Genomic DNA, 104,233 nt, shown 5'->3' with positions numbered 1-104,233 from the left:
TCCATCACAATTTCTAAAAGTGATGCCATAGTTTCCTAGCAAATATTATCATATAAGCTTGAGAAGAAGGTAGAGACTGCGCCAATAGTGAATAAAAAAAAACGAGAATGTTAGGTGTACCATTAAGAGATAGGAGGAGAGCGGGGTTCAGAGAGAAAACCGTGATCGCCGATATTGTAGTTGACGTCAGTAAAAGAAGAACAATGAAGCATATCCATCGAGTTGGAATCTACATATAGCTAGCTTTCTCTTAGTGCATAGAGAGTCGAAACACGAGTGTAAGAAAACACGCATATATATACACACGCACAAGTGCGGGTCCACACAAATTATACCAAGTCTTTCGTTAAGCTGAGTTGCTGACTACTAGCGAGTACGACGGTTGGCTTCAACACATCGTCACGTCAGAGGCAGCGCGAGCATACGTTAATGGCTGTTACGTTTCGCCTACGATGCGCGGTATAGCCGGCGCGGATGCAACGGACGCCGGGGCTTCGTTCAAAGCGGCGGACATTTTGGCCCGTTCAGCGCCGCCGATACGCCTCCACGCCAAGCGCGTCCAGGCATGTTTCAATGCCACGTGTCTTCAAGTGTGCGTGTGTGTGTGTGTGCGCATGTTGGTGCCCACGCTTGTCAAAGCGCGGCAGCCGGGGAGAGGAGCTCCCCAAGTGGGAAGCGAGGATGTCTGACCGGCGCCCCACTGGCGGATGCGTCACTACACTCGTCTCAACGTGTCTCTCAGCCTGTCCGTGCCCCGCCGTCACGTGGTGTCGTAACGAGGCCTTCCTCTTGCCCTCAACTCCGAGAGTATAAGAGCAGCTGCCCCCGGACGCCAAGAGAGAGGCTCCGATTTCTTCTGTTGAGTAACGTGCTCTCCCGTCTCTCCACTTCGGTCGACCTGACCGCCCGCTCTTTTGCGATGCTAGAATAAACAAGTTGTTCTGTTACCAGTCGACTCATGCATTGCCGGGACCTTCGGATGCTTCCAGTTGTGCCCCAGGCCGCCAGGCCAACGCTACCCTTGGGGCTTGCGACCCATTTGCAACAACGGGCGTCAGCGCTGAGATTCCAACAACTCGTGCCAGCGGTGCGATTGCGACATGGCGCATTCCTGATCGATTTTCTCTTTAACAGGCATTTACTCCCTCTTTCTCATGCAGCTGTGGATGCGCTCAGGAGAGATTTCTGGTTCTTTCTTTTTCTTTCCCGAAGACGACCGGCCCCACCACTACCACGGATACGCGGAAGCGAGTGCCATCTTGTTGTGGTGAAAGGAACCCAGCGCCGTGTGCAGCGCGCGTACTCCACTGTGGTTGGTTGGCTTATTCGGCAAGAGAACAGCCAGGCTGCAGCGCCCAGTCACAAAACCCGCCGTTGCTCGCAAAGATGTATTTCTTTAAAGAATTTAGCTGTGCAGGCCATGTCATGCGTAGGGCAGATAACCGGTGGGCCATGAGAGTTACAGGGCGAGTACCTACAGAATGGTTACAACGTCGAGGACGGCAAAAAGTTCGGTAGGGCGAAGAAACTAGGTAATTTGCAGGCGGAAATTCGGATCAGCTTGCGCAAAACAAGAGTAATTGTATATCGCTGGGAGTGGTCTTCGGCCATGAAGTGGAGGTAAAGATAGGCTAATGATGACAGCGAAACGCTTGCTGTTTCAAGTGTACGAGTGTGCGGAAAATATTATGACATCATTAAGGGTACAAACATCAGTTGACTGCGCTCAACACTAGCCGTCAAACAAACTATGTGAAGAAAGCTATCCGCTTCAGAAAGACAGCAGTGCAAGAAACTTCGAAATTATCTGCAGGATCCGAAATTCAGTCATACCTATTCGTTTCTCATTGTCAAGATGTAAGCGCGACTCGGCGTAGATTGTTGTGAAACATATATGTGTACCGCATTGAAAATTTGTGGACTTTGTGATTTCTTCACTCATGCAGATAAACACTTGTACGAAATTCCAAAGTTTTTTTCTGAAAAAACGTTATCTTGAAGTATCTTTCGAACTTTTGGAACGTAATGTTTATGAGGCTTACGAGATGTCGCCTGTTTTAAATGTCATATATTTGCTAGAAAGCAAGTCAAGTGGTTTGCGACATTTTCATCTTGTCTAGCACGACATGCTAGCCAATCTGTTGGCTTGTATGCCTTCCACTAGCAATTTCTTTTTCTGTTGCAGGCTTAATGTCGAACAGTACGTAGATGCGTGTTCACATCGTTCTTCAATGTCTGTGTAAAGAGAAAAAAAAGTGCATTGAGGTGTGATAATCACGGTTCAAGTTTTGAGAATGCAGGTGGGCTTTGGTGGATATGTGAGATCGATCAGTGAAAACTTGGTGAAGCGGGTTTAGGAGCCGATATGGTTAACGTAAATCTTGACAGTTAATGCTTACTATACGTGCGATTACGTTGTTGGTTCGGATATAAGTGCACAATGGCGTGATTTGGTCGTCAAAATGCAGTAATACCACGGTAATTCTGTCAAGTAATCTTCGAAAATGTTCAAGACACTTCTCACCTCATGCTAAAGGCAGCAAATGTACCTTACAAAGGAATAATTTCTTGCTGAAGCTATAAATAACTGTTTTTTTAGCAATGCCTACGGTGAACTAATGTCATATAGCTAAACGAAACAGCAGTAGAAATATGCTAAACCGTCGCACGGGGACTCAGCAATTTTAGTCTGTGAAAGAATTTTAAAAGGACACGAGTTGCTTGCGTACGACACTGCGCGGAGGTGAAAGGCATCAATAAGTAGATATATGTTGATCAAGATATTCAACGCTTATGTATTCTTATTCATGACTGCTCATAGTTCAGTGATATAATCATACCGTTTCCAGCTACTTCTATTACTATTGATAACACGCAATACGAAATAATAAAAAAGCGACGTCGAGCAATTCTAGTTAAGTGAGCCTATTAGCTGGCCGTTTCTACATATACGGGATTGACAGCAGTATTATATATTTGTGCATATGCAAGTATGCAACGACAACGATGGGACGACAAAGGCGGCGTAGCGACGATGGCGTGATGATAATATGAAAGTAAAAAGATTGTATAGCAGCGACAACACGACGACTATAGCATAGGAGCAATTGGATGATGAGGAGCGTGTTGCGATGCTGGCCTGACGCCAACTGTATTACAAAGATTCTATGACGACCATGCCACGACGACGATGAAGATAGCCGGATAAGGATGCCATAATAATGGTGATGAAAAAAACCACTACGGTACGAGGATGATGGTATGACTGCGGATGCATGACGGCGCAATGTGGAAGCATGAAAACAGCAACGGCAAGAGAACGGTGGCATAATCACGATTTAAGGAAGACAGCATAATCATGACAGAATGACAAATAAGGGACGGCATTGGTGGAATGACGAAGGTGGTAAAACGATGCCGACAATGGGATGACGTTCTGAAGTGATGAAGTTGATACGATGACAGCTTGACGGCTAGGACATGACCACCGTGGTACGACGGCGAATGTGGGCCGACGATGGTGTGGCGACGACGGCATGTGAGGGTAGGACTACAAAGTTAGATCGGCCACGATGGAACGACCATGATGGTGGCACGATAATGCCGTGTAATAAATGTTTGATGACGAGTGTACGACAACGGCAAGATAAGGGCACAAAGAAAACAGGCTATGACACGGACAAAAAGAGGATGGCGTCACTGCGGTTGCATGGCGACGACATATGTGACAACGATGCTTTTCCGACAACAGCGTGACGAGAATTGAGTGGCACAGCTGGACTGTTGACAATACAACATCCGCAAGAGCATGACGACGACTGCATGACAATCAGTGCATGATGTCTGTATGACGACGATTTCGGTATGACGACGGCACGACTAACGGTCGAACTGAGAGCTGTAATGAGGACTGTTCAATGTGAACGACGGCATCAGGTTCACGAACACATACTTAAAACGCTATTCACAGATAGACAGGCTCAAAGTGGATAAAAGGGACGAATAATGGTAGTTGCAATAAAATGACCACGCTGACTAAGAGCTTCTGTCGGTTCACATTCTCTAACTCACAGGAACATGACCGCCTCGACATAGCATGAGACCTCGCGATGGTCCAGGAACCCAGGGGGGTCCAAACTCACTGGCTTCGAATAAAGTTTTTCTGTCTGAATAAAGTTTTTCTGTCACAACGCTTACCTCGTGAACCAAAAACATGATAGTCAAAGCCACTGTAGAAAAGAAGATTTCTCGCTCAGTGTGACCGCAACGTGAAACAAAGACTAATCTCTTTTGCCCAAAGGGCAAAAAATGACACCTGAGATGAGTGATATCACGAAGTACGTTGAGGTTGACAGGCACCCAAGCAGAGAAACTGAAATTTAAAAGCAACCATTGTTCTGCCGTCTGATTTAAAAAAAAACAAACAAAAAACTTCACACTATAAATTTAATAGCTATGGCCTTTTGACCATTGGGACGCTCCTTTACTTCAAATCCCTTGTACGAGCAGGTCATGAGACCTTTCTGGTATTTAGTTTTCCTGGTTGGATTAGGTGAGTTTTGAATCTATTGTTTTTTCATCTTTTTGCAATACGCTTAATTTGGCTCTGACCATAAAGAAATGTACGTCCGGGTCGCCGGATTATTTTTCAATCTGCAAGTAGCATAAATGTTTTCTTCTTTTATGAGACAGTTATAGGTGGCCCTTGCAATTCTTTAATATTGTTGGTGCGACCGTAACAAAACCAATACAGGCAGCATTTTTAGTACTTTACAGCCTTTAGTAGGTATACGAATAGACCAGTACCAGTGAAGGAGCTCTCACGCCCACCCAGGTTCACTTACTGCTTGTATGCGGGCTTCATCTTCTGCCAGCCTTCAATTATTTCATGTTTGATTACCCTGCCCAAGAATGCCCAAAACTGGCTGGTGGCCTGTGCACAGAGTAAATATCTTTCCGTACTGTTAGCAATGGAATTTGTTTAAGCCGAAAATCAAGGCGAGGGCCTCGCGTCCCCACTGCGCATAGTTTTTTTTGTACTGGTGTCACAGTTCGCGAAACCTACTTAATCGGCCGTTCGCCTTCCGCCGTCTCATGAAAGGTAACCGCTCCGAGGCCATACGATGACGCGTCACACAACATAACGATCGGCTTCGTTACATCGTGGAAGGTTAAGACATGGGTGCTTGTGAGCAGCCTCTTCCTCACGGCGAAAGCGATGCTGTGTTTCTTGCAAAGCCTGCAAAGTGGCTCTGCGATTGTTGAGACGTTGGTCAGAAATTTTGCATAAAAATTTGACATTTACAATTATGCCTTTAGTTCCGTCCTTCTGGTAAGCTGTCGTGCTTGCAAGATTGCATCTTTCTTTGTGTCGGTCAGGTAGATTCCCTCTGCGTTTACTTCGTGACTCAAGTACGTCACGGAGTCTGAAAAAAAAAAAACGGCATTTGCCCTCTTTTAACGTGATCTTGTAGTCACGCAACCGGTGCTAAGACACGCTCGAGTGTCTTTTGGTAATAAGCTGTGTCCAAACCCGCCATGACGACGTCGACTATGTAACATCCGACGCTCGGTATGCCCCTTAATGCTGTATTCATTTGGGATTGAACAATTCCAGGTGCACTGGCTACCTCTTACGGTAGACTTTGGAACTCAAAAAGACCCAAGCTCGTGCTAATTTTCAACAGTGGTCTGGATTGCGGAGTAAGAGGCGCTTGTTGATACGTGGAGGATAAATCCAGAACACAAAACATTGTGTTGTTTGCTGTGCTCGAGCAGAAATCCTCCGCTCTCGGCGCTGAATAATAATCAGTTTTTAATACCGCGTTGATGGTTATTTTGTAGTCCCCGCTTATTCTGTAAGTACCATTTTTTTCTCAATAGTCACGATTGGAGTTGCCCAATTACTGCGAAAAACTTGTTTTAATATAGCCGTGGGTAGCATGCTGATTAGCTGTCTTTTTTACGGCTCCTCATATTGCGAATGCGACGGGTCTCGCGTGGTAAAACAATGGTGTGCTGCCTGTCTGGAGAAGAACTTTCCCTTCGAACGCTCATATCTCGCCCAGTTCCCTCGAGAAAACGGAGTGAAATTGGTTTTTGAGTGCATGTACCCTGTCGTGCCAAGTTATGTTTCACATTTCTCGCTAGCCTTGTTTGAGACATTCAAGTCAATTGCGACCCAACAGCACGGAAAATCGTCTGCCATTGTCTTTCGGCAAGGTCACTGGCTGGTTATTGTGTTTGGCCACTACACCGCACTCTCTCTTCAGGTGCAACTTCTCCCGCGTATACGTGCGTAACGGTACTTGGGACGGGGTACACCTTATGCGTGGAAAGGTCGCCTTGCACACGCTTTCTGGAACTATCATCACAGCTGGGCCTGTGTCAATCTGCATCTGCAGCGGTCTGCTTTCTACCTCCACGCTTATCTCGTAGCGGAGCTGTGCCATTTGGACGAAATGATACATTTCCTTCTCAATTTCTTCTTCCGAATATTATACCGCGTTAATTCGTCTGCTCCACCAAAGCTCACTTCGACACATTTTCTGCAAATGTCCTATCTTGTCAAATCTGCGGCACCTAGACTCTTTGTGCTAGCACTTATTTGAGGAATGGTGCTTGCCAGATCGCTCGTATTTAATATTCGGGCACGAAGGACTAGAAGCACCGTAGCCTTCTTCTATGCACATGAACTAACGTAGGCACCGCTCATCCTGACAAGGAATCAGCCTTTATTTTCCGCTGCGTGACTCATATAGGGCGTGTGTGACGTCACCGGCTGCAACAAATAATTGCTTACGCGATGACACACTGGGAGACCAACAGCAGGCGGCACTATCACCGCTCCCTCGCCGGCGTTATCACGTTACCACAGTACTGACGTTTTTTTATGATTCCGTAGGTGGGTAAGGAGGAAATGAGCAATTGAGACTAATTGCATTTTTGGGTTCACAATGTTTGCATTAGGCCGGAGTAAAACATAAAACATCATTACCTGGCCCTTCTTTCGTGCTCTCAAAATAATAGGTCCCAGCTAGGAACAAACACTTACTTTCTGCATAATGGGACGGTTCTGGATATGTCCACATTAATAAAAAAATTTATGGACAAATTATTTCGTAATAAAATATTTTCGCGATACAGTATATTAACTGAGTGTATGGATAAGACATCTCATGAAAACTATCATGGAAATACTGCCGGAGATGTGTCGCATTAGTAGTGACTGATGGTATTTCAGTGTGATTTCATTCTTGACTCACACACAATGGCCAAATTGCGTTTTGGCCCAGACGATAGGGAAAATCACTGGATCAGCTTTGCTGCTTGGTAATTTAGGTATGGTATGCGCGTGGGACCATTGTAACAGTGTAAGAGCGGTCTTGTGGCAGTTTGGAAATGAATAATGACTCGCATGCAGTCAAATTTTTGCTAAAGTTAGAGGCTAACCATTGCTGAATGCATAATGTGAATGAATACCATGGCAAACTTTTTTTTTTGGTTAGTTGCCTCGGAGGACCCAAAAAGTAATGGTAAGTGCCTTTTTTTAATTCTGCTATTAAATAGTAAAATGAAGACATAGCGAGCGACAGCCCGTTTTGCGTCAAGAGAATTAAGCCTGCACTAAAATGCAACAGTACAGCATAGAGAAAGCTTCTGCCCTATATGAAATGAACGCACTTGGGGAAGGGGGGGGGGGGGGCGTTAAAAGCCCAGCATGCGCATAATACCATGAGTCACATACGAAGACAAGGTTAAGCCTGTGTACATATGTAGGCTGAAAGTGCTACTTTTGAGGTACTGTTCTACTGCGATTGTTTGCTGAATACACGCAACTCATAATGTCCGAAAACTTCCTAAACCTATGTTGGAACTCTGGCCGGCTTTATTATTCTGGCATGTGGCTACTTGATCACTATGCTTGCATAAGTAATTAAACATTGGAACTTCTGAGAACATACTGCGTAGAACTCACGTCTGTATCCGCAGGTAATGTATACCTGTTGCACCTCGAGTCTACAATTTCTTAATAGGCGTTGTAAGCATATTTCTTTTACATAAAAATTCTAGTGATCCCTGCTACTCAGATAAGCGTGCAGTCGCACACAATCCGCCAGTTCTCTCAATAAATCAGATTTTGTCTGCAGAAGTGAGCTGCAATTTCTTAGAAATTCAGCATGACTTCGGCCATATGTCAAAGATTGTTTCCGATAGAAACAGAACATCATGACCTGGCCATGTACTTGTGCACAAGAAAACTGCTGCTCAATATTTTTCCAGTGGTATCGAAGTAGGAATTTATTCGCAGAATATAGACAATGCCCCTTAGCGTTTTTTCGACATTTCACCGATTGTACAGTACATATTAGCTTGTTAAGAATTAGAAGCAGAATTAAATATTTGAATGTTATTAGTTCGTGGAAAGTATGAAAATCGTGGATGGAGTTTAGTTTTTAATGTTACTGCCTCTTCCGACGCATGTTGCTCTTTCGGCAATATTCCAGTACAAGGTTAGTGCTGCTCTGTCCATTGACGCGCCGTTTTGCTTGTTATGAGTACTTTGGCAGTGAAATAAAAGTCTGTTTGTAGGTTACGTAAGTTCTACCAAGTTTATATAGTCTCTTATTTCGTACCCAGAAGCTCTGAATGAAGTCATTAACATGGAAACTTGGGCAGAAATGTTTTGTATGTTGATCCATATAGCTAGAACAAACAACGGCAGAAAGGCAGTGCGACGCACTAAGTCATCATCATGATTATCTTGATTGCCCGACTGAAGGATAAGTGAGTTCTCACTGGACCATTGTGCCTTGTAGCTGAACGTAGTGTGGCATTGCTACATTTGTTTTGTCATTTGTCGGTGAACTTGAAGGACTGCTGTATTATATTTGCTTTACTTATTATTCGAGTCTCCTCAATATTTTCTCTATAACAATCTTATGAGAGTAGCACCCAAAACAAAACATACTGCAGTACACTCTTACACAAAGGTACACCCTTTGGGGTGTATATCTGCCACATAATCATAATCGTCATCTGCCTTGCTTGCGTTTCCTTTCTTAAAAACGCCGCGCCCGCTACTTTCCTGTCGGGAATGCTATGTCATGGTGATAACGCGCATGCCATTTTTTACTGGGAGCGTTAAAGAAAGGAAATGCGGACAAGACAGATGACGCTTATTGTTGGGTGGCAAGATACAAGCAAAAGGTTGTAATTTTGTTTTAGAGTGTACTTATGGTACCTGCTTGTACCTACGGTAATACGTTTTTGTTTGTACCCATCGTTTTTAATAGACAATGGTCTCTATACCCATGTTGTTTAAGTCTTCATGATTGTTTCATTTCTTTCGGATTTTACTAAATATTATTGAAGCACTGTTTACTACATCAATAAGTCTCATCCGGTTTATATACAGATGCAGCCAAATAAATTGCTCGATTTTGTAAGCTGGTTAAATCAACATTCAGTGTGTAATGTTAGTGTTCCCACACATTTGAAGGCACCAGCTAATACTTCAAAAGGTGAATTTTTTTTGTATTGATGCATTGTTCATAAAAAGTATGTCAGTCCGACGTGACCAATTGTTGAAGGTTCTTGTGGTCAACCTTGTTCAGTCATGACGAGTTCTCTTGATAGAATTGTATTCAACGTTTCTTGTTTACATAATTATGGAACAACTCGCTTGCATTCTTAAATCGCACACGTTTGATAGCACAGGAACCACCCGGCAACAATAATCGGCATCTGCAGTAATATATACTGTATGCGCATTTGCATGCATCTGGATACGCAACTGCAAAGAGGCATTTCTTCAATGTCTGAATGAAGCATGTGCATTGGAGGAATGACTTACCAGACAATTTTTCTCTAACAGCAATTCTCCTCTATATACAAAAAATTTCGCCAATACATTGATGCCCTTGATTGCATTAATTTCAGTAGTTCATCATCTATGGAACACCAAGTCAAATTTTACATGCAATAAAAGGGAAGTATTTACACTATAAGGTTATAAGTTGTTTCGTTATTGTCAGAATGCAAAAAAATACATTGGGCTAGTAAATCTTCATTGAATACGCACAGTTTTTCAGATGCAGCTTACGAATCGCAGCCTTGATCAGAACATGTGAAAAAAAAAACGTTGTACGCACATATTTGTAACTGGAACACTAATAAGCGAGAAGGCGATAACATATAAAAGTGTTATTACAGCAATAGGTTGCGCCTATTAGAATATATAGGGATTGTTAGTGGGGGCAAATTCTCAATAAGCTATACCTTGCAATAAGAATAAGCTATAATTTGCAAATGTGCGGACTAATATTATTGGTAGCTATGGTGAAATAATATATAGACGAAGTGTTGGCGCCAAACATAAATATTCATAGAAAGGTATTTTTATTAGGATTTATATTTATTCTTCCAGAAATCAACTTATAATATACGTTTAGTTTGCTGACAAACTTGCAATGCATCAAGGAGGAAGGCATCAATGCAATGCAGTGATTGGGGAGTTTCATGCTATTTCTTATTTGTCTCATGAGGAATGTTCAACTGGTGAATGTATGTTTTATATGATAGTAATATAAAAACTTGACATACCCAGTGAAACATACACAGTAACCCAAGTTGGAATCAAATATGGTTATTGAAGAGTGGTTCATACCCATTGGCACTTCATGCCACGTAAGTTGGCCTCGCAGATATTCATTGAAGATTAGCACATACTCTGTCATGCAAGTGACCCAAGTGGGTCTGACTGCTGGCTTTTAAAGCTCAGCGCAGCATCCCGATACATGATCTACACATTCTTCATGGATCACTCAATGACCCACGCAAAGTTAGACGTGGACTTACATATCGCAATTTGTTTGAAGATTCAAAGAACGGAAATCTCAAAAAACGTGTTGCATTAAGAAACAGTTTTTTACTGTACTATTGTAACTACATTGTATATATTCAAGGGTACTGTGCCTAAAGTATTATCTCTTCTCTGAAAGATGTTCCTGGATGTGGTGACCTAAAATCAGGCAGTAAAGGTGAGTTCTACATGTGTTGCACCTTATATTAAGCTACCAATCTGTATGAACGTTTGAGTGATGTATCAGCTTTATCTAGAGTGAAAACCAAGACTATAATGCTATATATCACCCCAAGGTATTACTTTTATACTAACCGATTGCTTCTGGTGGAGACAGCCATTTAATGAAGTAGGACAGTGGGTAAAAATACAGCTGAGCTATGTTTAAAATATATAACAATAAATATTTTAGTACTGCTAAATGACTAGGCATCCGCTTCACGTTGGCATGAAGTTCGAGTGGATAAGTATGACAGAAAAAGTTCAAAAAAATGTAAACTGAGCTGATAAAGTACAAAACGTAGCGGGATATAGACGAATGCAGGCGAAATTCTAAATCATCAGCGCAAATTATACAGTATTATAAGTGACATATTCAAAGATGCGAAAATTCTTCTTTTATAGAAGGCAGATTTGAATACGTTTATTGATATGTAAGATGCATCAGTCTGAGGCATAGTATGGTGTATGTTGTTGCTTGTGGATGATGTGGTTGGGGAGTGAGTTTGGAATTTTTCTGTATGCAACGTGGCTTGGGGATGCCATTAGGACGCCTATCTTTCTGTGGTATGTAAGGCAGTTTAGCTAGTTTTGTGTCTGACAGTTGAAAACATACCCTGGTGCGATCGATATGTCGTGTCGTAACCACAACATTAGCATAGCCGTTGATAAAGCAGGTATTAGCAAAATAAATAAACGTCTTACATATAAAAAATATTGACAGACAAGTTCAGTTTACATCTGCAGAAAATGAAGCATTCTTGGTGTGATTGGCTTATGAACCATTTTTTTTGCCGATACGAAGTGTGGGTTTTGAGGTGTATGTATATAGTAGTATTAAAGGGTAACATATTCGCTTATTGTGCTTTGTAAAAAAAGACTTCTCTTTTCAGCCTTTCTCTTCTCTGACTTCTTGCGTGGACTCATAATTTTTTATATTTTGGTGGTGGAAACCTCCGTGCGTACTCGTTTACTTCATCGTACGTCTCCAGGGACCTTCTACTCCACAGCTTCACGCTGCGGGGGGCGGGGTCTGACTGGATCGTTCATTATCGGCGTAGTGACCAGACATCTACCTGAAGAGCCAATCGGATGGATCGCATCAAGGCAAAGTGGTTGGCTTGATGAGCACAGAATGCAAAGGTTCTGCAGGAAGAAAGGTTGCTATGGCAGATCCTACCATGCACAAGCCCAAGCTTTTAAGTATCTTTGACCGTCTATCTCTTAGCAACAACGAGCTGTCGAAGCTTAACGACGCATTCGAAGGGCACATTGCCGACGTTGAGCTCGAAGCAGAATACGTAACTTCTGCAGATTATAAAGATCAAGCCATAAGTATAATTGCCGAGAGTGGCTATAAGATCAGCGCTTTGGAACGCGCCGACAGTAGAGCGGAGTCTGCTCCTCAGAATGTAACCAAGATGGTTCCTGAAGCGATGCGCAGAATTAGACCAAGGCTACATCCTCTCATACAACTTGATGGGCTTTCGTCCCGGGCTGTCAACTCAGGATGCGATGCTGCTGATCAAACACCAACTTATACAGGCCAGCCCAGCGCATACGAAGGCTCTTTTGAGAGTGGATGTGGAAAAAGCTTTTGATCGTATAAAGCATAAGGCAATACTTCGCGTCCGCTCGGATATGGGGTTAGATAACATACATTTTAACACGATTAAGGACTTTCTTAGAAATCGAACTGCACAACTCATGTTGGGTGAGCTTAAATCAGAAGCTAAGAATTTGGGAAATGGGGGCACTCAACCAGGGGCTGTGCTCTCACCCATGCTATTCAATTTAGCAATGTCCAAGGTTGCAAGAAATCTGGAGAAAATTGAGGGTATACATTATGTGGTATATGTCGACGACATAACCATATGGAGTGCCAAGGGTAATGTAGGACAGATAGAGACCAGATTACAGGAAAGTTTATATGTTGTAGAGAACACACTGAAAGACATGGGGTTGAAATGCTCGCCAGCCAAATGAGAACTCTTGGTCATTAAACATCGCAGAAAAAGTCGTAAACCAAGAGGTTACATGCCAGAATATGAGCCAAGAGTGTGCTTATACACTCATGAAGAATCCGCAATCAGGCTAGTTAAAAAATCAAGGTTCTTGGCTATCACATAGACGGAAACAATGCTAACTATAGAACAATACAACATATCTCCAATAAAACAGTCATTAGGTTACTGAGGAGAATTACCAATAGACACAGAGGCTTAGGAGAAGACAGTGCTTTGAGGCTAATACACGCCTTTGCTCTCTGTCACTTCACTTATGTGGCTAGACTATTCAAATGGGGGCAGGAAGAACTTAACAAACTTAATGTGATGCTCAGGAAGCTCGTTAAAGTAGCCTTAGAGATACCCAGTAACGCTGCAATCGACAAACTCATGAGCCTAGGGGCGCACAACACAATGAAAGAAAGCGCGGAGGCTCAAAAGCTAGCGCAACACGAAAGATTGACAAACTCACGAGCTGGCAGGAAGATATTGCAGGTAATAGGTGCAGAACTGAATACATCAAGGCGCCCAACAGAGGCCGAAGTAGAATTAAGGGCTGACGTTAGGAACAAGGTCAGAACCAACCCTCTCCCCAGAAACATGCATCCAGTGTATAATGTCGAAAGGAGAAAGGCAAGAGCTAAAGCACTCTTGCAGGAAATAGAGCAGCAGAACCAACTCGCAGCTATAGTTGATGCTGCCTGGGTGAAATGTATGAAGCATATACGGCCATTGTCTCAAATTATCAATGAAAGGTGCAAGACGCTATCACTATTTTTACCAAGGACCCCTTGGTGGCGAAACAGGCGGCAATTGCTCTAGCCATCAGGAGTAATAAGTGGGCCTGCATTTACAGTGATTCGAAATCTGCTATAAAGTGTTTTGATAAAGGCTATGTAGCTGGAGTTGCAGCTAAGTTTTTTGAAAACCTTGGGATTATAAGAATTGAAATCCGATGATTTCCTGCGCATATGGGGAAAGTGGACGAGACTCGGGTAAACCTCAATGACGTTGCTCATGACTTGGCACGAGGACTTGCTGACCGTGACAGTCACAACCGAGCCATTCACCATCAAGCCAGGGATTCTAGAGATCATTTAAGAACATGCAATGACATTACCGAACATTACTATTAAGGACGTAGGCAATTCCCATTGCCACATTCAAAACTGAACAAGGCTCAGCCAGTCTCACTTCGGTTATTGCAAACAGGTACATATCTCACACCGTACACAATTAATCAAATAATATCCAGAGATGGCGATTAGGATGGACTGCAACAATTGTAATGGCATCATTGGAATCAGACATATGCAGGCGGGGTGTCCCGTGACTCTCCCCAACCTCATTGAAGAATGGACACTGTGGGAGAAAACGATTCAAATCCCATTGTTTCAGGACCAACTAAGGGCCGTCAAGTGGGCCCATGATGTCGCTAGAAGGCTTGGCCTGACAGTGCCAACGTATGAGCGGCTTGCCTTGGCTTAAGAAGTCGAGCCTCTGGACCTCATTACAATAAGAGTTTTCCCACACACACACACGCACACACACACACACACACACAAACACACACACACACACACACACACACACACACACACACACACACACACACACACACACACACACACACACACACACACACACACACACACACACACACACACACACACACACACACACACACACACACACACACACACACACATACACACACACACACACGCACGCACGCACGCACACACACACACGCGCACGCACGCAGGCACGCACGCACACACACACACACACACACACACACACACACACACACACACACACACACACACACACACACACCAAATCTTGTTATGCAATGTTTGGAGATGAAATTAACAACTGCGCAGCCTTCTTGGAGCAGTTCGAAGCGATTGTTCATCTCAACAAAGCTATATCGACAACGACGAAGTTTTTCTATTTACGTCATTATCCTGCGGCGCCAGCGGCGGCAGCCATTGCCGTACCGGCTTCCGAAAATTGTTACGGAGATGCCGCAGAACTTCTCAAAGAACGTTTTGGGGGTCATGAAATGATAGAGCAGCACCACCAGCCAGCGCTTGGCAATCTACCTCGTGTAAAATCGGGAAGCCACTTACGAGACTTCAGGCAACTTTATGGTGTGATGCAAACCAAATATCTGCGGTCGGATTGTGCCGAACGTACTTACTCTCAGTTTGCCTGCTATGATATTCTACAGAAAGCGCTGCCACATGACATTGTTCTAGTATATATGTACGCGTGGAAAGCGGAACCAGACATTGAAGCAACATGGGTCTGATACAAACCTCTCGAAGCCGAAAGTCTTGGAGCCAGCACTGGTGGCTGCAACATCGAAGCAGAGTCAAAAGAGCGGCTCATGTTCACAGGTATTGAGTTAGAAAGTCAAGAACAGCGCAACCCATTGTTACAACGATCTTTACATGACCATGCAGCGAGAACTATAGGTGAAAACACCGCTTTTGTACTGCACAGGGCGTCATACTGCTAGATCGTATATTTCTTTTCTTGATCAAAGAAGCACGGCACAAGCACCTGCGACGCCAACCTCACTCTTGTTTATAAAGAAAGAGAAGCTAGCTAAGGATAACCGCTGTTATAGATGTACATGACGAGGCCAGCAGGCACGGTCTTGCAACGTCAGACTCACATGCTTAGCTTCGCGTGGAAGACTCGCCTCGAGTATGCGTTACCCTAACTACAGAAAGAGAGACATTACAGTGGAAACTTCGCGACCAACCGAGGCTTCGGGTAGCACCACATGATTTTCTTGTCGCAATCAGTCATGCTGTACGACAGAGATTAAACAAACGTTGGCGCTAATACATACATAGAAGTGCAGCAGCAGACTTTTCGCGCCTTTGACATTAAAAATACCAGGTCAGGATATATGAGAGGGGTTCTGGAGGAAGGCAGATCATTATTCACAGAAGATCTCGCTGCATAACTGCAACTGCAGGTGCTGGGAGAAACCCGAATTGCATCACGACACTTGGCAAAGCATCACCAAGTACTGCTGAAGTACGAAAGGTTGTTAAAGCACCACTGTGCAGCCAGCACTGTTCCGACATCCAAATCGTTCAAGCAATTGCAGTTCCACTTATCTGTCACGACATTGCTGCGCGGACACCTGATAAGAACTTCAACCAGAAGTTGCGATATGAGGGCAAATTTCTTGCTGACGAAAACACTTTTCTGGAATCGAAGGCAGATAACGGCCTCAGCACGTGAGAAGTAAGCAGCATACAAATTCCAGAATTGGTCGCAACCAACAAGGTGCTTGGATGGGCACTGCAAGGGCCCTGTTGCCAAAAAGACTTTTTTTTGCTGCGTCGCCAACCTTATGGCCTGCGTTCTTTGAGTGGAAACGGTTAGTGACGGTGAAACAACCTTGCAGATGTTCCTGTCGTTTTGGCAACTAGAAGAAATGAGCATCGAAGATCCTGGTGAACCTCCTTCACATGAGTCCACTGCACGTTTCCAAGGAGAAAAACGCAAGAAAAAAATTGCTCGGTGTTGGACTGCTCGCATCGGCTCATAGTTTTCTTATAAGCTATATCTGACTTGATGAGCCTAAATTTAAAGCCAGCCATACTTCTCTAAATGCAAATGACAAGCAAACTCTGCCAAAACATATAATTACAGCAGTAACGCATGTCAAGTTGGCCAAATCGAAACACGCTCAGCAGCTAAGTGCGCTGGCTTGCCAGCTAGAAAAGGTGTTCTTATAGACGCATGCGTCTGTGGCAACATGGTTTCAAATCAGGCTTGTGGGTCAGAGGTCGCGTTCAAATGTTTAGGATGTAAAGCTTTATCCATACTTATTTACCATTTTATGTCGCCGTACTGATGAGTTTGCAAAGTAACATATTTTTTTAAGGCAAAAGGACAAGATTATGGCTAATCCTTGTAGTACTCATCATTAGCATGCTGGCTGAGTCACCCTTTTTGCAGCTGCCGTTGACACTGGCGCCACAGATCGCTCTAGCAATTACTGTAATAAACCCTATGCTTAAAATTGTAAACTACAACTTCGCTGTATTGTTCAAAATGGCGTCACCACCCCGGTAAACAATTTCTGCGTTAGAGGCTATATAAGTACGAAAAAGTACCTCGAGTTCAGTAAAAAGAAGTTTCCTTCTAAACAAAAGTTTTCTAGAGTGCTTGTGTGCGCTCCTCGCGCGTCTGGGGGTCCTGCTGGGTAATGTTCTTGTGATTTTGTTTGATGTCTACCGGTGCGAGATCTTTCGACGGTGGGATGATTGTCAAAAAATAAGGTAGCTGATCGGTTGCGTATTTGCGATGCTTTAGAATGAATCTCTTTTAGGGCGAAATCTGGATACGTAGTATTCTATTCTGTCGGTGAAGGCGCATTTTATAATATAGTTTATTTAAAAGGCCTACTTTCCTCAGGCTTCAGGCACCAAAGCGCAATTTTAGTATAGTTTCGAATACAACGTGGAATTTTGTTTCGTTTAATGTCGGACATTCGGCACAACATAAATGAGTATGTGAATTGAGACATTATAAAAAGCACAGTCACTGTTTTGATTTAATGTTGATTTAGACTGAGCATGCACCGAGCGCTCCTTAAGATCATTCTTCTGATATGGTGGGTCTTTCTAATTGTTTTGCGAGCTCAATCATTTCCTGCCTGCTCCCCATAATATGGCGCCGAATATAGAGCATCTATAGATGTAGGCAAAGAAAGTTACCGATAATAGGAAGCTATCCTAGGGTTCTTGCTCTCACCTTGTTTGTTATATCTCTCCTTTATCAACATACGAAGAAGTTTCTTATAGTGTATTTTGTTTTCCCCCACACACAATAGAAATGAATCCAACCACGCCTACAACAAGAACAGGTAAGAATATTCATGGCATTATTTCACATCTTTTTATTAGCTCCTGATAACTGTTCTGAGTTCAGGAAGATTAAAAATTACGGCGCATTGTAGCACTTCAGCAAAAGTATACTGCACTCAGCTCACTCTACTTATGAAATTTGGAGCTAAGTATGAAATTTTACATTTGTGCAAGAATTCAATCTATCAAATTGAAAATAGTACGCCACGGAGTATGTAAAAACAAAGAACTACACTTGACCAATCTTATACCATGTTCAATATGGAAAAAAATTATGTTTAGATGGCTGGTAAGAATAGGACCTCACGTAGCTTCACATAAAGCATCAATTCAGTAAAAAACATTCCAATATCGAGGCAGTGATATCACGCAATGTAGTGGTGTTAAAAATAAAAAAAGTGGGTAAAATAAATTTCTCCAAATAATTTACACATGGCATTACTACGAGCACAACAAGCTCAGGCCGTGATTGTTATAGAGAATTCAACAATTTGTTCAAAAAAAAAAATACTAGTGGTATTCGGATTTTGACTCCAGTTAGAGCACAGATGACTAGCGGGAGATATGGTGGGTTAAAGTATTGTTCTAAAAACACCACCATTTGTCCTTGCAGTGTAATTAGACACTATATCTCCCTTTAATTGTGTGCTATTATTAAAAAAAAAAACTACAAATGTAGATCTCATATTTGTTACGAATGCAGGCATCACACTTTAGTTCAAGTCCTTATCAATGCAGGGAGTAAAATTCAATCCTCTCATCAATATTGAGGGTTGTAGCATAAGCACGAAGACCTTCCCTGTGCTGCAGTACAAATTTAATGAATACCAAGACTTTATGTTATGTTCCGGAAATTGTAGCAGTTGAAGAGAGAAAAAGAAGGCGACGTTTCAGAGGCCAACATGCATTTCTATGTTTCGAGTTTCCCCACGCTGGTTTAAGAGCGTAATACAATCTCCGGAAGTCAAAAAGAGAGGAAAGCCGCACATTTGATATAGCTGCTAAGCAACATTTTCTTGAATGCATTTCTTCACTGTAATGGTACCTTCATTTTTTTATTCGATCAATGAGATAAATTGCAAACTGCCCTCACTCAGCGACTCTTTAGTCTCCAGCTATTAGAGTATCTTCCTATACTAGTGCAAGCATGGGGGTGACGACCCATAATGCGCGAGAAGTGAACTCATACTCTAGCCACCTAGCTATTCTTCGTTGAATTCCTAATGGTTGAATGTGCGTATCCTCCTTTCCTGCTAAAATTTAGCAGCCGTTAGCACCTGAGTAAACGTTAGAATCGATGTTTTTAGTTTGCAATGAATATAGCGATTGTGTAGATACTTTCACAGCTCCTGCAGGTCATTGATATTCTTTATTTAGAAGTTAATTTTCGCGTCGTGTTTTGCAAGCCATTATGCGGTCTGCAGTGAAAGTTAGAAGGCGTAATCGGTTATGTATACACACATTTTCAAAACATGGTTGGGTAGGATGCCTCCCTGCGTTTCTGCCCCACATAGTAGAACTTTAAGAAGGCTGTCCATCAACCAAATAGCGAACTGTTATTTTGCATCTTCAATATTTCTTCTCGCGCTTTACGTGCATTATGGTAATTTGAAGTAGTCCTTATTACTGGCGATTCCAACACAACGTCTGTTGTTTTTTGACATCATCTCACAGCTCTATGCCCAGATGATAAGTATGCTTTAGTCGACTAAATGAAGTTATTGCTCTTAAGGAGCTGATGGTCTTCTAAAGATCGCACTATAAGCTTTGGAGCTATTCCACGCAAAACACCGCCTAAACTCCGTCATCCCATTGTCATCATTTATATTGTAACTAAGGCGTTCTGCGTTGGTGATTCTCTTAGCCATTACTTCGCCTTTATATCGGGTACTGAAAGATTTACACCATGCTTACGTTCATTTTACATGTTGAACGAACCAATCCATCATTCACTACTGACCATACTCCGCATGCAAATGACGGAAACCCCGACTACAGCCCCATTATATAAAATTGTAAACGGGGTTTTTGGTCGCAAATAGGTATGACGTGATCTCTTATCAAATACGGCTGTTCGGCTCCGTGCGCTATCGCTATTTGCACTGAGAAAAGTCTCTCCAGGACTGTTATTCCGAGTGGCATAGTAACGGAGGTTTCAATCGTTCCCTGCTTCAGGACTTTGTGCCAGCTGCAAAATTTAGGTTTTGAGCACTTCGACGTGGTATCCGCCTCTTGAACAGCCTCGCAGATAGTATTGCTTCACCTATAAATCATGTCGCCTTCCATAATAACCTAGACAACCATTATCGTGCTATCAACTACCAGTAATTATCTTTTGACTTCTTTCTGTGTTTGGCAAAGCGTGCGCACATATATTGGCTTGTGATTACTATGAATCATCATTTTGATCTATAGCAGCGTTTCCAATTTTGTTGCTATTGGTTTCAATATTTTATATGAACACTGTTCGAACTGTATGCTACAGCGCCATTGCTTTTTGGGCTTGTTCGTGCATGATTTCAATAGCAAGAGATAGTTCACAGAGGACGAGACAGTAAAATTCATACACACACGAACAGTAGGAGCGCTCGTACTGTTCGTGTGTCTCAATTGTACTGTCTTGTCCTCTGCGCACTAATCATTGCTATTTAAATATATGCGTACACATGTTTCCTATGCCCCTTATGTGGCAATGCTCTCTTTTCATAGCCGGCATTGTTGTTCTTTCTATTACTTTAAGAAAGTGCCAACTGTGTGACTATATATAATTTATAGTAATACCACTGGCGGTTATCTTCTCTGTTTATTTGCTTTTTGTTTGTCCTTAGCGATTTGGCTATATGTTAATGGTTTGCCATGTCATTTTTGAAGATTGAATGATTGTTTGTTTCCTCGCCATGTTTGGTACCACAGTTGCCATGAAGTGGTGATTTTGCTGAATCCATCTCTGGAGCCCTGTGATGTGTTTGTAAACAAAATATAGAACCCTAAAAATCAGGAGGTGTATATTTAGTGTGAGAATTTTTCATACGATTCAGCTTCTCACCTGTACATACTCATCATCACGATTCTGGGCTAGTGTCAAGGGCCTTTCGCATGAGATAATATAGAGACTGACGGCCTGAACGTTCTATCACGGTGTATATATATATATATATATATATATATATATATATATATATGTGGGTTGCGTACTCACGTGCGCCAAGAACGTTCACGTGCAAAGGCTGTTTGTTTTGCATTGCATGATAATGTAAGCAGTAGCGTCGCAAGCAAATTAGTATGCTAGCATTCTGTCGCGGCCTTGCATATGCTCTATGTCTGTGGCACTTCTATGACATGAAATTATAGATATCGTACCCTTTGTTCCTACAAGAAACTACCTCTACTATGACTACTGAAGGTAAGGATATTCGATCTCATTATTTCACATCATCTGTAATTCTCGGCAGGGAACTTTTCCTGACGATACGAAAATTTGAACGTGTGATTACTATTTGTTTATTTCTGTACTTCATATAATCATTATTATTGTGGAAAGCTCAGTTTAATAAACGTCAGCTCAGTATCATTTATTAATGATGTTCCTTATATATAGATAAATATATATTTATGGTTCTCTAGCTCGAAATAAACAATCTTGTAAGTCAGTGCCTGTGTGTGCCATGTCTTTCTGTGTCGTTCTCCTTTCATGCGCTATAAGCCTGATCAAGTCATACCAACATGCCCAAAACATAATAATCGCACTTCTGGCTGACATGGACAGAAATCAAGTTTTGTGCGTGAATTCACTAAATCTAACTGATAATGCTCAAAATATGTTTCCAACCGCCAACAAAAACATAAAATGTTGAAGCTACTTGAGGCGAACTGATTTTCAAAGAAAATATCGCTGTTTGGCACAGGTAATGAAACCAATAAAATAGAAGGGAAATCGAAGGCCTTGTTATTTAAGCATATATATATATATATATATATATATATATATATATATATATATATATATATATATATATATATATATATATATATATATATACACATATATAGGGTCAGAGCATAGAGGGTGCTTGCTTTGCGTTGGATGTATAAAAGAATATGAGATATATTGTTTCCCCTTCTCCTACTAGAAACAACATCCTCTACTACGACTACTGAAGGTAAGGATATTCGACCTCATTACTTCCCGTCTTCTGTAGTTTTCTGCAGACAAATTTTCTGAACAATATTAGAATCTATTAGGATAGTCCATATTAGGACTTTCCTATGGTTCCGACTCTACTTTAATCCTACAATTCAGTCAAATAAAATGCCGTTTTTTTATTTGCGTCCACTCATCCTAGTAGCCACCTCACCTTCAACGACCACAACTTCAACGACCACACCTTCAACAACCCCTAAGAAAGGTATGCATCTCATATTTTTACTTCACATTTTTCTACTAATCTAAGCAACTTTTCATTACGTTTCTGAACAAATTTAAAAACAGGACTATTGCGTCAACAGTACAGTATTCCACATAATTACTGATGTTGAAGTTGGCTAACGGTCATCACTAACGCCCATCAGTAGTTTCGGGTCTCGCTTATACGCATTCACTTGAAACGAGCGAGGAAGATTACATTTGCTCAAAGCGCGCAAAGAATAAAGAGAATTGAAGGAAACAATGTGCGGCAGTTCACTCAATGAAAACCAAAACTGGAAGTAATTGAAAGCCTCGTCATGTAGTACTACTCTATGCTAGTAGTACCTCTTTATTAAAAGTCCCTTCAATTATTCCTTTCTAAATTATCAGACATAACAAACAAGTCCATGTACGCATTCTTTGTGAATGGTTGCCGTAAAATATTTTATACCTAATGAAATGCGATATTACAATATATAGAAATTTACATATGTGCACCTAAACAAAAAGAAGGCATCTTGATTTCTCGCTATGTAAATTGCTTTCTGTAGATGAGAACTGCCGTCGAACGCATGAAATGCTATAAACAATGCCTGCCAACTGTTAAAAACCCAGCTCAGCGAATAGTGTGAAAACATTGCTTCCTATTTACTGTGTAAGAACTGGAAATGACGAGACTGGCGCAGTGTCAAAGCGGGCAAACACTGACATGGAGATTCGCACAAAATTTACATTTTTTCCCCGGCGTGACATCAGCATCTTGCTCTAAATTCCATCAAACCATGCATGGGGCGACAATTCGATCACCCCGACCATCGAAAACAGTGCCTCCAAGGACTTGACGCTGGTTTACAATTGGGTGGCTCACCACTGCCCCAGCGAGTAACCAGGAAACGCAACTTATGTAATTGTGGTTTGGCGTGACGTAGACTTAATCATACCTCCACAAGATTAATTATGAACAGGACGGTGACTACAGCGCCTGCCGTTCCTTAGATCGCGCGTGCCCTCAATGTACGATGGCACAAAAGCGGTCTATAAAAAAGCCGTTCGTAGTCCCACCACTTTTCGAGAAAGACTTTGGGCGCATGGAAACGGAGGTTAATATTGCCAAGCGCAGCGTTAAATTGTTGCTGAACTTCATACGTGAGACAGGCTTGAACGCTCGTCTCTGAAACAAGTGTGGTCTGAAGACTATGCGAAATGTGTTCGTGCGAGAATGTGTGGCGTGAACGCCTTAGTCCGGCACGTTGCGCCCCTGTACTGCGCAAACGTGTATTGGTCAACGTATACGTAATGGCTCATTTTACAATAACTCGCTTACCTGCCACCTACTTTAGTGCTTCCGTGCCTCTACCGTTTCCCTTTACCAAGGTGACAAGTAGCATGCTGGCGACAGGCTCTCCCGGCCGTATACTTCTTTTTTTTTCTTCATTGGAATTTCCTCTTTTTTATATTCCACGCTTAGAGGCTTAATAAAACCGTTATTTTTGATATAGCAAATATACGGATACTCAAGGCGTGTTCAAGCCGTAGGCGCCGCTATCACCGCGATTTTGTTCTCCTGGTATTGAAGACGCATGCTCAGCGTGCGTGAGGCCAATTACACTCTTCAGAGGTGCACTGGCTCTGCGTTTTCCTGTAGAAACGACGAAGCCAAGGGCATGGACCACTACGCATCGCCCAACGAGCCCTGACATTGAGTGTCACGTGTATACACATTAGCGTTATTAATGAGGAGCTGTGTACAATGCGCGCCATGGCACATATCGGATTTTGCGCACGACGGATGCTGAACATTATATTAAATCGATCTAATCACTAGACTGTGCGCTGAAAATGCCAATCGTTTCCCGCTGGTCTCATTGTGTGCATTGTGGCACGCCTAGCTGCGAACCAGAAGTGGCCTTGTGTGCTGGGTTGCGCCATGTAGCCCCAACGTATTACTAGAAGATCGCCGGAGCAGTTCAAGCGCCAAGCTAAGATATGACATCGGTTTCAGTGCATCGCTCGCGGTGCAAATGGTCAGTTCATTTCCTTAGTCTCCTTTATCAAGAATTTAGGCCGCGCGTCAAGCAAACTACCAGCAGTAAACTGAACTTTGAGGAGAGCGTGTTGGGAGGCCAGTTGGAAAGTCATTTTTTCGTGAACTTAAACTGCGTTCGTCCTGTCTTCTACCTGGGTGTCTCCTCTCTAGTGCCGTTTAAGTTCATGAATTAATGAATTCGGGTGTTCGTCAAAAATTATTGACCTTCTTTAAATCCTTGCTCATTTATATGAATCTGCTTTTTCAATTTAATTACTACACAGTCTACATTAGAAGCGGTTCTTAATTGTCATTGTCCTATCTTTCAATCAAATGACACAGTTAATACCATTACTGGTGGCACCACGCAAGATAAAAATGAGTAATAATCTTCTGTTCAATTATCCAGCCATAACCCAATGGTGCTATTTTAAAGGCAGTGTAAAAAAAGCTAGTGATAGCGAATTTAGCAAAAAGAGTATTTCAGGTGATAACATACATGTTGTCCAAAGGCCCGTTGCCTGAACTTTGTAAGGCTCATTCTGAGCATTGGACTCCACGATTTCTGGTGAGTTTTACCACTTTCATGGTATGAATATCTACTTATGTAGGAACACTCCACCAAGCGAGCAGCTCTAAACACAGCACCAAAACCTTAAATACCTTTTATGTTTAAAAAATTGAAGCCATACTTCTAAGTTGCGCAATTTAGTTGCGAAAGCAACATATCACGAGACTTATGCAGCTCATATTCACCTACTGACTTTCCTAATCATGTTTCAAGGTGCTCGGGAAGCGGATAGGAGGAAATACGGTAAGAAAATTGTTTCTGCTTAACATATAGTTATAAAATAATAAAACGTGGTGTCTGACGATTAAAGGTATCTCACATTTACTACCTCGCCCAATTTAGCATTTTTATTGCACTCATATCGCGTTATTGTTATGCAATGTAATGAAAAAAAATACAGCAGATACAGCGAGTTCGATTACACTTACACACACACAGCGCGCGCGCACAGTACTTATACCGAGCCTTTAGTTAAGCGGAGCTGTTGACTACTGTCGAGCATGACGGACGACGTGAACGCATCTGGTTGCAGAGGGAGCATGCGCATTTGTGTGTAGTTGAATTCGAATTGATTCTATCCGCCAGAAGCGTTTGCTTCCTTGTAACCATGCAGCCGCGGATGCGCGAAGGCGAGCTTTCTGGTTCTTTTTTTTGCCCACACGACTGGCCCAGCCGCTGACGCGGATGTGCGGAGGCGAGCGCGCTCCACTGTGATTGGTTGGCCTGTTCGGCAGGGGAACATTCAGACCACAGCTCCCAAGATAAAAAAAAAAAATGGACGAAGTTCGCAAGGAAGAGCTTCGTTTTTAAAAATGGAGGCGGTCAAATGTGTTATAGTGCCCACGCCTACAGTGTCAATTATTAGCTAATACTTTTTAGTACTGTAAACCATAATGATAATCGTCATCAGCCTATTTTTATGTCCACTGCAGGACGAAGACCCCTCGCAGCAATCTGCTATTATCCCTGTTTTTAGCTAGATGATTCCATCTTGGGCCTTAAAATTTTCTTATTATATCATGGCACCTAATTATCTGCCGTCCTCACCTTCTCTTCTGTTGACACACATTCCAAGAAACCATAGCCAATTCTATATTAAAAAATTGCCAGGCACTCGAAGTATTTATTACGTCTCTATATTTGCCAATGCCGCATGGTCTTATAAGTAGTCAAGAGCCTAGTTTCTTTAACGTCAACTACAATAAATTTTTTCAACTTATAAATCATTTGAACTGCCTCCTTGAACTATGCTAGTGATGAAAAGACGATCACGTTCTTGTCGCATAACGTCAACGTTTATTCGCACCGAGAAGCAAGAAATAACCCGTTTTACAGGCGCTTGGTACAGCCTACACGTGTAGTTACTAAACAAATCACCGTGTCCGTGACTAAACAAATCACTTTTGCGCTACTGCGACATACCCTCTGCTATTGGCCTAAAAGGTTAGAAGAATCGCATCCAAGCTGACAATATACTTTATGATGTAATCAGAAAATGTAAAGACACGAAGAAGCAAGCATAATCACGTTCAAATAATTTATTAATGTTATGTTTTCTTTAATGTGGCTGCGCGAACCGAGAAAAAGCTAGTGTTTAAACAATGATATTGAGGAATAAACAACTCTTCAGAAAGTACAAATGTACTGCCTGCTAGGGAATATGAAAGAGCAGGCAAGAAGTCGGCCAGGGCGTTTAACCAAAAGCTGTCCAGTTTTCCCACTGCGGCGGGTTTTCAAAGAATTGCCATTAAGTGGAAAGAAAATAAATGTGTAGCATCTCGAATAGGATCTAGTCCTGAGTTAACACCTTTTGCTGACGTTGCAGGATACTACAGAGATGGCAATCAGTGCATCCACAAAGTTCTAACATCTTATCAGCAGGTGGTAAGAAATAATGGTTTAAATGACTTGGTTGTTGCTTGTCAAGCTCAATGTTTTTCGTACCAACACCACGTTTTGCACTACACGAGTCTATATTTTATATTTCAGTACCATGCCGACTGCATATACTTGTGTCGACGCTATCCGTTCCGCTTCAGTGTTCCCAATGGGATGCCCTGCTTGATGGTAAGGGTGATTGAGATTTTATTATTCAGCCCAATTTGTTTATGCTGCAGTGATTATAAAATACACGCCACCAAATGGTGTCTTGGTACACATTTAGAACGTCAGGTTGATCTTTCACATATTGACTTGGAGATTCGTCTTCAGGAAGGAGTTTCATGAGATAATAGCACAGCCGGTTTCATGCTACTACAGTTTGATGACTTTGGATGACCATTCATTGTGTCTTCGGTTTGGAGCTAACAAAGCGAAAGTCCTCCACTGACCCTTCTATCCTCTCGTCCCCAGTTCTTCATATAAGATGGTGATGATATGTCTGTTCAGAATCAAAAAAAGGGTGTGTAGCTTGTACTGGACATAGATTGCGGACAGTTAGAAAAAATAAGATGAAAAATGCATAAATATGGCAAAAAACTACCTATCTTCAAGAAGACCTGCTAGGCCGAACACTGTGTTTAACTACAAATACTTGACCATGTAGACATTATACAGTCTTCTGCTACCTCCATGCGAAAAACGTCGTAAATTTGCCCAAAAGGCGAAGCATTGATTGCGATAAAAATTATTAGACAGCTATACGAAGTTTAGCAGCATTAAGGGCTTTTTAAATTAGCAAACATTCGCTTACTAACTAAATTATAAGCATCATCTCACGCGCCCACAAGCAACCGTAAACACATCTGACTCGATGACCGCAGACACTGAATGTGAAAACGCTGGCGTTATGAAGAACAGCAGTAGCAGCAAGCGAATTGATCTGGCCGCGAACTGAGCGGCCAGAACACAACGCGCTTGAAGCTATCGCACCTCGGCGGGATTAGACTCGGTGCTCATTGCTAATCAGCCGCGCTCAACCATCCCATCCTCACCAGCTGCTGGAGTAGTACACTGCCCCCCCCTCCACTACATTGCGCGTGATCGCAGATGGCGCACGTGTTTCAAGACTTTCACGCTTGGGAGCAGGAGATCAAGCCCCCCTCCTCGGCTCAAACTCTCACAATTTCACTCGCACGCATAGTGAATGCTGTGCGGCCACGATGTTATCGCCCTTGTACTTTGTCGGGAACATCACGGGGACGCCAACGACAACAACGAAAATGCGCCTGAAGTGTTCATATGATTGCTATCGCAATAAAACATTTACCTATAGTTCACTTTTCAAGGTCTGTTTGCAGAATATTAATGGCTATTTAGTATTTTCAAAAAGTATGCTGTTAAATTGAACCAATGCGGCATAATAACGTAGACTAGAAGGCACAAAACTAGAACTTTAGACACTTAAGACTCATAATAATGCCATTCAGACACCGAAGCAGGCTTAACCATAGAACCCGCGCTGGGGGCCTGCGGCGGGCCGCAGGCTGCCAGCGCGTATACGTCCGACTTGATCTGGCCCATCTTTACCGTGGCTTCCCGATCTCTTAGGAGAGAGCTCACGTACGCGTGAAGGCGTTCGCGGAAGTTCAGTCTCGTCACAGAGTCGAGGAGGTGCTTGTGTTTGACCCTGTCAAAGGCCTTGGCGATGTCCAGCGCCAAGGTGCCTCGGACGTCTCTCGTGACCACGTGGACTATCTGCCTCTTGGTCATCAGCATGACCTCTTGAGTGGACAGCGAGGGTCTGAAGCCGACCACATTCGGCGGGAGGAGGTGTCGTTCCTCGACATGCCTCGATATTTTGTTGTGGATGACCATGCTCCGCCACCTTGCCCACACAAGAAGTGAGCGAAATGGGTCGCAGACTGTCTATGGCTGGTATCTTGCCCGGCTTCGGAATTAGGATCACCGTAGCTTCCTTCCAGGCATCCGGTACAATGCCGGCCTCCCAGACACCATTGATTTATTTGGTGAGCAGTTCGATCGAGCCGTCGTCCAGATTTCGCAGGAGTCTGTTCGCGATTCCATCCGGCCCGGGTGCCGATCTTCCGTTGAGGGTTTGAAGGGCCGCTCTGACCTCCGAGACGAAGAAAGGGGAGTCAAGCTCCTCATCTGTCTTGCCGCCATAGGCCGGGTAATCTTCTGGCCCGGACTGCCCGACGGGGAGGTAGCGAAGTGCGACTTCGTCCATCACTTCTTTCGTAGATGCGCCTTCGCTGTTGAACTTGCGGACCAGCCTATCGATGGCCAGACTGTGGTTTCTCTTGGACTGCGTGTCGTCCAATAACTGCTTGAGGAGGTTCCACTTGCCTTCCACACACATCTGGCCGTCGACCGACGCGCATACTTCGTTGCATTGCTGCTGGCCGAGCTCTTTGCAGTGCGATTCCATCTCGCGGTTGAGGGCCGCGATCCTCCTCCGGAGGTTGCGATTAAGCTTCTGCGTCTTCCATCTGGCTGTGAGGGAATTCTTGGCTTCGAGCTGGTGCGCCAATCGAGCGTCCATGCGGTCGAGCTTAAGGTCCGTTTCGATGGTCCTAGTGACTGTAGCTACGTCCGTCTTAAGCTGCGCTACGAGGTCCGCAAACGACTCGCATTTTTCGTGGTCGTCCTTCCTTCCATTTCGGAAGGCGTCCCAGACGACTATTTCGAAAGCCCTCTGCGGGGCCGCGCTGACCGGTAGGGAGACTTCCACGATGTAGTGGTCACTGCCCAGGTTCTCTTGTAAGTTGTGCCACTCCGCTCCCTGCGCGTCCTTGACGAAGGCCAGGTCTGGGGTGGTGTCTCTCGAGACCGAGTTTCCCATGCGCGTGGGGTAATGGGGGTCGGTTATCAGTTCTAGGCAGCTGTCAGTCGCGGCCTGCAGGAGTCTTCAGCCTTTAAGAATGCTTCTCACATAGCCCCAGGCTTCGTGGGGCGCGTTGAAATCTCCAGTCATAACGAGCGGCGTCTCCCTCACCTTGGACGATGCCTTGGTTGTTGGGCTGTAGAAGGTCTGCCGGTTGTCCATAGGAGAGAAGTACACTGATAGTGTAGACGCTGTTCTTCAGCCAACTGTTGGGTATGATCTAGACGAGCAACGCTTCCAGTTTGGCGTTGCCTAGACGGAGAACGTGCTCTTGGAAGGCGCACTTTTTTGCAAAAGGTATCGCGATGCCGAGCCCTTTCTCCGCCAACGGGGAGACAGCTCGGTATGCCTGGAGGTAAATCGTTTCCCTTCCCGTTTCCTGTAGCAAAATGACGTGGGGCCTCTCCTGCGGCTCCCGGGCCTTGATGAACTGCACCAGTTGAGCCCTGCGCCTCCGGAAGCTGGCGCAGCTCCACTGCCACACGATGAGCTTACTATCCGGTCTGGCCATGGTTGGGCATGTTGGACCGTAGGTGGGCTGGGGTGCCATCGTGCTCGTTAGCCCACGACTGCTAATAGTCTTGTAGCGTATCATTGGGCACCGCCTCCGGCCTGGCGGCGTCGCCGTAGTGTAGGTCACATTGCTTGGCAAGCTCGTTCTCAACCAGTTGCACTCTGCGTAGAGGGATCTGGTTGCTCTGAACCAGCTCAGCAAATAATTTTTGCATGCGGTCCAAGGACCTCTGCATGGCAGCCTCCGCCGTGCTCACGTCCTCAACCGTATTCTGGGAGGAGGTGGCTCTGCGCTTGACTGCTTTTGCTGTGGCCCCTTCTCCTGTAGACTTTTGCCTTGCCGCGGCCATTTGGACGGCGCTGGCGTTTCAGAAGGCCTCAAAGTCGGCCTTCATTACCTGAATTTCCTCCTTGAGACTGCCGTTTTCGCTCATCAACTGCGCGATCCTGGGATCGCGCGCCTGCTCGCTCTCCTGTGCGGCGGCGTGTTGCGTCCGGCCCGTCTGCTTCGTCTGTTTCACTTTGTCGGCCCAGTTGGGACCTACTGCGATGCGCACCTTGGACTTGGAGCGGCCCCTAGATTGAGAGCGCCCTCGCTGCACGGAGCGCCCACGTGAGCGGGAAAGACTGCGCGAGCGGGAGCGCCCCCTCGAAGAACTCCTCTTCCGTAGCGCTGTCGCCAGTGCCTGGTTCACCTCGCGTGCCGCTTTGGCGCCCTGCTTGGCGTCGCCAGTTTTCTTCCACCGGCGCCTTCGGTGTCTCTGCCTGACGACATTCGGCGTTTGGAAGCGTCGCTCGCACTTACGATCAGCCGTTGGGTGAGGGCCTCCGCATATGCCGCATTTCGCCTCACACTGGTGGCCTTCAGTGGGAGACGCGGCTCCGCATCTCCTGCACTTCTTCACACTCGGGGTCGGATACACATGGACCCTATGGCCCAGTTCTCCACAACCATAGCACACATCAACTTGCCTTCTGTATAAAGAGCAGGGCTACATGCCCGCTCCACACATGACAAAGTTCGGCACCCTCAGTCCATCGAACAGGATGATAACCGTGGGGGTGGTCTTGATGCGACGCACCTCCAACGCGGAGGGGTTCCGCTGGTGTACGATCATTGCGCGGAGCTGAGCGTCGTCGAACTCGACGTTGACTCTCCTCACAACACCCTTGCATGTATTGTCCGAGGCGGCCATGTACGCGGCCACTTCAAACACCCCTTCGCGCAGGTGGATCTGTTGAACCGTCGCGTAAGCACGCGCGTTCCTTTCTTCTGGTGTTGAGACGACGTAGATGCTTTGCACGTTATTTGGGCAGACGATGTCTTCCCCAACCTCGTCGGGATAAAGCGCCGCCGCCATAGCCAGTGCTTGTGCCACCCTAATAGTACTGATCTTTTTCACGTCGAGGCCACCCCTTTGCCTAACGATGATTCTGATGTAGTCCCGTGGCAGTCTTGGGAGCCTTGAGGCGGCGGCCAGCTTCTTCAGCGCGTTCCGAGGGCCTGCGGTGCGGCAGCCGCCCCTGCCGCCTCCCTGCTTTACCGTGCTCGGCGTCGACTTGGAAGTTTCTTGCCTTGCCTTCTTAGTCTTGCCCGTTGCCGTAGTCCAGCAGGGGCACCTTGCTTCTTCGGGAGTGATTTCTACCCCCTCCACCATCTCGACTTCGGGCATGATGCCCCACCACCCCGGAGGTAGGCCAACGCCGAGCCCGTACTCCTCACCAGCGTTACCCCTTTAGGGTTAGGTCCGCCCGGCGTCGCGAAAAGTTCAAGGTCGTATAAAAGTTCAAGAAAAGCACCTACCGATATAAATCTGGTATCAGCTTGCTCCCCGCAACAAACAGCGTCGAATGATGCATAATGTTGAAGCGTTTTCACGGATGGTACCACCGAAAACATTTGAGGAAACGGGAGCCCATGTTTGCGCCGGCATAAACACGATATGCACTAAATATGAGAAATAAAAGATATCATAAAAGAAAAACGTTGCAGAAAATGGGGCGTATAATTCTCTTGATAGCAGAGGGTATCTTGAAGTATACTTCACGTAATACACTTTTCTGGCGTCAATGCAACGTTGGCGGGATGGGGGAGGTTCAGGGCCGAGGCCAACCAAAATATATATCGCAATAAACTGACTCAGCCGAGGTACATTCACATGTTTCTCAGTTGTGAACAGGAAGCAAAGGTAGAAGATCTAGCGTGTTAGAGTCAACATTTTGGTGTGTGTACAAGCGGGAAGCGTTTCAGGAGAAGGCGCATTAACTCTTTGAGGCACAGAAGTTTGTTTTGCAAGAAAACTAAATTTTATTGAACAAACTTCACAAGGCCACTCAGAAAATAGATATAAGCAAAACTGAAAGCATTTACATATGGCAGCAATGATGATCTGAGGTGGTCACGTGAGGTAACCACCGGGCTGGAATGGGGTGTCCGTTCACTTTCTTTGAAACTCCGCAAAACATTTTTTGTCCTCTCTTAGACAGTGAGGAATGTTGCACGTTTCAGAAATCCATGTCGTCCTTGATGGGTTTGCTTTTGTGCTGCATTTTTCACACCGCCTCGGGGTGCTCCTCTTGGGTTAGTGCTCTGATTCTGCGGCCCGGACAACTGGAGCTACATATCACCTCTTTATTTCTACTACACGGCTGCTTGATTGTCTTCCTTTTGGGGAAGAGATTTGTGCTTCTGGGGTCAATGTACAGATTATATCTCTTCTAAAATCTTTCAAGCTCGTCTTTTGAACCCCTTCCAGTCCAGTGCATATTAGGAAGGCGTTCACGATGCAGCAGTCAAGGAAATGGAAAACAATTCGGTGCCACCATATTTTTTTACTTCCGATCAATCTGATATTGGTTCTTTTTTTTGGTCGAGTTTGTCAACGAAATTCATGTTTTGATTGTTGTATGTAGCCCTTCAGGCATGGTGGTCACCTCAGGTGACCACAATCGCAATGCTCATCCACAGCACAATTAGGCGCTGACACTCCGTGTCAATTGTACAGCAGCTCTTCTCCACATGCAAGCAATGAATTATATAAATATTAACGCCATAATATGTGTACTCACCTTGAGATTTGTAAAAAAGCTTGGGATCAATCGCGCGTGGCTCCATTTCAATTCCTGCACGTAAACAAACAAAAAAGCAATATAACCAAGGAGATGACTTCACCTGGTATGAACAACAAGAAAGTAGCGAAAGAAACCAGCCCTAGTGGTTATGAATTTGACCACTGTGGGGCACTGAAGAAAAATTTTAAAAAGGTGGTCATCTGAGGTAACCACCGTGCTGGAAAGAGTTAATACGAAGGAGATTTTTGACAGAAGCGACTATTATTTTGCTGAAGAGCTCCTTTAGCCCCATAGACGATGCTTTTGTTTAGCTAACTCAAGACTGGCAATGTTTTAGATGTCGACAGAATTTATGTGCCTTTCGTGAAATACATGCCATCGGAAATCGCCAAAGCAGGCTCTCATTGCAGGCCATACTTGCTTCTCTGAGTGCGCTTCAAAGATTAGAGTATGCTTAGCTCTCAGACAAATGCGCTCACACGAACACTCTTTCAAGAAGATTTGAAGTGCTACTGTATACTGTAAAGCTCATGGATGTATTTGCTTAACTACAATGACGCTGAAATGGTATTTGACTTGCAGGTACTGGAAAACGGACTTCAAGAACGTCAATACACTAATTCTAAATTATGCCGCAAAGGACAGTGCCTCCACGGTTCTTGCGTACCTAGCGTCTACGTACAAAAATGTTCGATACCGACAAATGGCCCCGGCATCCCACGGCGTGACATAAATAACCGTTACGAATAAATACTTCCTGGTGTGTTACATTTTGTCCAGTTCTTATTGGGCTACATTTCTTAGCGTTCATGAGAGCACAAAAAAAATTCGCCCATGGTTACGATACTCCTTATTACGAAGTTTCAGCGCAGCTCTCCAGGTGTTTTCCTTTCGGGATGTATTGGCTCGCGCTGATATCGCGACATCCTCCGTCACTCATTCGGGTGTAGTTCGAAGCTTAATAAGCCCATATTGCACTCACAGCAAGAACAGACAAGCATGAAGCGCAGATGTTTGTGCTACTGGTGAAATAAGGCGGACTTTCTTCGAGTCAAGATTTTGTGATGTAGAAACCAATAAGCAGATTGTTCCTTTATTGAGGAAGGCAATGCAATTTTGTAGGTGTTGGAAGAAACTCATGCGTAAGGGCTTCAAAATACCCCACAACTATCGAGTTCTCTAGAATGTGCTAGTCGTCGGCACACAGCCTTCAGGGTGTTTTTGCGTGCAAAACTTCAGATTTTACTTTTAGCCTGCCAAAACGTATCGCTGTCAGACAAGCCAGTCAAAAGCAGGCAATGTGTCAAACGCCTCAAAGCTCAACACAGTAAATTTAGAGACATAATGCGAAGCTATTGCTAAATTTGTTCTTGTAGAGAAAAGAAACATAGCCTAGATACGTCATTACAAACCCCGCCAAAAGAAATCATCCATGAAAACAATGTGTCCTACACGTCATGTGCGCCTGGTATTGTGTATATTTGCTGGTTTGCGGGGTGTGAGCAACTACAGTTGCGAAATTGATCGTACATCCTAGTGATTCTCCGTACTATTCCAAAAGTGAAACCTCATGTTTTTTTCGTAAGTTTTGTTTTCCCGTCAGTTATCTGGTGTAGCGCTAAAATTTACCGCTGAGGATATCCAGCCCTGCACACAAGTCGCTGAATACCACATGCTGACCAGTTTTCCTACTATTCTTTATAGATATATGAATGACTGTTCTTATATACGGACATGAAAAGCCCGGCTGTCTTCAATTAAAACTAATTATTTTCATTGAAGACAAAAGACATTCAGTTACATTCAAAATATTATCCGACGAAGTCAGTTCATCTCAGCTAACTTCTCTGCTTTTTACCAAAGCGTCAGCTGCTCAAGTTTATTGCTGTCGAGTGGTCCTTGCAAATTGTGTGCAACTTGTGCACAGTGTATATTCACAATTATTTATCAAATTTTCATTCCTTAAACAAAGAAAAGAAATCGAGTGATCGCGGTCTTGTGATTAGGGTACGTGAGCGGCTGCTGGCCAATCCCTAACAAGCCGAAAACAACGTCCTTAATGAAGCTGTGTCAACTGCGACGCCCGTAAGACAGCGCACATGAAGCCACGAGCTATATCAGCAGCAGCTATATCAGCAGGCGGCGATAATATCCAAGGTAGGGTAAGCTCAAGCAACGTAGGCCGTCAGCTGCACGGACGTCAGGGAAGTCTTGGCAGGGTGTCACGGGCGTGGGCGCACTCGCCTTCCCATCACGCCTCATCATTTCCACAGCGCTCACGTTTCATCAAGACCCCACGTGCTCATCTCCAAATCGATACCCCCCCCCCCCTCCACACACATTGTGCGCGATTGGTCATGAATCGGACCGTTAACAGTGCACGCGCGCACGCGTAGTTAGCCGCCTTGCATCCTCACGGACATTACATCCTCACCCTCGCACGATTTCGCTCGCATCCACAGAATACTGCGTATGGGGCGTGGCAGGACCTTATAGCACTTTATATAACATCCGTGGCGTGGAAACTTTTCCCGGTCTGTTCCTAAAAATGCTAACGCTATAAAATAGCAAAGCATCCACGATAAAAGGCTTCCTGCCAAGAATTATGCATGAGAATGATACGGTCTTTACCACTGCTATAGAACGACTTTTGTTTGTCTCAAATAGACAATTACATATAGACAGCAGAACTAACGAATTTTATCACAGCATACCAGTAAATTATTCTTACATGCAGGCATCTAGACAGCAACAAAGTCTGACTACACTTATTGCCCGAATACCCGATGTGCACATTGCAGCATGTCTTGAAAAGCAGACCAATTTGGTTTTCGAATACACTGGGAGATGTTCAAGCAGAAGAGGTGATCCCATCGCAAGGCATAATGCAGCAATGTCTGAAATAAAACGAGGAGCCATTCCACTATTTAAAGGTGGATGACCAGCTAAGCTGTATGGATGGTTTAATATACACCACAGAGAAACAAATATTTTCGTGTTGTTTATTATTTCAAGCAAGATACAACAGCTTCATGGTGGCTATGGTAGACGGCCACGGGTTCGGTGGCGAGGCTGGGCAGATTCTTGGCGAAGGTTCGGCCCAAACATGAGCATCTCGAGGTCGTTCGCACGTTAGGATCGGTGTAGCACTGTAGCCCGAAAGGTTCGAGCACAAACGAGGGCAGCCAATTTCCATCTGGCCCCGACACGTCCAAGTTGAAGCCATCAATGATGACTGCTGGAGTTTGATCGTCACCAGACAGATGGAGCAGCCATCTAAAGCGGTCCTTCAAAAGTGCTCTACGTCACGCTTGGAAGAGCTGGTCTAACTTACACGGCGATTGTGTGGGCCGACGCCGACGGTCGCATTACCGCCATTGCTCTTGGCATCGCGCGTGCGAAGCCCTCGTGGCCGTTCTATTCTACGCTGGAATGAGCGGCAATGCAGCCAGCTGTGGAAGAAGACGACGACGAACGCGTGAGCACGTGAACGAGCACGTTCGAGCGGTTGCGCCGAGGAGCGCGAACAATCCAGCTGTGGAAGAGGAGGACGATGCTTGAGCAATGGCTGATGAGGATATTAGATGGTGTTGACAATTATGCTGATGACCGCAGTTTCCTGTTGCCAATGCATGGCTAATGCCCCCTTAATCAATGAGGGGCAACGGAGCTAGCTGGAAAGAAGGCGACGACGACGAACGCGTGAGCAGCGGCGTGAGCGCGTTCGCGCGCTCACGCGGTTGAGCCGAGGGGCGCCAAAGAACTAGTTCATGGGTTTTCGCAGATGATGGACAACAGCAATTTCCAAGCTATATACAACTTCGCTGTAAAAAAAAAGCGAATCGACTACGTTATGACTCTATGCCTTTGGTGTTCTATGTAGAGTGAACTTAAAGAGCACAAACTCTTTCCAATCTACAAAAAAGAAATCGATTGCTTCAAGTCAATATCAAGGGCGCCAAATTATAATGGTAAAACAACGACGGTGCTTCCTACTATCTGCACTTTATTGAGAAGTGGGTATCAAATCGAGTGCAAAAGATATGTATTGGTACAACAAGCAACCAACAACCACAAGACTCACTTAAGATGTTCTTAAAACAAATTACAGTAGAGTTCCAAGTCTAACAAACCGAGGAGGAGGAGGAGGAGGAGGAGGATGAAATAACTGTATTGCGTCTCCTGCGAGTTGCGGGGAGGGGCAAAGGCCCCACCTAGGTGACAGCCAGGAGTTCGGGGGTGCTGGTGGCATCCTCGGCCCGCTGGACGGCCCATAGTTCATCCTCGAGGGCGGGGCTGAGCAGCGCGGCTTCCCAGCGCGTGTGTAGGCTGTTGTTGGAGTCCGCGTGCTCCTTATTGTTATGTATCCCTCGGCATTCCCATAACATATGCTCCAGAGTGGCTCTGGCTACACATGTGTTGCATTTGTCCGGTTGATATATATCCAGATATATGATGTGCAAAAGTGCAGGATTCGGATGCGTCCTAGTTTGTAACGGCCGCCATGCGACAGACTGCTTTTTTGACAATTTTGGGTGAGGTCGCAGAAATATGCCCCTCTGTAACCTATAGTGTTTCGTGATGGCATTATATGTTGTCAGTCTGCCCTCCCACTTCCACTCATTTACTGCACCGTCACGTTCGGAGGGTGTCGGTGGGTCACTTGCGACTGCGGCTCTGTTCGTAAGCCCGCGAGCCGCGTCGTCTGCCGCCTCGTTGTTGCCGTCCTCCGCGAGGGTGTGAGCGGTTGTCCATGCGATGTACACCTTTCTCTTGCAATTTTGACCTCCTGCAAGAAAAATGCGTAGTTCCTCCGGGGAGATTCGGCCATTGGCAAAGTTTCTTATTGCCGTCTGAGAGTCGCTAACTATCACGGTTGCGTTAGTCTGAGCTAATGCGAGCGCTATGGCTGCTTCTGCCGCTGTCAATAACGGCTGCCGTAAACCCCCGTCTGCGACTAAGTCGAGCCGCGTCTACGAAGACTGCGTCCTTGTCGCTGCCGAATTTCTTTTGCATCTGCTTCGCTGTGTTCTCTCGTCTGTCCTTATTGTGTTCTGGGTGCATGTTCTATGGGATTGGGGGTATTACCATCGTTTCCTTCGTTTCTCTGGGTATGTCCACCTTGACACCGTGTTGTGTGTGGTAACTTATGTCTAGTATCTCTAGGATATCTCTGCCAGCTCTAGTCTTAGAGAGGCGTTCATATTGTGCCGTACATTGCGCTTCAATGAGCTCGTCTATCGTGTTGTGGAAGCCTAACTGTAGCAACTTGTCCGTGCTGGTACTGATCCGTAGCCCATTGACTAGTTTGTATGTTTTCCGAATGAGGCATTTGAGTTTGATCTTTTCCGCGACCTCTCATTTCAAGTACGACGCTACGTATACTATTCTACTTATTACAAAGGCCTGTATTAGCCTGATCGTGTTTTCCTTTCTCATTACGCTATGGTTGTTTGCTATCCTTCTGATTAGCCTCATGATTTGCGCTACAGTTCCCTCCAATCTTCTGAGGGTTTTTCCGTTGTTGCCCTTGGCTTCGATGAAGAGACCAAATACCCTAATCCTGTCGACCTTGGGTATGGGTTTCCCATCAGCCGTCTTTAACTGTATCTCGTCTCTATGGTTGAGATCTTCCCTGTAGTTGCCAGGCTTGCTACCTCGGCGAGTCGGTCTGTACAGTAACAGTTCCGGTTTCTCTGCCGAGCAGGTTAGCGCTGTCCCCTCTAGATATCGTTCGATTGTTTCGACCGCTACTTGAGGCGTTTGTTTTATTTGCCCGTCACTTCTATTTCTCACCCATAGGGTGATATCCTCAGCGTATAAGCTATGGTTGAGTCCCTCGAGTTCTCGCAGCTTGGTTGGCAGGCTGATTAGCGCCAGATTGAATAGTATCGGTGATAAGGCCGAGCCCTGTGTCGTACCTGCGCTGCCTATCATGATCTCCTCCGAAACTAGGTCCGCTATTGTGATCTTTGCCTTTCTGCCCGTTAGGAAATTGCGTACAAAATCGTAAGTCCGTTTTCCCAGTCCTAGTTCTCCTACTCTATCTGGTATCGTTGAATGTGCTACGTTATCGAAGGCTTTTTTAGGTCCAACCCGAGAACAGCCTTTGTCTATCTTCCCGAAACTTCTATGATCTGATGTTTTAGTTGAAAGTGAGCGTCCTGTGCTGAGAGATTTCTCCTGAGGTAGGTGGTTATCTTCGCTAGGACCACGTGCTACATGTTTCCCCATGCAAGAAGTGAGAGATATGGGTCTCAAGATCTGAAAGCCTGCTCTACAAAAACTGCTAAAAATCCAGGCCTAATTACCTTTCATGAAATGAACAGTTTTAACGAATTGTTCCTAAATATACCGAGGAACTGCGGAGAGCTTCGTAGAAGGTAGTGACTTGAAGGTATTGCTCGCGCTCGGCACGAGCACGGCGCTGCGTTCTGTACTAGTCGCGTTAGTGGGTTTCATGTAGTAGCTGGGTCTTCATCGAAGTGTGTAAGAGCTGTGTAGAAGCGTAGCGGATTGAATGTATTGAGTGGTACAAAGCAGTTGCAAACCATTCCAAAAACAATTTGGAACATTGCTCACTGGAGCAATGTTCACTGGAGCATTGGTCGGCGCATCAGTCACCGGTGTTTCAAGGGAAGCTGGGAAGGAGCACATGCGAAGGTGGCGAAGACAGGCTAATGCGTTCCGAGCATCCAAGAGTCACAGCGTCATCAATTTAGCCATTCCAATAAAAATACGCCCTGCCATTTATCAGCGCCTCTATAGTTTGCGGCGGTTTACTGAAACCAATAGGACCTTAGGTGACAAAGTATGGGAATAGGGTTGAAGACTAATATAGCAGAATGCAAAGCTCTTCCTCCATGCCCAGCTCTTCAGCGCGACCCTTCAACTGAAGCAGGTGTTATGATAGGGAAGAATCACCGTTGTGCGCCGATGAAGCGCAGCGACCACTTCTCTTGAGGCTGGCGCTGCAATCCATCTTCTGGAGTAGAAGTGGAGTTTTGATTAGCGGAACGTTCTAGGAAATTTCGGCAGAACCCATCTCACACTGATTGTCGATGGTTAAGATTTAGCATTGGGTCCTGACAGCAACACAACTTACTGCCATCATTGAAACGAGTTATGTTTGTGGCGTATACTCCAGGGTGGCTCCTTTGTCGCACGTCCTTAAGAACACTCTGTGCCATCTAGCTGCGGCACCACCAAGGTTGTGCATGGGATCCGAAATGCTTGGTCAGCGCCTTCTTTGTTGGTATGGCACGCCGGTGTGTGCGAGCACTGAGGGATAATCTATGCGGCCGCCGTGCTCCTCTCTCCCTCATTTAAAGTTTGCGCATTGTAAGGGCACCTCACGCACTTTCCGGGTGGTATGTATGTGTGTATGTAGGTATCTACTAATACTTCTTTGTATATAGCTGTTTTTTCACCTACTGCAATGACTGGGTAGCCAGTGGTCGAATGTATAGCTCAGTGAGCTGTTTCGCAGTGGTGAAAGGCTTCGTAACCAACCATCGCAGCAGCTTGTGTTACTAGGTGGCAGTGTGTACGCACGTACCACTCTTTAACAAGCCTCTTTCACGGAGACATTGGCCGCTGAAGGTGCGGGACTGGGTACGTGCCGCTGTTTGAAGACTCTTTGACGCGGTGCATGCGCCACTCGATCTGTGCTGGTCTCCGATGATCCTCATTAATGTTTGCCGTTGATCCAGTCGAAGTTTGCCGTTCTTCAATAAACTTGTTTTACACCAGTTTGGGTAAGTTGGTATGTACCACTGGGAACGTGGAGTTTCAGAGTGACTAAGAAGATCCCTTAAGTATCTCCTATGCTGAGCGCCATCTGTCAAGGATCCCCGACCGCCATTTGGCCTCCCTACCAGCCGAGAGACCTCAAGCGACCTTTTCAAGAGTGATTAACGCTCATCAAGAGTGCATACCGTCATCTTTTACACCGGCGACTATGCCTTCATCTCCCCTTTGGTGCCTACGACAGCCTCAAGTGAATTTTGCTATTCCTGGAATTACAAAAAAGTCCAATCATCCATCGCCGGCTCTGAAGCAACTTACGCTCCTATTACTGCACCAGACGTATCATGACCGCATATATATATATACCGATGGTTCGACCTCACGTGCCAGCTCAACTGCCGCATTCGTCGTTTCAGCCAAGAAGGCTACAGTTAAATTTAAATTGTCGTACACGACTACATCGACATCGGCAGAACTTGCAGCTCTCCATACCGCTATGATGTACGTCACCGAAGAGCCAACAGAGAAATGGGTCTTATTTTGTGACTCTAAGGCAGCCCTTCACAGCATCAAGTCTGCATTACGTCATAGAACATACGAGCAGATGATATCTGACATCAGGGAAGTGTACCACTGTGCTCTGGAAAGAGGGCACACCATTATATTTCAATGGATTCCTGCTCACTGTGGCATCGTCGGCAACAACCTAGCGGACAAGGCTGCCCGGTCTGCCCCCGAAGATACCCAGATGCGTTCAGTACCTTTGGCGACGCTGCCAGGGAACTTCGTCTACATGCACGCAAAAAGTCGCAATATCTCTGGAGTTCAGGTGCCTTCAACTGCCGATTATACAAACTGGACCCCACGCTACGACTACAACTGCCATCTAGCCTTTCCCGCGGCGAAGCGGCCTTGCTGTACCGCTTGTGGCTGGGAGTAGCGTTCACAAACTCATACAACTATCGTTTGGGAATGACCGAGAGCCCGATGTGCGATTGCTGTGGGTGCGAGGAGACCATCGAGCACTTATTTTGTACGTGCCCCCGCTACGATGTACAACGCCTCTATCTGCAGCAAACTTTGCACCGACTGGACTTAAGACCGTTCACCGAGTCAAAGATACTCGGACCGTGGCCACACCCATCACTGGCACGAAAAGCGAATCGTGCATTAGTGCAATACTTGAGGTGCATCGGTTTAAGAGACCGTTTATAGTGTCCCTGTGCATGGTGTCCCGCCCACACGCACTCAGTGCTCACTCTCTCCCTTTTTCTCTCAATCTATTCTCCTTTCCCCCACCTCCCGTGTAGGGTAGCAAACCGGATGCTCTTCTGGTTGACCTCCCTGCCTTTCCTGTCCTTGCTTTCTCTCTCGCTCTCTCTCTGGGCGCGAACGAAAGTCAGAAACATTCCTCAAAGACAGTAAGTCAACGCACTAGCGGGCTGATTGGCGCTGTCTAGAAATACGCGCGTGATCGAGAACGTAGCGGCGCGGCCTGATCGGTTCCTTGCAACAACACCATCGCACTCGGCTCCGCACTTCCACAAGAAAGATGTGCTTGCTGGGAAGCTCGAGAAGCAGTCATAGATCTTTGAAATCTGTCGCGTTCTACTCTTAAAGAAGAAGCTTAAGCGTCCTCCATTTTTTCCGTCACTTGCTGCACACTCAGTGACATATGCACAAAGGCCGATGTCGACGAGACCTTCGTTGAAGAGCTGCGCATACACAGTGCAATCATGACGCAGCTCGTTAATGTGCAAGTTGGTCATTGAGAAGTGGTCCAAACGTAATGCATTTGTGGAGCAGCCTGCTAAGGTGACCGTTTGCTGCCCTTGAGGAAACCCTGTTACGTAGTTTAAATACCGCCCAGCACCCATGAAACTTGAAGGATCTCTTTGTCATTGCATAGCGGCACACACCTGCTGTACATACCCAGTGACCCGAGTTGACATGAAAGAGGTTTATTGAAGACCAACACAAACGGTTTGGCACATGCATAATGCTCCAATCGGCGTCAGAAAGCTTCATAGAAAAACGTAAAAACGCAGTCCCGCACCCATGGTGACCGATGTAGATGGGAAAGAAGTTCGTTAAAGAGTGACACACACGTACACATTGCCACATACTCAGTGACTGAAGTTGGTCTTTGGTGTTGGGCTGCTGAGGGCGAGGTCGTGGGATCGAATCCCGATCACGGTTGCCACATTTTCGATGGAGGCGGAATTCGAAAAGAGCCATATACTTAGATTTAGGTGCATGTTAATGAACCCCAGGTGGTCCAAATTATTTTGGAGCCCCTCACTACGATGTACTTCATAATCAAATCGTGGTTCCGGCACTTTAAATCTCATACTTATTTCTAGTTGTTTCGATGGTTCGTCGCAAGGTGTGTTCGCTCAACATAGCAGCCCGATGCTGTAACCATTTGACAGTGACCCAGGTTGATGGGAAAACAGATACAACTATATCTGCATAGATAGATAAATCAATAAACACATAGTTAGGCCCTCGAAAATCCGTGAAGTCTCCTCAAATTGCTAACGCTATAATAAGGGGGTCAGAAATAACGTTCAAGTGAAGTGGGTAAGGCATCGTAAGAGCTTATGCAACGCTTGTAGTCACCACCACCTCCTACACACTTCCCTAAGACGCAGCTACTGCATGAGACCCACACTAACGCGAGTGGTATAAGACTTAGAGCTGTTCGCGTCCCGAGCACGACCAGATTTAAAAAGGTTCAAAGCCTGCGGTCGTTGGTCGTTACGAAGAGTGGAATTCAATCTATGTCGAAAACACACTGTCTTGCTTTTGCGTTACTGAAAATTATTGACTTCACCTATGCGGCAGGCCCTTCGAAGTTGTAAGCGATCATTACACCTTGCGTTAACTTGCACATACGACTGACGTTCCATGGCTTCCCGGACAAAGAAGCCTGACAGTGTAGGACTTCTACATAACCATGACTTACAAGTCTGGACAGAAGCTCTGATGATGACTGCCTGTGTCACGCCCCTATTCACCAGCTTTCGCAGGAGCGAAAGGTCGAATGGGAACAATCTGCCCAGTCAGTTTCGCTCAACCCACATGAGCCGACCATTAATAGGAAGTTTTTGTGAGTACTCGGATAGGTGAACCGATGTTGTCCGTAGGGCATTCAAGATGGACGGCGTAATTTTTTTACGTTACCTTTGTTGTGTTTTTTTCGTACAACAGTATCCTTTAAAAAATTTCGCGTCAGCCCGGCGAACTTCTCCTTTCTTCTATCAGCACTGTCTCCAGTATTCTGCTCGCCCTATACGAAAATGCTTTCCCAGGATACCATCTCACGGTAACACGGCAGCATTACTGCGAAAATCGAAACACTGACGAAATATTATAGTCAAATTTGGTAGAGAATGTCAGGTTTTATTGCCAATGACAAATAAGCATATTTACATCTTTTACGGCCTGGAACCACGAGAGTTAACTTTGGAAACTTCTAAAGAGGAAGCAAATTTTTATGAAATAGGATAAGTTTGTGTTAAATGTATGGCGTACGTCGTGTCACTTTTCGTCTTTATGTCACTAACAAATGCAGCGAAAGAAATTCACCCGAAGGAGTGTTGACGTCAGATATAAGGCCGCATATCGCGTAGCCACTGAAAGAGAAATGATGGCGTATGTTTTCTTTGTGCATCCTAAGTAACTGAAGGAACACATCTTGTGTCGCTTTCACGGTTCAGCAAAGCACATAGCCTGAGAAATATCAGCGGTCGCCACGTTCACGCTTTATCAAAGCACGTAGCAAGCGAAAAGTCCGCGCACGTCATGGCGTGATCAGTATTAAGTATTGCATGCCATACGACATGCGACCTGTCATTTTTTTGACGTTATCTCTGATTTCAAACTTGACAACAGCTCTATCTACTGCATTCATTGACTCAAAACTTTGAAAACCAGCTGACTTTCAAACAACATGTTTATCGTACATTTGACTGGAGTCGACTGTCAATCTAGTGCATTCAGTCACTCAGAACTTTAAAAACGAGTTGACTTTTAAAAACCATGTTCGTCGTATATTTGACGGAAGGCGACTTTCAAACTTGTTTATTACTTATTGTGTATGATTTGAAATAAATAAAAACAAATTGCTAAACAAACGCTTGAGCCCTTTTCTAAACGCTTAAGGTTTGGTGAAGTGGAAGCGGGGAGAAGGCGGAAGATATGGAACGCTTCCATTGCCTCACTCTGGTCGTTCAAACAAGTATGCTTCTGCTTGAATTTCTTCTTCGTTGTCTTTGTGTAAAGTTTTCAAGTTCCCTTAAACAGAATTCTCTTTGATATATTGCTACACAGGAGCGAATATGAGTTGGAACAAAACGAGCAAAGTTTCCTAAATTTTATGAAACCCAAATGATATCACAATGGGTATAAATGAATTATACATCGGTAATGTAAGGAACGATAATTATTACCAGGTTATAGGTGATAGAGAAAATCAGGTGATAATAGATGATAGAGAAATGTGCGGAATATAACCACCCCTTATATATAGCGTTCATTGATTTCGACAAAGCGTTCAACTCCGTCGAAACCTCACCACTCACGCAGGCATTACGGAATCAGGGTGTAGACAAGCCGTATGTAAAAATACTGATTCACAGCTCCACAGCCACCATAATCCTCCATAAAGAAAGCAACAAAATCCCAATAAAGAAAGATGTCAGGCAGACAGATACGATCTCTCCAATGCTGATCACAGTGTGTTTAAAGGAGGTATTCAGAGAACTGGGTTCGGACAAATTCGGGATAAACGCTAATGGAGAATACATTAGTAACTTGCGATTCGCTGATGATATTTCCTTGCTTAGTAACCCAAGGGACGAACTGTAATGTATGCTCACTTATCTGAAGAGGCAAAGCAGAAGGGGGGGGTCTAAAATTGATCTGCAGATAACTAAAGTAATGTTCAACTGTCTCGGAAGAGAGCAGCAGTTTACGATAGGTTGCGAGGCATTGGAAGTGGTAAGGAAATACATCTACTCAGGGCAGGTAGTGACCGTGGATCCGGATCATGAGACTGAAATAATCAGAAGAATAAGAATGGGCTAGGGTGCGTTTGGCAGGCTTTCTCAGATCATGAACAGTAGTTTGCCATTGTGCTTCAAGAGCAAAGTGTATAACAGCTGTGTCTTACGAGTACTCACCTGCGGGGCAGAAACCTGGACGCTTCCGAAAAGGGTTCTACGTAAACTGAGGACGACGCAACGAGCTATGGAAAGAAGAATGATGAGCGTAACGTTAGGGGATAATAAGAGAGCAGATTGCGTGAGGGAACAACACGAGGTAATGACATCTTAGTTGAAATTAAGGAAAAGAAATGGGTATGGGCAGGGCATATAATCAGGAGGGAAGATAACCAGTGGTTATTAAGGGTTACGGACTGGATTTCAAGAGAATGGAATCAAGGGAAACTTAGGTGGATGGACGAGATTAAAAAATTTGCAAGGACAACATGGCCACAGTTAGCACATGACCGGGGTAGTTGGAGAAGTATGGGAGAGGCCTTTGCCCTGCAGTGGGCGTATCCAGGATTAATAATAATAATAATAATAATAATAATAATAATAATAATAATAATAATAATAATAATAATATATTATTATTATTATTATTATTATTATTATTATTATTATTATTATTATTTACTGCTTCAGATATACGGGGTGTTTTTTTAGCTGCACCAAATTTTGTAAACATTGCATATGGCGGATGGTGCAATTCTAACCCTTGATGTAAATTACTCGGTGAGGCGGCCATTCCTGCTACGAGAAATCGAAATGTTCAATCGAATAATTAACCTAATTCTGCTAATTGACCTATTGCTAATTATTTGCGCTACATATTTCAACCTACGGATTGTAGCCGCTGAGTTTGCACGGGGTATCCACTTGGAACGAATTCTATGCACGGCGCCGCTATGTGCTCTCTCTCCTCCCCATCTTTCATCCTCCCAACCCGCTCCCATGCGTAGGGTAGCAAACCGGCTGAGCTAAACTGGTTAACCTCGCTACCTTTCCTTCTCCACTTTTCCCTTCCCTCTGTACAGCACCAGTTCCAAGATAATAATTTTGCCTGTCCGTTCCAGTGACTGTTATGTTTCAATGCATAAAACATCGGTTTCTTTAAAAAGTAACTGGAAAGCCAATGCAATTCGTTGGACACTTTGAAAATCAGCACCTCGGAACTGGTGCTGTCTAGAGAATTCGTTCCAAGTGGAACGCCTTGCGAACCCAGCGGCTATAATTCGTAAATTGAAATATTTGGCGTAAAGGTTTTAATGATAGGGTAAATAACGTTATTACAATAATTATTCAATTGAAACTGTTGATTTCTCGTAGAAGTAATGGCCACCTCATCGAATAATTTAGATGAAGGTTTAGAATTGTTCTATCCGACATAGGCCACCTTTAAAAAACTTGGTGCAGCTAAAGAAACACCCTTTATATGAACATTAAAGATAATAAACACATCCTGTACACTAGCGCTCATTACATGACCCAACCACGCATACATGAAAGCAGTAGCGCATCATGGTTTGTCGATTCTGTAATGGCGATTGTCGAAAATCTGACAATCATGGTTGTTTTTGCGGCATGTCCTGACGTAACGGGCGACATCGGCGGTTAGGTGCGGCCAGTAATACCTTTCTTGTATTCTCGATAGCGTCCGGGAGAAACCGAGGTGCCCAGCGGTCGGATCGTCATGTAGGGCGTGCAGTACTTCTGGACGCAGCGCCGACGGAACAACAAGAAGGTAGTTGGCGCGGACTGGTGAGAAGGTCTTCACCAGTAGGTTGTTTTGAAGCGGGAACGAAGAAAATCCACGCCTAAATGCCCTAGGGACAATGTCGGTGTGCCCTTCCACAAAATCGACGAGGCCTTTTAGCTCCGGGCCCGCTCGTTGCTGCTCAGCGAAGTCTTGCTGAGCAGCAACGCTTATTATTTCTAGGAAGGCGTCGTCATCCTCGTCATCTTGCGGCGGCGGGTCAAAGGGGACGCTTGATAGGCAATCGGCATCTTAGTGTTTTCGCCCGAACTTGTAGGTTACACTGATGTCGTGTTCTTGTAGTCTGAGGCTCCACCGCGCCAGCCGTCATGAAGGGTCCTTTAAAGGGATGCTGAAGCGGTTTTCGATTTCCACGAATTGCTGGGGTTGGGAAGAACAGACCTATTCATTTACGGTTCTGAATTTTTTTTCTTTGTTTTGTTAATATAAGGGGCAGAAATGGCTTTCTAGATCCTCCCGCGGACACGCCCCCGTCGCTTCCCGGAGCGCCGGGTGAGGTGGTTGCCAGAGGAGAGAACCGGCGAGAGTGACGTCACTCGCGGAGACCGTACTGCCGGACCGGCGTGCTGGCATGTGCTGGCATGTTTCTTCCCGTCCTGCGCTTTACTAAACGACGCTACGAGAGATATGCCGCCGCTGACGTTTGTTTTCTTTCGCGATTTTCATGAACTGTGCTTCCTTTCTGTGCTGCGCGAGTGCCTACAGCCAAGGGCTCCTAACCTGCCCTCGTTCTGTGCACATTCAGTTGTGCGAACCCAGGCGGCCGAGACGATGTAGTGTTTCACATGTTCCCGAAGGCCAAGAAACTTGCAGCGCAGTGGGTCCGTGCGGTGAGGAGAGATAATTTTGTGCCGACGAAATCAACTGTGCTGTGCTCGGAGCATTTCCGCGACAGTGGTTATCATCGGAGCTTGACAACGATGCGGGCAATCGGTATTGCAATTAAATCGGCGCGACTGAAGCCCGGCGTTGTTCCGTCTATATTCTCCCACAAGACAAACACCTCGCCACCTCCAAGAGCGGCCTTCGCCAAGAGGACAAAGGGTGAGGTAAGGGTTTTAATGTGCACACGGGCAATGTTTTAAACAGATGATCACCTGAGTGTCGAACAAACGGCCTTACAGCGGCCTTTGACGAAGCGAGGTGGAGGCACAGCCGGGAATATGCATATGCGTGGAAACAGCTTGCCGTTTTCATCCTGTTTTTGACCTCCGCTGTGTCACGGAACACTGTACGACGGCTGTTTGTTCGGTGCTGTTTTGATACGGTGAAATAACTGACCGGGGCTACGCTTGTGCATTACGTGATATTTGCTATTCGTCCTACCACGCGCTGCCCGCAGGTTTAGCTGTTCAGCATTCGTGTTAAAATGGCACGACATGAGGCGTTACGGTAATATTTTCATGCTCGCGATACAGTAGTTGAACTCGGCGTGTAAAAACTTCGTTCCGTAGATTTCGCACTCACAGCTTGCTGCCAGCAGCGAAATGCCGCAAAAACAAGCGTCGGCACAGCCGCGCCCATGACAAGGCGTACGGGCTCAAATAATGAAGTAACGTTGTGAGGTATTGAACTTAGCGTGCGACGTCGTCTAGCCCAATACAGGCATCGCTGCTGCACAAAAAATGTTTTCTTGCCTTTGTACCTAGAGAACTAGCTATGTTTCAGGCATGACAAAATTATTATTTGAAAGTAATTATATTACATTACGCACTACTTTCTTATTACAATCATCGATTTGAATTACATTACCGATTACCGCTTTCAAAAATGGTATTACTTTATGATTGCTTCCAAAAAGTTTTCATGCACACAAGAAGCAAAAAGGAAAGTTTAAAGGGACGCCAACCTTTCTTCAAGGTACTTCAAGGCTACTGGCGTCATTGTGGATTTCGGTATCGGCGTCCTCATAGAAGTGCGCAAATACTGGCGGCGACTATATGCGTCGCTTGAGTAATTGAAATGCATCGGCTTGTGGTGTTTGCCACTTGAATTCGACATCACATTTCGTCAGATGTGTTAGCGGCTCCGCGATGCGTGAAAAGTCCTTGACAAAGCGCCTGTAGTAGGCACACATGCCAAGGAATCTACGCACTGCCTTCTTGTCGATGGACTGCGGGAAGTTCGCGATGGCAGCTGTCTTCTGCGGGTCGGGGTGGACTCCAGATTTGCTGATGAAGTGGCCAAGGAAACGGAAGCTCCTCGTAAGCGAAGCGGCACTTTTCCGGCTTCAGAGTAAGCCCTGATGACTTGAATTGTTCCTAGTACTGTTGCAAGCCGCCTAAGGTAATCGTTGAAATTCCCGGCGAAGACAACGACGTTATCCAAGTAAACAAGACATGTCTGGCACTTCAATCCTGCTAAAACCATGTCCATCACGCGCTGGAACGTTTCAGGCGCCGAGCACAGTCTGAATGGCATAACCTTGAACTCGTAGAGGCCGTCTGGGGTGATGAAGGCGGTCTTTTCGCGATCTCTTTCGCCGACTTCTATTTGCCAATAGCCAGACTTGAGGTCCGTCGACGAGAAGTATTTAGCGTTGAAGAGCCGATCCAATGCGTCATCTATTCGTGGGAGGGGGTATACGTCCTTTTTCGCGATCTGGTTCAGACGATGATAATCGACGCAGAAACGTAGGGTTCCGTCCTTTTTCTTCACCAAGACTACAGGAAATGCCCACGGACTCTTTGACGGCTGGATGATGTCGTCACGCGGCATTTCGTCGACTTGGTGCCTCATAGCCTCGCGTTCTCGCGTAGAAACTCGATGGAGGCTCTGGCAGAGTGGTCGAGCACACTGTTCTGTTGTTATGCGATGCTTTACGACTGGCGTTTGTCGAATCCTTGATGACGTCGAAAAGCACTCTTTGCATCGTCGAAGTATACTTCTGAGCTGTTGTTGCTTAATCATGGGGAGACTTGGATTTATGTCGAAGGCTGGTTCGCGAACTACGGCCGTCCTAGTAGATGCGGCAGAATCCAAAAGCACAAACGCATTGCTGGTTTCTAGAATTTCCTCGAAGTATGGGATCGTCGTGCTCTTGTTGATGAGCTTGAACTCCTGTCTGAAGTTTGTCAGCAACACGTTCGTGTTTCCTCCGTGCAGTCGAGTGATTCCGCTTGCGACGGTAATTTCGCGATCTAGCAGTAGACGTTGGTCGCCTTCGATGACGCCTTCTACGTCAGCAGGTGTTTCGGTGCCGACCGAAATAACAATGCGGGAGCGAGGCGGGATGCTCACTCGATCTTCGAGCAGACTCAAGGCGCGGTGACTAGGAAGGCTCTCCGGCGGTATCGCTTGATCTTCCGAAAGCGTAATTGACTTCGACTTCAGGTCGATGATTGCGCCGTGTTGGTTGAGGAAGTCCATGCCGAGAATGACGTCTCGGGAACACTGTTGGAGGATAACTAAGGTGGCAGGGTAAGTCCGTTCGTAAATGGTAATTCTTGCCGTGCACATTCCAATCGGCGTTATGAGGTGCCCTCCAGCGGTCCGAATTTGAGGGCCTTCCCATGTAGTCTTAACTTTCTTCAGCTGGGCGGACTCATGACGGAGTAATCAACCCCTGTGTCCACTAAGGCGGTAACTGCGTGGCCGTCGAGAAGCACGTCGAGGTCGGTGGTTCTTTGTCTGGCATTGCAGTTAGGTCTTGGCGTCGGATCACGGCTGTGTAGTGTTGAACTGAATTTGGAATGTCGCGTCATCAAGTCGCGTTTCGACGGTGTAGTCTTGGCTTCCTGACTTCTTCGGGACAGCGGCGTGTCGTTATTATGTCGTGGAGATGGTCTGTTCGTCGTCTTCATCAGCGGCGGAGGATCTTCGTCAGTTCGACGAACAGCAACCGCACCTGCATCGGTTGCTGCTTTTAGTTTTCCGGATATGAGCTCGCAGAGTGGCCCCGGACTGGGCCGGTGTATGGTCGGTGCTGCGGTGACAGGTAGCGGCCTGGTGACGGCGAAGGGGACGGTAGTCGAGGGCTCCAATGAGTGGCGGCGAGGTAGTCGGCGATATCGCGAGGTCGTTCGCCAATCTCTAGTCGCGGCGCGTTAACGGCGAACGCTCGGTGTCCCATCACCCAGTATGGGCCTCGGCGGTAGATGTGCTCGGCTCCTCCGCAGTGATAGCAAAGCGGAGGGTGGTCACGGGCGCGCCAAACGTCAGTATTCCTTGGAACGCCGCGTGAGGTAACGGTTTGGCGTGCTGGCGGCGGGGGTGGTGGTGGACGACGGAACTGTGTCGTCACTGGGCCCTGCCGTGCGCGCGTAGAGGGAACGTGACGGCGGGCTACAGCGTCGTATGTCATCGCTTGCGGCTGAGGCTGCGGTGATTCAGGGGCTATTCCGAGTTGTTGGAGCTCCTCACGTACGGCGTCGGCAATCGAAGTCACTTGACGCTGTGATGATGGGAACAGCTTCTGTAGCTCCTCCCGCACGACCGCTCGGATAGTCTCGCGCAGGTCGTCGGTGGCGAGTGACTGAACTGCGGCGTGATTTGTCGAGTTCATGCGGCGGTCAAATTGCCGGTTGCGCATCTCGAGTGTTTTCTCGATGCTGGTAGCCTCACGAAGAAACTCGTCGACGGTCTTCGACGGGCTTTGTGCCATTCCGGCAAAAAGTTCCTCCTTCACACCACGCATGAGTAGGCGCACTTTCTTCTCTCCGGGCATTTCAGGATCTGCGTGGCGGAATAGACGGCTCATTTCCTCTGTGAAGATCGTGGTTGTCTCATTAGGTAGGTGCACCCGGGTTTCTAATAGCGCTTGGGCTCGTTCTCGGCGTACGACGCTTGCGAATGTCTCCAGGAAGCCGCTTCGGAAAAGGTCCCAGGTCGTTAAGGTGGCTTCCCGGTTCTCGAATCACGTCCTGGCAGCGTCTTCCAATGCGAAGAAGACATGTCGCTGTTTGTCGTCACTGTTCCAGCTGTTAAATACAGCGACCCTCTCAAACGTCTCAAGCCAGGTTTCCGGGTCCTCGAATGTTGAACCGCGGAACGTCGGAGGCTCCCTGGGCTGCTGCAGCACGATGGGGGACGCTGGGGCTGCCATTGGAGTTTCCTTGGCCGCAATCTTCTTGTTCTTCTCAGGTAGAAGTCCGCGCTCCGGGGGCAGCTGTTGAAGACGTCGGCTTGATCGATGGTCGGGGACTACGTTGGTCGTCTCTTTGCGGTCCGAACTTGCATCACGGCTTGTCGGGGGCGTCCGGTACATGAACGAAAAGCACCTCCACCAGATGACACGTGGTGGTCACGTTGAAGAACACAGTAGCAATACTGTGAAAGACAAAACTAGCTTTTACTGGGCGAACCTGTGCCCAAAAAACATGCTACACTTATAGCACAACGATAGTGGCGAACACGGTCGGCGATCGTCGAAAATATGATCAGCGGGTCAAGCGCGTCCGCTTTTATACATCAGTCGTCGAATGATACAGCGTAATCGCTGTGACCCACGTGCCTTCTACAAAGTTCTACACTATTCGCGTCGCGCACACATGCGATCAGATTACACAAGGTTCGGTCACAGAGAGCGGATGGAAGCATCGATAACATTCCAGAAACTTCCGATACATGCAGGCACGTCCTGCGTTGTACGATAACATTTGTTAGGCGGTGAAACGTGTCACCCGATAAAGACAAACAAGTACACGTGTCAATATGCCACTCATGACTGCCCAATCTTTTTGCTAACCTTGATGGTTGGAGTTATTGACGAAGCGCACAGAGAAATGTAGAATAAATATTGAATAGAATTGAATATTCTAGAAGAAATTTGTTGCACACAATTTATTCTACACATACTGACAGGGCTCATGTGACAGGCCTATGAAGGCGTTGCTCACCGACCTGTGTATTCTTAGAGGCTTTTGAAAATGTTATAGCTGCTTTCTTTTCCGTGGTACGCAGATGTCACATCATGAAGTTTTTAAAATGTACTCTAGCTAGTTTTGACTTTTCTGAACAACGCAGCTATCGGGTAGTGTCGAAATGAATGAGACATTTTCCGATGGACGTCAGCATGACGCCAAGCTTCAATAGTAACTTTCTCTTATCTCGTTCCTTTTATTTCCTTTAACACTTCTTCACACTAACCGAGGACAGGCTGCTAAATAATTCTTAGCCGTCATCCACAAAGATGGCCCTAGTCATGGCCACCTCTTCTTCAATGGATCTCTTTTCCGGGTATACGCAATTAGAGGAACCACAAGGACATGTATCTTCGTGTTCTATTATAGGTTCGGGGATCGTAGCCATTCTGGAATGATCTGCCCTGTTTTCCAGGCTACAGTGCACATTTGCAGAACCGTTAAAAGTGGCCAGTTCAGGCCCAAGGGCTCCAGGCCGGGCGCGAACCATTGCCAATTTTGCTTATGCCGTGAAAGTTATGTGCCGTCAAGGGAGTTCTTTACGGTAATAATACCCTAATAATAGTTTTAATTGGTTCATTGTTACAGGAGATCTGAAGAGCTTCACTGACAACTAAACATTTACCCTTAGGCTCGGACAAGGGTCCGCAAGGAATATTCCTTCCCTGCCTACTCCCCACAAGAGCCGTGGGACCACGTTCCACTTAAGTCATGGGCGCCACACAGTTTTCTAGAGCCCAGCTCTTTGGCGCCCATTACCCCGTTTTGCTTCGCCGTCAGCCTCGCCTTTGGGCCTCGTAGTAACCAAGGTCATCATCCATGTGCTACTCCAGCTGCGTGAACTCCTGTGGTCATCTCGCGCGCGAGGCGAGTCTTGCACTGCCATTGTCCTCGAAAGCCGGATCACGTGTTCCCGCCTATCCTCTCACCACCTTCATCTGCGCAGCGCCGTGTCGGTGACTCTCACCGCTACCGTCCTCTCCGCCCTCACTGTCCCTCGTCCTGCTGTCGTGGCACTGCCGCGCTGCCGGCGGCGGGCACACCTTGCCGACTGTCGCGTGTGACACGGCTCTCTGTTCCTCCGTCGCCGCGTCACGTGGATGTACGCCTCTCAGCCGTGTCTCTCGTTTCCCCGTTTGCGCGGCGCGTTCATCAGTGACATTCCTCTGGCAGTGCATGCGCTTGGCTGTCCTTCTAACGCCTCCACTCTTGCCCTATACCTTCCTTTACATGGCGCAGTGCTGTTGCTGTGACTCGAAAGACAGTTTGTAGCATTTCATTCCCTTACTTCTACTTCCCACACCAACCTTGTGCGGACACATTGAGGCCTATATCTGAGTGAATGAGTGTGTGACCTCTGCTCAATATCCCTGTTCGCCACCGGTTTCCTCATGCCACCTCAAAAGAGACATTAAATAATAATTGCTAATCTCCCCTCCCTGCTCTCTGTTGCGGTGCCCCACTATAATATGGCGCGGTGTCGCGTCGCCCGAGTGCCGGCTCGATAGCGGCGGATCACGGTGTGTGCTGCCCAATCCGAAACGCAGAAGCGCCTCCGTTCAGCTCTTGCTGTTCTGCATGCGGTTGTCAGTTGTTGAAATAAGGCAGTAGCTGCGTTTAAAGATCACAATACCAAGAAGCGTAATTGGCGGCCAATTTTTTCCCCTTCGTAATCGCCCAACGCATGTTTTTCTTTGTAATCACTTTCGTAATAGCCCAACGCATGTCATGGTGCGTTAGGCAATGGAAAAGTTCCCGAGGTACCACGACGTACCTGGAGACCTTTCAGGCAGTGCTCTTTACATGGAGGCACATGTGAATGTAACCTCAAATCAGTGGCTTGAAGCCTCCTTCTTGAAATATAAGCTATTTCCGTTGTTCTGCAGCCGTTTAGTACTTTGCGTACATGAATGCCGCCGAATTATGTACGTACCACGCTTCTACGTGTAGAATGTTGCAAAATGGGTAGAGACTCCCTAGCATTAATTATTTTTTGGATAGTCCACACCCACTGTATAGTGAATTAGCAAGCAAACAGGCAGGAATAAGTCGCTAGTAATTTTTTTCGTTCAACAGCAAACGCATGCCTTTTGTCCGATTAACACACGTCCACATCACTTTAGTCGGAAGAAAACTGCTCAGAATAAACTGTTCAGATCGGCTACTCTGTAGCGGTGCTTTTTAGTGTGAGTTTCATGACACTGGTCTTATCAATAACAATTTACATTAGCGCAGACCAATGTACTTGTCTTGACAGTGCCCACTGAGCGTGAACGACATCATGGATTCCGTCCGTCTTTTCATTGTGACCGCAACTGTCCTTACAGGAGTGAAACGCGGTGCCTAGAGTTACTTCTTCAATCATGGAACATATCTGTAGTCAGTAAGATTTCAGGCTCTGGCTGAGAGATTCTTGCACTAAGATATAGCCACATTAAAGTATAGAGAAAATGTCATTCGAAGACAGCGATCTTTTATCTTCAGGCTACTTTTGAGGCTGCGCTCACGCACATGTGATGTGATAGATCATGTTTGCTTTGCGAAAGTTAACCCACTGGAGCGACGTATTTTCGCAGCCTCTGTGACTGACAACATTAAGGTCTCTGAAACATGAGAAGACATCCCGGTGCGACGAACTCTGTTAGCTGTTGAATGTCATCTGCGCGTGAACTTATAGTTTTCTATAACTTCATGTGTTACTGGAATCTATGACGACAATCCAAAATGTATGTTGATTGGTTACAAACGATTTGAAGAGAGCTTATTTTCGAGCACACCGCTCCAATGACGTATGAATAGAATAGTCCTGCAGGCGCACTCTTGCTGCTGGTGCGTCTATGCTGAGGACCCAAGAAGGATTCAATACTCCTTATCGCAAAGCCTGAGAAAACCCCGAGCCATTCTTAGAGCATTGTGGGAAGTTTACAGGAGAGAGGGAACCAAGCATGAATCTATCACGGTTTCTTTCTCTGGCATTCCTAACAGGTGTGTTCTTTCACGGCTTTGTTTTCCACGCGGGATGATGTTGCAGATTTCTCTCTAGCAGTGCGCATTTTGTCGATGGTAACCGAAGCAGTGATATTGAAAAGAGGCAATGCAAAAATTAGTGTCTTCATTTGAGAGAAATTTACAACACAAAATTATAGAAAAATTCGTGGAACTAAAGAAAGAAGAATTACCGTATTTGAAGCCTTTCTGTCTTCCACAGACGCGTAATGGAATTTAGCTGTTTAGAAACGACCTTTCTGTATTATAATAATTCATCAGTGCTGCTTACCTGTTCTATATATATATGTATAACAGTGGGTTTCATCGGCACCGGCGACAAGTTAGCTTTTCGTCCACTTTCGCTTCTCTTTCTTGGATTACCTTTTACCATTCAATTTGAACTACATCTAAGTACCCCTACCCTTTTTCTTTCGGTTCTTCGCCTTGGCGTTACCGGAACATTGTGAACTTGAATATACGCGCCTCCTCCTCATATCATACTCATCATTCATCAGCCCGTTTCCCCACACCCTTTTTGCACAGTGTAGAGTAGAGGGTTAGAGCGAATTAAGGTTCAGGCCAACCTCTCTTACTTTCTGCGCAGAAAAATGCTCTCTATTATGCCTGTTATAATATGGTCATGATCCCCAAATATTTAGCCATCAGTTTTCGTTCTTCTCATTAATTTATAGCGAATGCAGCAAGCTTGATGCAATTAGGTAACATGCAAAGGTCTAGTAGCCACGTGTCCTGTCTCATAAGTTCACCTGTTATTTGACGGCATCATGCAAAAAATCGTGTTTCACATCCGCCCGCTATGACTCTAAGCGGCGCTGACTAACACTTCCCGGGCTAGACCTAGCACATATAAATACCCAAGTTAGGGAACGAATTATTGGGCGTCGCTGTTGCACGATTGGTAGTGCTACAGCAATCGATATGTATGTATGTATGTATGTATGTATGTATGTATGTATGTATGTATGTATGTATGTATGTATGTATGTATGTATGTATGTATGTATGTATGTATGTATGTATGTATGTATGTATGTATGTATGTATGTATGCATGCATGTATGTATGTATGTATGTATGTATATATGTATGTATATATGTATGTATGTATGTATGTACGCACGTATGTACGCACGTATGTATGTATGTATGTATGTATGTATGTATGTATGTATGTATGTATGTATGTATCAAAATCATCCTCCTCCTCATCAGCCTGGTTACGCCCACTGCAGGGCAAAGGCCTCTCCCATATTTCTCCAACTACTCCGGATGTATGTATGTATGGTTTTATGCAAAGTGAGAGTCAGCCAGGATCCGGTAGTTGAACAGGCACGGTAGGTTGAGGACGCACGTACGGAGACAACGATGCTTCATTTCCTACGCTTCGGCTGGGGTGCGACCTTCGTCAGGGAATACTGAAACGGAAAGGCATCGTGCTGAAATACGTATACATATATACATACGTATATATATATATATATATATATATATATATATATATATATATGACATATGGGGCCCGTCTGTGCGCTTATCCACTGCCAATACACAATGTTGCTGTAAGGAGGTTGTACTTGTGATGAATCAACAGTACATGTCAAACGAGAACAAAATATTGTGTGATGGGATGGTTGTAATTGGTTCGTAATGTCACGCGTGTGTCCATTGCAAGGTAAGTCTGATTGCTCCTTATTGTAAACATTACCCGCCGTGGTTGCTCAGTGGCTATGGTGTTAGGCTGCAGAGCACGAGGTCGCGGGATCTAATCCCCGCCACGGCGGCCGCATTTCGATGGGGGCAAAATGCGAAAATACCGGTTTGCTTATATTCAGGTGCACGTTAAAGAACCCCAGGCGGTCGAAATTTCCGGAGTCCTCCACTATGGCATGCCTCATAATCAGAAAGTGGTTTTGGCACGTAAAACCCCATAACTTGATTAATTTTATTGTAAGCATTGAAAAATGGCAAATTCGGAGCTATCAGTTTCCTGAACTCTTACGCGCATTTATATACCGGTATACCAATCAATATATTTTGTTAGAATTGGCGCAGCGGATCCATTACTGCTTAGAGGAGAGGATGTGGGGATGCGCGACTTTCACGCGTTCCCTGGTGTTGTTTTCCCCGCGTGGCTCCCGTCTCCTGTATTCCGGCTTCGCCGCGTGGCATCGCAGTGGCGGTCGGTCTGGTTCCAGAGTAGTACGAGAGATGGCACGAGTGTTGAACTGCTAACACAACCCAACGGCGGGGTTACTTGGGCATAAAAGGGAGAAGGCTCTTCCTCTTTGGCTCGGGGGATCGCCTAGCAGCGCGGACGTTGCCCGTGTGGGCTGATTCATGCTTCTGCAAGACAGCCTCGCGAGGCATTATCGTTCGCATGACCGTATACCCGAACGACCAGCCGTTTGTGTCGAGCATACAGTTGGATATACAGTCGCGGTGAGTCAGACTACCTAGATTAGTCGCGCGACCATCGGCATGTTCTGTGCATAGCATTTCGGCTAGCCTGCATTAGTGTATGAAGGTGCAATAAATGCCTTTGGGATTGTTTGTGCTACTCTGTTGTCGATGCTTTGATCCAAGACTACAAGTGAGGCCCCCACAACGGCTGTATGTTTGGTGACTTGTGCTATGTTAGCCGATATTTCATTTTAGGATTCAGCTCATCCTACGAACCGCATAACTTTATGCAGTGTATTGATGTCCCCCAAAAGTTAGTACACTTGTTTCACATCTTCCTGCAGATTGCACACCTGAATGCTAAAAAAAATTTGATGGCGCAACCAGTACAATCGGATAAATGACGCTACAAAATGTAATTGTGGCCGAAGACTTAGTTATTTAGACGTAATGGACTGTTCATTACTATTGTTTGGAAGGTACATTGGTGGCTCGGCCTCCTTTATGTCAGGATACCCATTAACGCAGAAAGCCAAATACGTTATGGTTTCTAAGCTATACGAAATAATAGTGGGAACCTTAAACTGGGACATTCATTTGTTGGCTTCCATGACTAATCTTACTATGTACGTGAAACTCAGATGATGGCGGGTCATCTTTGTATCGTTCAAAAGCCTTATTTTCACAGTGTGCTGCACCGTTTAGCTGCCGCAGTTACTACCAACGCCTTGCTTGATTCATGTTTACGAAAGCAAACGCCTGCCAAGGTTCAAGAAACTGGGGGCGCGAAAGTAACAGTACACCGAAATAGATTTATCGGCATATCCATTTACATTTCATTTATTGTCCTTGGTAGCTTGATCTGACGAGCTATTTCTTTTCTGCAGGCTTTGCTGTTCAAGTGGGAATGTCTGACGGTAAGTGACAACAAACCTGTACCGATGGAATTAGGCTATGATTTTGGGAATGCATTAAAACCATGTTGTTAACGCACAGAGTACGCCACAATACATATGAATTCATGGGCTGCAAGGATAACTTTTAGTTTTCCTATTTCAATGAGCATGTAGTGCGTAATTTGCTAACAAGCTTCTGCAAAAAAAAAAAATTCATTCATTCAAGAATAAACTTAGACTTGAGAGATGCAAATTATCCGCGATATCATCGATGATCACAAGCCAAATGGGCCAAATTTTTTCAAGGTTATCTGCCTATACTTATTCTCTGACACGGCCATGTCGCTCAAGTGGTGATCTCCATACGTGATGCATTTAATTTTTTGAACTCTAAAAGGTAGTAAGATGTTATAGCAATCAAGATAATCAAATTATGACAGGGCACCTGAAATGTAGGCAGTAGTAGTATAAATTTTAGTTCTCTTAAGAATTTCTGGCAGTGGGTGGTTTACTGAGTCCAGGAGCAGCTTGCAGGAATATTTAATCGCGAAAAGAATAACGAATTTATGAATGCGTACATGTGCGGGCTAGGCGTTGTCTATGGAACATTTAACGCGTTCTTAAATTCGTTATTATTTTCGTTATTAAATGTTCGTGCAAGCCACCCCGGGTTCTACTGGTCTCTGCGGCTCGCTGGGCTTAATCTTCGCTAGCAAGCAAACCACCCACTGCATGTTGCTTGGCACTTGTGTCGCAATGGGGAGAATTGGTATTTCTAGGCTGTAGTTTGCACATCCACGTTACGTGGGAAAGAGTTGGCCACTGCCTGCAGCAAGGACAACCACGTCCTTACAGTCCAGGGTGTATCTTACTATGTTTTTGAAGGTGTGGATATGTGTTTGTATGCGGCGCCAGACCCTGGACTGTTTGCCCGTAAGGTCGGAGTGTGGGCGGCGGAATTTTTTCTCTCTTCTTTCGTTTTTAAGGATACCGTGTGGGTGGACAGCGGGTTCCTCGAAATGTCCGGTCGTTGCTGGATTGCCTATTGCTCCAGTATTTTGGTACACCCTCTCGTTTTCGGCGAGCGCGCTGGGCACGACATTATCACGTGGCGACATTATAGGGTGGTGCCTAGCAATCGGTGGATTTTGTGCGAGACTGTACCAGTCGCGTGCGAACGGAATGCTGCGTGGGAGTCCGTCTTGACAAATGCAGATCGCTGTTTTGCCACAGCATCTTGAAGGACCAGCACTCTGGTTGCGGCATCCGCCGTACAGGCCGAATGGGTCCTAATACAGGCTGTTCTCGCTGTGGATTCATTAAGAGCTACCATTGTGAATTGGTCTGTTTTCATCTAGCACGCGTCCGCGTGGCATATATCTAAACTGTATTCGTACCTCTTTTGTAAAACCTTTGATGGCGCTTTTCTTCTGCTTCCTTGGCGTTCTCTGCTCATCTTCTTTGGGATTACTGAGACCTGCTGTGTGTCTGTTTAGCAAAACTCTTTCTTTCCAGCCGTGCTGTGCTCCCAGGGGGTATTCCAGCCTTTGCAGGGGCGCCTTTCCTTGTGCTATTACATTCAGACGTTCTCTCCGTGCTACAACTACCGCCATCGCGTGTTCTTCTTATGTATTGTAAACGCCAAGAGCTTCCAGTCTATCGGTGCTCTTGCTTCTTGATGCCTCCAGTGCAGCCTTATACGCAGCCCAGATGATGTATTTCTCTTTGGTCATTTAGGCTTTGTTTAGTCTTCCAGACGGAAGGCAAATATGTCACCGAACTTGTACCGAATGTTTGCACAAGTATGACCGTCTCCGCTTCTTTTAAATATCTTAGTTTTCGTACTTTGTGAATCATTCGTGCCCCATTCGTTGTTGTTTGCTTTAATGTGTCTAGCATGTGTGATACCGTGGCGTTTTCTTGTATCCACATGCTTGCTATCCTGAGTTTTGGTACCTCTGTAATGGGCAGCCTGTACAAGATTAGGCTAGAGTCCTGGCGCTCAGTTATCCTCGAGTATTGGGCTTTCACGCATAGATATTCCGATTTTTGCAATGCGCATTTCATGCCTCCCTCTCGAGAAAGGTGTTCTGCATTGTCAATCGCTTTCTGCAGTGTACCTTACTTTTCCTCGTATGACCCTCTGTGTGCAAATAGCGTGAGGTCATCTGCGTATATGGCGAGCCACATCTCTTGGTCCTCCTGGAGAGCTCCAGAGATTTCATGCATTCTTGTATTGAAGATGAATAGGGACACGATGCCACCTCGTAGGGTTGCTTTGTTAGTGCGTTGTGTACGGACCTCGTTGACCCTATTCCTACCCATGCCGTGTTTTTCTATGAGAACGAAGTTGCTTATTGTATCTTCGTTCATTTCCATTTTTCTCAAGTTCCTTTAGGATAGTACAATGGGAGAGGTGCTGAAAGTTCTTTTGAGGTCATGTGCTACGATTAAACTATCCTCGCCTCCGTTTAGTGGGTTCAGTGCTTTCTCCTGTAAGAGTAAGAAGACATATTGCGCTGAAATATGTGGTTGAAAGCCCGACATGGAATGTGGAAAGAGTCCCCAATAGCTGATATGCCTACTAAACCACATTTGGAGTATATTCTGGAAAACTTTCCTATGCAAAACCTGAATGATATAGGTCCTAGATTTTGGATGTTTTGGGAGTATTCCTTGTTTTCTATGAAGAATATGTTAGCTTCCTGCCATTCCTGTGGCACTGTACTAGGGTTCCAAATACGTTGTTAGAAAAGTGCGTTAGACGAGCTCATGTATCGTAATTATATATGTATCGTAATTTGTATATATATATATATATATATATATATATATATATATATATATATATATATATATATATATATATATATATATATATATATATATATATTTATATAGCCTGCTCAGCAGCCCTATGGAATGCCTGTCCTGTATTCCGATAAGAGTATTCTTGACGTGTTCTATGAGTTCTATGAGGGTTGTGTTCACTGGCATTTTGGTGTTTGTGAGGTTGATCGGGTTTCTCAAGAGAGCGCAGTTTTTTTTTTTTTTTTGTAGTGGACGGTGCGTTGTAACTTGTCACGAACTTGAAGGCAATTCTGGGAAAATTTTCTTTAGCGTTTCTTGCAGAACACGCTCAATTTTAAGTTACTTGTGAAATAGGGCACCGGATCTTGGTCCGAAATTTAACGAAATGATAAAAGACACTGTCATAGATGTTTTATTTTGTGCGGGCTGCCTGTGAGCATCATATTCATGATCACGGTGCATATAGTTATTAATGGATTACTCAATTCATTGCTTAGTTGTACACGTTTCGCAAATCAATCACGGTGACCTGCTTGAGTTCAGGCAGAATATGCACAAATTCAATTTTATTTACCATAAGGTCATGGTCTATCTAAGGAAATATAACACCTATGTATATGTTTCCTCACGAGATAGCGGAATAGTGGCACTTTTACATAAGTTTTCCCTGAACATACTTTGGAGAAAGTGAGAAAATATTTATTCCTGCTCATTTTTCCCGAGACGTTTTGTCCCCCGCGCTGTGGCATTAACTCTACTGTGCTTCTTTTGAATTAGGGGCCCCGCAGAGTGGTTTTTCTGAGGGTGAGTGATATTTAAACTTTATCCTGTCTTATTCAGGTCTCCGTAGAATTTCAAGAGAGGTAGTTTTTCACCAGGAAACATCAATGCAATCATGTGCAGTAATAATTGCTTATCTCATTGCCTACAACCGAAGAATCGTTACACATGTACTAAGATAACCGCCTGCTTTGCTACCGGCAGAAGATAACGCTAGAAAGTCAACATTGTAACTTAATAAATGAAAACCAAAATTTAGGTGGGACAGGATACCCCTAAAGGTAACAAGAAAGTGCAATGATCATGAGTTACACAGGCAAAAGGTGACGCTTGTTGGCGATGTCGATGTGAGTAACGGTAATCATATTTCATGAATAAGAATAAGGTTCACGTTAAGGAATAAAACACTGACCATGAATCAATATTTCAAGGATTGTTTATTGTTCCTCGTAATTGTTTTTAGACACACCAAACCATACATCCCCTTAAGAAAATGCATGGGCAATAACTGATACCACTATACTTGGAATATAATGATCTGCGCTGAATAAGGGTGTTTAGCTATAATTGTAGGAGGAATGAGGCAGGGGGACGCAGGAGGCAATAGCAATTGAAGATCATTTTCTTAAACCACTAATACGATCACGCATGGGCAACACAAGGTGAGCCTAAAGAAACAAATTTAAAACTCGCAGTAACCTGACATATCAAGTCAATCAACGCCAAGGTAATGTATCAAACAACTCCGTTAACAGCTTCATAAAGAAAGCGCTTGTTCAGTGCAAACTGCGTGATGCAAGTTCCGATGTCATTCTAAATTTTCTTCAGGAGCCGATTATATTACCTATGAACGTGTTTTCCTAAAGGGGTCTTGATCTTTGCAGCTCCAAAGAGCGCCGCGTGCATGGCTTTTGCGTCACGCGAGATAACGAGCTTTAAAATAAGGTTTAGTGCTCGCTATTAGAGTCATGTGTTTGCAGCGGTTCGAGAAGCGAGGACGGAAGCTTTAAAAAAATGGAACCTCAAGCAGAGCAAAACAAATCCTCTTTGGATACGTGTTTCATCAATAGTAACAAGTCTGAGTACTGATGTACAGAGTTCATAATAAACTGGGGCATATTAAACCCCTGAATTCAATAGGCCGATCTAGCAACGAGACTGGCCTCTTTCTTGCAACGAGATGGATTTGCGTTATACTTGGCGGCTTTCAAGGTTCACTACGAATTTAAGAAATATAGATTTTTTGACTAACCGTTGCTTTAATGCGTAAGTGTTCTTAGGCGACTCACCCACGAAAGTGGTCCGTAGGTCTGTCCGTCCGTAACGCGTAACACGAGGTGCTCTACAAAGAAAAGCAGAACAGAGTGTAAAGGAAGAATGCGAAAGGAAAGCCATTGGGGTTGGTGTGTTTTCGAACCTACGACTCTACGCTCAGATGCCTAGTGTCTTTACCATTGGGCTAACAACCTCAGCTTGCATAGGGTAGATATATCTGGACGATATTGGGTTGTACTGGCAGTATGAACCAAATATCAAAAAAATATTTCTTATGAAAAATTTTTTGAAAGTTTTGGTGAAGCAAAAGCCATTTCTACGATCCCATGTAGAGCCAGCCACCTTAGTGCCTTGCGGTATAAGAAAAGTTCTAGGTTTTCTAAATTAATTAAAAAACACACCACATTCCCGATACGTTTCAGTGATCCCGGGACGCGCCTTCCTTTGAGGCATTCCTTCGCCGACAAAAATTCCACCCGTCTCTGAAGGGTCATGCACTTCGCATCGCGCAACATACAGAGCCGCAGCCAATGAGTTGATAAAGATGACAAGGAGTGATGAGGTGTTATATAAGTCTCATCACCTTTGATAATGGTTCGACGAGGATGGATAAGATGCTAAAGAGCGATAAGCGCTTATCTTGGATCAATTCTGATAGGCTTAACAAACACCTGTAAGAGTTGATAAGGGTCAAGTGAAGTTTCATAAAAGCTGATAAAAGTCGAATCATGAGGTTGATACTGAACGATAATGATCAATAAGGCTCACGTCGAGAATGATAACGTTGATAACCGACAAGCGTTGTAAAGGCACGCTCTATTTCGATGCGACTGATAACGACCGATAACGGAAGATAAGGATTTATACTAGTCAGATTAAATTTAATAAAACTGATAATGACTCCAGGTTGCGGAGAGACGAGCAAGTGGCGCAATGCTTACGAATATTTAGCCAAATCCTGTGGAGTTCCTGCATAATTTTTTACAAGAAATTAGTGAAAGCGAAAGTCTGCGACATCGTTCGTTGTGTTTGAGGGCTACCGGTTAACGAAGACGGGGCCGAATGTGGTACAAAGGTAGGACCGATGCTTCGATGAATGTCCCCATGTTTTTTGTTGCAATAGGTTTGCATCGAATTTGGATCAGAGCGCTATTTACTTCAGATAGCATTACTGGCGCTAATGCTAAACCATCTTTGTGTCGACGCAAGCGCTGTGGCGCTGATGATTTTTCTTTGGGCCAGAATACTTTTGGGACCCCTATTCTGAAACTCTCTAATAAATCAGAAGTTTATTTGGGGCCCCTATTATAAAAGTGTCTATTAAACACAGGTATATTTGGAGTCCCTGTTATAAAACCATCTATTAAACACAAGTTTTTAGGACCCTTATTACAAAACTCATTAAACAGATGTTTCTCAGTAGTTCCTCTTATAAAGCTCTCTATTAAACAGATGTTTCTTTAGCGCCCCTAGTTTAAAGGTATCTTTTAACCAGACGTTTCCTTGGGGCCCCTACTATAAAACCCTCTATTAAACAAAAGCTTGGGGCCGTCATTAAACCACTTCATTTTAAACAGGCGTTTTATTGGGGTGCCTGTTATAGGACTCTCAGATTAAATATAAGTTTTTTTGGCCCCCTATTATAAAACTGTGTATTAAATAGTTCATTTTGTGCGCCTGTTACGAAACTTTCTAGTAAACAGAAGTTTCTTAGGAGTTTCTGTTATAAAACTATCTATTGGAGAGAAGTTACTTTGGGGCCCCTGTTAGAATGCTCTGTATTGAACAGCTGTTTCTTTGGCAACTGTGTTATAAAGCTCTCTATTAAACATATGTTTCTTTGGGGCACGTGTCATAAAACTATCTATTGAATAGAAGTGTATTTGGAACCACTGTTATAAAACATTCTATTAAACAGAAGCTTGTTTGGGGCCCCTATTTTAAAACTCTCTTTTAACCAGAAGCTTCTTTGGGGTCCCTATTAAAAACTCTTTATTAAACAAAAGTTTCTGTGGGGCCCGCATTACAAAACTCTCTAGTAAACAGCAGTTCCTTTGGGGCCCCTGTAATAAAACTATCTGTTCAAGAGAAGTTTCTTGGGGTCTCTGTTATAAAACTATGTAATAAACAGAAGTTTCTTTGGGACCCCGGTTAGAAAGCTCTGTATTGAACTGATCTTTCTTTGACACCCCTGTTATAAAGCTCTTTATTAAACAGATGTTTCTTTGGGGCGCGTGTTACAAAACTATCTATTAAATAGAAGTGTATTTGGGGCCACTGTTATAAAACGTTCTATTAAACAGAAGTCTGTCTGGGGTCCCTATTTTAAAACTTTCTTGTAACCCGAAGCTTTTTTGGGGCCCCTAATAAAAAATTCTGTATTAAACAAAAGTTTCTTTGGGGCCCCTATTAAAAAATCTGTAGTTCACAGAAGTTTCTTTGGGGCCCTATTATAAAACTGTCTATTCAAGAGAAGTTTCTTTGGGGCCCCTGTTATAAAGCCATCTATTAAATTGAAGCTTATATGGTGCCCCTATTTTAAGCCTACTGTAGAGTAGGCAATATTGGTGACTGCTCGGACAAACCAAGCTGCAACCCGAAATTTATTTACAACTTTATTCTTAAGCATTTGGATTTTCAAACTGGACTGTCAAGTAGTAGAGCTAAACATATATACGCATACGTACATATTATGCAACTCACTGGAGTCTGCTCCGGACCACCGTCAGTGGCACTTCGCTCTTCGAAGTCGCAGCATGTGTGTCTAGCGAGCTCTTGAGCAACACTTTACAGTGGGGTGAACGGGCTTTATATCATGTATCCAGGACATCTATGAGATACGACGTAATACTAACGCGTTTTTATGAATTTGCTGAAAAATTCCCATTGAAACTTTATTCGTAATTATGAGACAATTGGGTACGTTGCAACGATCATGACACTATTCTGCGTTTCTTATTGTAGCTAATAGCAAAGCGCTCAATACGGTCATGCGCACAAGAGAACTAGGTTCTGAGCGTAAATCTGACTGACTTTTAATTGATATGGTTACCTCTGAGCTCCCTGCACTGAAAGTTACTGCCAGGAATGTGTGACGTCAGGAAATTCGGGGTCAGCGGTCTGTCCTCTCTACGAAAAACCAGTCAACACCATGTCAGATGTATTACCCCGCCTGCTCGAGCACCCAGTGGGGAAGCAAAATAATTTTGCTTCCATTTAATTTTGCGCGCACTGTCATCCCACATTGTACAAAGAGCAGAAACCGACTGCTGAGATGCACATGCAAAATAAAATGATGCATGGTGGTCATGAAGGGAGTTCATTTCTTGCAGTTGCTAACGAAGCAAGCAGTGCACAAATGCATGGCTTTTGATATAGCTTTCTATTCCTCTGAGCGAGCAGTTTCAGGGGTGGAAGCCTTTCCTCACCGAAGCTCAGGGTGCGAAACTGCTGTACGGCTTAACTGCAAGGCTCGAAATATTACAAAGTTGCTGCAGCACAAGTGCGCTCTAATGTTGCCAGCTTTTTACGGTGCGCTTGCGATTTAAGCTGCAATCCCGAATTCGAGGTCCTCATTAGAAAGTGTGCAAAGCAGTGGCCCACATAGTTGAAACATGAAGGTAACATTTAAAAGACAGCATATTTTTCAGTACCTTAAAGAAGGATAAAAGGTTGTGTCCACCCTGTCAAAACAGCATACAATTTGGGAATTTCTTGCTTTCATGGTATGAGGACTCGAATACATATTACACAATTCCTTTTTATGGCCACATTTTAAGTGAATTATAATCAAAGCTGCTCAAAACATTCTTTTACTCACCTGTAATCAGCAGAGCACAACCCTTTCTGTAAGAATGTCAATTCCATCTAATAGTTATCCGTCGTAAACAATGGTTTTGTTTATGCAGTAACCTAACAAGAACTCTTTTTCAACAATGCGCAATGTACTAATATTTCCCCCCTTTTTTAAGTACCACCGGGCTGCGGTGATCCGAGAATTGCTGCAGGTGAGTGTCCGTTTTCTTACTATTAAAGCAAATATACACTTTATAGCGCATTAGAAAAGAAGGACAAATGTCTACCTCTACTGGATTCTTTCTGTTATAAACACTCAAATTAAGATTCTTATGCTAGGATTACTGGAACTGGTGTTATTGGAACACCAATTAAGAACAACCAGTATATGTAACAACAGAAACCTCTACTGGTTCCAATAAAAATTGGTTCTGTCACCACGGTGCTTCAGTGTTAGTGGATCCTGTTGCACATCACTAGGCAGACACATTAAAACTTATTTATTGAAGTTATTGCTCTGACATTCGATAGGCAGGTATTTGACATCCTAAGCGTGTATAAAAGCGAACTTGCCAGAAAGGTAGGAGAAAAAGGCCAGGAACAAACATGTCCCTATTTAAGTGTATTTGCTTCGTGCCATCACACAGTGCAGAACATGCTGTAGTTACGCTTTCATATATATGCCTCAGAAATGCAGGTATTTTTAGTTAACAAAGGCAAGAATCCTACATAATTACGGTTACCACGTGAGTATCGTCTCTTTCTGCGGCGAGATCGCGCAAGCATCTCGCTTGACGAACCTTCACTCTGGCTGCTACCTCACTGAGTAGGCCGTGTTCAATTTGGGCTCCACCTTGCCATGGTGATAAACGCTGACGAAAACATGGCACTGCTCAATCACGAGAGCGCAAGCGAAAGTTCGAAAAGCGGGATGGTCGCACGCTCGAAACTCCTGACGTAGTTCATTGTACGGCTGTTTTGCGACAACACTAAATAGGCTATACAGCAGAAAACATTTCGATGCTGAAAATTCCTCAACAACAGAAGGGCGCAAAGTTCCTAGTACGATAGTCACAGCGTATCCATTGCGTGTCTTCCGCGCTTAGATGTTCGTTGCTGCACGCAAAGACGATTACGACGCAGACACTTTTGCTTTAAATAAACCTCTGGTGATTGTGCTGGGAACGTGTATTATCCAAGCCAAGACGACTGAATGCTGCGAACCAAAAAAAAAACATCTAAACTGGTGTTAATCATACATTTATTGAAGACCAGTACTTCTATATCCTTGAATAGCTTCAACTACCAGCCCCACCACAACTACTACAGGTAAGCGCCTTTCCTTAATTTTGGGCATCATGAACAACGCCACGAACAGATCCTTCTAATCAATGTTGACTGCATGAGAGAACCATGCCGCCATGACAATGAAACTAATATATCTTGAGGGGCCAGCGCAATATGACGAAGACAGAAGGCAGGAACACACAGGACAGCGATCCTGTGTGTCCTGTACATTCCTGTCCTGTGTTTCCCTGCATGCCTTCTGCCTTCCTCATATTACGCTGCCCCTTCAAGATGTTCATCCAGTACGAACTCGCCGAAATCTCGATCCTTCTAAAGCAATATGCAATTGTCGCCTCATCTGAATCAGTGAAATGTTTGCTTTGCTCCAACCTGTGCGTTCAATTGAACATAATAAGCTAAGAAGCTAGCTTCCTCGAAAAGTGACTTTTCTGTTTGAGCTCTTTAAGCCAGCTTTCGTATTTCTGAACAAAAGCCAGAATGCAGGCATAAATGTTAGGCTTCTCGGCTGCATTCACACAGTTTTCTTCAGTGCTGACTGCACTTCTGTTGTTTTAAACTACTTTCTGTAAATAACAGACGTTTGCTTTCTATTTCTGCACAGAAACAACGGCAAGAACGTCCCGTCGTAAGTTAAAAGCACTAGATCGTTCGCAATATGTGCATGCGACATTTGGGTGAATGTTGAGTTGATGACAGAGTTGAGCTCAGCGGTATAAAAAACAATAGGTTACAATGGTTTCATGTATAACGTGACAATAATACAATAAAAACGGTACTAACTTATTTTGTGGAAACATATTCTTAAAAGGTGGAAGAGGGTATAAGACCAGAAAGCATACTAAAGCAAAACACAGGCACTCAAACTTCCGGATGAGCCCGCCATAGGGTCGGTCATTTTTATCGGCACATGACATCATCGCATGTAATGGAACAAGCGAATCAGCCTCGGGAATAACGGTGACGGTGCAGCTAGCCTTCGTCTTGTCAGCTATTTTTTCGTCAACCTTCATTTTGACATTCTGAATCCTCCTGGTGTATCTCGCCTATATTAATAGCTTCAACTACCAGCCCGACCACAACTACTACAGGTAAGCGCCTCTCCTAAGCTTATCGGCAGCATGAACAACGCCACGAACAGATCATTCTAATAAATGTTGACTGCATGAGAGCGCCGTGCCGCCAAGAGAATGAAAGTAATATAGAATTGTCGCCTAATCTCGAATAAGATGTTTCTTTTGCTCCACTATGTACGTTCAACTGAACGACATGAGGAGCTAAAAAACTCACTTCCTCGAAAAGTAACTCTTATGTTTGACCTCTTCGAACCAGTATTCGTATTTTTGAATAACTTCCACAATGGAAACATGAAAGTTAGGCTTATCGGCTGCATTCAAACAGTTTTATTCTGTGCTGACTGCACTTTTCACGTCTTAAAGTACTTTTTGTACACGAGCAGATTCTCGCTTTCTATTTCTGAATAGAAAGAACGCCAATAATGTCCAGTCATAAGTTATAGGACCTATGCCTTTCGCAATATGTGCATGGGACATTTGGGTGAATGTAGAGTTGATGACAGACTTGAGCTCAAGTGTATAAAAAACAATACGTTACAATGGTTTTGTGCATAACGTGACAATAATATAATAAAAACAGTATTAACTTGTGTTGTGGAAACATATTTTTGAAGGTGGAAGAGCGTATAACACCAGAAAGCATACGAAAGCAAAACACAGGCACCCAAACTTCCGGATAAGCCCACCATAGCATCAGTCATTATTATCGGCACATGGCTTCATTGCATATAAAGGAACGAGCGAATCAGCCTCGGGGATAATGGTGGTGGTGCAGCTAGCATTCGTCAGCGCAGCTATTTTTTCATCAACCTTTATTATGACATTCTTAATCTTCATCGTATATCTGGCAAGTTTGTAGACGTTTCTTGCTTATTTATATATATAGGTTCAACTACCAGCCCCACCACAACTACTACAGGTAAGCGCCTTTCCCGAACTGATGGGCAGCATGAACAATGCCACGAACAGATCAGCCTATCAAATGTTGACTGCATGACAGCACCATGCCGCCACGACAATGAAAGTAATGTAGAATTGTCGCCTAATCTCGAACAATAAAATGCTTGCTTTGCTCCACTCTGTACATTCACGTGAACAACATAATACGATAAAAACTCGCTTCCTCGAAAATTAACTTTTCTGTTTGGCCTTCTTAAGCCAGCTTTCGTATTTCTGTATAACCGCCACAATGTAAGCATAAAAGTTAGGCTCATCGGCTGCATTCATACAGTTTTATTCTCTGCTAACAGCACTTTTCATGTTTTCAAGAACTTTTTGTACACAATAGATTCTTGCTTTCTATTTCTGCATAGAAAGAATGCCGATAATGTCCAGTTAAAAGTTATTGGAACTATGCCTTTCACTATATGTGCATGTGGCATGTAAGTAAATGTAGAATTCATGAGAGAGTCGAGTTCAGCTGTGTAAAAAATAATACGTTACAATGGTTTCGCGTGTAACGTGACGATATAAAAAAAGCTCTACTACTTTATTTTGTGAAAACATATTTTTTAAATGGGGAAGAGGGTATAAAGCGAGAAAGCACACGAAAGCAAAACACAGGTACCGAAACTCCGGGCGAGCCAGCCAAAGCGTGAGTCGTTTTTATCGGCACATTACTTCATCGCATGTAATGGAACGAGTGCATCAGCCTCGGGAATAATAGTGGTGGTTCAGCTAGCCTTTGTCTTGTCAGCAATTTTTTTCGTCAAGCTTTATTCTGACATTCTTAATACTACTGGTGTATCTCGCTTATCATTATAGCTTCAACTACCAGACCGACCCCAACTACTACAGGTAACGCTTCTCCTAAACTTATGGGCAGCATGAACAACGCCACGAACAGATCATTCTAATAAATGTTGACTGCATGAGAGCACCACGGCGCCATAATAATGAAAGTAATATATAATTGTCGCCTAATCTGGAACAATAAGATGTTTGCTTTGCTCCACTCTGTGCTTTGAATTGAACAACATATTGTACTAAAAAAACTCGCTTCCTCGAAAAGTCACTTTGATGTTCGACCTCTTTGAACCAGATTTCGTATTTCTGAATAACTGCCACAATAAAAGCATGAAAGTTAGACTTATCTGCTGCATTCGTGCAGTTCTTTTCTGTTCTGCTGCACTTTTGACGTTTGAAAGTACTTTTTGTACATAACAAATTTTTGCTTTTTATTTCTGCATAGGAACAATGCCAAGAACGTCCACTCGTAAGTCAAAGGAACTAGACCTTTCGCAATATGTGCATGCGACATTTGGGTGAATGTAGAAATGATGACAGGGTCGAGTTCAGCGGTGCAAAAACAATAGGTTAGAATGGTTTCGTCTATAACGTGACAGTAGTACAAAAACAGTATTACATTGTTTTGTGGAAAGATATTTTTAAAGCAGAAAGAGGGTATAAAGCCAGAAAGCATACGAAAGCAAAACACAGATACCAAAATTTCGGAGCGAGCCCGCCAGAGCGTTAGTCATTTTTATCGGCACGTTAATTCATCGCATTTAATGGAACGAGCAAATCAGGCTATACCACCTGCACCACCACCAATAATGGCGGTGGTGCAGCTGGTTTTCGTATTGTCAGCTATTGTTTCGTGAACCTTTATTATGACATTCTCAATCATCCTGGTCTATCTCGCAAGTTTTTAGCTGTTTCTGGCTTATATAAATAACAAAGTAAACTTAAAAAAAAAAGTTCATAGTTATGTACAGACGTTCAGGTACATATTTTGTACGACCTTTTGCAGTAAAAGATAGCCTTATCCTATCGAGGGAATATAGCTGGAATAATCAAAGAACACTTTACCAGTATCGACCTACTCAGGAGGGGGGGGGAAGGGGGGTACCGTCTTATGTTCCTGAAATGTTGGCATGGTTGCTTTTAAGAAAGCACGGATAGTTTTGTTCGATATGTATGTTTTACTACGGCGTTGCTTTTATCCACAAAGGCGTGGGACCCCAGCAAGTAAAGTAAACGGAGAATCCGCAACCAGTTGCCTAAGGGTTTTGTTATCCGATTAAGTTCATAAAGGTAGACTTGTCGCCTTTGTATACGTGAAAACTACGTATACGAATGCTGACGCTCCAACGTGGTAATGTATCTGACACAATGGCATGAATTAAAGTTAGAGTAAATATACCTTACAAGTTTGTTGGTGCTTTTTGCATGGAACAATAATTGTTCAGTCAACGTTGAAGGGATGACTTTACCTGTTAATAAAGCTACATTTATGATTTCGTAGATGCAGCGATATTGCGGCTGCAGCTACATATTAACCAGCTTCCAAAATTTGAAAAGAAGCTGATAACCGGCAGTGAGCGATGGAGCGATAAATAATTGGCTTAAAGGCGAAAAGTATGGCGAAGATGGTAATAAATATAAGAACACGGTTGGAGCTGACAAGTCGTTTGATGCTGGGAGAAAATATTGTTGCGCAGCTAAGATAATACGTCAAGCGGATTATCAGAGGTCCGTTTTATTGTCGGAATGGGCGCGAAGGGAAAAGGAGGCAGTCGGGGGCAGCGTAGAATTACTAGGTTTCGGAGGATGGATACCTTCAAGCGATAGGTTGGGGTAGGTTGAAACAAAACACTTATAACTGAAGATGGCTATGAGATGCTTTCGTATTGCTGTGGACACAACGATGTCGGATGATGGCACTTACTAGTAGATGGTTAAACCGCAGCGTCTTGATGTACATAGTGTTCGTGTTGCTTTATTCCGTCTTTATTAGTTTTCTCTGTAGTTAACCTCTTGCACGGTTAGCGTTGTGCTATTTTGGTACTGGCTTTCCGAAATTTTTTCTACTTCAATATTGTTGTTTTATCTAATACGTATGATTTAGGGTAAGAGGCTTTTTCCGTGAGTAATGTCCCCATCTGTGAAATTTATTAAATGAGATCTACACTCCAAGGTACCGTCGCACCTCAGTGAAATAATCTACAGCCAATTAGCATATGTCGCCAGGCGTTGCCTTGCCGGCGCTCTCGCTTCAGCTTATTGACTTCCATACAATTTTGTTGTTTTTCGCTTCTAGAAAAACGTCGGCTTCACCCGCGAGACTTCGGTAAGTCTTTACAGTTCTCTCGATACCAGAATTGTCCAAGGTTAGCAAGCATTTACAAATGCGCTTTTTATTGAAGCTAGAATACACAAGTGCACGGCTGGTGCATCTTATTCAGCTAACCTTGCCATGAAATATTACGCCTCTCCCCCTTATTCATGAGAGCGGGAAAACATTTTCTCAGAATATTTGCCAGTATGAAGTGGAGCAGTTGAGAACCCTATAAAAAAAACATGCAAGTCTCATGCACTATAGGAATCGATGTCATGCGAAGCATTTCAGTGGTAGCCCGCTACGCAGTATCTTTTGCGATTACTGAAAATTGGCGAGGTGGCGGAACATGTTTCCGTAGTACGAACAGCTGTATGCCTCACGCGAGCGTGTTTGTGAAGAACACCGGGATGACTGAAATGGCGATCGTGTGACCCTGAAGGAATCATTTCTACTCCTGCCTTTCGAAGCGAGCTTACGACATACTGACTGTTGGGTATGTCATAATTGCTGCACGTGCGTAAGTGAGAGAAACACGGATTGTGACATTGTCAGCGACAACCTGGTATACAATCATAGGTACCTAAGATAATGTCATGCGGAGTGTCGCACAGTTTCTTGGTACAAATGTGAACTAAAAATACATGGTATTTTGTATTTGGATCCTGTGAGCTAACCTGATAAAAAGTTTCGTGCTGCGTAACACCAAACCGCTCACCTAGGCCACTAGTTTATACAAACATGTGCTCTCCCTGTACTTTATCCACCCTGCATCGCCCGTTCACCTTGCACCTGATTTGCGTATTGCAAAAATGTATCAGAAGGAGACCGTGATTTGAAGCAGTAGTTAAAACAAGCGGCCGCTAGCGAGAAAAATTTATTGGTATGTGGGAGGTTAGCCGAGCGAAATGTTTCGTATGCTATAACTGGTTTAGTAAATAACAATAGGTTAACGAACGACAGAAACAAAAGAGGGCGAACCCATGCTTCGCACAAAACTTCGGCAACGGACAGCAGTGAAGAACATGGAATCAACAAACTAAAAACTGGAGCTTTAAGGCATGGTCCAGCACGAAATGTTGTCCGTCTTTGTGGTGTAGCCAACGAGCTGGGATAGATAGGATTTGGATTATTTAAGTACGATAGAGCTCAAGTTAGGCGTTATGTAATCAATTTGACGGTGCCTGAAAAGTTAAGAATCGTGCGGCGAGGTATGTGTACTCTGTCACTGATGAGAGTGTTGATCCTTTGTTGTGGTTGTCGTAACTGTGTGAAGGTCCTCCCTATTGTAAAATACCCATTCTTTCTTTCGTTCGGTCTTGTATTTTTCTGGGCTCATTCCACATTGAAGCCGCATTCTTGCCTGTAAAGCTTGGGCCATCATGAGTACTTTAATTCTGCCGATGAAGTCAACCTGAGTCAACTTACGATGTGGATTCTTTATTAACTACAGTGCCGGAAAACGACAGAAAAACACACCAGGACCCATCTCACGATGACTTAGCATTTATTCAATAGCATTAGCTGCTGTGCATTAGCAATGAATCGATACAGTGGCACAACGTACTTCCATCGTCATAATCAGTTATGTATGAGGCGTGTGCGACAGCGGAACTCTTCTTTAGCGCTTCTCTAAAAACACTTGGCGCCATCTAGCGCCGCAGCCTCAAAGATTACGCGTGGCCTCCGAAATACATTGTACTTTGGTGCGTACGAACGCTGAGGAAGGCGCTAGCTTTTCTACCACTCGACCCAGTAACCTAGTTAGGCGGCAAAACGCTCGGATACTAACATAACTACATGCATAGACACGTAGATGCAAACATACATGCGTAGACAGATTCCCGGAAAGTGTGTTAAGTGCCCTAAGAATGCTAAGGAATTAAAACGAGGATGAAGTGAGTGCCCAGAGCGCTGCGTTCTTACTTCGGTGCCGCCAGTCTTACCGTTGTGATGTCCATGGTGTACCTGACAGCGCAGCTTCGTTTCATGTTCAGGATAATGCATTTCTTTTCACCACGCCAGAGCCGTCATGTGAGTGTTAGATTTCTTGGTCTATCTATGCCAATCTCACTATGACTGAGCACAACGAAATTGTCGATCTGAGCAGCGTTCTTTTGCTTGACGTAGAACATGTATCTTGAGGTTCCGCAGTAATTTATTCCATCGAATCCAGTAGCCATACACTCTTGTGCCAGCCACCGTACCCTGTGTCCATGATTGAGTGCCGCGTCATCGACGAACAAGTGGGAGTATAGGATTAAGAGCAGAGGGATACAGTCAGTACAACCATCGAATGGTCCCTGCGCCTCTCTGTAGCGCAGGGAAAAAAAGAAAATTGGACCCGCTCACTGAAGCAGGCAGACCAAAAACGGCATTTGTCACCCTTAACGGCTTTTATTAGTTAGCATAATGGCACTTGGCTTTTGTGTGATGCGGTGCCTCCCACGTTCGAAAAGGAAAAGGCTATGAACAACATCATCATCGGCTTCTCATGACAGACTTACCTCGGTTATTTTGACAACAACGCAATCCTTTGACTCTACTTTCTCTGCCATTTGCTACGAGTTGTATGCATTCTCACTTGCTTTTCGATCCTACCCTGTCGCTCAACATGAAGGGTAGCCTTGCTAGACGTCAACTATTCAGCTTCAGCACATTGTGTCAGGGAAACGTGCACTTCAAGATCCGACAAAGCTTTGACCTGCCCCTGAAGTCCCAGAAAACAAGTACATAAAGATTTGCAGCGTCATCGAGTAGAGTTCATAGTCTGGCTCCTTTATTTACTACTTCGCCATCGGTATACCTCTCGGGACGCCGTGTGGTTAGGGGCTCTGCAGAAATCGTAGATTTCCTGAAAAGAAATTCTGACAAAAGCTTATCAGCTTGCTCCTTTGACATAAAGGACTTGTACTACTCCTTGCCTCAAAAGAAACTAATTACTTGTGTAGAAGAGTGCATAGACGAGTATGGCGTGGTACCGTTCCAAAATTCAGCCGGTTTGTCCGTTCAAGACTTTTTAGACATGCTTAGTTGCTACCTTCACTCTACATATGCAGCATGGAACGACGACATATTCATTCAAAAGCAAGGGGTTTGCATCGGTTCATGTTTGGCGCCCATACTAAGTGACATCTTTCTAGCTCACCATAACAGAATCCTGTCCCGTACCTTGTCGGAGCACAGGGTGGTTAAAGTTGTCAGATACGTTGACGACTATCTCGTTCTTTTTGAACTTGACGCACGTTTTACGGTAGGCAAGCTTTACGAAGTATTTTCTGCAGACCTTAGCCCACTTACTCTCACGATTGAAGAGCCCTCTAATAACGTGCTGCGCTTCCTAGACATTCAGCTCGAGTTCATGGAACGGCACACGTGTTGGGACTATAAACCTAGAGCTAATAAGCCCCTGTTATCATATAGGTCAGCCCACTCGAAGCTCGTCAAGAGGAGCATTGCCAACTTATGCTTTGGAAATGCTCTAAAGAAGTCTTGCCACCACAAGCCTTATGGATCAATCGGGCAGGCTATCAGCAGCAGGGTTTCCGGAATCAGTGCAAGTTTCGGTCGTCGAGGGGCTGCTAAAAAGGTGCAGGTCGGATAGCACAAATCAGGACACGGCAAATCAAAGGACGGAGCGTAGAAGGAAGGTAGCGGTAGTGCCCTACCTGCATAGAACGGCACATAAACTTAAGAAAATGGCTAGCCGGGTGGACACAAAAGTGGTCTTTTCCGCACCAGAAAAGCTGGCAAAAATATGTCGATTGACAGACCCGTACCGTAAGCCAGCTGCCGGGTGCTCTACGAATCATCGGAAAGCGCCAGTGGGATGCGCAGAAAGTGTTGTATATGAGCTTCCGCTGTCCTGTGGGAAGAAATACATCGGACAGACAGGGAGATGTCTTAATGACCGATTACGGGAACATTGCCAAACTGTGAAAAATAAGCAAATCGGTCATCTGTCAACCCACTGTCAAGAATGCGGCTGTGCGCCGGTCTATGAATCCTGTCGGGTTCTTGCAAAGCACAAAGATAAAGACGTGCGAGAGATCATTGAAGCGCAGGCTATCTGGCGGAATAGAGACACGTGTGTTGGTGCCCCTTCAATCGACCTGTTAGATAAGGAGACAGCTTTTTTGGATGGATAAGATTTGGATGAGGTGGCGCCACTGTGCATGGTTTATATAGGTGTACTTCCTAAAAATCAAGTTGTTGAAGTTAGCGCATTGTGTTGTCGTCTCCCTTCCGTCCTTGTTTGCTGGCGCTAAATATGCTTTCAATTTACCAACACGCCCAACAAATGGCAATGCTTTATGGTCGTCACTACCTCCTGAACTAGTCCCTAATATGCGATGCTGCGTTCCCGGTAATGTGTCGTATTCTACCCCACGCTTTCCTCCTCTGCCGCCCCTAGTTCTGCCACACATTCGCCCAGGCGCCCCCACAGAAATTCATGCGCATGCAGAGACATCGGCCTTGGCACTGTTTCAGCTCAACGAAAAAACGGCTTGGACGAATGCATCTGTACTCCACAATATGGGACGCATTCCTTTCCACTAAATAAAATAATTACTTGGCGATCATTTGGGCCCTAAGCAAAATTTTTGTTCCTGCCTCTGTGGCCTTCCGTCCACAGTATTAGCCCACCACCGCATCTTGTCCTGGATGTAGACATTGAAGGATATATCTCTGAGGTCACCTCGCTTGCTGGCTATCACGCGTCAAAGTTTATTACATGCGAGTTGTTTATAGCTCTAGCCGTAAACCCATTCGGAAGCGTATTCTCTATCCCTCCCACTCCTGTAAGACCGGCCTAATTCTCTAGGCATATCAGTTTACGAAGGATCTCGCATCGTAACCGTAGAGCCACAATCAGCAGCAGACAGACCCACGTATAAGTTAATTCTCGATTGGAATATACTTATATTTGCGCTTGCTCTGTTCTTTGTGGCTCCCTTTTACTAACTTTTTACTTCCACGTCGCGCTAAAATGTAACATCAGCCCCCTATTCTCTATTGCTTGTCTCACCTGTTAACGCCTTCATGTGCCTATAACTGACTCGCCAAGCGTGCCACTTCGGCTTACGCGACAGGTTCCTGTATGTTCTTGACTACGTCAAAGTCGCAAGTCGTAGTTGATAGGCAGCTTTGCTCGGGAATCTCTAGAGCCTGCCGTGGTCGACCGCAATACGCCCACAAAAGTTTGATAAAAAACATGTCTACGCCTAACACAGCATTGCCACTAGCGCGCAACATGTGACGATGTGTGTGCTTTTGCCTCACTTGGCAACTCCGCAAGGATCTTCCCCGTCCATCGCGAACTTTTGCGAGGCCCAGTCCCCGTTTTGATTGTGCCAAAATATTTATATATGGGACTTTCCAGAGCACTTCAGATGGCGATCGCTGAGCAATCCTGAAAATCGACCATCTCACTCCATAATAGGAAACTTCGCCACTGCTGAGTGCCCTGCCGCCTGATGTTGCCCGGTTCCTCCTATGCGACATCTCATTCATATTACACGAAACATTATAAACGGGTTGCATACACAATGGGAGATGTCATCGTAAAAGAACAGTCGGTAAAACCTCCTTTTCCCCAACACAGCTGCATATTACCCAAAAATAGCTTTACACTTTTCATGTCTAGATATTATGCATGGTCATCGTACAACTCTCAGAACCTCTCAAAATGCTTTTCATGTGCGTAAAAGCTCTGATTCTGACGAAGACATGATGTCATAGAATGCGAGAAAGAGCCTTCTATGCCACAATATATTGTGGATCAACACTCTCGGGTGTCATGTAATAATTGCGTGGGCAGCTTGCTATGAAAATCAAACAGCAGTTCTTGTCGAATACAATTTTGTTGATTACCATGAAATTACTTTGTTACCTAATTAACTGTGTTTATTTCTATATGTTTGCTTGGCCATAATGTGTGTGAGAACTAGGTAAAAGAAGCGAAGAAATTATTTGCGTTGATAACAAAAAATTGTGGTAGATAACAACAATAACGGTGATAATAAACAGCAGTGAGTAAAATTTGTTACCGCGGTATCATGAGATAAATGTAAGAGTACGAAGGCGTTTTATCAGCGCAGAATGGTAGTGATTAATGCGTTGTTTTTGGCCGATTGGGCAACTTTTAGAATTGGCAGCATTATTAACCAAATGCCTATAATGCTTTACTTTTTTTTCAGTTTCGTATGGTCTAATAATGTGCATTCCTTTTTATAGGGCTCTATTTTGACAGCTGGGGCTGCAAGCACCAAGTTTTGTGGTGGCGAAACCAACCCGTAAGTGCAAAGAGCCGCATATGTTTGTCCCTTCAGTTTGCATAACAAAACCAGCAAACATTACATAGTGTGTTGGAAACGTACGGTATGCGTATATCTTTTCTGAGTAACATTATTGTCGTTTGTTTTTCTTACAGCTAACTGTTTCCTGCTCGGCCGAGTGTGGTAGGAAAAATGTTACCGTTCTCTCAAGGAAGCCATGCGCAGTCGTAAGAATGCTTGTTACTGTTATACGAAGTCCGTTGTAATTTACTGCACTGCAATACGTAATGCGCATGCTCTCCCGCGAACAAATGCAATTGTAGAAACCCACACCAATGTGCAAAATTAGTTTTAAATGCACGTGCCAACGTTATACATGGTGTCATCAAACCAAACGAAATACTGTATATTTTATGCCTATATTACCAAGTGAAGAAGGACAGGGCAGTTCGCGAACAAGTGTCTACCTGCCTTTTGTCTTTTTCGCATAGCATATCCTGTCTTATCTTTTTTTAACTGGGCACGCGATAGCTTGAGCCACCCCGTATCATGATTACTCTCGTTTAATAATAGCAAGTAGATTGCATAGAGCGTTAGTTGGAATCCAAATATCATATTAGGTATATCTGTGTGCAGCCCTTTTTTCCTTTAGGTAATGATTGAGAAGAGGGTCTTCGGCCACGCTTTTCGTTAAATAGACATTCAATGAAAGTGGAAATTTGATGCTGCTACTAGCATCAGGTTTTATCTACGCGTGTTGTGAATAAGACGAATTCTTCAGTTACACCTTTTTTTTTTCTGCAAGCATTTTCAGTTTTTCAATCGAAGTCAGCTCAGAACAGTTGAACCTTTTTCTGGTACGTCCACCGATATTAGGGTATGAAAAGGCTGGGCTGTTCTTCCGTCAAAATAAAAGTCGGAGAAATACTTGTTAGCTTAGCAGTCTGCATATTTTAGAGTTATGTAATCGTGAGTATGTTCTTCTTTACAAAAACGTGTATTTTGGCAGTTGCACAATGTATTATGAAAACTTATTTACTAAAGTGTGGCCCGTCGACAGATGGACATAGGTAGGAACGTTGCTTTTTTATGGCAACAATGTTACTCAAACAACTTGCAACGCTGGACTGCCGACTCAGCCATCCTTCTATGGACACACCTCATACCACTAGGAATGCTTCGAAAGCTTCCAAAATCCTCATTTCGTATTTACAGTACATGGCGCATACTTTCTTTAGACAAGGAGGCCAAATAGTCGAAACCGCAAATAAGGCCTCCTATAACTACATGACCAGAGTATATTCAACAAGGGCATGCACAACAATCTTAGGTGCAAAAAAACAAACAAACAACAAAAGCAACAAAAGATAAGCAAATGACTAAGAATCGAAGGATTCGAACATGCGCAGTTTCAGCATTTTTTCGAACTAAATTCTACTATGACATGGGTGATTTCAGTGGATACATGTTATTCCAAGTGGAGATGGCAAGGAAAGAAGCCATTGCTTGCCATAATTGTTTGTCAATTAATAATAAAATTGTTTGTCAAACAAAACGCGTCATATTATTGTTGGTAATTATATCTTCAGGAAAGACATTTAAAAATCAATATCTAATAAGGACTTTAAAAACGAAAACTAGGGTGGGAAACTTCTGTAGTCTTTCAACGGGCAGGATTTGCAGGGACTAGAACCAAAGTGCAGATGGTTGGGTAAAAGAAGAGAAAGTGATGATTCCAAGTGCCTGCTTTTGCTTAGAAATTAGTGTAGAAGGATGAGTTCTTTACGTACTACCCTATAACGTGATTCAGCAATTAGTATGGTAGTGTTTAAATGTCTAATATATTAAAAGCAATTTATCTAGAATCAAGAATGGGCATGTTCTGATAATTGTTCTTATTTCAAAACAAAATTTGTTGTCTACATAGGCAGCATAATGATTAAATCTAAATTTAGAGTCAACGCCCACACCTAGAAATGTAGCACGATCTGTTTGCAGCATGGCAACATCATTGATACATGATGATATGTCCAAAGGAAATTATTTTTTACGGGCGTGGAGTACCAGAAAATTAGTTTTGGACAGAATAATTTTATTACAATCATAGCGGCTCCAGTTCTCTAAGGATTGTAACAACCAGTCGAGATTTGCAGTTAATTCAGAAGACGTGCTACCAGAAGTCATGATGGTTGTGTCGTTGGCGTACAAGAGACATTGGTGTGCATTCAAATAGGAGTGAAGGTCATTATTATGTGACAAAAAGTAGTGGTCCAAGAATTGAACCTTGGGGCACTCCTTTGTTAATAGGTTTATGAGACGACAATGCACCTTGAATAAACACGCTCAGGTACTGGTCATATGAATATCTTCTCATCAGGATTAATGCCGGACCTGTAATTCCATAGCTTTCGAGTTTAGAAAAAAATAGTATACAGTGAATAATATTATCGTATGCTTTCGTGTAGTCGATAAAGACAGCCGCAGCTATCATAAGACTAGCAAGTTGTGCTTTAAGTTGTGATGACAGAAATATACGAGAGTACTTTCCTTTGAATGTCTAAGGCGAAAATGTAATTGTAAAAGTGAAAATATTTATAAAGTTGGCACAATAATAAACTTGGCATATGAATCGTGTGTTAACAGAATGACCCATTTTGCGAATTTATGTAGAGAAATAAAATGACAGGCTTATTTGTGAACAGCGCTGGGTCTGCGTCGCAATTCTTTCTCTCGTCCCTTTTCGTGCGCTGAAAACGTAAAAGTTACGGAATGCCAACATGCCCAAACTTACGCTCTTTCAAATAACGAGTACTTTTAGAGAAAAAGAATTTCATAGAATCAAAAAAAAGTAGCCGACGTGAGCTACTTCTAGATTAATTGAACATGCAAAGATATTTGATCCACTTTAATCATTTACTTATTGTCTCCATTCCACAGGTTACCAATCCCGGCGGGGGAACGGCAAGATTTGGGACTAGGGCGTGCCGCGTTGGCACATGTTTGAGTGGATCTTGTTCACCCACACGGCGCGAGACTATCTGCCAAGTACGACAAGCGATCTTTCATCGAAATTATCATTGATATTAAAGTGCTCATAAGTATTACACGCAATTTATTGTCCCTGTCGCATTTTTTTTTGTACTTTGGCCCTATAAAGATGAGAAAAAAGGAAAGCAAGGTATGCATAGAAAAAGAAAATGTCGAAATGTACTTGCAGAACGAGAGATAAAAAAATACCAAGAAAGGCCTTATTTCGTGCTTCTTGTTGAAAACTCTAGTTTGCCATTTTTTCGAGTTGTGGTCATGCGCTTACAATTGACTGTACCTTATTTTTGGTACCAATTGTTCAATGTATGAGCACAAAGTATGAAAGTGTACAAAGTTTTGTATTTCAACTTCCTCTAAGTCGGAATATCGTGCAACTGCTCTGCTGTATTTTCCTCCACGTCTAGGTGAAATATCTTAATGCTTAAAAATCAGCATAATAATAATAGTAACAATAATAATTATAATCATAATCAGCCTGGTTACGCCCACTGCAGGGCAAAGGTTTCTCCCATTCTTCTCCAACTACCCCGGTCATGTGATAATTCTGGCCAAGTTGTCCCTGAAAACTTCATCTCAATCGCTCACCTAACTTTCTGCCGCCCCCTGATACGCTTACCTTCCCTTGGAATTCAGTCCTTAACCCTTAATGACCATCGGTTATCTTCCCTCCGCATTACGTGTCCTGCCCATGCCCATTTCTTTTTTTTTATTTCAACTAAGATGTCAATACCTCGCCTTTGTTCGCTGACCCAATATGCTCTTTTCTTATCTCTTAACGTTACACCCATAATTCTTCTTTCGCTAGCGCGTTGCGTCGTCCTCAATTTAAGTACAGCCGTTTTTGTAGGCCTCCAGGTTTCTTCCCCGTACGTGAGTACTGGTAAGACACAGCTGTTATACACTTTTATCTTCAGGGATAATGGCAACCTGCTGTTCATGATCTGAGAATGCCTGCCAAATGCACCCCGGCCCATTCTTATTATTGTGGTTATTTCAGTCTCATGATCTATTCCCTTAAACTTCCGGTGCCCCGCTACATATTTTAAAGATCTGTTCTCTTCCGAGACTGTTAGACACTAGTTTTCTACAGATTAATTTTAACACGACAGCGTTAAGGAGCTCGTGTCGCAGAAAAGCCGGTGTTGTCGGCGTTGGTGTTGGCGTCGGCGGCGTTGGCCATGAGCGATAAATCCCAGAAGGCGCTTCAGAAATTAAAAAAAAACATCTTGCAAGGTGGGCTCGTGGGAATCGAACCAGGGTCTCCGGAGTGTGAGAGGCTACCACTCAGCCAAGAGTTCGTTCCTTCAAAACGGGACAAAATAGCCTCTAGTGAATGCGGCGTTGCCTTAGAAACGTGCCGTAGAAAGTTGTACTGCGGTGTATATCGGTAATTATGACCATGTAACTTACAGAAGTCGAAGTTTCACGCGTAGCGAAGTACGTTTCCGCTATATTTCTTCTGAGCTCTGCACACACGCAGAGCCATCTTGCGGCAAACACAGAAGACCCCCTCCTCGCAATGTATGGCGCTGCCCCGACACGTGGCGCGCCACTCGCACCATGATCGCGTCCGCCTTCATGGCGCGTCGGGGCCCGGCTATCTGTGTCGATCGCGACGTTTGGCTAGCGTAGCGCGTTTGAGTAGGCGGTGCGAACGGGGTGCGATAACGCTATCGCGTTCCACTCTTGAAGGCGAAGCTTAAGCGTCCTCCATTTTTAAGACCCACCCTTCTGCTTTGCCTCTCCAGGTCTGTGAGCATGCATTGCAATTGGTCCCCTGAGTTACTAAGCAAGGCAATTTCATCAACGAATCGCAACTTACTAAGGTGTCCTCCATTAACTCTTATCCCCAATTATTCCCAATCCAGGTCTCTGAATACGTCTTGTAAATACGCTGTGAATAGCATTATAGATATCGTGTCTCCCTGCCTGACGTCTTTCTTTATTTGGGATTTTGGTGCCCTCTTTATAGAGCCCTACGGTGGCTGCGGAGCCGCTATAGATTTGTTACAGTATTTTTACACACGGCTCTTCTGCACCCTGATTCAGTAATGCCTCCATGACTGCTGTGGTTTCGACTGAATCAAACAATTTCTCGTAATCAAGGAAAGCTATATATAAGGGTTGGTAATATTCCGCACATTTCTCGATCCGCTGATTGATAGTCTGAATACGGTCTATTGTTGAGTAGCCTTTACGGAATCTTGCCTGGTCTTTTGGTTGAGAGAAGTCTAAGGTGTTCCTGAGTCTATTTGCGATTACCTTAGTAAATTGCGATTACCTTAGTAAAGCTCACGGCACAACCCCTTCCCCCTAAATCATCATCCTCTTCATCCTCACTAGTCGCACACGCTACACGAACCTCAGCGCCGTCCCTAGCGACAAGCAAGCGCGCTCACCCGTACGTTCACCCAGCCCAGCTACGGAATGCGGGCTCCTGCAATGAAAATGCAAAATAGAACGGCGGGCCCGACGATGTGGCAATGGAATTGCAGGGGGTACCGATCTAAATGGGGCTCGCTGCAAAAGTACGTTGCCGCAGCGTCAGAACCGCCAGACATCATACTTCTCCAATAGCCGGGCACCACACTTGTACCTATCTGTGGCTACGAGGCCAATAGGGGCTCGGACGAGGCGAAAGTGTGCGCGCTTGTGTCGAGGAAACTCACCTATACCCATACTACTCTCACGTCAGACATCCCTCATCAAATCATTGAGATTGTCCTAGCGGACACGAGACAAAATAGCTTGTACATCTTAAATGTATACAGTGCACCACGGGCTCGGTGGGACAATTTTTAGTATCTGCTCTTGGAACTCGTCAAGTTGGGCCCAGTGTCCGTAGTGCGCGGTAAATTCAATGCCGCACACGTGGCCTGGGGCTATCGCAGTAACACACCAAAGGGCACCCGAGTTTGGGACCTCACACATAATCACCAATTCACCCTCATAACAGATCATACCCAGCCTAGTCACCAGGGAAATAGTGTCGAGAGGGACACTAGCCCGGATCTCACTTTCACGTGGGGGGTCCAGGGTGAGTGGCTGAACACTGGCGAGACGCTGGGTAGCGATCACCACATTCTCATCATCCGCATCAATCACACAAGTTACAAACGCCCTGAAAAGAAAATTTGCATTACAAATTGGACCAAACTCCGCAAAATCCGTAAGGACCAAGCCACAGGAGATGAAAGCCCCAAAAATTATGCCCGTTGGCTCAGTGATTTACGTAATGATCTAAACAAAACTACTAGCCACATAACCAAAACGACATAGACCCCCGAGGTTGACCCGCATCTCCTACATCTGTGGGACGCGCGCCGAGGTCTCACGAAGCGATAGGAGCGGCAAAAGTTCCATCGAAAATTGTGCTACAGAATATCCCAAATTACGAGAGCAGCCCACGAATACGCAGACCAGCTAACCAGTGCTAACTGGCAAAGGTTTTGTGGTAAGCTAAGTATTACGCTGGGCACCGCGAGAACCTGGGCAATACTTCGGTAGAAAGATGAAATCCCATAAAAATCGGCAGCTTCAAATATTTCTCCACTAGTACGGAGGAGACGGAGACCAGCTCCTGAAGGACCTTGAACAAAAGTATCACTCCCGTGACTCTAAACCAAGCTATCCGCACTATCCATATAGAGCAGGAAGTGGCCCGCTAGGCACTGACATAGCTGTGCAAGAAATCAAAGCCGCACTGGCAGACATTCATAGAAACACAGCACCCGGAGATGACGGGATACGTTATCCTCTACTGCATGGTCTACCGGATGAGGACCTGGAAACGCTCTGTGCTATGTACAGTCAGCACTGGCATGCCGGCACTCTCCCTCTGGAATGGTGACGTGCCGAGATCACTTTCATGCTCAAGCCCGGAAAACCCCTGTCGATACAAAATTTACGGCCACTTTCCCTCACATCGTGCATCGGAAAGATGCTTGAGTATGTAAACCTAAAACGGCTTCAACCTTTCTTGGAGATGCAAAATTTATTCTCCCACACACAGTTTGAATTTCGCCCCCATTTGTCCGCTCACGATGTTCTTCTTCAGCTAAAAGAGGGACTCGTTGACCCCCCCATCAGGCCTCAGAAAAGAGTTCTTTTGGCACTTGATGTCTAGGGAGCTTTCGATAACGTTTCCCATGGTCTCATCCTTGAGAACCTGGCCCACTCCCAATGTGGCTTCCGTATGTACAATTACGTGCGAGTCTTTCTCAAGGACCGCGTAGCAACATTTGGAATGGGCCTATATCGGTCATCAGACATTAAAGTTACCGGAGCGGGGACACCTCAAGGGTCGGTGCTCTCACCGATGCTATTCAGCATAGCTATGGCCAGGCTACCCCAGTTACTGGAGAAGGTTGAGGAGATATACCACGCGATATGTGCTGACGATTTGACTATCTGGACGTGCACCGGCTCGGATGGAGTCATTCAGGACCGCCTACAGACAGCGGTGGATATAGTGCAGACGTACCTCACGACTGCAGACTTCGAATGTGCACCACATAAATCAGAACTATTATTAATGCGACCCGGAATCAACAATGAAACGCCAATTCCAGTGATTGAAGGGAAAATACAAGGCATACCAATTCCCACTGCGCGAAGGCTCCGAATTCTTGGTTATCACTTGCAATCCAATGCCAAAGCTCACTTCACGGTAGATCTCCTTGGTCGACCGTGCGAGCAAATCATCGGTATAATGAGGCGTGTTAGCAACCGCCGCTCAGGAATCAAGGAAGCCGAAATGCTGTGGTTGGTGAAGGCATGCATTATCGATCGGCTAACCTATCACCTCCCATACCAGAACCTCACGCTCTCCCAGACCAACCGTGTAAACACAATTATTAGTAGAGCCGTTAAACAAGCACTCGGAATTCCCGTATATGCTTCCACGGAACGACTACTTGCTCTCGGGGTGCACAATACCATCGAGGAACACATTGAAGCACACAGAATGGCGCAACTCGAGCGATTGAGACTGACACCCACTGGCAGGCATTTGCTCTCACGGCTGGGCTACCCCAAACATTCACCCTCTACGCGAGAACATGTCGCAGTACCATCAAACATCCAAACGTTACTCACCATAGCGCCCATACCGCACAATATGCATCCACAGCATCATAATGGTCGTCGGGATGCACGTGTTAGATACCTTCGGAAATTACTCAACGCCCAGCCGGAGGGCATGGTTTAATATACCGGCTCTGCCCACTATGCTCTTGTGATCAGAAACAAAGAACGACATGTGTCGGTGGTGGCGGACGATCAGGGTAATATTGTCCCCTTGTGTAGCGTCCAAACCGACGCTACGCTCACAGGGGAGACGTTGGCCATAGCACTCGCTATCAACCACATCGTCAGTCACATGAAAACATCAGCAAAACACGACCATATCATCATTATAGACTCCCCAAGACGCATGTCGAGCCTACCTCAGGGGTCATATACCTCAGGAAGCCGATCGCACTCTCACCAGCACACGTAAGCTCACCGCCATTACAGATCCCTCAATACCACGCATCAGGCTGATTTGGACACATGCTCATGCCTCACTGTCAGGCAATGACCGCGCTCATGCGGCTGTCCGAGAGCTAACCTGCCGGGCACCTGGCAGTGAGCCGAGCAACTCATATCAAGCCTCCCAGAATTCCCTCAACATATACCGTGATACTCTAGACATTTACAGACTAGGGCGCTTGCGATATCACCCTCCACCCAAATCCTTCTCCCGGATTGAAGCCGTATCCCTTAGACGGCTTCAAACCAACTCATATCGCAACCTGCTTCTCAAGAAGCTCTCCCCAACCTTATATCCGACGACCTGCCCAGGCTGCGGTGCACCACCGACCACGTTCCACGTCACGACTGAGTGGCAAAAACTATCTAAGGATATCCCGGTTGTACAATACCCCAACCAACATATGCGCAGTGGGACGCCATCCTCCGTCGCTCCAAGCCTCAGGTCTGGCTGGCCCTGATACGACGAGCACGAGTGGTAGCGACAGCCATTGGGGCCCTGGACTGAGGGCCCCACCACATAAATACTTTCACTTTATAATAAAGTTATTTCTTTCTCTCTCTCTCACACACACACACACACACACATAATAAAAGAAAATGGCGCTGACTGAAGAACTCAGCCAGTGACGGCGCAACCTCGGAAGCGTGTATTCATAATGAAAGGGGGAAAGCTGTAAATGACAGCACAGACGTCGAGAAGAAAGAGAGATAAATGTGAATGTTACGGACGGAGTAACTTAATAGGGCTCTTAACTTCAAGTTTGCCGACACATGCGAGGGCTGCTCCTTCGCCAGGCAAAGAGCGGCCTCACCATGTATCAGGTCGCCGGCATGGGGAAGCGCTCGCGATGTCCCCGATATTGGCAATACAGCTCCTTGCATCACCTTTGTTTCGCGATGGCTTGGCGGTGACGGTTCGTATGCCAAAGCAAGGCCAAAATCATTCGGAGCTTGCAGCCGCGTGTTCAGTTCTACAGTTTCCCGGGTAGATGGTATAAAAGAAATGCAGGCAGCCATGAATAACCGCCAACTTCACAATTAAGTAAGCAGGAATCTTAAAGCTTACCGTTTTGCGTAACGCTTGCTATTATTCTTGCAGTGTTGTTGATTCGCCTTGTAGTTCAGTCAAGACAATTCGCTTATGAGAACAAGAATATTGCTGAAGCTCTGCTTTGACATGCTTTGAGAGACGCATTAAGCGTTGGCTTATTTGCGCGTGCGACGCACATTGTGTTTTCTCGTGCTTGCTTGAAAGCGCGCATTTAGTTTAGTTGGCAACATGTCTGTAGTAGTAAGTTGCGACGAGTTGAGCGCTTTAGCATAGGTCCGTGATTTGGTGGTCCTTTCTAAAAAAAAGAAAGCGGACCCTACTTTGTGGCATCTTGATTCCGCTAGTTTTGTTGCTAGAGCACCCAGCGGAGGCTACGAGCCCCGATGTCTCCTTTCATAATAGACCCCAGCACACGCCAAAATCCCTTCGGCTGACTGTGTCACACGGATAAATATATGGCATGTTGAAATGCTAAAAAAAAATCCGGCACATACATTTAAGAGTGCCGACACGTTGGAATGCGAAAGCATTATAGTCACTTTGGTGCAATCTTTTCGATTGGTGTCTTCGACATGCGTTCAAGTTCTTTTTGTTGATTTGGTGTCTCTGCTCATACGTTATTTGGTGTGCTTATACGTTAGCCGCAGGCCAGCTCACTTAATACACTACCGATGTGGCGTCAAGGTTGTAGTGGACACAGTACCGATGAAATCATAAGAGCTAGCATGCAACGCGCGTGAGGGAGCGCGGTCATTTTATAAAATCTGCACGCGGAGCCGCATGCTACACATTGACTACGCCGTCACTTGTCCAATGACGCACGCAATAGACCACAATTTCAGTCAGCCTGATGGCTGTGGCTTGACGCGTGCAATTAGTCATCCGGAACCGCGGAGCCGCTGTGGTGTCGGGGAAACGTGCTCGTCTCCCGCCTCAGAGACCCGGGCTCGATTCCCAGCTAGACCGAAATGTATCAAATTTTATTTTTGAAGCCATTATTCTACTTTATTTACCGAAAGTATATTAAGAAATGTGACGTGAATCCGAGCATTTCTGACGTGTTATACTCTTTGCGCCATCGACCATTTTTGGTACCATCGGTCAGTCACGCCGCCGACGAAGCCGTAGGGTTTTCGCGCAACGGAGCCTGTAATCCTTTCACATTAAGCAGTATGCGAAAGCAAACAAGTGCGAATCACCTGACTCTGCCAACAACAGCAGTGGTGCAGGCTTGTTTCTTTACTTTTATCTTATTTTCGTACCTCCCCGGAAATATGCAGAATTTCACGGGTTTATATCAGTGCTTCGTGTTTTTGGAAGCTGCTGTAGCACTGAGCGACCGGCTTGTGGCATACAGAAACATGGCAGACAACATCTCGCAGTCCGTACTCTCGTACAAAGCACTCATACGCAGACACACTGCTTGGCGACTTTCTCATTTGCTCTCGTGAGCGGCACTGCTCAGCACAGTCTAACGCAGGATTTCGAAGCCTTAACTATCAAGTGGAATAACACGAGGGACTGGCACGTGACGCATGGGTGAAACGTCTCAAAGACCAATTCGACTTTGTCATGACAGGAGTTTGCGGGCGATCGTGGCCTAATGATTAGAAGTATGAACTGCTGCACTCGAAGGCAGGTAGTTATATTTTGCTGTCTGTCAGGAATTGCTTTTTAATGCTGATGTCTGCAACAAGTGTTCTGAGAATTAGGCAAAGAATGCTTCGGAAGGAAAAGTTAAGCCATCTCTCATGAAGCACGGAGGAGAGGTTTTCCACTCTTGCGAGCTTGCCGCCTGAACATTTTTCTAACCAGAACAGCGGCCTGACTGCCCTGTGTTAACGAGAGCCTTAGAGAGCATGGGCGATCCATACCCACATTTACAGGTTCCCATTTAGTTCAACATTGTAAAATATGCAAGTGCAAAGCTATGTTTCGTGATACGACGACGATTTTGAAAAAGAGCCGTCATACCACCGTCCGAGATTTATCCGAAGCTTTCTTCATACAGTCGTTGGGGTCCCAGTGCACTAGAGTGCCCTCTTTAACCTTGTACAGTGCTGAATATCTTTTTTTTCTTTATTCTGTCGCATGAGTGCGCTCTGGTGATCGGATGTTGGTGGTTCCTGCACATGGCGCTCACTGCCCATGTTCTTCTATATTCTGCTCTATAAAGGAGTGACGCAATAAAATGATGTCAGTTGAAAGTAGCGCCCTGTCCTAACGTCTTTCTTGTGTCCGTTGTTTAGCGCTAAACAACATAATTATGGATTCGCACCAACTAGGCCACCAACGCATTGTGCTGGACACAAGACCCTCTCAGCCGAAGACGCTGTAGCATAGTCACAATTACAAATCAACATAGGCCATCATTTAAGCAGCCTACACGCAATACACTACACTATACTCATCGAAATGTCCCCTTTGTAATGACTACGCCTCCCTGTATCACAACCCATGAGGGTGCCCCAAAATAAAGGCAGCCACGCAAATACACAACCTCACACCCGAGCAGTGGGAGGCCGCGCTAACTAGTTCGGACCCTCGTAACCAACAGCAATTGGTGGGGCGGGCCAGCGGGACGGTAAGAGCCGATGGAGCCCTGGACCAAAGGCGTATTCCCGCAAATGCAGAAAGACACCTGCTTGTCTTTTCTTTTCTTGGCAATACATTTTTTTGCTCCTCCTCCTCCTCTTATTTGAGAGCACAGATAACATTGGCTTTGGTTTCTCTGTAGATGTACAAGACTTGTCTTATTCTGTGCCTCCAGATCAGCTTTAGATGCCTGTTAAAGAATAGAATGAAGCAAACGGCGACGTGTCTTTCCAGAATTCAACAGACTTATAATTAAATAAGTTTATCTGTTTATTGTAGTTTTTACCTCAGAGCAACTTTTATGGTTTTTCACAAACCTGCCTTTTTTGCAGCGCAACTGTGTCTGCATTGGGTCCTGTATGGCCACAATACTTTGTGACATATTTCAAAAGTGGATAACCTTTTAGAAAGGACATTTTTAGGGGATTTGTTTTAAAGGTTATATGTGCGTTAATAAATGTTTAGTGCATTTAATAAATACAGACGGCCTCCACTGCTTCTCTAAAGAAGGTGAAGTTTTAAACACATTTCACAAATATGGACTGGGGCTCAGTTTTACCCGTTAACTACCTGACGCAGCTGTTCTACAGTTTTTAGACCTGAGACTAACCTTGTTTGAAGGGTACGTTTGCTGGGTGTACTTCCCTCGAGCAAAAAAAGGATTTGTTGCATATGAGTCGGCGAATTCCAAAACTGCCAAAAGAGCTGTGGCGTCGCGCTGTTTGGAACTTCTCTTCAAAAGTCGTGCCCGCACCTAAAGAAGAAAAGTTTTGAGAATCAGGCCAGCCGACTTCTGGCGGCGGGGTTCCCTTTGTTGTTCTTGATTGCTGTTTCTGAGACCCTCCTTCAAAAGCTAAATCTAGGAACACAAAGAACAAAGACAACCGTCGGAAGACCGACCAGCCTTCTGTTGTGCCGTACCTGCACAAGACTTCGCACAACCGCAAGGAAGTGCGCAACAAGCATGGGTTGTCCGTTGATTTTGCTGCACCTAACAAGCTGGCACAGTTGTTCGCACGCATTGGCAGCTGTAAAAAAAAGCGGTTGTCAGGAAAAACAAGACAAGCCATTCGTCTAGTATTCCACATGAATTGTCTATGTTATTCCCTTGAAGTGTGGAATGATTTATATCGGCCAAACCTTTGGCTGCTGTATCAATGACCACTTGGGAGACCATGCCCGAAATTTAAGTGATTTATAGGACGAGTACGCACATTTGCACGCGCAGTTGATTAAAGGCAGAAGATGCAAGGCTCAGTTGGCAGAGACAAAGATTCTCGGTAAGAATACTGACAAGACGGCGCACGTCAGTTTGGAAGTGTTCCACGTGTAATAAGATGATTTATTACGGGGCACTAGGCACAGTCTAGTAGCACTGGCAGTAGATGAACGCTGATCACGCGCACAGCCGACACAAGAGCGCCTTCTTCGTCTTCCTCTTCACCACAATGGCCCCCGGGAGAGAAGAGGAGCCATCCTGGCGACTTACGGCGTAGGTAGGATGAGGGGGCCATAGTACGGCTTAAGTCGGTTGACATGAACCGTGTCACGCCCGCGATGCCTATGGTCGGGTGAAGGTGTCACAGGTTCTACAATGTAGGTGACAGCGGAGGTACGGTCTATGACGCGGTAGGGGCCATCATAGCGTGCAAGGAGTTTGGTCGAAAGGCCAGGGCTGTGAGGCGGGACCCACAACCAAACAAGGGAACCAGTCGGGAAAACTGGTGTAAGCGCGTCACTATCACGCCGCAGCTTTTGACGACCTTGAGCAGCGGTCGTAAGGGTTCGCGCGAGCTGCCTACAGTCCTCGGCGTATTTGGCGGCTTCAGACACAGGCGTGCATTCGGAAGCGTCAGGTCGGTATGGGAGCATTGTGTCCATAGTACACGAGGGCTCTCGTCCATACAGCAGAAAAAAAGGCGAAAAGCCAGTGGTAGCTTGTGTGGCCGTATTATAGGCATACGTGACGAACGGCAAAACAGTGTCCCAGTTACTGTGATCCGAGGCGACGTACATTGTCAACATGTCACCGAGTGTGCGGTTGAACCTCTCTGTCAAGCCGTTCGTTTGCGGGTGGTACACAGTAAAATAATTTACACCCTTGATGGTGATAATTGCGAATCATAACACCCTTGAAGGGTGTTTTCACTCAAGAAACATCCCATCATCACGACTTTTTGCGAAGCATAGGGCAGTTCTAGATGCCATAACACCCTTTTACCCACCGAAAGGGTGCACTGACTAAGAATATTGGGGGTGGGTGCAAGGGTGTTTTTGTTTATTTTTATTACATTCACAAACATACAGTTGCACGAAGAGACAGCGTGTCCCACGGCACTACAAACCAGTGGCGGATATAGAAGTGTGCCCTCCCCTACCCCAACTCCTTCCCCCCGAGACATGTCGGGCTTTCAATGCCAACAAAACTCCTGAAGAGAGTCCCCCTCCGTTTCACTGTCTGTTTTGACGAGCTATATTAAATATGTCCTTCGAAAAACCTGTTGCTTAAGCACTACTATGTATTATGTCATATTGCTCTAGGTGGCACACAGTTCTCAAATGTCGTCACGCACAAATTCCGCGGAATCCAAAAGCGCGCACCTACTTTTTCTGGTATTGAATATTTAACCAAAAGAAAAATGTTCAAAATGTTTTCACTAAGGCAGAACTAGTGCAGCTCTTGATGCGTTTGGGACGCCAGGAATCCAGCAAAATGAACAGGCCACGTGACAGCATGCAGCTGTACGCGCCACACTTGCTCGAAAGCAGTGCGGTCATCTAGGTTTCTTTCAAGCACAACAAAACAGGCAGAAAAGGGCGCGACGAACCATACAAGGAAAAAAGATACGCCGATTTGGGAAGCTTTAACCCCACCTGACCTTTTTTCGCCGAATCAATAACCCCAATTCGTTCTGCTTCTCTCAAGTTCATAAACAAGGTAGGTTCGTTGGCAAACTTGAGCCTTCTCACCCACCACAATGCTTTGCTCAAGCGGCATCTGCAGAACGAGCCGTGCAAAACGCTCATGGCTTCGCGTCCGCGTCAATTTACGAAGCTGGCTGTACAACAAGAAACTATTAAGTTTGTAGTTGTATAGTAAAGGAAAGTTCTACTGGCTTACAAACAGCTGCCAGAACGGAGTGCTCAAAAAGAAAGGGAGAATAATATGAGAAATTATAGAGAACCAACGTACAACTTGCGATGCATACATACGTATTTACAACACCGACTAACAGCGCTATTTACTCAAATATTTCCCCTCCCAAATTGGAGACGGTATTATTGCATACATGAATAGGACATTAAGCCAATCATTGTAGATATAACGAGATTCCAGAAATTGGCGGGGCATCTGCAGACCCATCTTTGTTCACGGAACAGTGGCGAGGCATTTTTGAAGTGTGCGCGCAATTGCCCGCCTGCCAAGTACGTTCGCGATATCTTGGCATATGCAGACCTGCGCGAGACTCGCCCGTCTCCCATCGCGAGATGGGTGAGACAGGTGCACATGCTGAATACGGGAAAGAAATACCTTGTAGAATGAAATTGAATTTTATCCTAACACCAGAGCTCTGGATTGCAGGTTACAGTGTGCACGGGGGCGTTCTGCCAGATTTTAAAGCGAAGCTTTCTATGCCTCCTCCCTCACCCTTTCCAATTCTGTTGCTGCTGCTGTCACTGCCTTGCCAGCCGCGTCGGTGGGTGGTTTGAGAGCGTGCATAATGAACATGAGAGGGACGCGGGGAAGGCGTGTGCGAGTCGTTTTAGCGAGAACTTCGTGGGCATCGCTACAACACTCTTTGGGCCTCTTTGGCCGTCACAATGCCCACTGAAACACCCTGGCCATCGACACAATGCCCTCTGAAAGACTAACTACGCGTTAGCCACCTCCCCCCCCCCCCCCCCCCCCCCCTCCGCAAAAGTAGTGCAAAAGGTGCAGAGCTTACTTTTGTACTCACATGCAACAGCGCAGAGGAGAGATAGTATGGTACTAAGGGGAGACAAGAGAATGCTTAAAGCCAACACCCAGACTAAATGCCATCACAGTTCCCACACTTTGCCATGAAATTGTTGTTGTCATTGTATAGGCGCAGCTATTGAATGGGGACAATAGTAAATTGCTCTGCTAGCGGTAGTTTGAGGGCGACAGTAGTTGGGTTGAAAATGACTTGTCTACCGCATGCACAAAATTCCTCGGTTGTGAATATATCTTGCTCATTACACGTCAAACTGCTGTTCTAAGCAACTGTAGTAAGACAAAGACCGACATCAGATTATAACAACGACAACTCACGGTGCTGTCCACCAAAGGGGAGTCGTTATATTTGTTCTTCCGTTTGAGTTTTCATCAGCCCCACTCGCTCACCCGCTCTTAAAAAAAAAAGAAAAAAAAAGAGAACTGGATTCGCTTCGGTTGCACATTCACGACACCACGCAAAGAAATACTTTTCGTACTTGGAAACTTGAGGTTTTCGGGTAATTCTGTGCATGTGAAATTTCGTGGTATCGCCTATACGTTTAGAAAGCTATTATGCAAGTACTTCTACATCTGTCGTTCGTCCAAGCTATTTAAAATTTGCGTGAGCAAACCAGTTAAGAAATATGAGCATTGTAAACTTTTTAAAAAGGCCAATTAAAGCTTTTTTTCTCTCTTTCTCTTTCTCTGTGCATAAAAGAAAAGACAGACTCGCAAGTACCTCTGCATCCTATGTGATCAGGAAGGGCCACGTCTCTTTACAAATGAACGTCCAAGCAAAAAAAAATATATTATAGAAAATTAATTCACTTACATGCACTTACCAGCCCACCTTTGCCATTCCATTTCATTTGATATCAGCCAATGTTTTTGCGAATAAATTTCCATTGAACCTACCCGTAAACACAGGAAATGGCTTAGAGGTAGCGTAAAATAAATAGCTTGGAAAGTAATATACACACGTAGTTTTAAAAAAATATTTGTATTTATGCCTTGAAAACGAAACCGAAATTGAAATAACTTCCCCCGACGGGTGTCGCTGCTATCGCCGCTACGTCATTTCCTGCGTCTCGCGGCGGGCCGGCGGGTGCATGTGTGTTTGGTGTGTTCTCCGTGACATTCTTGAAGTTGTGAGTAATTCGATTGTTTTTTGCTGCGTTTAGATTGTACTACCTCGTTGTTTTCGTGTACTTTTGCGCTCATCGACGTGAAGTGAGCGTCCGGAGTGAAGGCGACGCGATTATGCGTGAGAAAGAAAGGCAGCAGCGGCCTACGACATCGGTGTTTCTTTGTGACAGTGTGTTTACTATGCCTACGACGGCCGTCATTCGTGGCGAAAGAGAAAACATCTTCCATTCGGCCTGAACAGTGATGAAGTGGACGTTTTGTGTTTCGGCGGAATGCATCGTCAACATGGTCCATCCACTACGTAAACCAAACGGCGTGCCCAGAGTACACATCGTGACAGCGCTCCACCTTCAAACCGAGGGCCTTTTGCAAGGCGCATGGACTGCTCATATAAAAGGTACGTACGTAGTCACGTTCAGCGTCGCGTTTTTATGGTGCGTCATTGTGGTAGTAATTTTCGCGTAATTTCTTTAAACGGCAGCACAAGGTGGGTTGGATGCGAGTGTAGTATCTGTACTCCAGGCATAGCCGACGGGCACCGAATGTGAAAAAGAATGTTTCATTGTTCACGTGTCCTCAACTAGAGTTGTAGAGAATTAAGTACTGCTACGCGTCAGTATTCGGCGCAGGCAGGTAAATAATACTTTGGTTTGACTAATTCGTTCATTCTGTTACAAAAGATGGGCGCAGACTTATACCGGTGTCACAGGGCCACTTTCGATCACGATCGAGCCCATTCTGGATGCAAATTTTCGACCGCGATTGGCTCCCGTCCGCAGATTGTGCAACGAAGCCAAACGCGCCCAGAAATTCAATTCCAGTCAGGATCGATCGCGGGCAAAAGTGTGCAGTGTGAAAACCGTATTAAATGTCGCTTATTTACTTGCACTCATTTGTTTTTTTGTTTTTTGTCGGAGGTCACGTGATAGGTAATGGCGCAAGTAACTTGCAGTGCTCGTGCTTTCATGACTAGAACTAATGCAAAACAAAAGAACCACGACCACCCCGGCTATGTACTAATCCTTCGTTTTAAGTTGTGCTCGTTTGTTCTAGAAGCTCTCATGCTGTTGCGGATGAACGCGTGGTTGCGCTATTTGTTTATAAATTTATCTTCTTGTCTAAAAAAGTACACCGAGCCTAATCAATTTTTTTCTCGTCCTTGAATTCGTGTCTTGGTTTCACGCAGGCATGCTTATTACTACTACTATTTATGTTTTCTTGTTGTGTGACTGAGCCCTGCCTGAGGCGTCCTGTCAGTGGTCAAAAGTATTTCTGAAATGAATTGCACTCAACGCCCTACGATTATTGTACGTTTCACTACCTTATTTTAATGTCTAGTTATAAAGCGTATGATTATTGTAACTATTCTTGGCCTTTATATATGTATGTATTAAGCTGGTAAATGCTTAATTGTATTTGCAGCTTTGAGAGGTTCTTTTATTGAGTGGTCAATCTCGAGTGGCATTAATGGCGGGTTGTTTTCTTGTGCTCATGCAGTTACAGTCAACATGAAGCAATTGCATGGGAACCGACTGGCTGTCTTGGGCCTACACATTGCTGAAAAGACTGTGAAGACACCTGAGCTGACAGGTATAATTTTTTCATCACAATTGGCCGACATATTTTTTCCACCATAGGATGAAGACCTCTCCCAGTGAGCTCCAATTACCTCTGTCTTGCGCTAGCGGATTCGAAGTGAAGCCTGCAAATTTTCTGACTTCATCATAGTCTGCTTCTCTACCGTCCTTGACTACCCTTCTCTTCTTTTGCCTTCCATTCTGTAACTTGAATGGTTGAAGAAGGCACTTGGGCTAGTTGGTGTTTATGGCAGACTTGAGACATCAATAACTAGCGTGACAAAGACAACATCAAGAAGCACATAAGACAGAACTCTAGACTTCAACTGAAATTTTTGCTACACAGGAACATGGAATGCACAGAATGTCGACAGACAGAAACAACATAGGAGCTATCGGAACAAATTGATGAACAGGTTAATTTCACTTGCGAACATTCTTGGTAAGAGCCAGAGATGAGTGCTTACACACCTATTTCCCGCTTTTTTGATGCAAAGTGGTTCGTATATTTCCCTATGTACCTGATTCTGGAGCCGCCTGAGCACACGATTGCTTTGAAACTGCTCGGTGCATGAGCACATATGGCGATGATTGGCCATGTGGCCACCAGCCACTAAGGTACTGAAAGTTTCCCTATGTTTCCTCAAGCCAAACAGGTTGGTGTTTAAACGACCGCAGTTGTCAGTGGCTGGTGGCCATCCGGCCAATCATTGCTGTAGGTGCTCATGCACTGAGCAGTTTCAAAGCACTCATCTGCCCAGACGGCTCTAGAGGCAGGTCTACATGAAAATATTCGAAGCACTTTGCATAAAAAGCGGGTGATAGGTGTGTAAGCACCCCTTCTCTGGCTCTCACCAAAAAGAGTGTTCGTATCTCGAAATGAACCTATCCATCAATTTGCTCCGATATCTCCTTTGTCAGACAGGGAAAGGGAAATATGAATGTTGCTTCCATCCGTCGAGGTCGCATCCCCTGAATCCTATGTTTCTGTGTAGCCAAAATTTCAGTTGAAGCCTAGAGCTCTGTCCTGTGTGCTTCTAGCTGTCGTCCATTGTCTTTTTCGCACTAGTTAATGATGTCTCAAGTCTGCACTACATGGCCTGACCAGCTCCCTTCTTTACTCTTTATGTCAGCTAGGATATCAGCTCCTTCGTCTGCTTTCTGAACCACGCTGCTCTCTTCCTGTTTCTGCTGCCATCAGGATGGGAGTGGACATGACAAATGAAACTGAGTGTCATTTAGACAGAGGACCAGTGAGATTTCCTGTGCTTTACCTTTTGTTGTTGTACATAAAAGTTGAAATTGCACCAACACATCTTTTTCCACCTTGTGATTTTCCCATAGCTGTGACAAATGAATATATAGGGTTTAAGAAACTAGAAACGCAGTTTGCCTAAGAAAAAGAATACTTTTGCACTTAAAGGTAACGTGTATGATGCTCTAACTCCTTTGATGCATGTGCCTTGAGAGGTGTTGATGTTGTTCATTTCTTTCAGTAAGCTTTACTTGATGGGTCGGTCTTTGTATAAAGAAATAAGTTCTGATGAAACCATAATACCTGACAGGCAGAATCGTTCAGGTTGAGTGCCAAGTTTTCTTTCATGACATTTTTTTCAGGCTGTACTAGTTGACCCATGATGTTCAACAGTGCGGGCTTGTACAAAGGACGTCGAAAGCGGCGAGAAATGGAGACAAATGCTATCGCCTCTTTCTCCATCCTTTGTCGAGTTCACATTGTCGAAAGTCCTCGACCAATACCAACTAGCCCGTTTGCATACCTGTACTAGTTGAGCCATTTCTACTATGGTACTGTAAACCGAATGTGCTAAATTCAAAAGTGGTGCCTTTTCTATCTTTGTACAAGTAAGTGTTTCATATAATAGTTTAAGGCATTATGGTTGATGTCATGTTTTGACACCACCATAACCTCATAAAATATCTTCATGCATGCGAAAGGTGCCTCTTGTACAAGTTGCATGCTGGCCTGATATGGAGTACAAACCTGGCAGGAGGTAGAGCACATGCTGTATTGTAAGCAAGATGCACGATTGCATTTACTTGGCAGTTATCGCAATGTTTTCTGATATTTACCTGCAGGAACATTAGTTATCTCAGCTGCTAAAGACACTGGTAAAGATACATCACTAGACACTGGGAGCAGAAAGAAAATCTGATTTTGCAGTACCATTGAAGTCATGCAACATTATGTCTAACTAAACTGGCAGGGATGCTAGCTGTTAAAAAGAAAGGACTGATTTCAAGAAAATCACGCATTCCTAAATGTGTAAGTGAAATGCTCTATGCTTATAAGCTACAAAAGATTTCCAGGATAAGCAGGCTAGTTACACTGGCCATTTGCTGATTCAATAAGGTTCACTGAAGCTTGTTTTAAAATTCACAGTGTCTTTATACAGGGTGATGATTTTAGGTTTCGTGGAATTTTTAAATATAACCTGTTGCATATAGCATAATTCTAGTCCTTGAGCAGGAATATTCAAACAGGCAGACATATCTTGCACGAGAAATCGAAACACATGTTCAATTAATTACTTCGTGGCACATATAAACAAAGAAAGTGGCTTAACCGAGGGGCCGATGCTTATTAATCTTATCCTAAGAAGCCAGCAAACACTAACACCAAGGACAACTTAGGGTAAATTACTTGTGATTAATAAATGAAATAATGGTGGGGAACGTGGTGGGGAACGAACCAGGTGGGGAACGAACCCACGTCTTCGCATTACGCATGCGATGCTTTACCAATTGAACTACTGCAGGCGCCTTTTCCCCATCCACTTTCTTCGGTATTTATGTTTCCTAGTAGAACTCTGGGAGTATTTACCAGTGCCACCACATATATGAGGCACATATTGTAATTTACGAATCATAGCCAGTGAGATTACAAGATGCATCCACTTGGAAATCAAGAATGATGCCAGTTTGGAGATATGCACCATCAAACTTGCCGTAAAAATGCACTGTTGTTCCACTTACTTTTTTAACAAAATGTGCTTGTATGCACTGATGCACAAAAGTAACTGGAACACCCTTGTGTAGTGTTCTTTATCAGGGAAATATTCCTAAACTGGTGTCATCCTGGAAGTTCAAGTGCACACGTCTTCCAAGCTCACTGGCTACAATTCGTAAATTGCAATATGCACAGTAAAATAATTAGTTACCAAGTCAATAGTGAAATTTTTAATTAATTGAACATGTGTTTCGATTTCTCATGCTAGTGATTTCTACCTCTTCAAATAATATAGCTCAAGGACAAGAATTATGCCATCTGCCACAGGAAATTTTTAAAAATTCCATAATACTTAAAAATGATCACCCTGTACAATGCTACTACAGTGCTAAACAGCCAGCAGCCTAATCATCACATTTAAGAATGTCGTAACAACACTGACAAGTGCACTAAAGTTTCTGCGTTTCACAGATGAGATGTTGGCTATTAGAATGTTTGATCTTAGTGTAACTCACGATCAGATAAGCAGCAAGATCAAGTAAAAGCAGATGACAAACTTAATACATGAAAGGCTTTAACTGTGCTTTGATTAAAATAGCTAAACTTCTGTTAAGCATGATGCATTCACTGTGTTGTTCCAGTTCAAAGCATCGAAATGATCAAATGCTAAAGAGTTCTTGCTCGGAAGATCTTTAGTGAAAACCTCTGTAATAAAAATACCAGCAGGATTATGTGCTTGCTTAGTGGAGATGTCTAAGATGATGTTAAAAGGTGTAGGTAGGGCTTCTAGTAGAGATGCCAAATATTTCTTGGAGAGGGGTTCTTACCAGCCACTGTGTAGGTCATAGATTAAGAAAAAAATAAAGGTC

At 44.7% G+C, this 104,233-nt stretch overlaps 2 protein-coding genes and 1 long non-coding RNA gene across 7 annotated transcripts; all 3 read left to right on the top strand.

Moving 5' to 3' along the window:
- The first annotated feature begins 4,475 nt into the window (after positions 1-4,475).
- LOC126529322 (uncharacterized) lies at positions 4,476-34,131 on the top strand. 4 transcript variants are annotated; one of them, XM_050176927.2, is made up of 11 exons: positions 4,476-4,552; positions 7,509-7,535; positions 11,004-11,042; positions 17,957-17,989; positions 21,367-21,393; positions 22,121-22,150; positions 22,337-22,396; positions 25,206-25,235; positions 26,818-26,876; positions 26,982-27,059; positions 33,946-34,131. In XM_050176927.2, the coding sequence occupies exons 1-11, from the start codon at positions 4,513-4,515 to the stop codon at positions 34,111-34,113; spliced, it is 591 nt and encodes a 196-aa protein (XP_050032884.1). In that variant the 5' UTR covers positions 4,476-4,512; the 3' UTR covers positions 34,114-34,131. The 4 variants fall into 4 exon arrangements, with proteins under 4 accessions (XP_050032884.1, XP_050032883.1, XP_054925454.1 ...); XM_050176926.2 differs by having other exon boundaries at positions 22,334-22,396; XM_055069479.1 differs by lacking the exon at positions 26,818-26,876 and having other exon boundaries at positions 22,334-22,396.
- Positions 34,132-56,343: 22,212 nt separating this feature from the next.
- On the top strand, positions 56,344-68,981 carry LOC140212926 (uncharacterized). Of its 2 annotated transcripts, XR_011889909.1 has the most exons (4): positions 56,344-56,786; positions 60,098-60,127; positions 63,695-63,721; positions 68,944-68,970. It is a non-coding gene; the product is annotated as an uncharacterized lncRNA (long non-coding RNA). The 2 variants fall into 2 exon arrangements; XR_011889908.1 differs by lacking the exon at positions 63,695-63,721 and having other exon boundaries at positions 68,944-68,981.
- A 3,054-nt stretch (positions 68,982-72,035) lies between these two features.
- LOC129386566 (uncharacterized) lies at positions 72,036-84,581 on the top strand. Its single transcript, XM_072284038.1, has 7 exons — positions 72,036-72,067; positions 72,913-72,945; positions 73,340-73,363; positions 75,191-75,220; positions 81,446-81,504; positions 81,642-81,713; positions 84,424-84,581. Exons 3-7 carry the CDS (start codon positions 73,345-73,347, stop codon positions 84,565-84,567), a joined length of 324 nt encoding a protein of 107 aa, XP_072140139.1. The 5' UTR covers positions 72,036-72,067; positions 72,913-72,945; positions 73,340-73,344; the 3' UTR covers positions 84,568-84,581.
- The last annotated feature ends 19,652 nt before the right edge of the window (positions 84,582-104,233 follow it).

The sequence above is a fragment of the Dermacentor andersoni genome, chromosome 8, assembly GCF_023375885.2.
Source record: "Dermacentor andersoni chromosome 8, qqDerAnde1_hic_scaffold, whole genome shotgun sequence".
Classification (NCBI taxonomy): domain Eukaryota; kingdom Metazoa; phylum Arthropoda; class Arachnida; order Ixodida; family Ixodidae; genus Dermacentor; species Dermacentor andersoni.
The sequence above is the reverse complement of the archived record's forward strand: the minus strand, read 5'-3'. Positions and strand labels throughout refer to the sequence as shown.

Coding starts and splice junctions, on each gene's coding strand:
- LOC126529322 (XM_050176926.2), top strand. CDS start 4,513: ATGAGACCTTTCTGGTATTTAGTTTTCCTGGTTGGATTAG. Junction 7,536..11,003: donor GGAGGACCCAAAAAGTAATG/GTAAGTGCCTTT, acceptor CTTCTCTGAAAG/ATGTTCCTGGATGTGGTGAC. Junction 11,043..17,956: donor CCTAAAATCAGGCAGTAAAG/GTGAGTTCTACA, acceptor CACACACAATAG/AAATGAATCCAACCACGCCT.
- LOC129386566 (XM_072284038.1), top strand. Junction 75,221..81,445: donor GCTTCACCCGCGAGACTTCG/GTAAGTCTTTAC, acceptor TCCTTTTTATAG/GGCTCTATTTTGACAGCTGG. Junction 81,714..84,423: donor CAAGGAAGCCATGCGCAGTC/GTAAGAATGCTT, acceptor TCCATTCCACAG/GTTACCAATCCCGGCGGGGG.